The 144,179-nt window shown below is 45.6% G+C and overlaps 2 protein-coding genes across 4 annotated transcripts; both read right to left on the minus strand.

Annotated features, from left to right (window-relative positions):
- Positions 1-3,545: 3,545 nt before the first annotated feature.
- LOC128138997 (5-hydroxytryptamine receptor 7-like) lies at positions 3,546-13,328 on the minus strand. The gene is made up of 3 exons (XM_052780833.1): positions 13,233-13,328; positions 11,706-12,268; positions 3,546-4,652 (listed from the first exon to the last, which is right to left on the minus strand). Exons 2-3 carry the CDS (start codon positions 12,212-12,214, stop codon positions 3,881-3,883), a joined length of 1,281 nt encoding a protein of 426 aa, XP_052636793.1. The 5' UTR covers positions 12,215-12,268; positions 13,233-13,328; the 3' UTR covers positions 3,546-3,880.
- An 11,742-nt stretch (positions 13,329-25,070) lies between these two features.
- SLC4A11 (solute carrier family 4 member 11) lies at positions 25,071-118,399 on the minus strand. Of its 3 annotated transcripts, XM_052780836.1 has the most exons (21): positions 117,626-118,399; positions 104,577-104,627; positions 92,923-93,075; positions 82,651-82,697; positions 77,813-78,044; positions 77,102-77,164; positions 76,478-76,559; positions 67,179-67,302; positions 63,730-63,936; positions 58,607-58,691; positions 50,866-50,991; positions 49,995-50,108; positions 48,984-49,116; positions 48,602-48,675; positions 43,747-43,996; positions 42,881-42,987; positions 41,558-41,726; positions 38,506-38,679; positions 34,265-34,460; positions 31,927-32,096; positions 25,071-28,766 (listed from the first exon to the last, which is right to left on the minus strand). In XM_052780836.1, exons 1-21 carry the CDS (start codon positions 117,849-117,851, stop codon positions 28,703-28,705), a joined length of 2,847 nt encoding a protein of 948 aa, XP_052636796.1. In that variant the 5' UTR covers positions 117,852-118,399; the 3' UTR covers positions 25,071-28,702. The 3 variants fall into 3 exon arrangements, with proteins under 3 accessions (XP_052636796.1, XP_052636794.1, XP_052636795.1); XM_052780834.1 differs by lacking the exons at positions 92,923-93,075; positions 104,577-104,627; positions 117,626-118,399 and adding an exon at positions 87,044-87,229; XM_052780835.1 differs by lacking the exons at positions 77,102-77,164; positions 92,923-93,075; positions 104,577-104,627; positions 117,626-118,399 and adding an exon at positions 87,044-87,229.
- Positions 118,400-144,179: the final 25,780 nt, after the last annotated feature.

Genomic DNA, 144,179 nt, shown 5'->3' on the forward strand with positions numbered 1-144,179 from the left:
AAGCTGACTTGAGACCTACTTGTTTTATGCCTGAATTACTACGATTTTCTCTGCCCGAGGCTCCTCATTCTTTTCTACTGTGTTGCTGCTAGTCTGCTGAGACTCTCTCATTGCCCACGAAAAGTTTCTCTTGTCCTCCTAAATGGACACTTTTCTCCATGAGCTCAGATTTTTGCTTAAACATGGAGTTTTACAGAGCTAATTTCTCTTAAATCTCACATAGTTTGGTTAGGCAAATGCTTGTGCACTAAATTCAGTTTCAAAATGGCTCAGATTTATTTTAAACATTTTTTTTTTCTTCCAGATGCCAAATGCATTGATTCCTGTCTGATGATTAAATAAAAAACTCACAGAGTATTTTCAGCATGACTTAGTGGCTCGTCTACTGGAGGATCTTGACTGGCTTAACTAAATGGTTGAGGCTCACTCTTGTGTGGAAAAGGCCATGGTGTCTTTAGATGCACATTATTTTATTTAACCTAAACGCAATTTAATCTGGGAGAGTTAAAAAGTAAGAGTTTAAGCTGATATCTCACAGCCTGAGATGATAACTACTGGAAAAATCATGCAAGCTATCTCATTATATTTTGAGCAAAATGTTTTGTTTTAGTGATGCTATTGTGTTTAAATATTATTGGATGCAAACTTCTGGAATTGTTTCTGGGAACAAAGCCTTTCTTTTAAACACAACTACAGCTTAAAATGAAAATATAAGAAAAAAAAAAAGATGATCAGATAAGCCTTTAGTGAAACAAAACATTCAATTCCAAGTCAAAGAAAACATTGATTTTTAAGATAAATGAACCATTTTGCTTGATTCCTTGCTTAGAAGAAGTTTGGGGTTTGGATCATCCAGAATCATAATCTTTCCCCTACTCTTTTTTTATCCTGGAAGAACCATCAAAACAGAAAAAAACAGTGTTCATATGACTTCATTTAAAGGGCTCAAACACTGTTTCATAGCTCTTCCGCAGAATACTTTTAAGCAGTGCTAGAAATACCATCAGAATAGGGATGTTAAGTGGAATTAAACAAGACTATGAATTCTGAAGGCAGTTTAAGAACCCCTAATACAGCAAATAATAAGTAAAACCATGCCACTATGGCCTTAGGCACATAAATATACTGCATCAGAACAGACCACACTCTTTTGTTATGTGTTGAATATGAAATGGGCTGTCTTGGGTGTCTTGGGGCTTTCACGTCCTGACGAGAGTCTGAATTAGCAGCTGGTTAGTTTTAATCCAGACAGCTCTGTCAAAAGGGCACTATTAGCTCCATGGCAGGGAAGGAGCTGGGGGAGCCCAGGGAAAAAATCAGACCCTGCAGGAACTTCATGTTCCCATGGCAGGCCAGAGCCAGCGACCAGCTGCCGCTAAGATGTTGTGACAGAGGGCATGATGGCCCAAAGTGTTTTCTGGGAGGAAAAGGGTTGTTTTTGTTAAGTAGGTCCTGAGATGGGCAGTCAGACTGTGCCCTAGAGGTGCGGTGCGTGAGGACTTATTGTATGGGCTTGGAAGCAGAAGCGTCGTGAGAAGTTGCAACCAAGCTGGGGAAGGGTGATGAGTAGCAAGTGCACCGAGGTGAACATACACCATTAAGGGAATGTAGAGAGGTTGTGGCAAGGTTTAGCACCAGTTCATGTGGCAACAGCGTGAGGGTAAGCTCATCCCTTCTGCCTCATTGTGTTGGTGGGGTCTCTGGGTTGCAGGATGCAAGACCGCGGGGCATCCCAGGGACACCACTCAAGTTTCCCTGGGCAATAGCATGCGTCTTTGACAGAATGGTGGAGGACAGGTCCTCACTGCTGGCATGCATTCTAGACAGTTCAGCAAGGCTGGATTTGTGTTGGTCCTGGACAGGAATAGCAGCTTCTGAGCAGGAGGGGCTGGGGACTGAACGCGGCCGCAAGGCAGGCGATGCTCTGCCTTCAGCAGACAGCCTGGTCCAGGTAACCTTGCACAAACCCAACACCAACATACAACTGGAGGTAGCAAACCATGGGAGAGAGAGAGGAAGCTGTTAACCATCTTAGCAGAATCACTCACTGCTCTTCAAAAAGCTCCTGCATGGGATAGCAGATGAAGCAGGGTTCCAGCTAAACCTTTAGGATCCCTCCTGACTAGGTCCTCCTCCAAATCTCTTGGCTGTCTGATCTTTAAGCATTTCCCCACTGGAGGCCCATACAACAGCTACAACAACTTCCCCCGCTCCTATGTGCAATTCTGGCTCCAGCTGTGAGGATATGAACTTGGAGAACATCTGGACACATTGCTGTTCTTGTGTCCAAGCTCTGATTCCCTTGGGACATTCCCAGTGGGCTTGAGCCAGTTTCCCTGCTGTGAATCACCAGTCTAAATGGGAGACCATGTTGGGCATCTCTAGAAAAAGCAAGTGTAAAAAGAAACACAATATAAATGGCTGTTAAATAGAGGAGAAGTGAGAGCACAAAAGATTTCACAGGAGAAATCTTGATTACTAAGCCAAGCCATGCCAACAGACAGCCAACTTAACTTAGCTGTGCATGGGGGCATCATACTGCATGATGTTGCAAAAGATGGGACTACCACCACTTATATACTCTTGCTTGATAAAGAAAATCTGTAGTGGGGGGAGGGCTAGAAACCCCTTTCCTGAGCCTCTGAACAGCTCAGCTTTGACAAGAAAACCCAGATAGGAGATGTTCAAACAACTGACTCCATGGAGCAGACATCATCTACAAACGGGCAAGAGTTTGTGGGGTTGCAAAGCAAGGTTGACACAATAAGGTTGGTCAGGAGCAAAGAGGACTACAGGAGGACAAGTCCCACCACCACATAGAAGTAAAGAGATCCTTTAAAGTCAGTGACCAAAGAGTCTACACCAAAATAAGGAAACCAGACTTTTTTTTTTTTTTTTTAAAAAAAGGATACATCATTTAGTGTATTTTTTCAAGCTTGCTGGACATCATACTGAAGCACTGTAAAGCTGTCAGAGAAATTATATACTTTTTTCTGTTGTCAACCAAAGCGTGCTTTTATGGAGTCAATTAGCCACAAATTATGAACATACATCAGTTGTCTGAGAATGAATTATAGTACAACCCAATAAACATAACTGTCTTTGCTCACTGGTCATTGCCCTGATGAGGAGGCCGTTGGACTTCCCTATCCAACCATAAAGGAAACTTCACGTTCATTTGTGTTTCATTCTGCAAGTGTGCCTCTCAAGTGCTACAGTGTGAGGGGAAACGGGGTCATTGGTATTACTGCTCTGACGTGCAAACCTGGACACATGAGCTCAGTGTGTAAAATGCAATTACATCAGTGGAAAGAGTTCGTATAAGCTGGGACGGCATGAGTGCTTGAATCTACAACGGAGCCTATAGCTGCTGTCATATTCGATAGAGAAGCGCAGCCAACATCATCTTTACATAGTATATTGTGTGCCCTCCACAGACCTTAGAGCCCTTTTCGAAGGTGGAGAGCCACAGTCTTATCGAGTTTTTAGGGGTTTTTTGTTTGGTTGGTTGGTTGGGAGGGTTTATTTTCCTTTTTTCCTTTTTTTTTTTTTTAACAGATGGGGAAACTGAGGCACAGAAAGGTGGTGTGACTTGCCCACAGTCAGTGGTAGACCTTGGACCCCCGGGTCTTGCTCACAGCTTTTCAGCTCCCACCTGGGACATGGTGAGAAGGAAGGGTTGCCCACTTGTTCCCAAGGCAAGGAGAACCGCAGCTCCTCCCGGGACGAGGGGAAGGGGTTTCACTCTCAGCAGCGGAGTCCGGCAGGGGAGACAACGGCACGCATGGTTTCTGCCAGCCCCGAGAGGCAAGGGAAGCAAGGAACCTGAAATGGAGAGGCAGGAATTTGTTGGTCAGGCACTGAGCGAGAGGACGCGGCTCTACAGGATGCATTCGTGCCTCTCCGTGGCTTTCAGGGCCTCGTGCATGCTGGCGGCGGAGAGCCTCCTGTTGATGTTCCTGTACCTGCACCTCAGGAGGTTCCAGAAAGTAGTCCTCAAGTCTCGGTTAAAGAAAGCGTAAATCAAGGGGTTGATGAGGGAGTTGGTGTATCCCAGCCAGAGCAGAGTCCTCTCCAGCCGCAGGGGCATGCAGCTGCAGCGGATGCCGCAGATGAAAGGCCGAGCCGTTGACATGAGGAAGAACGGCAGCCAGCAAAACGTGAACGCCCCCACGATAATGCCGAGGGTCCTGGCTGCTTTCTGCTCCCGTTTGAAGATGGAAATGTTTTTTCGGTCTTGCCGGAGCAGTTTGGAGAGTGTGGCGCATTCCTCCACCGCTTTGGTACGCTTAGAGCTGTGGTGGCTCCGGCTGGAGGTCTCCAGGCAGTAGACGCCCTCCTCTTCGTAGTGCTTGGGGAAGTTCATGAAGCGGTGCTTCTCGGCGCTGACCTTGGCGGCTTTGTAGATCCGGCTGTACATGACGAGCATGACCGCCATGGGGATGTAGAAGGCGACGCCCGTGGAGTAGACGGTGTACCCAAAATCCTGGCTGATGAGACAGACTCTTTCCACGGTGACATTCTTGGCCCAGCCAAAAAGAGGAGGAAGGGTGATGGAGGCAGATAGGAGCCAAACGATGAAGACCATCTTGGCCATCAGCTTCCCATTTTGTCTCACGGGGTACGTCAGCGGCCGAGTGATACCCAGATACCTGGAAAAAAACAGAAGAGTTGCAAAGGGTTAGGAGGATTGCAAGGTGTGAGTGTTGTTGGGTGGTTTTCATTCCTAATCAGCTGTTAACGCCCCATCACAGGAGAATTTTGGCCCTGGAGGGGGGCAAGAAATGAATTCGCCAAATGAAAACATTCCCAGGGACGTGCAGCTGCAGTATTGTCTGTGAAACGCATTTCAGCTCTCTTGCCTAAATACCCTGTTTTGACTATTCCCCGCTGCTTTCTTGCAACCACCTCGTGCCTGACAAGAGACGTCATTTAACTGCGGAGTGCAGTCCGAGCTCCACATGGTTTCCTGGGGAATAAATATGCTTAAAAGAAAAGCTTAGTTTTTCACCGCAACTAGTTTGTACAGAGAACACGCAACTACTTCCAGCCACGGCACGTAACTTACTCCAGGCTGTTGCCCTCCCAGGGAAACACCCGGGAGTGGGGTGGGTGATCCACAGAGTACACAGGGTACATCAGGACTGACTCCAGCTGAAATGAACAGACTCACACCGGTGTTTAATGGGAAGTGGGAAGGGCAACACCCCTCTCTTATTTGTCCAGGCAACTTGGGAACTCGGGGCAGAAATACAACCTGCAGCTGAGATGCTCCTGAGGCAGTGTGCGAGCAAGGAGCACTCTTGCCTTTGGGAAGACTTAAGGATGTGTCTGGATGGGCACAGAAAGCGATGCTAGTGATCGGGTGATGGACCGTGGTGCAAGTCAGCTGTTGACTCACATCTTCTTTCAGCTCCTGGACTGTGGGTTTGCATCTTGCAGCAGTGGCACCCATGGGAGACCACAGGACACCCCATCACTCCCCTCCCCATCCAGCCTGCAGTATTAGGACAAACCTACAGGTTCCTGCAACATCTACTGGAGAGGACCTCTGGAAACCAAGACAGAAGAGAGACAAACAGCTGGACCAGTCTGCTGCCTTGCACAAACCACAGCTCCTGAAGTGATGGTGTCCAGCCCTTCCTTGAGAGTAAAATGAAAAAAGCTCTGAGTAGGAGTTCCCAAAAGCACGTGGTGACCCACCAGTTCATAAATCCTGATGCCTGGAGTTAGGAGTTACCTTGTTAGCTTGGCTGAAAGGAGCTGGAGACTGCATCAACCATCAGCTCCTGGTTAGACTACGGGATGTAATTTTGAACAGTCCCCAGTCTTGACTGAGAGGGTTCGTGTGACTGTGTCAGCTGTCAGTTGGTAAATTACAGTTGTAAACTAATAAATCAGGAGGGAGTTGGCCACCGTCAGCCAATGTTCCCACTGAAAAACCTCTGCCTGCTATTCAGTCTCAATCAATCCAGCAAAAACCTCTAGTTGGTCTTATGGATTTTTTTTATGCTATAGCCTTTTTGATTAAAACCTGCCTGCTGTCAGGAATTTGTAGCCATTTTTAGACAGGATCACATCACCTCTTAATTGTTCTTGGATAAACTGTGTCAGTCCAGAGGGGCAGTGAGAACAGCAGCTGTATAGATACTTTTTGCTGAAAGCTGTTCAAGGGCAGAACAGGCTTTTCTGCCAAAAGGGAAAATTTCTGTAGAGAATTTTACCTCTGTTGTATCGTTATTTTTTTCTGACAATCAGTCTCATCGTAGGTGTTAGGAGATTTTTTTCTTCCCTGATTATTTCCCTTTTCCAGATCCTCCCCCAACATTGGAAGAAGATGGAAATAAAATAAAAAAAAATAATCCAGTTCCTCCTCCCCTCCCGAATACTAAATGAATTCAAAGCCCAAAGCATTCTCCCCTGACTCCCTGATAAAATGAATTTGAATTCATTCACTGAGTTATTCTCTTCCCGTTTTCCTCTGTATTTTCTTCAGCTGGCCTTCGTCACAAAAACGAAGCAAGACTTTCCACGACCACCTATGTTGCTTGAACACCCAGCAGTGCCTATGAAGGAGGAGACCTGGTGAGATGGAGGTTGGACAGCAGGACAGGCTTTTGGTGCTGTTCTTCCAAAACATACCGTCTCCTCCTTCCTACCTGGGCTGAGCACAGCGAGAAGTGATGAGCCTGTGTGGGAGATTGGGATTCAGAGAGATGGGTGGGAGCAGGCTGGAGGGATGCTGCCAAATATCCCTCCTGCTGTAGGAAGGGGCTATGGAGGGAGAGCAGACTTGATGTCCTTTAGGCTGGGAGAAAACCATGCCCTGCTGTTGAATCTCCAAATTCAGCACCCAAAAATCACTCCTCTCTATATCCAAGCCGAGAACTTCGCAAACTAATATATGCTGTGTTGTGTGATATGCTTTATTATGCTATTACCGGGTTTTCTTTAGAAGCCAATCCTCTCGGGATTTGCTGAAACTTCAAGGAATTTACACACTAGCAAAGCAAAATGCACAGTGACAAGATTTAAAAAGCAGGCAAAGCTGACACATTTCATCTGTGGGTGCCTTGTGCAGTCGCTGCTGGAGGAAATGGGGCCGGTTTGAGGTCTTTGCTTATAATTTTGATGAGAGCAGGAAGACCTCAAAATAGGCCAGCATTTACAGCAGTGCGGGAGGCGAGATTGCACAGACATGGAATGAAATTCGAATCAAATTCTCTTGCTTTGATTTTTTTTTTTTTTTTTTTTTGGTGTGTGTCTTGTGTTAATCAAATTTAGTGGTAATCGGGTAACAAAAGCCAGTTCCCAGAGCAGCTTGTGTGCAATTTCTGTGGCTTTGCAAGACCCCCGCTGTGCGAAGCTGATTGTGTGGCCACTCGTTCCTTGTGCAATAAACTCTTTCCACATTCTCGCTCCTGCGGATGCCTGGGCAGCCCGAACCCTGACCATGGGGTGGGAGACCTGCCCCAGGCTGGGCTCCACCATCAACCCCACGGACGAGCCACTTCAGAGCATTTATTCTACGCTCCACAGTAATTGTTGAATCCTTATCTCAGGGATTAAATAATAAAGAAAAACAAAGCCTCTCCAAGGTGCCCCTATATCTCCATTCTGCAGCTGGTAAAACGGGAAAGGACGAAATCTCTGCTCACACAGGTTGGCTAAGCCCAAATGAGTCCAGAATTGGGGTTTCCCGGACCCTATTGTTTTACCACAATCCCATGCCTCCTCTGGGCCAAATTTAAGCTCCGTACCTGAATTCCAAGCCGATGCTACTCCTGCCCCATCCTGCTGAAGGAGAGGGAGCCTGCAGGTGGAGGATGCAAAGGGCGGCTGGAGACTGCAGCTACCCGGGGCTTCATCTGCCCAAGCCCTAAGCCAGGACTGGTGGGAGCATCCCAGGGATGCATCCCAGCTCGCTGGAGATACAATGCAGGGATTTACCTGGCCTGGGACACATTCAGATGAAGGACACGGGAAAGGCAATCCAGCAAAATGCTGTGCAGATTTCATCCCACTGACTCTTTCGCGAGGCATCCTTTTTCCTGAGGATGATGCCAATTTGGAGCATATAATCTGATTTTGGGTAGAAAATACTTGCCAGGGAGATGGGAGAACCCCGGCGGCACTGCCTGGGAAATGGATGGAGACTTTTTTCTCCACGAGGAAAACCTGAAGTGATACCTGACGTTCAGGGAGCTTCTTTAGTTAGCTGCTTGGCATTTTTATGGAGAGCTTCATCAAAAGCTGGACAGCTAAAAGGGGTTTTTTTTGCTGTTGTTTTGGTGTTGGTTTGTGACATTAAAGAATCTATAACACTGGCAGGCTTTTATGTATGAAAAATGTAAGAGAAAAACGGATGTTTCTAGCATTTTTCTTTTTTGATTTAAAGGAAAATCAATCAAATCTCCCTTCAGACAAGATCAGTTCTACCAGCTTCAATCAAGAGGCTTTTAGAAAGAGCTCTGCATTAATAATCAATAATAGCAGCCTACATTTTAATAGTACTCATCATCTTGGGCAAACCAAGCATCTTTCATATGTAGGCTAACCAGAATATGAGGACACTTCAGCCATCAATAAAAATGCAACCTCCTCTTTGGCAGAAACAGGCAACTGCCTAACAGTGCTGACCAAGTTGGCATTCAGGACAGAACTAGAAGAGATATTTATACTTCCGAGAAGCACCAGTGCTGTTCCTCTTCTTTCTTGCAGGGCAGGAGGAACAGCTTGCCAGCGTCACTGGGAGAAATTTCAGCGAACGCCTCATTGAGAAGAACAACCATTTCATCTCTTTTGGAGCAGGTGTTTCAGGCTCTCTGCAAACTCAGCTACCCTTTTGCTTTAGCTTTGTGATTGGCTTTGCTTTATATCAGTATAGAAACTGAAAAGTGTGCTTTTGGAGATGTTTCCATCAGGAGCTAAAGCAAAAATCCTGCCCATCCCAAGTTTGGGGAGAGGTGGAGATGCAGGTGTGGTCCTGGATCCGTGCTCTCCCTCAATCGACCTCCATCAACTGCCTTGTAGGAGCAGTGAGGATGACGGGTTGATGTGGAGGAATGATGACTTATAGGATGCTCAGGATACTGCCCCGGGATAATTCACACAACTCACAGCCCGTTCCCAGGGACCCTGGCGGCAGAAAGCAGCAGGACGGTGCCCCAATCACCCACCCCTCCTTTGCGCATCAGAGGACATCCCAATTATTCCCATTCCCTCTTCAAAACCCAGCATGGACTGAGCCCACCAGCCCCCCTGCACTCGCAGCATGCCCTTCCTCCCGCCCAGAGCCGAGGTGGACACAACTGGAAGGACTACCCATCCCCTTCCCTCTGCTCTGCCAGTCCTCCTTCTGCTCAAATTACAACCTTTGCTCTTTTTCTCTTTTCCCGGCTACAAATTCATCTCGAGCAATTGCCCTCTAACTGCTCAACTTCCCCGTCAGGGATTTGGGGGCAGGGTGCGAAGGTCTGGGAGCAAACAGGGATGCTGCAGCCCAGCCGAGCTCCCAGCACGGTGCAGTTCCTGTGCAAACACACCTGAAGAACAAGCCCGTGCCAGAAGACTCAAGTTCTGTGGCAGCCTCTTGTATCGCAGGTTTTTCTTCCGTCACCCTGCTGGGAGCTCTGAAGCAACCTGCTCCCTCCATCGTTTCCTTTGCTGCAGCTCCTTTTTCGCCTCCGACGTCCAAAAAGGACGGTGGGGTTTGCATGGCCGGCAGCCGGAGAAGGTGCAGCGGAGGTGAGTAGGTGTTTGAGACCCATGTGAGATGTGTCCCTGTGGGGTGGGATGGTTTTCCCTCCCTGCAGCTCAGCACTGGCAGCATGAGTTTTGCAGCAAGGACCTGAAGCTGCCCCACTCCTGGGCTCCTCTGAGCCTTGCCAAGCTCTTTAGGGTAAGCTGGGCAGAGACGGTCCCCCCGAGAGGTGGGGGGGTTGCTGGAGACACAAAAAGTGTATCCACAAGTGCCTGCAGCATCACCCGGTTAAAAGAGATCCTCCTTGGCTCTATGACCAGTGGGTGCAACTTAGAGCAGCCATAGGGCTGCTCCCATTTAAGGCACGGATTTCAGTTATGTCAATGCAACTCCTGTCCATTCCACATGGAGCAGTTTCCTCCCCGCTGCCTTGCCTATGGCCCTCAGCACCATCCAGGATTCAGCCTCAGCATGTGTGGACCCCTCCATGCCGGTGTCCACACCTCCCCAGAAACATCCTGCCCGGTCCCATTTCAACGGCGAAAGACAAATCAACCTCAACCCCAGGCACCTGCCCGCATGGCGTCCTCGGATTTTGGTCTGCTCACGGGAGCAGTGACATTGGGCGAGAGAGAAGTGATGAACAAGTGGAATTAATTGCAATGAGTTTTGTGAAAGGCCTGTCCTATTTGTTTGCATGTTTGGAAGAGTCTTTCTCCAAGGGATGGGATGGGATGGGATCGGTGGGGAAGGGAAGGGAAATTTTTAAAGCAAAGCCAATCTGATTAGTGTGTAGCTGCTCCCCTGCTCCTCACTCATCAAGAAGAAGCATTGGTATATTCCATTACTGCATTTAATCGCTTCCCTCTAACAGAGACAGGCTTCTGTCAGCTCTGAATACACCTGCTTTTTTACAAACAGGCTTTTTATTAAAACAAAGCCAGTACAGCAGAAGAGTTGGACCTCTTCGTGGGGCCTGGGAGTGATTTTGCTTTCTAACCAGCAGCGCTGAGCTGATCAGGGCCGTGGAGCAAAAGGCAGCTCGTAGGGGAGCAGGGCTTCAGAGCAAGACTTGCTGTTTGCTTGCCGGGGGATAAGATCAACCATCATCAGCAAGATTTTCTCTGTCTTTTCTGCTTTGTCACCCAGTTTCACACCTGGGGAGGGTGACCAGGGAGGTGGCGTAGCCGACTCATCTCATCGGCTGTCTCCCTTCCCCGAGCTGCTTATCACAAACCAGCCCAGCTCAGCGGTGCCAGCGTAAACCCAAACCACCCCCCCCGAGAAAGCCAGCGTGCACGTCAGATCTGGATCTGGCCCACCGGCTCATCAGCGCAATGTCCCTAATGACGCAGGCTGCTATAATTAGACCCACGGAGGTGCTGACTTGCCCGAGTCTTGCCTGTTTGCCAGACAGGCTTAGCCTTTCCCTCCCGACCCCGGGTGTGGGAGTTGAAGCCAGCAAATCCTCACAAATGCATGCCCTGTGCTAAACCAGGGTTTCTGGGGACTTGGGATGGGGTCGGGGAGTTGCCAACATCCTTAGCCAAGGCACGAGTCCAGGGAGCAGCAGAGCATCCCATAGGAATGGGCTCCAGAAGCCCCATAACCTGGATTTTCAAAGTGCATGTGGGGGGGGATTTTTTTTGTTTGTTTTCTTGAATAATTTTATGGTCCAGCCTCCTTCCATGGAGAAGGTCAGGTCACAGGTCTATCCTCTGGGCTCTGTTCCTCAAGCCAAGGAAGAACAATGTGAAGCGGCTGCCTAGAGGGGGAGGACTAAGCAAGTAACTTAGAGAAGTTACTTGAGAACGCACCTTAAGCCCAGCTCTTCCAAAAAGACTGAGGCACCTAATTCCTACAGAAAGCCCTCCGCACCCGAAAGACACATGCAGAAGCATTGATCCAACCAAGAACATGATTCTAGTGGCCCTCAACCTCCAGAAACACCCTTATATTCAAGCCCACCCGAATACACGGCAGGTGCCTCGTCCTCCCTTACCTGTCCACGCTGATGATGCACAAGGTCATGATGGAGGCGGTGCAACACATAACGTCCATGGCGATAAACACGTTGCAAAAAACCTTCCCAAAGAGCCACTCTCCCCCCACCAGGTCTGTGATGGTCACGAAGGGCATGACAGCGAAGGCCACCGACAGATCGGCAGCTGCGAGGGACACCACCAGGTAGTTGGAGGGCTGCCGGAGCTTCTTGACGATGCACACAGAGATGATGACCAGCCCGTTGCCGGCGATGGTCATGAGGATGATGATGGAGAGCACCGCTCCGATGACGATCTTCTCAGTGTCCCCATAGAGCAAGATCTCCTCGCCGCAGTCCGTCGCGTTGGTGAGGTTGGAGGACGGCAGGTCTGGCTCGGCTGGGACGGAGGGTTCCTCAGTCATGAATGGATTCGGGAGCAATTTCTGAGCCGGGTGCTGCTGCTCTGCGTTCTCCACGAAGAGAAGATGGTGCTCCAGAAATCGCCTGGGGCTGACCCTCAGCAACATGCTCCGAGCTCACCGCAGCGGGCAACGGCACGAGTTTTCTCCCGGCGATGACACCTCCAGTGACAAACCGGAACATTTTGTTACAAACAGGCTAAGAAAATAAAACATCTCCCCCCCCTGCCCCCAGCTCTTGCCTCCCAAAGCTGTGGCTGGATCTCACGTGCTCGGCAAGAAGCCGCTTCCCAAGTCTGCTTAAAGACATGCAGTTTGCTGGAGGATGCTCAGAGAAAGCTCCTCTCCACTTTTATAGGGGCACAATCTGCTCAGTCCGCCTGCAACGGCTCCTCATCGTCTGCGTGCTTTTCCACGAGCACAGATAACAGCAGCGGATCCTAACTGCCCATGTTATTTTGTGTCGCTGCCAAGCTGTGCTGCTGCTCTCGCACTTCTCCTGTGCCTCCGTACCTTTAAATCCCATGCAACCACAGGCATGTTCTCATATGTGGATATCGCAGAGAAGTATGTGACAACACAAGCCGCAAACACCAGCGCGCACATCACCCGCTGCATCTCCCGCATGCGTTAACACGTAAACTTCAAAGCTGTGGCTGTAAATCCACGCACATGGCGTGTAATGGCAACACGCGACCGTACGTACCCACAGGAGCACGGTGCGGAGCTGCAGATCGCAGTGGGAGCATATCCATCACATGCAGCACCCCCAGGGCACCACGCACGGTCAGGGCATCCCAACCCATGCCCGGAGCTGGGAGTATCACCACCGCACACACAGCAGAGATACACGGAGAGCAGCTACCGTGCTCCCACCCCACTGGTATTCACTCCTGTAAGAATTTCCCAGCCGTCAACAGGGAAACTTTAGGGCAGGGCTCACCCCTATGCAGGGCTCCAAGCATCACGCACAACCTGCATCCTCTTCTTTCTCTTTCAAAGCCCTTTTTCCCCTCGAAGGGAGTTTTCTTTAAATCAAAGCAGGATTGCAATCCCTCCACTCCCCTCCCTTTTGCAGCTCCCCCCCATCCACCCCAGGCTGGGGTGATGGGGCTCCCAAATTTACCTGTGCTTAGGGGGTGAGACATCCTCCAGGCGAGCCCCTGCGAGCTCCGGGCAGGCAAGAAAGCAAAGAGCCACCCCCGGAGCATCCTTGTCCCCTCCCCTGTCCCTCCTCTCACCCTCCCCTCGCCTCCCCCCGGGCAGGGACCCAGCTGGTCCCTGGCTCCCTCAGAGCCCCAGGGAAAAGCAAAAAGCAGGGAGGAGGGATTGGGGGGGGGGGGTGTCCAGGTCGGGTCCTGCAGCCACCCCAGCCCTGCAGTGATGGGTTGGAGGGGGTGGGATGCGTGCGAGGATGTCAAGGGAAAGGCTGGAAGTTGAGAAGATGCTTTTGAAGGCAGTCCTGCGGTGCAGCGAGGCAGGCGCAGGAGGAGCAGGCTGAAACCCAGCAAGCAGGGTAAAGAAGAGGGGTACGGAGAAAGGCTATTTCCAGAGCACTCTTCCCCCCCCCTCCCTTTTTTTTTTTTTTAATAGGAAAGGGTTTCTTTCCCTGCTCCATGCATTTTTCCACCCCCCCCCCCCGCTTGGAGGAGGTCCCATATTCATTCAGCTCCGCATTAAAGAGCGGCAAACAGCCAGGGAGAGGCAGATCCCTAAAGATGAGCCTTTCCCTTACCCTAGTAAAATCAAAACAGAGAGACTAAACAAACCAGGCAAGAGCATGCAGAGATCCATCTCCATTTCCCTCTCTGCCAAATGTTTCACGGGCACTTTGGTGCTGGGATTGCCCCGGCACTTCAACCCAGGGCATCAGACAGCCGCTCTTCGCTCCTCCTGGGGTGAAAGAAGCGGAGCAGAGCCATCTCCTGCATTGGTTGCTCCCAAAGGCAGTTCCCCCAGGAGCTCAGCCCGTCTGTTGCCTCTCCAGGAGGGTGGCACAGGCCCCATCCTGCATCCCTTGGGGTGATGGGTGTTCAGCCAGGAAGGGTGCAGGCAAGCGGCTTCGGAACTGTTTGCAGGCTCGGAAAGTGTATCCCACCACCCTGCCCCATGCTAAGCACTTTGGGAGCGAGATAGGGACCTCCATCCCTGGTGCCACCAGCTCCATCACCCATCCCAGGGCTGCGCAAACACCCTGGCACCCTCCAACCCTCCTAGGAACAGCACGGAGGGCTGATTATGGGGAAAAAAAACCACCCCACCTTTAAATCTCTGAGATGCAGAGCCCCGCATTACCTCGGGTCAGGGTCAGCACCAACCCCAAGAGATTTTTTTTTTTGGAGGCAGATGTTCCCTGCAAAAGTACACCTGCAAGGAAGGTGCCAGTGAGCTAAACCAGGGCTGTTAAGGCTGTACTTAACACCAGGGTTTCTTCTTCGCTGCTCAAGCATCACAGCGTGCGTGGGAGGCTGGCTAAAATAGCTTCCTCGCCAGGGCAGGGCGTGCTGAAGCTCTGGCTTTTTTGCTCTTTGCATTATGAGTGGGTTTTTTTCAGCCCCTCGAGAGCGATGACATGCCAAGATGGGATGGAGCTGGTGATACACAAACACAACCTGCAAAGCCCAGTCCCTGTGCTACCTGGGGAGCAGGGGCTGCTTCAATGGCCAGTCTGAACTCCCCAATATTTGGCAGAAAAATACACCCGGTATTTCCAAGTAGAAAGGAGGATCTGCAGAACTCCTTGCTGCAGGACCAAAGGATTCTGCAGCCTCAAACCCCAGACAAATTCACCCAAGAAGAAAACCATTCCCTAAGGACTAGCTGTTACATGCCAAGGCAGTCTGTCGCCAGATGCCCGGAGAGTTTCAGGAAAACCATCTGTGCACGAGCTGCAAAATCCTGCCCTGCTTTTCACCTCTGGGACCGGGGTTTGCCTGGAAGGATACAGGGTGGAGGATGAGCAGGAGATTTTTTTCCAGCTTCCCTGCAGGTTGCCTTTGGGAAAGTAACACAGCGAGCAGCTCCTGTGTATTAGCAAGGAGAGACAGGGAAAGATTTGTTTTCCTCTCGATGCGCTGCTGGGAATCAGCCGGCTTATGCGCAGCAGTCAAATTCACGGCCTGGCAGAGGAAGAAAGAAAGAAGGTGCTTATAAAGGTGATGAACTTCATGGGCCCTTTGCTCTGGCCATCCACTTACACTACTTATGGCAGACCCTCAAAACCCTGCAATAGCTTCGGGGAGCAGATTTACCCTCCCTGTCTCCCATCCCAGCCCCATTTCTGTAGGATACAAATTATACCTTCTCCCTTCCAAAATCCCTGTAGGGCTGGGAACTCCAGAGGAGGATTTTTTCTCCCCTTTCTAGGGGGAATGAGCTGCTCTGATAATTTGGGATGCGGCAAAATCCCTGGAAAAACAAGGGCAGCGAGCTGCTGGCCAGCTCGTGGGACATGCACTGAGCAGCTAGAGGGCACATTCTCTGCACGAGCTGATTTTCTGGGAGGACAGAAGGGAAAATGCCAATTTTTGTGTGAAGGAAGGATTAAAAATAATAATTCTTCTGCTCCCTAAAACTCTTAGTGAAGCACTTCTCCAGCTGCAGGCCATGATGACCTTGTTAAGGCACATGCTCCTGGAGCATGCTAGGAAGTGTTAATTGCATTTAATAGCAATTAAGGGAGGAAATGGCCAGCACGCTTTAGCTTAGCCACTAACCATAGCTTTCTCTCTTTGCCCGAGAAGAGAGCACAGGTTTGGAGGAGCAGGGATGTTGCTGGTGTGAGATGGATGAGCCCCAAAGAAAATTGTCCTTGCAAAATAAATCTGAGAAGTTGAAGATGCAAAATAGCCAAAGTTTCCCCCCCCCATCTGAAGCAGGGAAGAGATGAACAAAGTCCTCCCACTGTTTCATGAAGGCAGTGCCCAGATACATTCTTCCATCTTCATGTACAAATGACCGTTAAAGTGGCTATTTTATTAACTATTAATTGTTAATATTAAGCCCTATTAACTCTAATGGCAAGGTAATAGGCACAGTTATTAATATGCAAATTCTGAGAAATCTCATTAACTCCAAGGTCCTCAGCCTCTCAATATTTTCAGGACTAATGTCCCACAGCAATCTTCCCCGTATCGCACGTGTTGACATTTCTCCCTCCGAGCAGGCAGAGCCTGTCCCAATGGATAAAATTAATCACTCAACGCTATCAGCTTTCAAGGAGCATCACTAAGGACTGCTCTTGCCTCCAGAGAAGTTCACGATGAACTGGTCTGGGGTAGCTAAACCCTCTCTGATTTGGAAACAGAGGGGCTTGACCCACTTAAGGTGGCCAATAACCTGACCACGTGCAGATACCATGGACCAGGTTGCCCGGAGAGGTTGTGGCTGCCCCATCCCTGGCAGTGTTCAAGGCCAGGTTGGATGGGGCTTTGAGCAACCTGGTCTGGTGGAAGGTGTCCCTGCCCATGGCGGGGGGGGGGGGGGGTTGGAACTAGGTGACGTTTAAGGTCCCTTCCAACCCAACCCATGCTATGATTCTATGACCATGGTGTTTCTCCAGTGGTTGCGCTCAGGAATAATGATGACCGTGGTGTTTCAGGGACCCAGACTGCTCAAAGCATCACCTCCTCTCTGCGGGCCTGTGTCCTGTTTTCCCTCTGAGGCTCCTCCCTCCCGAAGACAGCCCCATCTCCTCCTGATGAGCACTGAAGCCTCGCTCCCCGGAGGCGGTCACCCAGCAAACACCGTCTCGGTGTGGTGGGAATGTGGTACCCAAGAGATGGTTGGGTCTCCCAGGCATGGACCCCTTGGCTTGGGTGGCCAGTTTCAGCCCCTCGGTGCTGTGGGCTGGGGAATGGGGCTGGCAGAGGTCTGCAGCAAATGAACCGGAGCTTAGGGGGAAACTGAGGCACTTGAAAGGCCCAAGAAGGCAGCAAAGCTCTGCATTTAAACTTTCAAACCACAAGCATCCTTTAAAAATCAACCCACAATTTTAAACAGGACAAAAGGTGTTCGAAGAAGAGTCCCTAAATAAGACACGATAGCGTTGAAGTAGAACAGTTTTGGTTGGACTGGGACAAGATCTCCTCCCTGTCCCTCTTCCATAGCATGAAGCCCTCAGCCCAGCTGAGCATCCCTGCATCGTCCCGTCTCTTTAGCTTCCCTCTGCACCACAGCAGCAATACAGAGATTCGCATCCTTGCAGAAACCCATCCTCCAGGACAGAGGCAAATAGCAGGAGCACAGCCCGGCGATGCTGCTCAGAGTGCCCCGTGGGGACCAGGGGACCGGTCCCGTAGCGGTGACAGCAGTAGCCGAAAGATTTCAGCAAGGGGATCCGACCAGCAAAGGGCTTTCTGCCTAAAGTCCTTTTCCCCTGAAGGGAAAAGCCAACGCTGCATTGATAAGCTAACAACCTACCTGTGACTTAAAACTCTGAGAGTTGGGTCTTTAGTTTGTTTTTTTCTTACTGTATCTCCCTAAAATAGGGGGAAAAAAGAGAAAATTTTCATCTATTTATAAAGGCACCCCATGCATTTTGCTGGTTGAGCAGATGGGGAGCAATTGGGAACCTCGTGGGAAAACGCCATCCAAAGGAGACATCCCAATATCTCATCTCCAAAAGGTGCATTTGCTGAAGAGAAGCAGGTATTAACGTCGTTAGAGGCAGCCACGCTCCCTCTGCTGGAGTCTGCCCAGACAGCAAGCAGCTTTTGGTGTTTAAAATCAACCAAAATTTGCAAATCATGGGAATCTGGGAGGGCTCTCCAAAAATTCTCTCTGTGCTCCATCGCAGCTAAAGCCAGGGCAAGCCTGGTGCTGGCAGCCCCAACGCCTCATCCCGATGTCCTGCAAAAGCGGGACTCCCCCAGGGGAGGATGGGGACAAGCTGGAGGGACATTTGCTGCAGGATGGGGATGAGGTGGAAGGAGAGGAGCCCCTGACAGCAAACTTTTGGCTTGCAGACCCTGCTGTCTGCTCTGACGCTGCCTACGGTGGGTGCTAGAAGGATTTCCAGGGGGACTGATGGAGCTAGCAGAGAAAAATCAAAAAGCCTGAAATAGGAAAGGGTGAAAAATGAACGATTTAGCTGAAGTTTCCAACACAAACTCTTCAGCCCTGCAGCTCTGGCTCACAACTGTAGTCACCCATTTACCAGCCTTTTATTAGCGAGCTGATATCATTAGTGCTCATTATTTATTCAAAGTATGGATGTGCAACATTTCCACCTACCGCTCTCCCATCCACCACCTCCAAGGATTTGGCTAGAGCCTGATTTTAATTATATGCAATGAGGTAGGTGCTGATTTAGTTTTTTGGGCTCAGATAAAGAGTCATGCAGCACCAAACCAACTCCTGTCGATGCATGGTTCTGGTGTTACACCTCCGGACCATCCAAATTGGAGAGGGAGAGAAGTGGTTGATGCAGAAAAAGCACTCCTGGCCAAAATTTTCTAAAAGCCAGCAGGATATGGCCCTCTGGAGAGCAGCAGAAAGAGGGAAGGTTGCTTCAGGACATCATGGCAAACCTAGAGCTGGAAACACGAGCTGTGCCTACAGAGAGTTGAGCTCGCAGTGCTCTGGCTCGCTTACGGTTTCTCCATAGGCTTAGAGCAAACCACCGAAAAAAGACCTCGGTGAAGGCTTCTCTGGTCCATGGTTTTAGGGATGAGTGCTGCACAAAGGCAGATGCTTTCTGCTCGGGATCGGGAGCTGGCTAAGCTTGCATCATGCCATGGACCCACCAGCTCCCCGTTTTGAGCCCGGGATGCTCCACGCTCAGTGCCGAAGTCACTGGAAGTGGAGGTGGGCTGAGGTTCTCTGGAGGCTGCAGGTGGGTTGGGGTGGTGGAGCAAATATTACAGGTTTGGAAATGAAACCCCTCCTTGTCTTCTTTTGTCTGTCCCCTAGATGGCACCTGCTCTCAGCAGATTAAATCCCTGATGAGCAACAGCAGGTTTTGGTGCTTGGGAAGGCTCAGGGCTGCAAACTGCTTGCCAGAAAACAAACAAACAAAAAAACCCCACCCCAAACATAAAAAAAAAAAAAAAAAGCAAGCTACAATTAATGGCTCTTTTGGCTCTTACACCAAAAACTCAAGATACCTGACTCCTTGCTGGCTGCAACATTTGCTGCTTTCTCTTTTAGTACATCTCTGGGTCCTCAATCCCCCCCAAATGCAGTGGACAGGGGCTAACGGGTCCTTTCTCACCAGCTTTGCTGCAGTGAGTTGGGGGCAGCGACAGACCCCATCAGACCTGCATCTTTCTGGCAAAGTATTTCAGTCCTGTATAGGGAGGAACATGCCAACTCCCTTTTTGGTTTAAATCAAAGCAGGACATTGAGAAGGAAAATGTGCTGACAAACTCCTGCCCAGATGCAGCCACTCTAAATAATCCCTTTTTCCATGCCCTCCATACCAAGACATGGTACAGGGCAAAACCGCAGATCATATCCCTGGGGCCTGGCTCCTCTTTGAACAGTTTATCCATGTAATTTTTGGCCGATGGATATTTAAACTCCTCCTGCAAATCTCCTGGCATCGCATCGCGTGTGTGTCCTTGGTGGGGAAGGACATGGTGGGGGGGGGAATGGACCTGTCCCCATCTGACCCTTTCCTTCCCCAGCTCAGATCTGCACCAAATGCCACCGACATTTAAACCGACTATTATTAGACATCTGTTTTGAATGGGGACACTTTGCACCTCGCAGGGTTACGGCCTTGCCAGGCTGCCTGCGGTTGCAGGCAGATGCCCATCGGCTAAAACTCCATGCAGTGACAGCCAGAAGGTGACAAACACGTCCTGCCCACCTCCCTCCCTGCTCCCCAGCACCCATCCCGAGGGGCTCACTGCATCCCCATGCATTTACGGTCTTGGTGTAGCACTGAGCCTGTACAGCCCTCCCAGCTTTCCAAGGCTACTCCTGGGCACCAAGCAGGGATCTGGGGAAACACCCTCATGGACTGGAGAATGACAGCTATGAGAGAGAGACCATGGGTCCAGGTGACCCCATGGCTCCCAGGAAGATTTCCCTGATGGGTGCAGACCCACTTCTTACCCATTCTGCGTCCATTCTTGGGACCTTCTGCCTGTCCAGGAGGGCTCCGTCTTGGGTAGGAACACCCCCTCACTCTCCAGCCATCTTGCAAGAAGATCCCCAGGTGTTTGGGACAATCAACCCACATATGCAAGCATTCAGCACAGACCGAGACCCCAAAAGGGAAAGACATTTGTCACACACCCCACTCCCCTCCCACCCCAAGGTTCTTCTTGCTGCCAAGGTCTTAGTCCTTGCACACCAATTTGAGGAGCTCTGTATTTGGCTCGTTTTGGAGGTCCCTTTTAGGACCTTGCTGTGAAGGGGGGCTGCAATCTACCTGCCTGAAGGCAACGCAGAGCTGCAGAAGTGCTCGTGAGCCTCCCCCAGCCCTGTTCCCCCTTCACTCTTCTGCAGAAGAGGATGGTATCGCACTGGTGCGGCAAACACAGTCTCAGCGCTCCTTCGCTTCCCCAAAGACTGGCACAGCTCAAAGGTCCCTATGCCAGAGCACGGAGCAGCTCAGGTCCCAAAAATCTGAGGTTGCCCACACCCAACAGCCCTGCAGAGTTAACACCGCAAGGACCGTTTCCCCCTTTTCCCCGATAGCCTGTCCACATATAGTTTTTTATATATTAAGATGGTGACCAACATTGCTTCCAGGGAAGCTCATGCTGATGGAGGCTAGAACTGGTCACCTGCGTGGAAGAGAAATCCCACAGGACCTGGAGAGATGCAGCGGCTGGAGGCAAGGCGCAAATTTGCAGACTCCGGCTCCTCTCCGATGATGCCATTGTCAGTCTTACCCTTACCTCAACCTCAGCTTGTGTTCGCATGCAAAAAGTCCCTCTTTCTGCAAAGTGAGCTCCTCGAGGATCCTGATGGGCTAGAGGGAGCTGGAGGGCAACTATCCAAGCCTGGGTCCCGTGATAGGTAACTACTGAATTTACTCCTTAGAGAAGCAGATCAGGCTCAAGGCTCCCATATGACAAAATTCACTAGGTTTTGGGCTCCTCTCTAGTTTGGCTGATGCCAAGGAAGTGAGAGGCACAAGGAAAACCCTAGCCAGATCTAGGTACTCTCAGTGCACCGTATCAGGTAAATAGTGCAGTTATTTCTTACACATCCCCATTAAGGCATGAAGGAGTCCCGTTTTTGACTCCCCAGACTCATTCAGTTACTTGAACGTAAGACAAAGCATGTCCTTACATTCACGGGAGATGCTCAAATGCTCCAAGCGTTGGGGATTACAGAAGTATCTCAGCTACGGGGATCCCCACCAGTCACCAGAGAAGTACGTACATCAGCACTAAGGTTAAATAAAGGACACTGATTAGGCACAAAGTAGAAATATATAAACAGTATATTTCTTTTTATTTTGTTTTTAAATACAGAGTTTCCTTACACAATAAAGGAATTCCCTCTCCCTCCCCACCCCCCGCCCCAAGCAACTCTTATCAAAAGAAATCATTCACTGTAAAATCAACACTAGATAGAGGCATGCACTTTAAGAGCATATTTAGCAAGTGCAGTATCTATAGGCCATATCTCCCTAAATAGGAACATGTGCTTTCCCTCACTTAAAATAGTTCCCCAGCAATCTGTGACAGAAACCTCCTGGTCACCAAACCCAGAAATATTTAACCAGTTACATGCCACGTGACACGTTGAAAAATAAACCCACCGGTGGTCTTCTCTTGGTACACTGAAGGCCACCCCAGGCAAGCGGCTCCGTTAGCATTGGCTTGCGCGGAAACGGGATGCAGGATTTGCGATGAGCCGGCTCTGCCTCAGGAAGCTTTCCCCTCTTAAATCACCTCCTCGGAGCTTATCCTGCATTCACACTCCCTCCAAGGAAAGCAAGAGGGGAAATGAGGGAGTATTTAAGATACAGCCCCTTTCCCAGGTCAGACCAAGTGGAAGGGGGTTTGGTTTGCAGTAAAGTTCAGGAGCGCATACTTTGGAGAAGGGTTTTTTGGTTTTTTTTTGGCTTTAGTAAGACAATTCCTGTTTTCTGGAGTAACATCTATGTGGGAACAAGGTACAACTTCACATCAATAAAGAGGACAGGGAGAACAGAGGGGCTAAACACTTCCGAAAATAACGGAGCACTAAGCCACCTTACTTATTCAGTCAGAGTGGCTCCACCAAACACGAGAGACTAAAATCCTCGGAGGGTCAACAGCGCAATAAGCTTCTCGCTTTCCAGCAGCTGCTGTGCTTTGAAGCTGAATCATGCTTTTTCTCCCACGGAACAGATCCACCTAGAGCTGCTGGGCACTTCAGAGCACAGCCCAGCACCTGCCGGGGATGGACACATCCAACACGCATCCCAACGGCCACAGCTTCCAGACACGGGCACTTAAAACCAGGGTCCTACTTACGCTTTGGCACCAGCAGTCTTGGAGATGGGAGGTAGCTGCTAACACCTGGGCAGGCAAAGGAAGCTCCTCAATAAAGATGCGAATCACTTAAAAACCTGTTTATGCAGGCTGGGACTCTGCTGGGGATGCAGTTTGAAATAAATTGACACTGGTCCCAAGTTTGAGAAGTTCAGAAATAGGCGATGCTTTAAATAATAGAAAGGTGGCTAACCCAGCTCCCAAGGTAAGCAGTTGATGGAGAGGAGGGTACGCTGCATGAGCTCACTCATGTCACTCAGATGTCGATCAACCACCTCCCGAAAAGGGATCACCTGCGAAACTGGAGATGCCACCACTCACGCCACCAAGGGCTGCACCTTCTGCTCCAGCCATCGCTCGTACGGACGCTGGCAGAAACCATCTAAGTCATCCAATCACATGAAACTTACCTAAACTCAATGCCTGGAAAAAGCGTGCCGAGACACCGATTGTTGCTGATAGGCAGAGCGAGAACTGATCTCATCCCTTCAGCAAGCCTCCCAAGCACTGAAACTGATACTCCAGCTGCTGAATTTGATATGCTGATTTTCTGCAAAACCCTGATCACATAACAAATACTTTACTGCTAGAGAGCTCTTTTTTTTTTTTTTTCTTCATGCTAAGAGCCAGCATAGCTCAAGTCAAGAGGGAGAGAATTTAATTGCAAACTGTTTTTTCCTACTCTTTGCCATTTTGTTCACCTTTTGGACTCCCACCTGTGGCTAAATAAGGGATACTGATAGCTTTTGCAGCAGCAAGAATTTGTCACACAGATGACCAACTGAGATGCTGCATGCACCCCCTCTTCTGCTCCAAGAGCAGACTTCAGCTCTCCAAGCAAGCAGCTCTTTGCAGCAGAGATGCAGATGGGGAGCAGAAGGCAGCATCTCCCCCAGGACAGGTTCTTAATATTTAATGCGACATCAGAACAGTGCCAAATGATCCAAGCTCGCGGAGGGTTTTCTACAAGGGAAAGACAGACACAGCCAAGGATTGTCTTAGTTTGAAAGGAAAACACACAAAAGCTGAAGAGGAAAGTGCTAATTTGTATTTCTAAAGCATGTACTCCGGCAACTCCCTCATCTGTCTGCTCTTTACACAATATTGATGGTTTGCTCTCTGCAACCGTATCTGCAGCCAGTAGTGTAATGGACAGGGTTTGGTACTTAAATGCCTTAATTAGATATGAAAACAATTAGAGAAGACTATTCTCTTCTAACATCCACAGACCTCAGCACAGAGAAAATGGGGCAAACCCATCCCATTATGTCTATCTAAGTTGTTTTGGAAGCTTGACAGATAAAAGGAGGACAGCCCAACTGGAACACTGCACCATAAAGTAATCATCTAAAGAGATGCAAAAGGCAGTACAACCATAGGACAATTATGAATCCATCATAATTGCTTATTATGGCAAAGCGAGCCCCAAGGGAGCAGCCGCTGCTACACTGCTGCTCAGACACAGGCTCAAGTTCTCCAGAGAAAAATTCCCACTCGGCACCCTGGCAGCATTTCCACAGAGGGGATACCAGAGCCAACTTCCAGAGAAGGGCTGGGGAAGATGAGAGCTGGGTCAGGAGATGACAGAAAATGGCTTGCACTGAAGTTTTGGGGGACAGACACAAGAGATGAGCTTAAGCCAACCCTGCTTCTGCCTGTCAATCTTCCAGGCAGGTAGAAACACTACAAGGGGCAGATACAGAACATGACGAACAAGAAAAAAGTTTGATTGAGGAGTAACTTGAACATATATCAACAGATAGTGTAGATACATGCTTAGTGGGACACAGACTGGAAAATGGTAGGTGCTTTTGGTGACATGGCATGTCTCAGGTCCCTTTTTTGTTGCTGAGAACTCCACAAAAAAACCAAACCAACCCCAACAGCCCTTCCCTCCCACCCCCAAGCATTCTTCAGCTATATCCAGCTTTGGCCAACTTCATGTTTCTTCAAAGAGTGTCCGCAGAACACAGTTCAGCAGCAGCTTCTAGAGCAGCCAAATACGATATGCAAAAGTTTACGAAGTTCCAGTCTTTTGGTACAGCTGGGGATGCGGACCTTTTGGTGAGAATTTTTTGACCTACAGTATACGGAAACTGTATCATCTGTATTTCTTTTCAGAGCATCCCAGTTCACACAGGTCATCAGGAAGCATATATCACATCCCACAGTCATTGGGCTCATCTTGAAGCATTTCACCAGATGGCAGCTCTGAAGCAAACCAGCTGAAATCATTTACTCCATCCCCATCCTTTCACAGCAACACACCGATGCATATCCAAGTAGAGCTTGACATTTATTAATAGCTTCAAATGTTGACGCCAGAGAATTTGGGGATTGTTGCTAGTGAAGTTGTCAGATTCGCCTCCTAAGCAATCTAGAAAGTGCTATGCTGCCTGTTCAGCAGTCCATGTTTACACCAACTTTCCTTAATTTACACGGAGAAACACATCTATTTCCATACATAGCACGTCAACAGTATTTTTGAAGGCAACAAAATAAGTTTCAGACCAACAAAACTATTCAGGTATAAATCCAATTTTAATTGTCAAGCTAACTTCTAGCTCCTACATTCAATGCAAGGATCAAAAACTACAAGTTTGAGAGTAGAAGTTTATTCTATCCCCCATTTCTGATCTTTTTGGCAGCTGTCAAAAGGTAATTTCCAATATCCACTTGTTTCAGAAGCTTTTTACTACCTTGCGGTTCCAGGTGAACATCACGGACTCTCTTAATAGCTATGAACATCTTTCAAACCCCAGTTCTTTGGCAACAGTTATACATAGCGTTGTGCGTATATAAAGAGCTTATAATAAAACTTCTTTTACATTCTAATTGTCTTAACCTTCACAGAAGTATTAAAGTGCTCAATCAACTCTGAACAAACTCTCCTTCCCTAGGTAGCCTACTTCCTGGAAACGCCTGCACTTAAGTCAGCAAAACCAGAAGCAAACGAGAAAAGGTACTTGTATGAAAATAAGTCCTCCGCAGGATCATTACAACCCTTTATGAGACAAGAGGCCTTGAGTCTCACATCTCCCTTCTACCCACGTATTGAAACATGGGTTCAAATGTTTGACCAGTCTAAGCCAGCACAACTTCTTTTCCCGAGTTGTGCTGATTTCCCATCAGTTGATTCTTTGGCCCCTGACTTCTGTAGAAAGAAAAACCTGCAAAACAGAATCCTACTGATGCTACAAGGAAAATATAAACACTGAAGTCATACTGGTAAAGCAACAGCAATAAAAGATATAAACAAGAGCTGTGATGGATATTTAACCCCCTCTAGCTACCTGGATGTTAAGCAGTCTCAGTTAGCAACATTTGACACTATCTGAAATCAGTGTTTTCAGAGAGGCTTTGAATCGGGACATTTTTGGTCCTTTTAAGTGGGTGGATGGAGGATACATCTCAAAACTATTTCTGCTGGCAAGACCTGCACGCCAGTTCACCCCACTATGCTCTGTGCTGGAGGAAATTTCACCCAGGGCCACTGCTCTTCCTCAGAGAGTCACATTCCCTTGGGCACATCCTCTCCTTCCTCCAGCCACAGCATCCACAATATGATTTAATCCATCCCACAACGTGACTTCTTCCTGCCAAGAGCCGAGACACCAGAAACACAACCCCAGGACATGTGTGTTTAATATCTTACTCAACCAGAGGATGACACTTTTGATTCTAGTTTTGGTTAAATCTTTTGACATCCGTGGGAAAAACATGTTATTTAAGCATCATCAGGCCTTTGCAATCCCTGCCTTACAACAGGTACTGAACTGTTTGCTGTCACCTACTCTTTTTTCCGTTGACTGAAGATGAGACATATTTTTACCATCTCCGCCTTTACGTCGCCCCAAAACCCTGTTTGGTGACTGTTTGCCCCGTTTCTACATGCAGACCTTAGTAACAGCTATTAGCGATCTCACCACAGAAATGACTCAAAAGCCAGGAAATATCGATGAAAGCGGTCAGAAACCACGCACGGATTTACACCTGCTGCCACGCCACTTGCCAGACATGGCATGAGTTACCCCTGCTGCCTCCAAGACTGACTGAAAGCCAAATACATGGCATTACCTGCTTTGATGTACGGGGGTGGTCATCCTGACCCTGAGACTTCTCAGCAGTCCCACAAGAGTTGGTTGGTGCAACACGAAGGTCATGCTTTCAAGGTCACGCAACACTTTTTTGCTTGCTAAGCTGAGGGCTTTCCCCTGCGATTGCTCAGGGATATATAAACCATGGCCACATTCTTGGGAACACTCTTACTGCTCCCCTCCATCAAGTATCAATACAAAGATGAAGGGTTTAATAAGAAAGCAAAAATTTAGGTTTTCATACCTGTTTTAAAGCCGTAGGCAGCTACATTAGCATGAAATACCATCTGATATTTAGTGCAAATACACCGAATCTTCAGTGGCTTGAGTCTGGCTTAGTTTCAGCATAGGTGCTTTTTACCCGATGCCTTCCTCCCTCATTACAGAGTTGGTCTTCCTCATTGTGCAGAGGAACACCCAATCAGTAGGGCATGTGCTGATATAAACTCTGCACCATTTACTGGGCAAGCAATTGGTAAGAAACACTTCTCTGTGCTAATAATATATATGTGTTTCATTTTATATTACTCCTCTTCCCTCATTTCTACTGTTTTGAAAGTTCATTATCTTCAGGGGTCCACACTTTTCTTCACGCTTTACCTGTGATCTGTAGTGTGCAGCAAAGGGTAAGCACTGAACTAAAGGGCAGCTTGTTTCACAGTACTCCAAATAAGAAAACTGTCCATAGCACAAGCAAAATTAAATAAACTGAAATACAAAAAGACAGCAGAAGTTAGATTCATCCAGAAATATAATATAACGTCTGGGAGTGGGGAAAACCAGAGATTAGCTACAAAACAGAAACAATGAAATGACCAACAAATATTGATGAGGCGAAAGAGGACAACTTTCATTGCATGCTGTACATAAAAATTAAATGCAAAATTCACATGTTGGAGCATCAAGACAGAATGATGAAGGTCTCAAGCCATGGGAAGAAAGCAGCAAAGGAACACCTTGAATAAAAGCAACACATGAACACAACACAGCAACCGAGCAGCTTCAAAAGGAAAAAAGTGACCATATCTCAAATGAGAAAAAGGAGCACTGAAGCAGAACACAAGTATATGGTCAAGACATCACAGGTAACACTGACTGCACAAAACACTTCTGATATTTTGAAAGAATCAGGCCTATTTGTATATCTATGCAAAATATATACACAAATCCATATGTATATATGTACACATAGGCACTACTGTACATATGTATATGCAATCATTAACAGAACTGCCCTTTAACAAGTTTCAGCATCTGACTCTGGGTGCAAGCAAGAATGTTGCAGTTGTGCAAAACTACACTTCTGTGTTTGATTACCGAGAAGTAATGGTAGAAAGATTCAAAATTCCCAAATAGCTTAGACCCAGATGCGGTTTCATCAACATCGCCATGCGAGCCCAACCTCTGAACTTTTCCAACCCTTTTGTAGGAATTCAATATTCATCCAAAGCTGTGGATTGTATCAGTACAAATTATATCTGTTTCCAACCCTGCTAATCTGAAGAGATGGCCAGACATCTCTCCTGACATCAGCGGTTTAGCACGAGGCCATCCCACCCTGAATACCAATTTGGAAATACTAGATGCATGGGAAATTAAATTCAAAGGCCAGAACAGCACTGTCATTCTGTAAAAGAAGGGTTGGTTGCTGTCCTTATAGTGTTTTGGAAGAAAGGGGCATGGTGCATAAAAAACCCCCAGATTCCTTCCACCCTCAAACAAGGGAACACGTGACAACTCTGAGAACGTATACTCCAACTGTACAGACAGGCTGATCTTTGGGGTTTCCAATTTTGGGATGTGGAAAGTAGCATTTTCCATAAAGCTTGCTTGCCTCACAGCTCCGAAGAGCATCAGCCTCCCAAGTCCAAGGCTGTTTTGGTCTGACACTTCAACGTTCAATTGGTCTTTGATATGTGTGCATTACCAACGCCATATTAGAGCAGAAAGAAAGTGGTGAAAGAAAGAACTGCAGATAGATTGTTCTACGCCTCGACAAAGCCGCCTTCCAACTCCGAAAGAGCTGTCCTTGCTGCTCCATGTGTGGAGGACCCCGTTTAATGCTCTGCATCCATAGCATCCAAGTACTTGGCTTCGATGATCCTAGGGAGCAGGTTATACCTAAGATTGAACCAGAGAGATAGCATTAGTGCTTGTTTATAATCATGTAACATTTTGTCCATCCCAAGACTCTCAAGTTGAGTTTGTCCGTGGCCATGCATACAAACCAGCTGAAGCAGACATGAAGCAGGGGAAAGTAAAAACAACCAATCCTGCAAGCAAATACAGCATTTATAGGAATAACAGGGCGGAGCTCCTCCTGGAAGAAGCCTCCTTATTCCAGCTGAATAGGAAAGAGAGCATCCTCATCCTCACAGGAGAAAAGCCGCTTTCTTAGAGCCCACTGTCACCACAAAGTCTTCAAGGTGCCAAAAATGTACCATCTCACCCAACCCACAGCTACACTCCCGGTTTGTGCTGGGGAGGCAAGTAGTAGCTTCCTGCTGCCTCCAGTTTGCTAGTGGACGGGTTACTTCGCCAAGAATCACCATTTATTTCTAATTTCTACTTTCCTCACCACTTTCCCTATAATGGGAACTGGCTCAAAGACCTGCATACAACGGTTATTTGTCTTGCACTTAATCAGCTCCCCAGGTACCCCAGGTCACTCCTTTCAGCTCTCGCCACAAAGAAGCTTTAAGAGACAGCCCAGAAGCTTTGGTCCTTAGAGAAGCACCAAATATATCAGCAAGACTTGAGACCATGGCAAGAGGCTAAGAAGGGCTGTGACATTCATTCCTCCAGCTGCTGGTAAGCCTCCATCCCATCTGGTGTCTGGATTCTCCATTGGACCATGGAGACAGGGATTCCCTTTCTTTTGGGGTCTGGTTTTTTTATTTTTTTTGCGAGAACATCCTCATAAATTAACGTATTTGGGTGAGAAAGGCACAGCACTGTAAAAATATGCTATGAAGGTGCTCTCATTAAGTCCTACTGCATATTTATTTTGACACTTTTCCTTGCTTAACAAGGAAGCTATTCTTCAGCTGTTAAAATAAGGCACAAAGCACTAGAAAGCCAGTTTAAGACTTGGAAGGGCTTTTCAATAGCTATGCAACAGATCCCAAACAGCACTCACTACTGAGAAGTACCAGGATCTGCTTAAATAGACCTGACATGAAATAAAATGCTTGAGAGCCATGGGAGCACAGATAAGCATCACAGAGAACTCGGAAGGAAGATTCTTCCTCTCTGAGCGACCAAAAACTAGTCATACCAAAGTTTTGAATCAAAGCCAGGAACTGGGGATACCCAAAGAGATCACATTATCTCCCAACAGGCTGTTCTCCACTGCAATAATGAGAAGCCATTGTAATCCATTATCTTTCATATCAACACTACACCAGTGGAAAAAGATGGTCCCTCACCACTGACAATGCAAATCATGCATCTAATGCTATCGGACAGCTGGAAATGTGGCTTTGAGACAGACAAGTAACATGGTTGGTTTTCTGGATGGGACACTGAGCCATGACTCACTCATCTGGGTTTGATTCTTGACTTTGACCCCTGGGTACTGTCCCATCTCCTCCTCTTCCCTGCACTTCTTAAAAAAAAGAGAAAATATATTCCGATCTTTCATTTCTTCTACTCTGTCTCATCTATTTAGAGTGCCAAATCTTTGTGAAAAAGTCATTGTTAACTACAGAGCTCATGCATCGTGGTGCTGCCTTCTCAGCTGGACTCCACAGAAACTACATGAAGGCAAAAGAAGTCACAGAAAGGAAAGCCAAGGGCAAATTTCTGTGTTGTGCCAGGTAGCACCATCTCCCCCTTAGCAGCAGGGCTGATTATCCAGCTACTAGAAAAAGCTGCTCTGGAAAGAGAAACAAGTTAGCAACAGAGCTAGTATAAGATGACAGTATCTTATTTACCCAAAAGAAGATAAATTTGTACCACTAAATTATCTAGCTCTTATTACAAAAATCAGGTTCTTTGACAGCGCTCTCTCCACACTAATTTAGCTTATTACACTGTGTCTGATACTTGAATGTTTGGCAAAGAGTGTCCCATGCTTTCTTTTCTGTATTTAGCTGCTCTGTGGCAAGACTTGCAATTCCCACAAGAGTCAATCATCCAGCACTGCACACAGTTGAAGTATTTACCAGCCACTTAACCAGTTATCCAAAGTGACACCTATGTGAAGGGTGGGTGAGAGACACTCACCATAGGAACAATAAGTTCAGCGTTTTCCAAAATTTTGTTTATCTTTAAAAATCCAGCCCAAATAGCTCTAACCTGCTCCTGTTGAAAGCCATGGTACTGACATTTGCTTTTGTTCTAGAAAGAACTGGACCCATCTTTATCACCCACGGAAAACACCACAATAGCTGCCTTGGCAGATGATCACACATTGGTAGCCCTGAACTTTGAGATCAGACAGAAAATCTCTGAGACTGCAAGCTCAAAGACAACCAGATATCTCTGGATGCCATGCTGGCCTAAAAATAATCAAGCGGACTGGAAACAGATCTGTTCCTTCCAAGATCTTATTATGGCTTCTCATTATAACCAAAGGATGGAGAGCATGAATGATTTAACTGGAGAATGATGGGCAGTCACCGTTAATGAACACTAAGGAAGAAATTAGTTAAATTTCTCAGCGATTCTCTCTCAAGACTGCAAGATATTGTGCGGTCCTCCCAGTTTTAAAGATACATTTTAAGACTAAATGTGGCCAGTTTGACCTAACTGATCATTGGCAATGGCATTCAGCAGTGCGGGAGGTCTGTAAGGTCACCACAGCACTGGATAAGAGGTAAGGATTCCTCTTAGGAAAAGTTTCTAGCTCTGCCCTGAGCACAGGCCTTAGGAAATCAAATTGCAAAGCAAAAAGGAACATTATCAAATACCACCTAGAGGGAAGACTCAGACTACGACTTCTCAGGAAGATCAGGCATCTCACAGGCACTGCAAAAGATGACTTATTTGCCCCTCCACTAGCTGAAAAAAGAGTACCTGCCAGCCCAGAACCCTTTCCACAACACCCAGCATCAGTGAAATCACAGGTTCTCTGCACTACTCCTCCTCAACCCTGAGCAGCTGGTGAAAAAGAGGTCACCATCACCCACTTCCAGGATCTGGCTACTCAGGAAAGTACCAGCTGCTCTTCTGGACCACCCAGCTGTCCTGCAGTTTAAGCCTAAAGACAAAAGGCATGGGAGACAGGGAAAACAAACAAACAACAAACAAACAAACAAAAAGCAGCCAAGCATTGTACCTGATTGGGATCATCCCTATCATGATGAGCGGGAAGATCATCTTCATGTAGGGCAACGGTGACATGCCAAAACCACAGAGGATAAGGAGCTGCAGGACCTGCAAGCCGGTGAAATAGTGGATCTTCCTCTGGGGCACTCTGCGGATGTAATGTGTCGGAGGATAAGCAGTCTGGGAAGAGAAAAATTACACATTAGACATGCAGCGACCTGGCCTTGTGACTACAGAATGCGGTACAGGCTTTTGAACACCAGGGATTTAAGGAAGTCATCAATTTACACACACACACACAAAGTGCATCAGCATCAGAGTCCTTAACTCCTTAATAGGTTCAACAGCTGAACGCAGGATTTATAAGGTTAAAGCAAGTGCCTTAAACCACAGCATTGGCAGCAACACAAAGAAGATAACTGGGCACTAGAAACCTGGAGAAGAAGAGACACACCACACAGCTAAAATTGCCTTTGGGAGCATCTGGAGCGCAATGAAATATCTTGATAAGTACAGTAATGAGATTCCCCTGAATAGGATTATCAGGGCTTTGCAACAATATGTGAAGTGCCTGTTGGGGTGTGCGGGGGGCGGTGACGGTAAGCAGATGCATTTGGGTATTGTTACCGCTGGATGGTTTCTCCACCTGAAACCCAGCTCCTCCTTATTTTATAGCCTTCTGTCCTCTACTGATCAGACTCCACGCTTGGCCCTGGTGGTCCCATTTCTTGGCTGAACCCCCGCAGGGAAAAAAACAGGAGATGAGATTGGGGAGGTGCGGGAATAGGCTGTACTCAGATTGCAGTTATTTTCTCAACTCATATAAGCTATTCATTTTTGAGAAAAAAAGGGAGAAAAGTGACATTAATAGGCTAAATATCGCTCATGGTTTCTTTTGACAGTTACTTGCTCATGTCTGAGCACAGGCTTTGACTCACTGTCTATACATCAATGAAGAGTATGAGCGACTGTCTGCTGGCACCAATACAGGCTCAATGGATTTCAGATTGTGCCATGACTCATTAAAAGGTTTCCAGAAAAGGGAGATCTCCATATTTCAGAATACTTTTTAATTTTCCAAACCAAAGCTTGGAAAATTCCACACATAATTTGTACTAAAACCACAAATAATATTACACATACATCAGTAACTATTCAATCCTCATTTGAAAATTGACATGACAAATGTAATCTTTACCCGGATTTTACAGTTTTAACCTCTGGGATTGTTATATTAGAGATCAGGATGGATTAGCAGAGACACAGAGCCAAATGTTTGGCTTATTAAGCCCTTGACCCTTCTTACATAAGAAAAGGTGAGCTGGAGACTCGCTATTGCTCCCAGGTACCGCCTACACTGCAAACAAACACCTTCTCAACACTTGTAACGGAGATGGCTTGAAAACACATCTTTCAGATTTGTTTTCAGCCCACATCAGAAGAGTTTCAATAATGCAAGTAATTTCATTTGGAGTTTAAAATCCCATCTCGTGGTATTTCACGAGTCAAAATGAAAGCGTAAAATATAGCAAAAAATTACCTGTTCTGAAGCTTTGTTGGGGAGATCAAAGATCACCATTTACTAACATTATGCACGTGCTTTAAAGTACTTTTTTATTATTATTTTAAAAATGCACGTACTCTGCAGCTGACACATCAACACAGTGGGTTGTTAAAATTCACAAACACCCTACATTCAGCGAGCAATAGTTTGTGCAATTGTTTGAATGCATTATTGGTTTGCACTCTACACAGTTTAGAGGGCGTCTTCACTTGTAGCAGCTATCCTGGCTCCATTCATGCACTCATTTTTGCCTCCTGGAGACAGGGGCTCCCAAGCGATTCTTAGCAGACTGAAGAGAGAAGGATTATATCCGAGACATCACTCTGAACAAGAAAGCTCAAACTCTTTTGTGGCAAGGAAATGCAGAAAGCAATTTATGCAGAAATTTGAAAGACAGACAAGATGCAGTGCCATTCTATGAACGATTCAGCTACCACCTTTTTTTAACCCAACAATAACCATGCCACTTGTTGTTTGACACTGCATTATTCTCCCACCCATCTGTCCGCTTTCATGGAAAAGACTTGTCTTGCTCACGTCTCAGTGGCAGCCAGGCTGAACTACAGACATCAAGTTTCACCTCCACTTTGCAGAGAAAGGTGAAAGGGATACACGAAGCACAGGTTGGAGCTGGAAATCAGCCTCTTGAGAACACGAGTTTTGGGGGTAACCCCCTTCCCAACACCAGCAGCTTGACACATCAGCTCCTGGCACAGTTTAGTGCTAAGGTTGTAAATACAATTTCCTTCTCTGTTCCACCAGGCTGGTTGCCCAGTCTGCATACCTGTTCTTTGAGCAGGAGAGCCACCCTTTCAAAGAGCTGGTTCCCATCAATGGAGGTCAACGCAATGTAGAGGAAGAGGCCGTAGAGGACCGGCTTTGGGATCCACTGGAGAGGGAAAGGGAGGAGCAGGAGCGAGAGGCCAACCAAGAAGTTTGCTACTAGACTCGTCAGGCGGGTCTCCTTCACGCTTACAATCCTGGAAGCAAGAAACCAGGGATTAGGGGAGTAGGATAGTGCCCCAGTATCCACGTAAGCTTATCGCTGGGGCTCACTACTCTGGGTAGGCGCAGGACACGTGCCACTCGGGAAAGGGAAACTCATCTCCACTGCACTGAGATCAGCACTTCTGGCCCCGTGCTGACACTGAGAAGGCAGAGCTCTGCTGGATCCAGGCCAGGCGCTTAATCCACAGCTCAAACAGAGCAGCTGGAAAAATGCCAAGTTCCCCTTCTGCAAAGCTCCACAGATCCTATCCTGAACTAAACTGCCCTCTGAACTAATTCTGTTTAGCACATTGCAAAAAAATAAATAAATAAAAAAAAAACAAAACAAAAAACCAAAAAAACAACCCAGGCAAGAATCCTGTTTCTGGGCAGTAATCCTTTCCTCGATTTACCCTGTGCATATGCAATTGGCTTTTATCCAAAAGAAAACTCATTGACTTCTACGGGAACTAATGAACCTCTTGGAAGAAAAAAAACCAAAAAGTCTGCACACTCTTGACTGCGAGTCAGCATTTTTGATGTATATGAGGATCTCCTTGTTTATATGGAAGGGAATGCCGAGAGCACTACAGAGAGAGCTAGAAATTTAATTCTGCTGTGGATAATAGCAGTTGCACTGCAAATTGCCTATTACCATGCAAAACATGTAATTAATTAATGCAAATTTTCTAGAGCTGACAGACCACAGATTGATTTTTTTTTTTTTTAATGGGGAAGGGAAGATTGACAGGAAAGCATGCAGCAACTTTCAGAGCCTACTTGGGGGGTGAGGGGAGGTTGCTTTGCTTTCTTTTCACTTCAGCTAAACCTCTGAGCATCTCCTAGTTTGGAAAAAAAAAATACCAGAAACAATAAGAGGAAAGAAAACCCTCATGTTTCAAGACTACTTATAAATAGAGAAAAGAAACCACAGATTTTGTTCAGATCCTCTTGCAAGTCTCCTATGTCAAGAGGTCCCTGCCAATGCCTTGAGAAGCTGAGGGAGAGTAGAGCACTTCACTCTTATCTGCAGACTGCTCTTGTCAGCTCTGAGAGAACTGGGACATCACCTAGGTGAATATAATTTGGCAGCCTTTCCCATTGCCTCCAGGTCTGGACCGCCACAGAAGTCTTGGAGATGAACAGAGCCAAGCAGCTTGAAGTGCAACTGCAAGTGCTAATTCAGAGTAATTTGATAGTCCGATAAGGAGTGGTCAGACTAACTCAGAGCTACCAGAACCACTACGAGCCTCTCAAGTGGCCCAGTAAAGCAGGAGTGAAAGGATGCTAACTGATTTACCCTCATTCAGGTACAGCAAGGGTTCCCCTGGCTTCATCATTGGGCAAGCTACAGAAGCGTTTCTGCTATTTCAGGCAAAGATCTAGCCCGCTGCTGGGTATGCTTGTGACCTGCAAGCGTCAGTCTGAGCATGCACAAGTCTGCTAGGTTCCTTGCAAGTGAAGTCATGCAAACCAAAGAGCTCAGGATCAAAATGAGTTATGAAGCCACCACATTTCAACTGGATGCAAGTCTGCACGTACAGAACAGCTCAGAGTAGCAGCCCTTTGGTAATGGATTTTTGAAGTTCATGAAATTTTCTGCTGTCATCTCTTGGGGATGCAGCAATCACAGCACTGAAGTGTTTGATCACATGCAAGATGTACTGCAACTACTACTGCCAGCTCCTTCTAATGCCAGGTAAAGTAGTTTGGAAGTTCTTATCAGAACATAGTTAAAATAGCTCATAATTGACCAAATAGGAGATCTTTAAAGCTGAAGTTCCCAGCCTCAAATTAGTCTTCTACCAATTCTAGCACCTTTCTTATTTCCAGGGTAAGGACATCACATTAAGTCAACAGAAGAAACCCTGTAATTTGCATATGTTCAGAATCTGGTTTGGCTCTTGAGGAAACAGCTCCAGAAAGTCTGTGCTGCAATGGAAATGAAGTAATTAATGGAGATTAAAGAGCGTAATCCAGGCTCATTTCCCCAGAATCCTTTAAATATGGCTAGCACAGGATTAGCCATTCCTGACCTCCTCTGTATGAGTAATGAGAGCCTATTTGCAGATTGCCACATGAAACTCAAGTGGTTACTCTACAGGGGAGAAGAAGATTTTGCTTTCATTGCGATAGATCTTTAGTCTTGTTTATATCATCATCCTCACTGAGAGCTTTGATTTGAGTGCAGGAAAGGAGCCTGCAAAGGGAGCCAGCGCTGAAAGAACTCCTGATTTTCCAACAGGGCTTCAGTATGTTTCTTTTTCAGCAGAGCTTGCTATGAGGAAAAATAAAAAATAAAAAATAATAATAAAAAAAAAAGACAGCATTGCTCAGAGCCTCCTGTTTGTAGCTCAATACTTTGCAGAGAAAAAAGCTTCAGTCTCAAAGGGAGTTCAAACAACTAGGAAATCCTCGTTCCCTTTCTCACTCCCAATATCCAGTTCACAGCACTCATTTACCTACCGAATTGCCTCCAGAGGAAGAGCTGTGCCGCGAGGGAACATGCTTAGTGAGTTTAGGACATCCCTCAGCCCTTTCAGGATAATCACTGGAGATGTACCTAGGTTATAGCATGGCCAAAGAGGACTCTCCAATGCTCTTTTGGGGCAGCTGGGTGAAGGAGCAGAGGACAAGGGCAGAAGGTAGTCCTTAATTCAGGCAGGGGACTTGACTTTGTCAAGGAGACGCCAGAACGTGGAATCAAGACAGTAGGTGGTAAAACAGGAAAAAAACCACCAGGTATTAAAATTGACAACAGAATACACAGGAGAAAGGCTTGGCACACGGGTTTCAGAGTATAAATTCTGCATCTCACCAAGAAATGGAGAGCAGAGGTATCCCAGAACAGATCACGGACACCAGGAGCAGGGGCATGGATTAAAAACCTACAGAACTCAAATTACAAAGTTGCTCTTTTTGAAATAGGGTTTAGCATTTATTCAAGACGGATACAGTTGTGAGAACAGCCAATACCAACACACACTAATGGGAATACGAGCTCAAGGGACTGATCTCCCAGGAAAGGTCTGTAAAAGCATTGCAGGGTGCAGCAGGACTCAGCAATTTCCAGACGTGGAAGGTGAAATCTGTCCATCACTGACCCAAAAAGCAGCTGTGCCAGGTTGGGCTGGGCCAGCTGGCACCAAGAACAGCATGAAGGCAAGACTGAAATTAAAGCAGAACTACTCCACCCCCCCCAGTAAATGACCACTTAGCCTCACTTTTGATAAGTGGCAACTCTGAAAATGGAAACCAAGACAGGATAATTAAAACTAACAGCATGTGAGTGGAAATTACCACTTCTGAGGTAAAAGCACTCAACTGTAACATACCGAGATCAAACAGACCAGATTATCTCTATTCTGGAGCAGGTTTCATGAGAAATTAGGTGCTTTTTTTTTTTTTTTTTAAACAGGTCTCTGATAAGAGCATGTTGGACAACTCAGAACAGCAAAAAAGCTGGTCTTAAATAGAAAGCCGTGACCCAGGCATGGCTTCACAGTCACTTTTGGTTAAAAACAAGAAAATTTAATAAGCATCTTGCCTTCCTGAAACGTGGCGGAAGATGCTATGGGAGCTCTGAAATACTGCATTTTTCCTACCCTTTGTAATAACCACCAGACAGGTTTCAGGCAATGAATCAGACTGGATTCTTTCTGGTAAAGACATCTGGAAAGATCTGCCCAAAGCATCTCCTCAGTTTCCACAAGGATAAACCTGAAAAAGGCCTTGGCCGACTCTTCCAAAGAGCAATTTGCAACGGAGTGGGTGGAATCCCTGCAGGCTGCTGCCAGCTACTGACAAGAGCATAAATTTGTGGCTGTCCTAAAGCAAGCGCTTTGGTGAAGGGGGATGAAGCCAGGTCACAGGCCATGCTGGCTGAGGTGGCTTCTTTTGGTGCATCTCCCCTCGCACCTTCATATCTTGCAGGTCTTCAAGATGACAGCTAACTCCCCAACCACGTAACCCACAAAGGATTTGGAAACCACAAATGAAACTGAAGAGATCCAGAACAGCTCTGCAGTTCCTACTTACGTCTCATAGATGTGTCCATTTTCAACCCTCTCCTCCACGTAGGCCAGGGCACGGACGTGCATTGGGGAGTGAGGGAAAGCAGCATGGATCCACGGGAGGCCGAAGATGGACAGCCCCGTGTTAATCAGCGCAACGAGCAGGAGGTCCCAGTGATAAGCTGTTCCCTTCACCAACCTGAAACGAGGTTTTTGTTGACAGCAGTTACACCCAGTGCAAACCATAACAGGCTACTCTTGCTGAACCTGAGCTCGAATGCTAAATACCAAAGTGCACTTCCACGCACAGAGTGATTTCACACTCCTCCTGCTTTACAGCCTGCGTGACAAGAACACGAAAGGTAACGAAACTTGATAGTTTGCTCCCAAAGCAGCCATCTCCCGGAAAGAACAACGCTGAGCAGAAAGGCAACCCACTAAAATAACAGCCCATCAAAGTTTCATCAGTGTTTTGTCACTACATTTATTGCAGAATCCAATCAAAATATACACGTACATCTGCTAGCAGAGTCCCATGGGGAGAGGTTAGAAACCTGGGCACGGGTTGCCAAGATACTGACACTGAAGTTTCCCACCCGCCTTGTTTTTAACCCTGAACTCCCTCCTTCCCCACGAGCAGAACGTGTGCTCGGTATGCTGCAGTAATCCCCTAATTATGTAATTGCTACTGCAAGATAAAAAAATGGGACATGAATTCATTAAGCTTCAGCTCCTCCTCAGTAGTCAACCAAGGAGATACGCTCCTAACTTTGATGAATGCAGGGTAGCGTCACCGTTTTGTTTGTTAGGGGAGGGGGAAACTGGCAGCCTTCACCAAGGAAGCTGACCACATTCACTTTGCAAGGACTACACCGAGAGCAACTGCTAACACTGAATTCGCATCTAGTTTAACCTTGTCATTTTTTGCAAGGTGTGTCCCTTTCCTGAATATACCCATCTGGTGCCAACTGCTCAGATACTATGAGTAAAGTTTAGAAAAAGGCTGGGGAAGGATTCAGCTCTCAGACTTTGATACCTAACTTAAAGGTCTATAGCTACGTTTCTGCCTGGACATCAGAGCGGACAGCAGTTGTCACCCTGACACAAGGGATCAGCTGAATTGCTCTCCAGGCACCATCAACTGGAAAGGGTGCACCATTTAGGTGTCTTAATGCCACCCGAGCAAGCTCTGTTCAATACCTAAGCAGAGGCTTGGAGCCATCTGAGATGCTCTAGGACATGAGGAGCCTGGAGATAGTAGACATGACCCAGCACATGAAGATCTATGCCTAACATCTGTTGCAAAGGGCAGCAGATGCCATTGTTTGGGCAGCAGAAATCTTGGGTGGGGTTCGGTTTTGGAACAAAAAGACTCGTCTCACTGGAAGTGCTCACCTCCATTGACTGAGGCGGCCCTGGGGTGACTAGGTCAGGTAGATGTCTACATTGCAATGCCTCTGAAGCTGGAAGGTGCTGGCAGGAAGGGTGGGATTGTAAACACGCTTCCTCTGTTGGCTCGCACTTTAAAAGCACGGGCCCCTGCTCATGTGCTGCTTTCTCAGAGCAAAGACATCTCCAGCATCCCTAGGGTTATCATTTGATTGTCCTGCTTGCCCTTTTCAGAAGGCTTTCTATGTACAAAGGCCATACATCCAACGGCAGCATCATTTTAATGTCCTTGGGACACTGTTTGGTATCAGCAGTCTTGCAGCACTGTGTGTGGTCTACACCTGCTTTGACCAATGGATAGGCTCCACTGAGCTTGACTAACTCAACACACATACAAAGATCTAGATGCCTTATCCTAGGTTATCTTCATGCTGCCCAATCAGCTCAGTATTCCTTGGCCCTTCCTATACGCTTGCTTTGATTATTCTTTAGCAAAGCACAACAGTGGACTTGCAAGGCAAGCATCATCTTTTCCCTGTTTTTCCTACAGGAGGAAATCACTACCTCTGGTAAGACACCAAGACAACACATTCTCCATTCAGCTGGTATAGACGACAGTATTTTTTTGTGATGGTACCACAACAGAAGGTGTCAAGTCCTATTTCTTCCATCTCTAAAAACCCATGCCCTCATACCTAAGCTCAGCCCTGTAACAAGGCATTATGAAGAACTCCAAAGAATATTTTACATTCCTTAAAGACACTGTAGTGGAAAACACCAAAAGTTTAGAAGAAACTCATGTTAGGAAAGAGATGACCCACTTACATTACAGATTCATGCAACACTTAAAGGGATATAATAAAGATAAGAGGAAAAAAATTGTGTGGTCGAAGAAAACCAAATTAGCGTAACTGAATTTGAGCTTGTCTTCTCTCCCCTAATTCAGTGTCACTCCAGCTACAACATGGAGAATGCTAATGTACCTTATGCAAGGAGAGAACCCTCCCACACATTACATTAGCAAAAAATCCTCTGAGACATGGTAGTTTCCCTGGAAAAAAGTCATACGCGTTCATTCTTGATATCACATCTGATTGCAGTCGGCACAAAAAACATCAGAGGGAATATTTTAATAGTGCAACATCTCAACTCAAGTTTGCACATAAATCAGACCTATCAGACATTAGAAGTACTGTTTTACTTCACTTCCACCTTTTCAGTTGGAGACTAACAGCTCCAAACACTTCTTTTCTGATGCTCAGCTGCAGCATATCACACTATGACATTTTTGCAGGTCATTGACTTTTCATTTTCAAAAAATTCTCTGTACTGCAAGAGCAGTGCAAGCATCCACACGTGTCAGACACTCCCTAAATATCTGGAGGTACATCCACAGACCTCAAACCATAAAAAATATCTATGTTAACATTCACACGTGGGCAAAGAAGAAACAGGCTGATGTGATGAGCTCATGGACACTTTACACTTTTGACTTGCTGCCACAATATGGGGTTTGGGGGATGGTGAGGACTTAGGCAGTAGAGTTACTTTCATCTGTGACAAGAGAAGTTCTGAAGAACATGTCCTGAATATCTTTTCTGATACTCGGGCAAGCTTTGGACAAGCAGTGCTGGGAAGAGACTTGAGGATGTGCCTCCACAGAGTAAGAGGAGTACCAAAAGTATTACCTGTTCTCTGGGGCATTTGTGAGTGACGCCACGATGTTCTGCTCTATGAAGAAGAGCATTGACAGGAGGAACCCCAGACCCATGGCGCTCATCACTGACCCGATGGAGAGGGACTGGACGGGGGCCAGCACGAACAAGCTCTCAGATGGATTGTAGTTAAATTTGGACACTGGAAAGAGACAAGGAACAATGTTAGGAGGCACCTTCTTGTCCAATCATCCACATGGACTCGAGTAATGTTTTACCCACACTGTGAATTATTGGGAACCGAGGCAGCAAACCAGGCGCGATGCTCTGGCATGTGGGAGCCAGAAGGCCATGTAAGACAGGCTCGTCTGGCTGTTTTAGTTTATTTTTTTCCTCCATCCTCTTAGAACTTGGCTGCCATCCTGATTTGACAGTCTACTGCTAGTTCTAGTGAGGCATTACATGTATTTGAGCAAAACAAAAGAGGGAAACTTGTTTTCCACAGATGCAAGGCGCTTTTAGATTAGAAAACCTTATTTCTACCTAGCAGCATATTCCTCCTGCTCAGTTAATCAACTGACAGAGGCAGTTTAAAACTTCCGCATACCCAACAAGCTGTGCAAGGCATTTTAGTATAAATGCCCCTACTTTTCTGCCATTGGAAGAAATCCATGACTAGGGATAAATCACACATGGCCACACATCATTTTACAATCCAACTGGATGGAATGGCCATCACAGAAAAAAAACCCCATTTCTTATTTGTTTCCATACATTTCCTCACTTCACCCATTCACGTCACCACAGGACAATGCAATTCCTGTCCCCATTATCGCTTCCTGATATGGAAAAGCTGATCTATTTGGCCAATGAATGGTGTCTCATTTTTAGATTTCCTTGTATAACTTCGAACTGCCCAGATGCTCTGCACCATTTCACCTAAATTAGGAAAACGTAAACTGGAGACAAAGAGGATAGACTGGGATCATCAAATCTACGTCTGTATGACTGGCAACAACCCTTCCTGCCTGCTAATTACTCTGCTCTTTGTTCTTTGCCAGAAATTGTTGATCCTCTTTGTTGCAAGAGATACGTACTTTAAATTACATGGAAATCAAAAGATACACTGGAATAATTTGTCTAGAGAAAAAATGTCACTCAGACTCGTTTGATTACGGTTTTGAATGAATTAAATCTAATATTGAGGAAATCTGAGCTCTTGAGGTCACGGGAGGTACACACAGTATTTGTGAAATTATGTTGAAGAACTTTGCTGTTTTTTAGCATAATCTTCCCAGGATTTCATTTCTCTTTTTCATACGCCCCAGTATTCCAGAGAATAAAAATATAACTTACTTTCAATTTCCTTGAAGATGTAGGAACCCACAGCAGAGAAAGTCAGAACTGAAATTGGTAAGGCACAGTCGGACAGAATTTCACGTACTCTCGCATGCAAATATGGGCTGCAATTTAAAGAGAAAAAATTTCCATCAACCACACACGGTAGGGACAGTCGCTCAATCCAGAGAGCATTAATGCTTTAACAAGCGAAAATTCAGTCCAATCTTGCAATTCTAAAGAGATACTCGGAGTGAAGAATTAGTCTTTAATTCAGCCTTAAATCCTCTGGAATCTATAGCCTTTGAAGGTTGATGAATGCATAAGCAAAACCCACAAAGAAACAAGAAACTAAGATGCAAGCTAGAAAAACGTCCTCCAAGCACCAATTTGTGTCTCATTTCCACTTTAGTTTAATTGCTTACTCAAGCATTTCAAATGAAGAATTTTAAGGACAACGGGAGTAAAACCCAAGTTAGAGCTGGGCATTTGAATCCCAAGAGCACACTGAAGGTACATTCCCAGTAGACCTTCCAGCACCATCAGGGATTTTTGCCCACCAAGACAGTTCAATGCCTATTTGGGGGGAGTTACAGGAGTTCCAACATGAAATACAGGGTTCACCCAAAGCTTTCTAAAAAGTCACTTGCAACGCCAAACCAAATACGGAAGGGCATTGTCCAGTGACCGAACATTTTGTTCTGCTGCTAACATTTTCCAGGTGGCCAGCCAAGTTCATCTCTGGCTTTGGCTTCCACCACCACTAATGGAAGAGTTCCACCTGAGTTTTCTGGGTTACAAAATTAAGATCTAAACCATTAGCGATTCCTCAGAGGTAATATGAAATAATCAGTAGTCTGAGCTCTAAAACTGAAGTAACTCACCTTTTCTTAAACTGATAGAGCGTATGACCAAGCCAAAGGGTACCCAACATCAACATGAGACTAAGGACGGCAGTTTCACGTCCATAATGCACATCATGCGTGCCTGTTTGATTCTCTAGGGACATGGATCTGCTCACTGATGAATTCATCAAGAAGGTGGTATTGATGCCGAGGCTTGGAATAGCATCAGTTCGTGCTTTTTCCAAGTAACTGTCTCCTGTGCGCCCATGGTAGTAATATTTCTTAAAAACTGTACAAACAACCAACAGGCAAGCATTAGGATAGGTTTGTGACAATCAAAGCAAGTAAAATAAAGTGGTTCGTTCTTGCTTGATCATGCAGGATTAACATTATGCTTCACCAGGTTTATAGCTCTACCCCTCAAACCAGTGAAAAGAAATCAGGAGAGCTGCTTCTCTTACAAAGCCAGCACTTTACAAATTTATTTTTCACTTATTTTAACGGGTAAAAATTAAATTGATCTAAAGCAACATGTTTGAACCGTAAAGACTTCCAGTGCTAATTATTTATATGATTTTGTTTCTAGCACTGGAATCACTGCTCTTAAAAATATATAAATACATACACACACATCTACTTTCAGCAGCCTGGTAATCAAATTCTGTCAGGATCTCTGAAAAACTTAAGAGCAGCCAGGCTGCACAGATCCTTAAGTGGACTACAAATTGTACAGTAATTACTTTTCCCCCAAGGCTGGTCCAGATTTTAAAGATAAGTGTTGATCATATGCAAAACCTGGCAGAACATTTAAGTTTACACTGCAAATTAAAATAGAGTTACAGAGCACCTCAAGTAAACCCGTACAAGTGAAACACCCAGTAACGCCTCTGGAACTGTCCATAAATGTATTAGGTTAGCTCAGAAGCATTTATATAAGTAACTAACAGTTGTAAATAGACTCTTGCTCTTGAGCATTTAGACAGCTGTGTTCCCATTTTTATGGCACCCGCTGGCTCTGAGCGTATAAATGTGGTTTGGGGACAATTTCACCTCTTTGGGGAACAAGAGCCTGAGGTGCCACAAGGAGCAAGTAAAACCAGAAGATGGGAGTTGGGCTTTACAGCCCTGGTACTCCCATTTTATGGGATCAGACAGCAGCAGGCAGCACCCACTCTCCCTCATACCAACTGGGAGATACAGGAGGATGGAAACCACCATATCAGAGCTTTGCAGTCCCTTTCTTCGCTTTAGTCAAAATACCCCTTTAAACTTTGCATAGGGAAACTCAAAAGTTACAGCAGAACCATCCTCTTTAGACAAAAATACAACAATCTGAAGCTTAGGCTATAATGCTCCTCATAACATTTGCCCCCACCCCCAGATAAGTTTCTGAAAACCCCAAGCACCTCAGCTTTTCCACCTGCAGCAGCTACAGGGAAAGCAGGCAAAACAAACTGTAATTCTAAATATTTGAAAACAAGCAAGCCAAACTTTAAACATTCTTACAAAGCACAATTAGTATTTGCAACCACCGTGAATTTGGCCGAAGCACAGTTTCTGTTACTGCCGGTTTGGAGCTCACCCTGGTGTAAAATGCCCCACATTTAGCCATGCTGCCATTTTACCAGCAGTATTAATCTGTCTTGTACCACCCTTATGTTTTAAAAGGAGTCCGGGCATTCGACAAGTGGATGGGGTCAGTAGGACACGCAGGTCACAAGAGAAAAGACCAGTTACTTCACATTTAGTACTTCTGTATATAAAATTAAAGATCATAGAAGGTTTACAGTTCGAGATTTAACCTTTCAATTTGCTTTCAGCAGTAGCCAGAAATGAGAAGATCATTGCACTTCTAAAGCACAAGAAAGGTTCCCTCCCAATAAGGAGCAATCTCATTACGATCTCCGTTAGCACTGCATATTTTTGCATCGCGTGCTACAGAAGAGCCTCTGCTATCATTTCCTCCCTCCGTCCTCGCAGCTGTGTCCAGCCCAGGCAGGACACCCACGCCTGCTCTGCAAACAGGTAAACTGAGGCACAGAGCACTGCCACGACCCGCATACGAGCACAGAACAGGTTGTTGGAGGACTTGCAGTTTCCAGCTCTGAACACTGAAGGACACTTTTGTCATAACAAAAATGATTATGGCAGTATTTCCTGGGGATTAGCAGCTGGCCAGGGCTAAAAGCCTGTTCACCATCTCAGCTGACCCTAAGTCCTAGAGACACACACAATTACTGAGCATGTGATAAACCCACAGCACACACAACTCGGCAACTACGCAGAATGTATTTGCATGCCTCTGTATTTAGATCTGGACTTGAACGAGTAAGAAATAAGTTACTTTTTGGGGGGTCTTGGGGATTTTCTCCATTTCCCACACTTGCCTATATTGCAATAATACATTTAGGGCTGAGCACATCTTTGGTGACCTGCATTCAGTCTGATCACATCTACGTACACTACTTCTCAGGCTGCAATTCAGTTTGCACCCACCTCAAAACTAGGTAGGATTGCTCCACTCGATCCTGGATACAGGAGAAGAAATCTTGACTTTACTCTTGTATTTTACTTAAAGCAAAAAGAACGTGCCACGATGGCTAGCGGAGGCCTTCGTCCTGCACCACGTACTTGCTATAAAGTATTTGATTCCCGCAGATTTATAGTTTGTTTTTATAACAGAGCTAAGTGAATCTTGTTGCCCACATTCAGAGAGCAGCAAAGCAGGTGGTGCCCTCGCTGAAACAGAGCCATTCTCGAGCTTAGTGCACACTCAAGTTCCCTCCAACAACATTAACTCGCTTTGTTTGCTCCAGCCAGTTCACCGCTGTTTCCTGCAGAGTGCAGATGTCAAGATCAAACAAACACAGCTTTGGTGGCTGGGCCACATGGCAAAAACAAAGCGTCACCAGGATAGCGTGAACGCACACGGCTTGATTCCGCTGTATAGTATCGCATCCCTCCCCCCTTTTTTCCTGCACGTGTACGAGTACCTTGCAAAAAATCAAGGCTATGAACAGACTGAGGAAAACATATCAGAGCAAGAGCAGCATATCCCCTGGCACTAAGGAAGCCCAAAGTCACCATCACCTGGCTAGCCGTCACCAGGACACATTTAACAGCCTGGAGAAGATACCAGCTTTCTCTTTCTACTTAACTGCTCAACTGAAGTTTTGAGTGGGAGGAGGAGGTGGCAGCAGGAACCATCACCTCCTGCTACAAAACAGGAGTGGAAGAAGAAAGATGAGCATGCAGCCATGAGCTGCGCTGGTGTCGTGTTTAAATATGAGCACTGAGAGGGTTAAGGATAAAGTCTGTGCCTGTCAGCATCAGTGCCCTTCTGCATCTAGGAACATGGCTGGACCTGAGATCCCATCTGTTGATGCATTCAACACTCCCAGGTTCAGCTGAAGCCAACATGAGCTGGCAAACGAGTGGAGCATTGGTTTGAATTTATTATCATTGTTCCTATAAATTCAGCCCTTCAAGTACAAGGGAGAGCTACCCTAATTCACTAATTACACTAATAAACTTCCAGGATCCTCTCCTGTCCCCACTGCAATACTCTGAGGTATTGCTTGCATATTCCTGAAAGTCTGGCAGCCAAGATCAACGGATGCTTTCTGTATCTTTAACCTGCACTCCATTCCCCTCAGTTCTCTACTACAGCAGCACTGTGAACATTTGCATTTGCTAATTTCTCCAGAGCAACTGAATGTTCTGTTGAGGAACACCTTAAGTGCCACAGGGAGACTATCTCACGCCTCCGGAACAGGGTACTAGCAGTACCCATTAAGCAAAGCTCACAGCCACATAGTGAGCAAGGAGAAAGCAAAGTATCCCAGAACAGCTTCTCCTTCACCAAGCTTTGTCTAAGCAGGATATTTGAAAGATGCAGGTGTTCTGCAGAGAAAAAAACCACTCTGATTGCACAATCAAAGCATGTGCCCAAGGAGCCAAATTAGGGATTCCAATGAAGCGAGGAAGTATCTCACTTCAAATTGCTTTGCAGTGTCAAACCTGCTCTTTGAAGGTGTTCTCCTTGCATGTCAAGATACCATAATAAGCCAAGCCTCAGGATCTTGAAAAAAAAGGGATGTACTCAGTGTGCTTAGGTATGTCCTGAAGGATTTCAAAGAACAGACCAAAGTTGGGGCCGTTGGACAACAGATCATAAAAAATAAGGAATGCAGACTTGGCCAGCTCCTCACCAGGACGAAGAGAAAGGTTGCCATTCACATGGCATTTCTGCTAACACCTTTCACCTTCACAAAGACCTCTTGCCAATCCTGATCAGGAGGGCGAGGTACCAGAGAAACTGATTAAACCCCTAGGCTGCTCATGGGTACTCACCTAAAACTTAACCCAGAAATGGGGACCAAGTGGCTGGAAAGGGCAGAATAGCTTTAGGAGCACGCTGGAAGGCACTGCAGCCCTTATGTCGCCATTTAAGAAGAAGGGTCTCAGAGCTGACGTAAGAATGGGCAATCTCAACTCATCTTTCAACTCCCCTCCATGTAGTTTTAATAATGCAGCAAGGAAAGAGATCTAGATGCACTGCATTTAAATTGGACTTTTTTTTTTTTTGGCCAGGACCAAAGAGACTGGTAGCAGGGGAAGACTTTCACAGCAACATTAATATGGTTTCTCCATTTGTTGAGTGAAGACACTAATTTTTTCTCAGCGAACTGAAATTTGAGCTGATGGGAATTCTGCATGTCCAGGTAAACTGCTGACACAGGGCTGCTTCAATCTCACACACTTTTTTTTTTCCCTGAAGACCCTGAACGAACATGGAACAAGCAAACATCATGCATATTTGCAGCCTCGTATTTCCCCTTGACAAGGAAGCAAAGCAGAGATCTGCACTGAAAAACACTGTTGCAAGACTTACCTTTAATAATGCCTTTGAAGGCATCAAGCACAAATGTGATGGATATAAAAAGTGCAATTATTTCTTCTGTTGACCTGTGGGAAAAAACCAGGAATTAACAACCATTAGCAGAGTCTGCATTCAACTCCATTCAAAGGAAAATCAGCATATTCATGCATTTACTTGAAAATATACCAATTTTAGTTAGACTCCAACTCAGGAAACAAAACCCAGTGAATCTTTAAAAGCTTCTTTCAAGCTGAAACAATAAGCTGATATGATACTAGCCTCATCTCGCGAAACACATTTTGCAGCAAATTTGTAATTAAGGAGCTTGGGGAATGTATAATTTTTCCATTTGCTGAATAATCTGATCAAAATATGACTTCTTGAAAATAGCTACCTTTTAAAGAGCTTCATCAGAAGACTGAAATTAAAGAGGGAGTACATCACAAGGAAAAAACTGTTCCACAGTCCTGTCCACGCATAGAAAGCACTGAAATCCAAGTTGTAGTCATCACAGATTCCTCGGATGACTGCAAAAATGAAGCATTCATGCGTCAGGTTAAACTCTTATCATTACCACCCTGTGGTTCCCACCTGCTTGATGGCAAAAAGAACCAAATTTCAAGACTATGCCCCAACACGCTTACAGCAGATACCATTAAACCCCTGTTCTTACACTCCTGGACGAACACTGGATCAGCTTAAACTGTTCTCCCCTTTCCCATCCCCTTCCTTCACTAGAAATGGGGAGAAGCACTTGGAAGAATATTCTCCCACGCTGCTCAAAGCATCTTTCCTAGGGATCAAGGCCACAAAAATCAGCCCCTGGAATTTGCTCTTGCTGACATTTCAGGATGCTGTTGAGGAAGGGATCTCATACATGCTTTTGCACCATGTTTACTCAGTCACTGCATTGTGAACAGAACTTCATGTCTTAAACCTTTCAAGCTACTCATAGCCCATCTGGTTGTTCCTATAGATATTGACTTTGCTCTTTTACACCCCTGGCTCAGTAATATCAGCTTGCAGCTGTAACTGGAAAGCTATTTATCACACCTTAACAGACCAATAATAAAAAATAAAAAAACCAACAAAAAGCTTTCTCAGGCTCTTATCCTCAAGTTGGTTTAATGTAGCCACACGAGAAAACCATCAGATTAAAAAGATTTTGTCCTTGAAACAAAAGAAATGCTTCTTCTCACAAAACGTTTTTTCTATGCAAGATGATTCCTTTAGAAACCTGAATCGAATTCCTCCCCTCTCCCTCAGCACCAGAAGCAGCCCTTTAATATTGATTTATTAAACAAATGCAACTAAAGCTCTACTAGAATTGCAAGGTTCTTGTACAAAGTCCCATTACACCAATCACAATCACATCGGTCCCAACGTACAAGTTTAATAGACTTACCATTAATGTAGAGTGCTAAAGGAGCCGTAGTTAGGAGTACAACTAGAGGTTGCCCCGAAAAGAGCGCGTAAAGCAGCCCTCCAATACACTGGCCGACGATTGTCTTCTGCACATCTATGAGTAATTCGGAAGGATGGAAACAAACAAGGCTTTTAACCAACACCTCCCTGACCAAGGAGCCTTCACGGGGCATAGAAGCCAACTGCTAACGAGCAAGAGCAATGCTTAGAGGGTACAGAGGTGAGACATTGTGAAAGCAAGAAGCAGCGACCCTTAGCCAGCATACTTGTACCAATAATTTAGGATGCCATCAGGTTTCCAGATGTTGAACTATGAAAGCTGGGTGGGGGTTTTTTTGTTCAGTTTGCGGGTTTTGTTGTTGTTTTGTTTTTCAAAATTTTATTTTAAACAGCTATAAAAACATAGCCAGTATTTGTGGAGGTCTTCAGGACAAGATTTCAACTAAGACTTCTATGAACTGTAACATCAGTATGAACTGCTTCAGGGCCACAACTGGGATAGAACAAAGCATCATCCGCTATACCAGTGGTTTGGATACTGGCAATCAAATTCAGATCGAAAGCACAGGGACTTGTACTAGGAAAAATGTGCAGACAACTACACAGTTATAAAGTGAGCATCATTTAAAAGTACAGTAGCATGTATCTGTGTCAGTCCAAGTCAGATGATACTATCTGAAGTAGTGTTCAATTTTTCCAGTCTTCTCAGGAAAGTCAAAAAAAACCAATTAGAAAAGCCTTCAACAGTGTTCTACTAGTCAAATTAAAACTACCAAAATTTCCTGTGACCAGAGCTACTCAGCTTGAATACGTGGGATCCTACAACAGACGCACAAAACTGATAAACTTACCAATAGCTCCTCGGGTATTTTCATCATTGAGTGACCCAAATGCAATAGATGGAAGGAGGCAGGCAAAATACAGAAAGATCATAGTTGTGATGTATTTTCCTATAGCTTTGTTGTTTCCAATAACACCTAGTGTAAACCATAACAAAAGTCATGTTAGTACTGCCCACTTGTAAAGCATTGAAACCCTACTTGCATCAGCTGTATGCACTATTAGTTCGTTTAATGCTGAAAGGCAGAAGTAGAAATTCAGTCCACACTTTAAATGTATAGATAGGTCTTTAACATTTGCTTTTGTACAACCATGCTCTTTTGTTCATCTGGCACTAGAAGCAGAAGCACCAACATGCCACCAGACTGCTCCAACAGACATTTCTGGCATCGTCAAAACAGGAAATACTGGAAGCCTTTTGTTCAGTTTTGCCAGCCCTCAAAACTTGGAAGAGGATCAAAGCAGAAACTGTAAGTTTAGGGTTTATAAGCCCCCCCGCCCCCTGCCTTTTTAATACCAACTTTATAGGTATTCTGGACTATGCCCCTAACGAGCTTCATGATGATCACTCGTCTTCACAACTCATGATGCCTTGGGCAGGAAAACATGAAGCGCTTCATTTTTCCCTAGGCAGAAATCTGAGGTTATAGGCTTGAATCAATAATATGCTATGCCGAGCCAATTAGTGCTAGCAGACTTACAAAAACAAATAGCACAAGGGGTCAGGAATGCGTACATTAAGAGTTTTGCTTTAAAAAAAAAAAGCCCTTCTGAAAGAATGGCTTCTTTCTTTTCTATCCACTCACCCCCTCTCATCTCCATCGGAAAAAACACACCAGGCCAAAACAAAAGCAGCCAGAAAGAGAATTAAAGTGTCATAATATGAATTTAAGGGCCTCTGAAGTAGTTTCCCTTCCCTTTCCTGTTTTCAGGCTGATGTCCATCCCCAGTGAGCTCATATCACATAGGAGAAAGGATGAGAGATGACAACAGCTGATATTGCTCGAGGAGAACAGAAGTTTTTCCACGAACAGCCTCTTCAGAGAAGATACACCAGAGAAGGCCTTCTCAAAGAAAACCTTGAAGTTTCTGCCTTCAAGAAAACCTTGAAGCCTTCAACCTGCCTGTGCCACCATCCTTGATGACGGTCCTGCTGTGAGACACTTGGACAAGCTTGGGAGTTGCCCAATTCCCCTTTCTGGAAGCCTCCTGAGCAGTGAACTCCCACACAGGCATCTGCCCCTAAGCTCCCAGATGCCCATCTACACATTTGCTAGCACCAGTCCCTTGCCGAGGGAGCTACAAGCCAACGAGTTGAATTGGAGAATGGAGGGCTTCACGTTAGAGGCTGTTGGTGCAACACTGAGAAAATCTGGACATTGCCACAACAGACTAACTGTATCGCTGGAATGAAAAAAAGAGAATCGCTCAATGGCTTTGGGAATCTTATCTAACATCTGTTTTCTGCACCATTTGCAGTGCAGAGATAAGGACAGGAGGAGGATGCAAAAACCAAAAATCAAAGATGATGCATAATGAACAGGCAGCCACATGAATAAAGGACACCTTGTGATGGTTCCTGTTTGCAGACACGAGAGGAACAGACATAAATAGGACTTCTGATGCTCAGCATCCTCAAAAAAAGGGCAGGGCATGAAACTTGACAAGAGACATCTCAAGCATGCAAATATGAACCTGACCTTCCAGGAGTCATCGGACTAGCTGTTTCAAGGCAGATTCCTTTCAATTTATTGCGAAGATTCAGAAACCACAGACCACATTCCTGACCACTCTTGGCAACCAAAGGGCCTGAAATTTACTTTTTGCAGATGAAGCTTGCTCATGTGATCTCCAGCTGCAGGCTCCTACCTCACACTCTCAAGTGACCAAGACCTCTAGAGAAAAGGAAAGACTTGGCAGGGCAAACAGTGGACCGAGCGGTAGTTTTCTAAGTAGAGATGGTCACATCCTTGTTCAGAGGACTCTGCACCACTCCAGAATACTGCTTTTTGGACAAAAAAGTCTTTCCAACATGAACAGAGTCAACAATGCCCAAAAGCTTTGAAATCATTCATGAGAAGACAGGCAGCCAGGACCAGAGAAGCAACCTACATTAAAAAAAAGGCTCATTTGCTGAGCAGAGAAAGCTACAGAAGTGATGAGAGATGCTTTCTAAAAAAACCTTTCAGGTAGATAAACCAGAGCATGAGAGGACAGAAAGAAGGAAAAAGCCTCGAAGAGCATCACAAAATGCTCATGCATGGCTTTTAGTTTCAGCATCAATCCTTGCAAAGCAAGCAGCAGCAGGAGTCCTTGCTGACCGTGGCAGTCCTTATGCCACATCATGGCTGGGTCCAAGACTTCCAGTACAAAGCAGTACTTCAGTCCCTAATCAGCCAGATGAGATCCAAGAAGCAAAGAATCCCTTCTGGTAGGCAGCAAAATTCACTTCATAATGGACACAATAACTACATCAGATTAAAGATACCCTTTCACAAACATGATTAATCACTCATTAATTACAGTTAAAATCATGAGCAAATACTGCCTCCTCGTACAGATATTCACCCGAGACAAGCACTAAAATCCAGTATTAACCACAATTTACCTTTTGCCTTTTTAAAGTCAACATCTGGCTAAACATTTTCAGGGTCTATTTGCAACCCAGGGACTGACATTACTTCATTTAAAAGAAGGTGGGCTGCATTATGATGGCATTTCATCTGCAGCAGGCTCATAAAGCCATTGAAAAATGTGTCACTCCAACTGCACAATGTAAATTTGTAGCAGAAAAATAAGCTCTCAGTTCAGCTGTGAAATTTGAGTAGCTGACTATTACAGAAGCAATCCATTGAAATTAAGGTACATCTACACATTGAAATGGGAAGCAATTATGTTCATCAACATGACAGTTCCATTTTACTTGTTCGAATTTCTGAAGTGTCATAGTTTTTAAAGACAAGGTTAGAGTTTCAGAGCAAACTGCAGCATTGCTGGCCTCACTTTGCTTGGTATTCTGCATCAATAACTTAATGACCAAAAGACCCAGAGACTGGGACTAGAGCTCCTTAAGTCTACTAATTGTACATTTACTGAATCTAAAATCGAGGCAGATGGACATTCTATGAAATGTCTGACTATTAATGTTCTTTCCCAATTCTCTGAAATATCCAATGCAAAACAAGTTTAATTATACTGATCTGCAGCACAGCAGCAAGGATGTGTCTATTAAAGTCCTGATTTAAAAAAAAAAAAAAATCACTTTTCAATGGTAAAAACACACAGTAAGGATATCTGTTGAAAGGTTTTGAGCCATAAAAACTCAAAGCATTACAAACTTCTGCTAATGCCCTCAAGCTGGTCTTTCACTTATGTTAGTAGCTGCTGGACTCCACCCAATTTTCTCAAGATGAACAGAAGATGAATCTTCCCTAAAGTCCTGTGAAGAGTAAATCACACTACAAGTGAGACTAAGAACTTAACTGGAAAATAAAATCCACTCTTACTGATTTTGGAACAGAGAAGCCAAGCATATGCTCAGACTAGAGAAATACGAAGAAACAAATCTAGAGCTTAGAGCTTTCCCCTTTTCTCTTGTTTCTTTCAGCCCATTTCCCATGAAGTGCTAGTCTCTTGGAAGGAAACACTCAGACAAAACAAGATGCTTTTATGCATCTTTAATGCATTCCCATCCACCACTGGCTCAAAGTGAGGCTCCAAAAGCAACCCAGGTCACGATGCCCCAAAGCATCCCATAAGCCAGTCTTCAAGTGGCCACTGAACTTTCACACCCAGGCGATATTTAGGAATGAAGGGCTGCAGAGTGATGCAGGAGCTACCCCATCATCTAATCTAGGGCAGCAGAGGCACTGAAGGGAAGGGAAAAAGCCTATCTGCAATCCCTTTACTTTTCCTTCTCCCTCAAGAACACAGTCCTGCCAAACAAGGTGGCCAGTGCCACCACGTGGGAGAGCTGATGGCTACAGCACATGCCAAATCTTCAATCCACAGTCAACATTTTAGCAGGTTTAAGCTCTGTGCTGTCTTAGACAACCAGGAAGACAAAGCTTCCCTTTCAAATCCCGTTTTTCCAGCGCTTTCAAGCCTTCCTTCTAAGCGTGCCTGCATTACAGGGAGCTTTGGAGATCTCCCTCCTGCAAACCACCGCCACCGAATCCCAAGGATGCTGCCAGCAGATGCGCTTGCCTTACTCTCAGGAGCTGGTGAGGGACCTTCTGCAGGACCAAGGACAGGGAGGAATCCACATCTCCAGCTGAACTATCCACCCGCCACGGCCGTGTGCTGAGGACACGGGTCCAGGAAAACAGGGGGAAACAGAATAAGTCTCAGCTTTCCTCTCTTCCCTTCACCCTCCCTCCTCAAGAGGTGAAGGGATACAGCAGAACACAGCATGAAAGCTCACCATAAAAATCTCAGGCACCTCAAATTTCCCCCCAGGCACTCCAGATGCTACATTCGTGTTTATTCCTCCATGTTGTACCAGAAAAATACACACTGCAGAATAAGAGTAGCAACTTTAAGGGGTTTCAGGAAACCCCTTAGCTAAGTCCAGGCAGAATTCCCTCCTTCATTCAAACCAGCTTCAATATAAAAAAATATTCAGGAAGCTCCTACAGTTCGACTGAGTCTTAAAGAGTAATAGTATTGATACACACACCTTTTGAGCCTATTTGACAAGATCAGGATGAAGTTCTGTACAAACTTTTTTTTAAGAAAGCAGAATCCCATGAACAAATATTGTAGTCATTAAGAGGAGACTACATGCCAAATTCTGTTAATCCTAACTTAAAAGAAAAATTACAGGTGTTCTTAGGTTCAGCATAATCTAACTGTTCATCTTCAGATGCTCCTGCTGGAAGACACCTATTACAAGCCATCCATATCACTAAAGTCCTGGACCAAAAGTTTAGAAAACTCTTCCTTGATCCTTGCACGTTCAGTAAAATGCACAAGACCTCGCAATCCAAAGCAGACAAGTTCCTAATCTGGACCAAAAAAAAAAAAGAAAAAGATGATTCCTTTCTTTCCTCTCCCAAATCATGATGGTTAAGGATAATTTAATGGCCAGCTTGGTGCAGCGTGTGAAGACGACCAATCCCACAAAAGTCCAACTGACAAAACATTTGCTGGCCCTAGAAAAGCCTTATTATTTATCACCCTGCCCTTAATCGGTTTATCTGTCTAAACCAAAACCCCAGGATGCTTCTCAGATTGAGGATTTAGAGACTCCAACCATTCAAAAAAAGGCATCTTTGTAATTCAGAGCTCTTTGATGATGCACGTGTGGCTGTCTGGAGTGCAGATACTTGGATAGCTCAAATCCCCAATGTTCTGGTACACTGCTGCTTTGAGATGGTCCAGGAATTTCACATTCCTGATCACCTTCGGTCTTGGTGGTTTATGGCAGATGCTTTTTGCTCCATCTGGTTTTCATTCCACGCAGATCCTTAAAGAATTCATCCTAATTTCTGGTTTCTGGGAAGAAATGGCACATACTAATATATATAGGTTTTTAAAAAAAACCCTCTTCTCCCCATATCCTACTTGAAAGAGCACAACTGCTTCTAAGGCAAGTACTTCACATTTGAGCTGCAGTAGTTCTTGAGTTTCAGTTGGCTCATTTCTGCATCTTCCACTCTCCAGAAATTGTATAGCAATGCACTGATGCTTTTTAACATATACTTACTTTTTATTCCAGAAAAAAAATGGTTTTGGTGTATTTGTAATGCTGGATTCTCATTAGGACAGTGTCCACGACAGACAGTATTTCATCACTCAGGGCAGATGCACCCAAGGGAACCATTCTTTCAAGCTAGTCAATCCCAGCACCTTGTTTAGGCCAAGCCTGACCTGTTGTGTACATCAGTTCATGGAAAGCTTGAGGACCTGGCTATAGCTGACAGCCCCAGGGCTGAGAGGCAGCATGCACAGGTCAATTTGGACACAGGCAGAACCAGAACATAGACCCTGAAACGGATTTCCAAATCTGCTGACAGCCAAAATTGGCTGCAGGACCATCGTATGATGCTTTTGCACCTGTGAACCTACCACGCTCAGGACACCGACAGCCACAGCAGACACTGCTCTGTCTTGAGATGCACATGGGTCCCCGCAAGGTGCTTCTGCAGCACGTCCCTTCTGAAGTGCTTCAATATCCCTTTATAATGAAAAGTTAGACTTTGATAGCCCTAGAAAGCAGCAACCAGAGAGATGAAGTGTCCTGAACCCACTCCAGAGGTGTCCAGATTAGGAGCTTAAGTCCCCTGCCAGATCTGGTGCCAATGATGCACATGCCAAGAAATACTTTTTCTGTTTTATCAGACTCGTTGCTGTTATCCTGAAAATAATTTCTTGCCTGCCTTCCTCCTCAACATACCCTCAACCCTGCAGCAAATATAGCATTAGCTTGACTTCATACAGAGCCTGCCCTCCTATCACCCCAAGCCTCCTGAAAATAGTTCCATCCCAGCAGTTACAAAGCACCCAGCACTCAACCACTGTGCTAAGCCAGCACTTCATCCCATTTTATTCTTCCCAGCAAAGGGGATACCAACAACTGCAAAACGCATCGCGGTAGGTGAAGCACTCCTAGTCAAGAAAGCCAGATCTTCATGGGAAGCAACTACCTGGCAACTCCCCCAGACACACGGCATCTCCTTCAGCCAAGCAGCCAACAGCTGATGTCTGTGTTCCTCTGCCAGTGGTGACCATCCTTGCTGAAATGTAGTGGAGGACACACATCCATACCCTGCCCATGCTTGCGCTCAAGCTTCAGCTGCTGCGGAAGGTGGCTTTGCACTAGAATACTTGACTGCAAAACAGGGCTCGGGTATGTATCTTCTTTTCTTATGCCAACTCCAGGGGAGATAGTCCTCAGCAGAGGTGCAGTGGGGAAGGCTGGAACACTGTGGCTTGAGCTAAGGAGGATTTAACGGCAGGAAGGTGGCTGATAGACCCCCGAGATTCTCCCTGCCTACTATTTTATGCAACCTTTCTGAGTTTGCTACTTGAATATATTAACCAACTCCCTAACAAGCTGTAAGAAACTGAACATGTTTTGATGTCAGGCTGAGGCTCTCTAAGCATGGTTTGCCCTGAAGACTTTTCACAGCCTTTAAGAATCTCCGAAAGTGAAAGTTTGAAAGTGAAAAGGGAGAAAGTGCCTCTTAGCTCCCACAACAGCCTTGTTGGTTTTATGTAAAGCCCGAAACCTGAGGCTCAATATAAACACCGTATCACTGCTCCTATGAATTGGCTACAGCAGACAAGCTATATCCTGTTTTTAAAAGCACTGAGCTGAAGTTACTGCAGCTCAGTTTTTGTTTAAGCATTCTCAACTCCCACAGCATCACCATAATTGCTATTGATGCTGGCTTGCAAAGACAGCAGAAAGGGCTTATTAGGCCAGTGCTGACTAATTAGGTTGCAACGAGTTGATCTGTGTCTACACACGACAATAATCAATCCATTTAATCGCCTCATTGCTTAATAAAAATTAAAATCCTCATCCACATACAGCTAGCATCTTCATTAAGGGAACACTGCAAGATTCTCATCTATAATGTGCCACGCTGCCTATTCACAGGCTTTGGCCAAAATATTCTTTTAAATAAGAAATAAAAGCGCTATTACACATATCAAAGAACACATTCAATGCACACTGTAAACAGGACATCACATCACAAAAATTAAAAATCAGGCCAATGCTTTCATAAACATTGGCCAACATACCGTCAGTGAAGTCCAAAGCGTACACTGGAAGTCTTCGTGCAATGTCATCAGAAATCCCCTTGCCAACATTGAGAAACTCATGCAACTAAAGAAAGGAAGGAAGTGCTGTGTCAGTTTAAAGGCTCATGTATTGTTAAAGAGATTAACCTCCTTATTCAATACTGATAGGAGCAAAACTGGTCATTTTGAATAGGGCATTCAAATCAGATTTTGTAACGATAATAAAAATAAACTCTTCGCACTTCAATTTATATCCTCAAAAGCATTGTAAAAGAGAAAATCCCCCAGACCACCCTGTTTTCCTCCCCTTCCTTCCCTTTTCCCCCTCCCATTCATATCTGCATCCCTGCTTTGCAGGTGAGGGAGCTGATGCAGTGTGACCCACTGAAAACACCCTGGCCAACAGCAGGATTAGACCTTGGGTACCCTGGGGTTAAACATCAGGTCAGAGATGCCTTTCCCATCCCTCTAGCCAACTTTTTCTTTAGATGCCACCACAAAAAAAAAAACCAAAAAAACCCCCCAAAAAACTCTTTCCCCAAAGCCACATGAAGCCTCTGAAAGGGGATCCCCAGCAAGTGCTCCCTTCCTTGGCACTGCCATGTGAAAGGGAGGCCTCAGATAGATGTAGTAAGGGAACTAAGACTGTCTACACCTCAAACTCCACCAAAAGTGAACAAGCTTGACTAACTTCACATAACCAAGCCATAACTTCCACCCATTGAAAGACAGTAAGATCATCGTGAAAGGGTTCCAAAAACCCAACACATTCCCTTTTATTTCTGGTTTGGGGGCCTGCAAGGTGCAGTATGATTGTTTATATGATCTGATGCTCATCACAGGCAATAAGGAGCTTTTCAGAAATATGTTGACAGCTGCTATTGACTTACAGCCTCCCAATTCTCACAACTACATCCTTACAGAAAGCACATGGAAAGCATCAGAGTAGGCAACACTTGCAAATGAGGCACCTGTCAGATTTTTTTTTTCCTGTTATCCTCAACTCAGAGTACACATACTACTCTGAAAATCAAATGCACCTTTATACAGTGCTAATTACCCCAGCTGTCTCATCTAGAACATTTCATGTTTGTTGTAGAATTAGACACAGAAGACTTATAACCTCTGCTAGGGAGTATTGGGGGGGAATCACAGGTCCAAAGTTTACACCAACAGATCATCTCAAAACAGCATGGACATCTTCCTTTGGCTGGAAACTGATAAAAATTACTGCTTTAGAAAGGACTTGACACAGTAGTGCTCATTTAACAGACTACACACAGCTTTGCAGCACCTGGAAGATCAGAACCATAAGTAAAACACAAGGAAACCTCTCCTTTAGAAGGAATACACTGGGCACAGCAAACACTAGGGTTTGGGGTGCAAAAGATACCTCAGAGGACCAGCTCCTTTATCAGTCACTATGACATCTCACATTTCAGCTACTTAAGTCAATTCTGTTGCATTTTGCCAATACACCTCTATTACTTACTTTAGGACAGTTTCAACTCTCTAACCTGAACAAATCAGGATGAAAAGACAGCAGACACCAGCATAACATCTGCATTTTAAGCATCTCTGAAAAAGCTATGAGCTTAAAACATATTTGGAGGCATATTTGGACATGAAAGCCATATGCACTTGAAAAGCAATTTAATTTTTTCCCCCCAGAAAGACATTCCTGAAGGCACAAGTCATCCAGAGAATCACAAAAGCTTTAATGACTAATATGTTTACTCGTCTCACTGCAGTGAGTACGGGGAAAATGATGCTCCGGGTATCTCATCTTCCAGGGAAGAAGCCACACACTTGCTGCTGGCCTGGGGCTGAGGACGAGGTGGGGAGGGAGGGGGCACTCATGCACGATGCCTGTTCGTAGGCAGCGGTGAGTGTGCAGAAAAGCAAAGCACTGCCTAACTTTTTGTTCTGCAATGCACATTGAGGCAAATTTGAGAGAAGGGGGAGCCAATGGCTTATGTTTGAGACACCCAATTCCCTTCACGCATTTATTTCTTGCACATGTGCAAGTTTAGCCTAGGGTGGGGCATGGGGATGTCAAGCTAAACCTCATCAGGGGCCAAGTATGGGGAAAGCTGTTTCTTCTCTATGGCTAATCCTCCTGCTTTCCTCTCTGCTCTACTAACCTCATACTCAACTTGGGTTGCAGTGAGGAGATGAACGACCAAGTTTACTGACCTCTGAAGTTACTCCCCTTTTTGGTTTTACTTTTATCCCCCAACCTATCCACCGTGCATTTTTATGGTCTAACTACTCCAGACATGTTTCAGTCTGGCTTATGCCTCCTGCCATCTTCTGAGCTTGCACCTTGTGAGGTTTCCAAAAACCTTGGGAGGAACAGTGCTGACACGTCATTCTTGCCCTTTTTTGATCTGCTTCCTCATACACGCCAGTGTTGGGAATTTCTTGGACTGCCATTCCCTGCTTCTTTCTCCTTCAGTGGGTCGAGTCTGGCTGGACCACTGGCTTTCCACTCCCATTTGTGGTGGCACCTCTCTCATGGCCCCGTTGTCTTTTTGATTTAACATCCTGATACTAGGTGGTCTTATCCAGGAGGCCAGAGCTGCATTCTCTCCCCCCCAAGCTCAAGGCTTATTAGCCTTTAGGAACTGCAGCTCAGGTACCCAGCACCAAATTCTCCTTCAGTCTCCTTATTCTCCTCTTCTGCAAGTACTTCCAGGCTTTGCCCATGCTGCTCCTAATACACAAGGAAGGAAAGAGCAGCAAAAGGAACACACACAGAAAAAAATCCTAGATGAAGCTCTTGAATTTTCCACTATCCATTTTACAAATCCTTCCAAGTCTCTTGCCATAAGCAACCATTGTTTGGGTTAGAGGAAGAGGCTAAGCCAGCACTTACACAGCCAAACAGAAAATACCTGCTCCGACAATGCCACCCCTTTCTCAGTCCTCCCCTAAAATACTGGGGGGGCTGCACGACTATTTTACACAGACCAGGGACACACACTATCCTCCCTCCTGCAGATGCTGAGCAAGCATAGCCCAGCCCTCTCAGCAAATCCACACAGGTATCAGACACAAAATCACAGCTAGAAAGCATCACAACTGTTAGAGGCTCCTGCATGAACAAAATTACAATTAGATGCTTCAGTAAACAAGAGGATTTCAGGCTGACTTAATTATGACTGTGTATTTAGCCTTGCCTAAATAATTCTCTGAGATGAGCCAAAGCGAACTGACTGTGCTGTAGGCACAGCATGATGTGCAACTGTCATGTCCCCTTTAGTATTTTAGCAGAGGTAAAAATGAGCACTTGCAGAAACCCCAGTCACACACAGAGCATTTGAGGACCATTTTTCTCCCATCGCTGCAGGACCAAGGGAAGAAAGGAGGCAGGAGGCAGATTTTTATGCTACCAAGAGACTTTACCCTCCTGAGGGCTCACTTTAATAATACAGTGGCTCTGGATTAGCATATTTATTTCACTGGGGGTGGTTCATAGGTTGAAATTACAGCCCTGGTCTCATATGAGTTTGTGCTCATATTAAACGCTTCCTTTCTAGAAGGCTATCGCACAGGGCAGGCAGAGGGGGAGAAGATGCTGCTGGAGATAGCTCTCATAGGAAGCGAGGAATGCAGGCTATGATCTCAAATCAACCTCACTTATCCAGACAAATCTTTGCTTGCCAGGAAAAGAATCTCCATCCCAGCTCTTAAGGTCTATGCTGGCAAGACAGCATGAGGGACAGCTGCTTCCAAGTGACATGAGAGAGCAGAGTTACTACTATACAGGCTGCATCTCCTGAGAGCTGAAGGATAAAACATTTTAAAAACAACCATTTACCAAATCCAGACCAAGAATAGTCAATGCCAAGAGCAAGCGCTAAAGAAACAAGCATCACTATCTACAGCACTGGCTCAGAGCTGTCGAAAATCTGCCTGGCAAAGGCTGCTTACCCAGCGAGGCAGATAGGAACCACCATTTCTCAGGGCCAACACCTACAAGCTCAGTGTTGCATCCAGCCCTCCTGCTTACCAAGCCACAGAGCAGAAAATCCTCTGCAGACATTTAAAAAGGGCTAGTTTTAGCAGAAGACAGAGCCAGAAGCTTCAACTGCTTTAACAAAAACTCCTTTGAAAGAACAAGTGCAAAGGGTTAAACCTACTTTACCTAAATTACATTACTGCAACTACTCCAAATACCACCGCTCTGAATGACCTAGGTTTAAAGAGGGTTTCAGGACTTGTTCTGCAAACTTAAGAGCAGGTATGGGGTCTAGGAAAGTTCAGAGTGCTACCTATAAGCAAGGGGATTCTGCAGGAAAAACATGAGCTTTGCTCATTTCCAGATGTGCAGATCAAAACCCCTTAAGTCTATTCCAGGGGGGGAAAAAAAAAAGTGATAAGTTAACAGGCTTCTGCACTGTAGGCAACCCAAAGCTTTAAGGTTATTTGTAATTCAGAGACAGGAGCAGCAAGCTAGAGATGGCACAGTTTGTTTTTCAGGTATGCTGTCTGGTTAAAGAATGAATTTCTGAACGGAAAAGCAAAGCAGTGACCAATACACAGGAAATTCCAGAAAAGAAAGCTGAGTTACAGCATTTCCCTCAAACTTGAAAGTACAAAGCAAGTAACATTTTACAGAGCTACAGATCAAACAGTAAGAAGTCAGGCCAAATACTGACAGGCAACTTTTAAGTGAAATTACCATGCAGAGATGGCCAAGAAGTCTTTTGGCTGCAGGAAAGACAAGCAGCAGCTTCCTTCAGAGACTTCTGATTCTAAGGATTAAGTACCTTGGACTGACAACGCACAGTGATCCATTAATCCCACCCTTGACTAAGCATCTGGAATCAAAGTCTTGCAACCATTTCAACCCCCTACTGCTCTGCATCCCTTCAGCACCTGCCTCTTTGAAGCGTTTTGGGGTTTGATTTTTTTTTTTTTCAGATTTACAGCAGGAGCTGAGGAAAAGGGACATACACACAGCAGCCGTTTGTGGAAACCTCAGTGCCGAGAGCTTGCTAGGAGAGTCCAATGGATGTAAGCAGGACAACTGCTCCATCTCCTTACCCCAAACCCCTTGCATTTATGCATTTGGACACCAATGAAGCAGGGGGACAGCAGATGGTGGCCAGCCTTACCTTGAGTGGCTTAGGGCCATGTGACTTGTGCCCATCGCTCATCGCTGAGGGTCTCTGATTCACCACCGTCAACAAGTGGCGTTGGTGGACTAAGGCCTCCTTGAACTCCTCTTCTGTTTTGGTTTCTAGGAGTTTCTGCCGAAAGGTTATGTCCGAAAACATTGTGGCAAAGGTCCTGCCCACTTCTGTGGCTGTTTTGGTACTTTTCTGAGCAGAAAACAGACAGAAAAAAAACCCTTGTAAAACTATTTTCTTTCACTTCTGAAAGGTAAAATCACTGATGTACCCCCCTGGGCACCATCTGAAGAGCAAGCTGCCTGGCTTCCAGGACCCCAGAAACACCCGATAAAGAAGGGCACATGTGGAAGCTGTTGCAGACGGACAAACCAACCACAGCAGGATCCTGTCAAGGCATCAATATACAGGCCCTGACCAGAAGCACTGATCAGTCTTACTTGATCAACTTCCCAGGACTTGATCCAAAGCTGAATTATGCTGAGCATGCATTTTTTTATCCCCAGTCTCCCTTCAAGGCTGCTAAGACTAAACAAATAAAGAGTCTTTGCTATCCTACAGCATCTCAGCATTACTGCTACCGGGTTGGAAAGATGCTGTATTCAAGGTTCCTGCAGGTAGGAGTGCCCTGATGTCTTTTCCAGAAGACTGAGATTATTGTGCACATCTGCTTCATCAGATTCCTATTTTCTGGGCATTAAAACTCAATTCAGCTGGCCTCTCTAGGGCAATTCTGGCAGCACAAGTGGAGATTTAGAGCTCTCAGCTAAAGTAACTACCAGCATGGAGGAAAGCATAGGAAAGAAGCAGCTGAGCACACACACAAGCAGCACTGTCTATCTTCACTAAATGCTTGGAAGGGATGGGAGACCTGCAATCATGAAAAAGGAACAAGTGCCTATTTGCAGGCTTTAACGTTTCTGAGAGACACAGGCCTAATCTTTTGAGGGTCCAGCTTCAGAAGTACCCAAGCCCGCTTTTGTATTGCTCCAAGCACCTTGGAAATTAGATACAAAGGGAACAGTAAAGGAGACTGAGCTCCCCAGCCCTGCACAAACCCAACTTCTGCAAACCCTGACTGGCTCAACTGCTTGTGCCACTTTGGTCAGGACAGAGAAGATACTTGCCAATGCAAAGTTATGTAAAACCATAGCTCATTAATGGCTCCTTTTGATGCAAAGTTTTAACCCACCCACCTTAGCTACACTCAACACTCATCATGCAGCAACGGCTAGAGACACCCAAACAACCACCCTCCTTTGGACAGCCTCCAACCTCCTCACAGTGTTGTGAAAAGCAGTAGTGAGCATATGCGATTGATCTGAATTAGTTTTCATGATTCATAACAAAGCAGATGAACAATTTCTTCATGAACACAACCAAATAATTCAGTGTTGCTTGACACAGGCATGGACACATGGGCGGCACTGCACTAGTCCCAAAGTCATCACTAATGCTATACTTGCTCCATCACTCACACTGCCCTGCCTCCACCTCTCCTCCATCACAGGTAACGTCCCTTCAGACACATCTGCTAGGACATGTTCAATTTAAGTTTCTAGGGAAGCGTTTGGATTTAAGTGAAGATAATCTGCTCTGTGAGTTGCTTTTAGAGTTTGTAAACTTGGTCGTTGCAGACTGAACCAGCCTGGACTTCCCATCACAGGGGAGGCTTCTCCTTTCCCCTCTAAGAAGCAGTGGTCTTTGGGCTAGATGCAGCAAGGGGTTACTTTAAGCTGCCCAATGCTGCTCCCTTTCTTTGCTTTCCCAGAGAGAGATGAACAATTTAGAGGAAGAGCGTGCAGAGATTTGCAATAGAACAAGTTTTTTCCATCCTCCGTATTAGCGAAGGCCAAGGATCTGGATTCTTCAGCACAACAGATGCCCATTTTCTGGGCTTTTTTTTTTCTCCCCAAGCAAGGCTCATTTAATCTGTTACTGTCAGCAGGTTAATTATTTTAACTGCTGTACCAGAAATGCGTACTTAGAGCTGGCTAGATAAACTCATTTAAAATAAAAAGCCTATTGGCAACTGCAGCTCTGCTTGGCCTCCACTCCCTTTCCTTAATTTGATGCTGTCCATTGGAATTGCAAACTTTCAGGATATAAGCGGATGCAGAGCTGTTCGCTGGGTGCTTTGCACGTAGCTGGCCGGAGATAAGCAAACTGCCATACAATGAAAGGGAGATCAATGCAATTGCACACGGGTTTAGTTGTTTGCCTGCTGCTTTTCGTAAGGAACATCAATATGTTTTCAGCCTGTTGTATTTGAGATCTATGCCAAAAGCATTGAACTGCTCAGTTGGGAAAGATCTGCCAGAAATCCTGGGAAATAAGGAAACACCAGTATTTCCATTTAAACAAGGGTGGTGGTGGAGGGGGGGAAGGAGACAGACCAGACTAGAGGGTCCCAAGGTCACACAGATAGCATTGAAGAGCAGGAAATTAAATCAGGATATGTCCTGTTCCAGACAAGGTCCCCAGTCTCTCCAGCACCTCCCAGAAGCACAGACCTAGTAGCCCCAAGGTGTAAACAGCCAGCTTAGGTGTGAAAAGGTCTTGAGCTTTGAACCGTTCAACCATTAGCTGGAAGAACACACCATCTTGATCAAGCCGGTGCTTTCGAGGAAGACAGGACAGTGATCCCCAATTAACCTTGATGCCCCCCATGATATTGCAGTAAATATGTACTACTATGCCATTTGTTGGCCTTGTCTACACCAAAGAACCATTAAGTACACTTGAGCAAGTGTAACCTTGCTGCTTCAAGTGCCAAAAGCTATGAAAACACATCCCAAAGGACCTCGGGACAGTCTGACCTTACAAGCACCCCAGCTCCCAAATAGTCTCACCCATAAAGCAACAGAGCTCACAAAACTACATCTTCCTCTTGGTTACCTCAGTCCATCTACAACTGCTGCAACCACATCTGCAGCATAACTGTCAGTCCCATCAAAAGAGTTTGCTGGGAAGCAACCCAGACCTTTACAGTGGGGCATCAGCTGCAGACTAACAAGAGCCCTTCACAAGCATGGCTTTAACCAGGAACAGCGTTCCTTACCTCTAAAAATAGTAGCTAAACTGGTAAAGCTGGACAGGGGGAAATCTGTGGAGTAATACAGATGCATCACAGCTGCAGCTCTAGAAAAAAATCGTATGGGGACTACAGACACACTTGATCTGCAGTGTTCTCCTCCTAGTCAGGCTAGAGGCCATTCTCCAGTATGAGATGAGGACACAGCTGACTAATCTACCCCTCACAGGCACTGTTAGTATAAACCATCTTGACAACTGCTGAGAAGATCTCAGGCCTTTTCACATCCCCTTGTGTTTTAAAAATAATATGTTGTTATTAACCCTAGAAGACGACCAAGGAAAAGCAATCTTGGGAGAACCCTCTGAAGCACCAGGGCAAACGAGAACACAATACTCACCATTTTAGGAGGAGCCAGGACTAGTATCACAAATCTCACTTCGCAGGAGTTTTCGCCCCAATTCTGAGGCCTCTCCAGGCGGCTGATGCAAACATGACGTCGCTGAAGAGACTTTATAGTGCAACTGTCAAGGAAGATGGCATTGTTATACTTGGCACTGTGACACATGGCATGCTCTCTCCTGGTGCACAAGGTTTATAAACACACATTTCAACTTAAAGAAACACAAAATGTTGTTGGTTATGAAAGGGTCACTTCTGAAGTCTTAAACAGTGACTTTAAGTTACCATTAGCCCAGTTCTGCTAACTCTTTTGTAGAATTTGACATCCATGTTTTTATGGGAAATAACTTTCAAGATTTCAAGGTGTATTCTCCCTATTACCCCATCTGCTTTTTAATAGCACCCTCTTTTGATTTCCTGGCAACATACCTAGCACTTGCAGTACTACAGAAGCTTCTACAAAAAAGCCCTCTTAGGAAAAAAAAAAAAAAAAGCACCATTATTGGAGAGCAGTTTACACTTCATTTCATTTCACCTGATCTCCCAAAGTGCTTTTGGAAACATTAAGGCAAGGTGCCAAACCAACATATTTCCACTTTTGCCTTGGGCAGATCTCTCTGTTCGAATGGCTTTCCCTATTTGCTCTCAGCTGTTAATTTTTCCCATTCTGGTACAGGTGTGTTATAGAAACCAGGCTGACCTCCTTGCTCAAGATCTACAGAGGCTGTAGCAGGCAGAATTACTGCTCAGAGGGAAATCCTTGGCTGCAATCCAGCCAGCCCTGCTGGGCACGTGATGGCTGTTGGACTCCCATAACAAGTTGTTTGAAATAAACACAGATATCATCTTTGGAGGCCATGAAAGACCAGGTCTGTCTCTATCCTGGGATATTTAAACAGAGCTGTGATCTGGGTAGCCATCATTTTTCCTGCTGGGAAACTCTGCAAAAGCAGCAAAGTGGCTTGGTACAGTGGCAGGAGGAGACTAACATCAGCCTGGATGGCAGCTCTCCTGTTCCCATTAAAGCCACTTACTACTTGAGTCTTCTGACAAGCGCTGGCGAAATATGTACACAGGGTTTGCCTATCGACACTGAAAGAGGTAGGGAAGCGTGTTTTCCTGCCTCAGTGATTTTTTTTTTTTCTCTCCCTTTTTTTCCTGGTTCAAAGTCACTTTGATTGCTTGCTCTCTTTTATTCATCTAGCAAGCACCTACCACAGTCCTCTGTAATAGGAGGATTCATCGCTCCTTTAACTCCTCTTCCATAATCCTAGCCCATTTCTTTCTTTTTAAGATGTATTCTCACACCCCGAAGGTTGTTCCAGTAATGGTTCCTGAAGATCTTTGGCTACAGATGTACTAGTCAGGGGCACAAAATGTTTTCTATTAAGTTCTTAATAACTTGCATACAAAAATCACACCACCAAGTATTTTCTTATTGAGTTTGACTTCCTGATCACAGATTGGAAGCAGCCTACTTACACAAATTAATCTGACAAAGGCACATGTCTGAAAGCAACCAAACAGCTTAATTAGAAAAATATAGGTCATGAGTAAGATGACAGTATTTCATTTATTTCCTAGCTCCCCTCCACCACAGCCTCTTGTCCTTTTTCTACTTGAATCAGCTTTGACAGAGAGAAAGATCACGGCAGGTCCTAAGGTTAGGAATAAATCTCTTCTAAAGTAATTGAAAATAGAGTGCAAGCTATCTTCTCAATTAAACCCATGGTTTGGATCTGCAACAACCCTTGTCCTTCCCTCCAAAGGGATCAAACGACCACAGACAACACTGGTTTTCACAAGCAAATCAAAGCCCTCAGTAGCAATCCTGCTGTGGCTGGACAGCATACAAGTCTCCTTGTGTTATAGTTCAACATATCAATGGGAAAGATACACGACCTCTAGGCTTTAGACTAACAGTGGAACCTTCAAGTGGTCCAACACCTTCAGTTCTCTCACCTTCATCCACCTGGTCAGCAACAGTGAATGGTTAATGCACCATTAAAGCAACGATGACCCTTATTTTGAGCTCTGTTCTCAGTATTTTCATACCTCAGCTGTTGAGCTCATCAATTAATTTGTTTTGAAAAGGAAGGCTTTCTGGGCATTTTGAACATCATTTCTATTCCAGAGATGGCCAGAAGCAGATATCAGATACCTATAGCTCACCGAGCTGTACTAACGCTTTCCAGACATCATCCCTTTCCAACCATGTCTATCAAGCAGTACCTGACCTAGCAAGAAACTACTGAAGTACAAAGTATGGCCAGAGAAGACTAATTATGAGGCAAGGGCTGATCACACCAGCACACACCTTGATGTCTGAAGTGGGGCAGGACACTAAAGCATGCACGTGAACATAAATTTGTACGTGTTGTGGAGGTACAAGTCACAAGCCATCTCTCTCTCAGCAGTGCTGCTCAGCAGTACCTGCTTGCCTGCTCCCACCCCATTTGAATAAATCCAAGAATTGAAACCTCACAAAGACCAGAATTTCAACTTGCTCCTACCCAAGGCAGGAAAGCCAATGTGCAAGAACCCTGCTCCCCTAGCTGCAATACATGAAGTCATGTTGCAATATAGCAAGTCATTTGGAAAAATCTATTATATACTGCAATAATTAACCAAGCCAGTTGTTCTTCTGTAACTAGCCTTCTCCCTGAAGTGACAGGGTTATGTTTCAGCTCCAGTAACTTGCCTTTAAGGCTGTGCTTTCCAGAGATGACTGTCCTGCCAACAGTGCCAATCCATAGGGCTACATCACTTCAGCTCAAGAGCTTCTTGAGCGGGGTATGGAGGGGAAAATTTGACTCTAAAAGGCTGCTCTTTGTTATTGGGTAGCTGTCACATACAAGCTGGTTTTCCTGGCAGCCACACCAAAACCTTGTGTTTCTTTAAGTCAGGAGTCCACTGTTTCCTCACCTTGAGGGACTGGGAAAACGTGCAACATGAGAATCTCGCAGCGCTTAAGCGGTACTGGAAGATTTAACAAAACTGAGCACATTCACAAGACACCAAGAAACCCACTGTCGTCATTACCCATTTTTATCCGAATTAGTTTTATCCACAGTGCTAGAGTTTGAGCCTTCTCACACCTACGAGACAGTTTCTTCCAACTCTTCTGTAAAGAGCTCTGTTGACACTGACATGTGCATCTGAATCCCAGTATCACTTAGACCAGTAAAACCAAGAGTGGACCACTGAAGAGTTTCCAACATCGTTTAGGTCAATGTATGGACACAATTTAAGTCAATAATACCCTTACAAATCAGGCTGAGTTGGTTTAGTGAGGGTAAACCAGAGTAAAACCAGATTTAAACAGGTGCCACAGAGAAGGTCTGATGCACCCGAGCATTGCTGCATGAAGGGGAGAAACAGCGAGGGTGCATTCTGCACAAAGGCACCTGCACTGACCCTGGTCTCGCTCTGTTATATCATTTGGGGGGGGGGGGCAGGAGGGGAAATGGTGTCTCAGTACTTTTAGTGCAAGGCCAAGTCACTTCTGCCCATGCATCATTCAGCATCTCAAGCTTCTCTTCAAATTCAAGCCACTGTTTAGCTGACTCAAATCCTATTCCCTGGTGTAGAACTTACAGCCCCCATTTTTGTTTTAATTCCAGAAGCCAGATACAAATATAATATAAACAAAAACTGCAGTCCCTATTAGGCTTGCGCAAATATTTGTAAAGGACAAAAAAGTTATTTGGTTCATGTGGAGAAATCCCAAGTTATACAAGACTGCAGGTAAAACTCAGCATAGTTCAGGCCAAGAGAGTCACTTTCAAAATGAAGTAACTTTTTACAATTAGCACTTAAGTAAATTCCCACCAAGAAAAAAATTCTGAAGGGTAAATAGCCAAAGCCCCAAAAAACCTGAGAACTAGCAAGGCATTTTCAGCTGACTCTAAATCAAGTCTGGTTTGGCCAAAGCCTCCAAGTTCCCTCTTGCTTTGGGTTGAGCTAAATTTGATTCTCCTTTGGTTTGGCCAGAAAGCTGAAAAATCTATTTTCACCCAGTATTAGTCACACAAGGAAATGTAGGGTTGTGATTTAATGAGATGCCAGGTTGCGTTCTCAGCAATTTTATCTTGATCCTCCAATAATTGAGCTCATAAAAAGGGCATTTAAATTATAGCACACATTCCTGCTTCGCTGTCCTCCTCTTTCCAGGCTGCGTATCTAGCAGCGTTGAGTGTGGCACCGATGGCGAGAACTGGCAACGCTCCACCAGAATCACTGATATACCGAGTCACACACGCCGCAGGTCTGCCCCACACCCAAGATGTTATCAGAGTAATAACACATTTCTCAACCAAATCATAAAAAGGGTCAAACTATGGAGACCCAAGAGAAACTGAAACCCTCTTTAAACAGGGCAAGAAAGGAAGTTAATTCAGAAACAAATTATCCCCTGCAGTAAGAAAAAGTGCCCAGCAGAGGTAATCAGCTAGCCAGCCTTTTCCTGTCCCGATTCCGAACAACAATGACACTTCTTGTTCTCATCCACTGCAAATAAATCTTCCTCTGCGGAGTAGCTCCAGGCACAGGCTTTCAGAAACCAGAATTTGCAAGTGAGGAACGAAGCTGTGACCAGCAAGGCAGCTCACCCACAGCTTGGCACAGGCTTGTTTCGGCAACAAAGTTGCTCCAAGCTGGATATCGTTTTGGACCAGTAAGCACATTTTGCTGGGCTCCAGAAAGACCCATCCTCTCTAGCTACTTATCTCTCTAGGGGAAAGTATTTCTTACAGGTCAATGCATCAGGAGACATCTCCTCCTCCCTGTACACATGCTGCAGGCACTGAAATGAGTCATCCTTCTCTCCAACAGATACCCTTCGGGACCCAAATTCCTAATAAAAGGTTTGAATTTGAGAACTCCTTTTCATAACACAGCACCTGCAAGAGTTTCAGCTCTCCAGCATAACCTGGGACAGCCCAACAAGGGTGGCTAGGCACTTAAAACTAATCAGTTCTTCAAACACAAAGAACACTTGAGAGATGATGGTTGTAAGTTTTGGAGAAGAGGCTCTTGTTTACAAGACTCCAAATCTTGTAATCATTCCTCTAGAGGATAATATTTGTTTTAAACAGTTGAACTGTTTAATTTCCCATAGCATCCCATTTTGCTCTTTGAAAGAAGGGGCAATATTCTGAGGAATACACAGTAACTGAAGCATCTCTATTTGAAATCTATTCAACAGCTAAATCAGAAGCAACACGGCTCTTCTATAGACCCGCAAACCCCTGGGTCTGGACAAATCCTTGAACACTTGAAATAGGCTTTGCATTACTTTTGAGAGATCCATTAGTCACATGTTTCACAAAACCATCAGTTACAGATTAAATACGAGAAGTTATTACTCGTAAACTTTCCTCTATTTGAATGGCAGTCTTGCTTGATACCCAAAAATAACCTCACAATACCTGTTTTTGAAAGGCTAACTGGATTTTTCTGAGTTAAACTCCTCCACAGGAATCATTGCAATGACACGCTATATCAAGAGTAAGTAATTTTATAGCAACACAGAGCACACAGACCACTAAACCACTCTTTGCTTGCAGAGAGGCTTTTTTCCTCTGCTTTGCCTGTTAAAACAGCTTTAGCAAATCTGTTGAATGCACTGAAAATAAGTCCTTCACCAATCCATGTGCCTTATCAATGCAGCCAAAGGAAATGGCTCTTCAACAACGCAATCCAGACGATGAAGCAGCTTGCTTTCATGTTTTTCTAAGGATTCAGCTCTGGAAGAAAGCAATTATATCTATCTCCTGGCAAGAACAACACAGCCTGGAAGTTGTGATGCCTGGGGAATTCCATTCAGCTCAGGGAGCATTTGTTCAAATAACCCCCACAGCTGGTGTTCCTCCTAGGAGGACATCAAGAAAAGAGATCCACACCACAGTTACTTTAACATCCTTAGCATTAGGTATCCTTCACTCCAAAGGAAAAAAAAATAATTAAAAAATAGGCATTTGCATCTCCATTTGTCAGAGAATAAAGGAAGCAACTGGGTATGATAGGACTTGGCTTGTGACGAGAGCCACTTCTCCATATGCTCTCCATTGGATAAGGGGGGGGCCCACCTTGGGCTTTTGAGCCCCAAAACCGTGCAACACCAAACCCAATAGCTCTCACAGGGGCTTCTTCCCCACCTCTTCCTGATCCAGACATGCAAAGCATCCAGTTTACCCCCTCCAGGCTGTGGGTCATGGTAGGTCTGGGTGGGTCACGGGGCCCTGAGCACCCTCCTGGCAGTACATCTACCTGCTGCAGTCATTGCGTGCTGGAGGAGTACCAAAGTACCTCCCCAAGCTCCTACTAACAGCAGAACTTCCTCCTGCTAAATAACTGAGTAAGTCTGAGGATAGCAGTTCAGCAGTCCCCATTCTGGGACAGGTCTGGCTATCCTTCATCCCAAAGTTCTTTAACGAACAATCAACCAGCAGCTTCACAGTGAAGTAGCAAGAGATCTCCATGCCAGTTTGTGTCTTCTTGTTCTGGCAAGTGCTATGAATAGGAGAAAGAAAGAGTTGTGTCCATCGTTTCTAAGGTATGAGATCGTGTCCTTGACTAATGAAGCTTATCTGTAACTCTGAAGATTTGCTTTCTAGTTAGAAAACCATCACGTACAGAAATACCTAGGAACCTTCATTCTTCTAGAGCTGAAGACTCCTGGTTAGTGGGGCATGCAGTACTGTGCTACTCTCAGCTACGCAGAATTTTAACGAGGGAGTCTCAAGGTTTCCATAAGCTTAGGTACCCTGGCATGGCTTCAGCAAGATCAGGTTTTGGTCATTCTTGTCAAAAAAAGCCCTAAAGCCTGTTGTGAATCAGAAAAAACAGTTGTTTTCCTGGACTTCAGTGGAACATTCAAACCTTGATATCTTCAGTTCCTCGATAGTTTGTTCTGTCATGTGGCTATAGCCCAGATCCATATGGTACATCTGACCTTGCTGGCAGTTCAATAGACCTGAAACTGTCAGGAAAGCACCAATTCCCACAGAAACAAACTAGCTATTTCACCCTAGGTTTTCCCCACTGCTCTTCCCACTGAGGATAAGTCAGATAAAGACCAGCCCTCTCTCCAGCACAGAATAGAGAGAACACCAAATTTTTGTGTCCATTAGGAATGCTATTCTGCAGCCAGGCTCTCCACAACGCAGTGAAAAGCCTACACAAGATTCTTCTTTCTGACTCTAAGCTAATTTCAGCTTTAATACTTCCCCTCAAAATCAATGCAGAAGCAACACTACCAAAACCATATCTCTGAGCTGCTCTTCCTCATTAATATAATCCTACCATGATACTTAAGCCTATTTCATCCACTAGGAATAAAAAGTTAGTTAATGTGCACAAAACCCAGCAGTGTTAATTTAAAATTTACAAAGAGTATAGATTAAATGCAAGGATTAAGAACAGCAGATATCTTAAAGGTTCTTCCCACTCACATGGAAAACTTTCATCAACAAATTCCTTTTACTTCAGAGTTTTGGAAGTTTTTTTGCAATCTGACTTCAAGAAAAATGTAAGATCTAAAAATATGGTTCACAATCTGTTGCACAATAGCTACAGAAGAAATACAGTGCAATAATTAGATAATTATAGTTAATAACTCATCACTACTTTCCCACCACTTTCTTCTCCCTCTTCAGAGTAATGAAAGGAAGAAACAAGGAAAGTTTTACACAAGACACCTTCAGGCTGTAAGCTTATTTTTCAAATCATGTCTTGTCGTGGAAGCTAGTATTACTCACATGGATGCATTTAAAGCCTTGGCACACTTTCTACAGAAAGGCTGAACATACCCTTTTCAGTTTCATGTATATAATCACAGCATTTATATCATGAACTCTAGAAATGCTTTGATAAGTCAACAGTCTCCAAAGCCCTCCACAGAGCCACATCACATGCCACGGTAGAAACTTCCCCCCTCTACCTTTCCTAGAGTAGGATGTACATATCCTTACTGCCCCTATGCTACCTGTGGCATCCAAAGTGGAGAAAACTGCTCAAAAGCCCCCTTGGTTGATCAGCGCAGAAAGACCATTTTACTGTATAAACTCATTTTCTTCTTTGTGCAAGCTGCTCTGTACATGCCAGGTGTAAGACTAGAGCTGACATTAGCACATGCAGCACAGACATTATCCAGTTCACTTCACGGGACAGAGCCCTGATATGCAATAGTTACGTTTTTACATAGAGATCACATCTTTCTCTTTCACAAGAGATTAAAAAGAAGGTGGGAATTTTTGTTGGTGTTTTTTTGTTTGTGGGGTTTGTTGTTTTGGTTTTGTTTTTTTTTTTTTTAAATCATCTGTTTCCAAGGCAGAATACTCTACATTTTTTCCAGCCATAAGCAGAGGGTAGGAGAAAAGAACTGCTAGTAGAAGGAAAGCTATTGTGACAGTTGTCCTAGCAAACTACCTGTGAAGGCTAAAATATGTGCATGCAATCCCCAAGCCTTTAGGCATCTATCCCACATATCCTAGTAATTTCTCTGGGAATTAACATATTTCTTGACAACTTGACTTAGAGACTGCATACGCATAAGGGAACAGACAACAGTCAAATCACATTGCTTTGGTTGTCTCAGTGACTCAGGCTCCGGCCTTCCTCTCTGAAGGCACAGCTTGGATCACCTAACATGCTTGACTTTGAGACAATAATTTCAAAACCCAGTTTTGGTCAAGTAGAAGCTGGGGTGAAGCCACCATGTCTCATAAATCCCAGGTGACAGAGTCCTTACTGTCTTAAGTGTCTCCTCCAATGTTTAACAGTGTTGACAATTAATCAGCGTCTGAATGAATTGTCAGCCAAAGTAATCAGTGTCTAAATAGTGTCAGAATTTGACTTCAGTTTTCAGCTACAAAGTTCAGATGTTTTCATCAAAGGACCTAAGAAGTCTTTTGGTACAAGTTCCCAGACTTTGGCAGGCACCGTAGTCCACGAACCAGTTTGCTTGTCCCTTTCAGAAGTTCCTCTCATTAACATTTCTCAGTAATTTGCATTTGCTGAAAAAAATCTGAGCCAGAATTCTTAGCTTGTTAACACCAGATTTCAATAGCATCCAAGAGTTTAATGACCTGTAGAGACTGCAGTCACTGCTTGTTCATTTGCAAAAAAGAACAGCCCAATGCTGAGGCTAAGATCCCATAGGCCAGGATGGATGGAGAGGCCATCACCATCTTGACTTACGAGGGCACATTCTGAACTGCTATTCTTCCCAGCAGCAGGAAAAGTTACGAGTTTTGCGCAGCCAGTGGATTCTGCTAATCTAACCCAGGTACTTACATGATACAGAGCCAGGACTGCTGATACTGCACCCCTGTGACTGTCGCTGTGACCCCTTGAATTGTGTCTGATAAGAGATGAACTAGGAAAAGAAGAGAGAGAAACATTACAGGCTGTCCATGTTTGGTTTGCAACTGCAAATAATATTTGCTTTCAAATGGAAGCCGAGTACTAATACCAAGCATACTTATTTATCTGCACAGTGGATTGATGCAAGGGTGGGGGGCGACAACAGAGAAAGATGGAAACATTTGTTCTGATGCTTTTGAATTCTGTCCTTAAACTATTCACAGCTCGGAAAGGCAGCTGTTTTCTCCTCCCAACATCAACCTACTGCAATATTAGGTTATTAGATTAGCATTACTCACACACACAGAGATAGGACTGGAAGAGGCATCGCCTTCTGAATCCCCTGCCCTCTCTCCCCCTCTTCCTAATTACTGTTCTCATTATTTTACGGCACTGCTTAATTTTTCTTTATTGGCAGAAAGCCTAAATTAAAGAGATTATAAATGCAAAGCTCTAAGATAGGTAGCAAGAAGTAACCAAAGCATGAACATGCTTACTACATGCTCAGGACTTGACATATCTGTTAAACAAATTCACTCAGGCTGTGACAGTTACATTTGAGGTGCGATGTACATGTTTGTATATTCATTCCTGTTGACTCTGAAACATCATGGGTGCCTACAGAGAAACAACGCTTAGTTAAGCTTCTTTACATCTTGGGCTACAAGGTAGTGTTTTAGACTACACTACGACATTTGTTGACAGCTTAAGGTGACACGTGAGCCAACAACGTTGGCTAGGGCTGCCCTAGTTGAGTTTCTGGAGAAAAACAAAGCGCCTCTCAGCCCTTCCAGTGGGCTGGGAGCAATGCGAAGGCTCAGCCCTCCCCAACCAATTACTCAGACAAAGCTAGCAAAATTCCCCAGCCTGTGTGAATTCACATGCAGAATCACAAGGCTAAGGAGCCATTTCTGAAGAAACACCAGCAAGTGTGTCTCTGCTGAAGAGCATCGGACACTTGTCTGAGGACAAGCACACCTAAGGGGTCCAAACAGACAAGACATTCCAGTGCTGTAGAATTCTTACCCCAGAGAACACCACTATGTGTCATCTTAATGAAATAGGGGCAAGACTCCACAAAAACATAAAAATCCTGGAGACATGAGACCCCTTCAGTCTGAGTGACATGGAAAAATAAACCCCTAGTGTCACATGCAACATGCAAGTCTGGAGACCATGCAGTAGTGAGTGTTCAACACACCACCAATGGAAAGGCTAACAACTTAACAGTAACCCGCAGGCAAAAGCAAATCAAGAGTTGCTTACCGTTCCCTTCTCGTGGGGTCCCTGAATCCGTGAATAAAGTGCTCATGATTTTTTCAAAGTTGCAGCTTGGCTCCATGTTCTCAGGATCTTCAGCAAAGTGTTTCAACATCTCTCGAAGAACATCGTCCAAGGAGGTGGCTGTTTCATCAAGGATGATGCTGGCTCTGGCCAAGAACCCATCCAGGTCTCGGTGGGCTCTGACTTCCTCCTCAAAATTCTTTAATTTCAGGTACTGTGTTAAGAAAAGGTCAGAGCATTAGACAGCTACATGCAATACCTAACGGCAAAGGTCTTGGATCTGCGTAGTTCACAAGCAGTTTTGCAGAGGTTACTTACTGCCACCCAACCAGTGATTCTGGAATCACTTTGACCATTCAGATCACATTATAGAAGAAAAGGAGTTTTATGCATTACACATTAATGCGTTGAAGGTTTGCATTTTCAAGGCTTATCCTAACAGACTGCTTATAGGTGAATGCCTATGCACCAGATATATATACCCTGACATAGAAAGCAGAATTTTAAAAAATTAGGTCTTTTACCTAGGTTAAAGTACATAAGCTAGCCTACAAGCAAAAATGCTTAAAGTAGCCTTTAAAATCCTCTTCAGGTTTAAATAGTTCAAGAAGTTTGCAGAAACACAGGAAAAGTTACTTGGAAGAAATGGACTCTGTTCTCAACAGCATGAAAAGTTACCGCTATGCATCTCGGTGCAACCTAACGCAGTTGTTCTCAAACTGGGAACCATCTCTCCCCAGTGCTCCCAGTCAGGGAGCCTGAAGTGGGAGATGGGGAATGCCATCCAGCCATCACCTTTTTCAACACTTCCTAAATTTCTATTGTTCCCACTCCCAAGGAAGTTTTATTCGTTTGTGCATAACATTTAGCTTTGAATCAATTAAAAAAAAAAACCAACAACAACAAAACAAACCAGCAGCAGCTGAAACTGTCTCAACTATCTGCTGGTTTCTTCCGCTGTCCCAGACTTGTTGGCCTTGAGATGGAAGAAACAGCCATGCTGTATTACAGAACCTCAAGTCCTTTTTGTATTTGTCAGCTGTGACGTTTGTTAATTGAGGGATCAAACTACAAATGCATCGTTGCCATTTCACAGTCCTTGGAAATCCACACACAGAGTTAGCACTCACAGTACCGGTCAAGGACTGCCAGTCCCGTCCTCTCCTTCAACAGCTTAACTTTGAGTGAGGAAATGGGAACTGCACTTTCTTATATGGATCTTCCTTCTGATGGGAAACCAGCCAGGCTTGAATGCATGTTGAGGACCAGATTGTCAAGATACATTTAAACCCTTAGTTCCCCTTAAGCTCAGTAAGAATCAAGCTCTGAATTGCTTTACAAGTCTGACACCAAGTTACCTCCACAGCCAGGACCTTGGCACATTCTCCCCCAAGTTATGGGACCACCCCAGAGCCTGAGTAATGGATACCCTCCTCTCACACGTACCCTCTCTACGTTTTCCATTTATAGCCTAGACACAGGGAAAAAATGCTAGTATCTCACTAATTACTGTAATTATCACAGCAACTATCAAGTTGTCAGTACACATCCATTGCAATTAGCACTGTTTTACTTCGCATCAATCACTTCTTACATAGCATCCTTGAGAGGGAGGATTCTCTGAAGGATTTCAGCTCCCACCCCAAAGGCTTTGTTGCCATCTGCTCTTAGGAGGGGAGACAGTGACACAACTACATTACAACTCCACCTAAAAGAGACCTTATAACTGCAAGTGGCCGAGTCAGTCTCAAATTATCACTGCATGAGAGCAGGTTAAAACACCTAACACCATCTGTAACACTGGTGTTCACAGGGTCACCAGATGACCAGCAACCGCCTCCCAAAAGTAACTCATTCCAGCTTGTCTGGCATGCGGAGTCCAACCTACGATGTAGGTTTAAACAGCAAAGAGGCCAAAAGACCTCGACATGATTTAACAAGGTGGATGGCAGAGGAGGTACCCAGGGAGGCATGAGGAAGGTTAGGAGCATCAGTGCTGAGGAGCTTTCAAAACAGCAAGAGTGGCTTCGTATCACCAACTTCTCCCATGCATGACAGAAGTCACCAGAAGCAGAACGTTGAGGGATAGCTGAGGGACAGCAGAAATGAATCAAAGGCATTCAGAAGAGGGCTATTATCTGCCCACATCTCCATCAACACTGATCCTCCAGCAAGCTGTTCATGACAGCATCATTTTTTTGTTGTGGCAGGACAGCACTGTCAGCAGCTTACTGCAATTCAAAAGGATTGAGCTCCAGCTCTGCCAGAGGCTTCAGGCAATGCCTTGGGTAAATAATTTTCCATGCCAGTCCTGTTTTACTCCCCTCTTCCTGGTCCTTCATAGGAAATAGGGGCAATACCCATCCTTATTATTACTCCCATAACATCGGGGAAGATATGTACATCAAACATCACAAGCCAACTAGCCACCGTGAAAGGATATAAATACATCACTCCCTGAGACAAACCAAAATCAAATTAGTGCAAGCACTGGTACAGCAGTGCCTCAGAGATAGCTCAAACAGAACTGTTCCAGTCAGGACACCTGGTGGTTTCCAGAGAGATTAATGATTGCTCCTTCACAAATATTTTTAGCTAGATAGTCAAGCCACACCAGGATACTTGATGCTGGAAACTTGATGCCGAAACTGCTTAGCAAGAAACCCAAGACAGCTACCCAATAGCTGTTTTAATAGCATTGAGTATCCTTGATTGCAAAGCTGCACATTGCATCGTGGCAAGAAAGGAGGCTGTTGTGCCAAAGGGGAAACACATTGAAACAACCTCCCCTAACTTCAAGAAGGTCTCTTGGCCAAAGTCACACGCTATCCATACAAAAAAGAGCTCTTAACATTCATCAAGAAGGCCCAAAACACAATTTCTCTGCTGGGTGGCTGCTCTGGAGGCCACCTCCACTTACAGACACTGCAAGAACCTTACAAGAAGGAGTGTCCAAGAAGCATGTTGTCCTGGCCAGAGCTCTACCTATGCTCTTGCCATGGTCACTTGGGCCAATTCCCTCAAACACACTGTGATGGTGATTAAATAGTTCAAACCATGTCAAGGAGCTTCTCCTTATTTATGCCTACCAAGTGCCATGCCAGATAGCAACTTGCCCAAGACACAGATTGCTCTTCTAGCATTCCTGAGGGGACACAAGAACTACAGGCTACCACCAGAGACAGGGACAACCTAGCAGGGAAACATCTCCAGACCAAGCTTCTGACCTGACCACTTTTCTGCTAGCAATTCCCCCTTCCCAGACACTCAAAGCCATCTCCTCCATGACTCAGGTCCCAATTTCGTTTGCATCTGAAGTGCAAAATTTCCACTGGTCCTCCCCGGAGGCAAAAAACTAGCAATAGTATCTTTTTCTCAAGCCCTACTAAAGCATGCTAGCTCTCTGGTATTTGTTGCTCAACAGCATACTAAAATGCTCAAGCATGAACTATAGGCCAGAAAAGCAGGAATCTTACAGCTCTAAAAAGGAAAAATTAAATAGAAGAGACACTTATGTGTTAGCAGCTTCCAACTATTTCTTATCAGAGGCAGATCCTGCATTTGGGCTTAAAATTTGCACTTTAAGTGATTAAGTTCTTAGGTTACTTTCAGTCAAGTGCATACAACTTGGAGAACCTTGGCACTAGTATTAGACAAGACAAACTATTGACAGACATTTCCATTCCTGAGCACAGAATAGCTTATTTTAACTTCTATGACTTAATATCAAGATACATTTAATTTTTTTGTTGGTGCTGGGTTTGTTTTAGGGTTTGGGGGTTGGTTTTTTTTGTTTGATTGGGGTTTTTGAGTTTGTTTGGTTTGGGGGTTTGGGGGTTTTTTTTGGCAAGGTTTCTTCTACTAATTCAGCTATTCTTCACACTATTTTTCATCCCCCTACTGATTCAGCCTGCTGAAATACCTTTTCAGGACTTGAGCTGTCTCAGAGGCATAAAGAAAAGCAGAGTTAGAAAGCTCTCTGGTATTCCCTAAAAAGCCCCCAAGGCTTTGTCACACAGATTTAAGAACCCAAGTTACAACCTTCAATGAAGCCTGAAATACATGATTTACCAGGATCAGCAATGCTACAAGTTTTCGTGCAGCCAGCCAGCCCCTCCAACCAGCAGACGAGGCAAGAGTCAAGACAACTTAAAGTACTAGGAGCCATGCCTCACCGCCCCAAAGACCAAGACTTCATGTGGTATTAAATATCAACCCATTTCCTCTCTGCATACTTTCTGTGTACTTTCACAGTCAGAGGTTTGTAGTAATACAGCCTATACGAGGTTTTTTTGTATTTTCACCTTATCATTATTGAGTTAGGGTCTCAAGAGCAAGTGTAAACTAAGTGTTGTTTCCTAATCATCCTCCTAGACTACATGTTTCCAGGGAATTCACTCCTGCTGAACCTTGTGAAGGCAGACCTGATTAGCTGGAATAAACAGGAAACCAAATCACAGCAATGTCTATTGGGTGTTTCTGCTTTCGGCTCAAGAGGAGCTCAGCAGCCTGAATCTCTGTGGTGTATGCTTGGATCCCTTTGCAGGCAGCTGCAGAAAAGAAAGTGATGAATTAACATGTCAAGGAATTGTCTGGGACAAAAAGCAGTGGAACAATCAGTATTACAGAGAAATTGTTTGGAGAACGAGCAGCACGTGGCCTTTTAGGTTTAAAGAAAGACAGAGGAATTCAAGGAGAGAGGCATTAATATGCCTTCTGTTTAGGCCAGTAGAAACCAACTCCCCACAGCATTTCAAGATTCTTTTCTCTGCTTCTAGATGATCAAAAAAATAAATAGATCACACAGCATCCCTACTTACCTTCCTTGATGTGTGCAGTAACACGCAGCCAGCACTTTCACTTTCAGCTGGAAAGGGGAAAAAAATAAAATAAAATCAGAAGAGTGTACTATCGCAGGTACCTGACAGGCAGCAGGAACCAAGCAGAAGGCTCAGAACAAGGTGAAGTATCACTTTCTTGGCAGAGGATGATCTCTAGAGAAAAGCAGAGATTCAATTTTTGCAACATTTCGCATTCTGGAAGTGTAAACCAAGTGTAGAAGCAGCCTTTGGCATTATCTGATCAGTTGAGGTTTGTGTCTTGCAGCTTTTTTTTCTTTTGAGGTTTGGTTTTTTTCAGATTCCCTACGTATTTCTACTCTTCGCTTCTCCCCCTACCCCCTGCCTCCTCCAAAAAAATCTAACTCCTAATCCTTTAGGTAATCATTTAATCCAATGCATCGTTGTTTGATAGATTGAGGCTAAGATTGCATGAGTCACGCTCATTTGGAAACCATTCTTGTCCTCATTAAAGAGTCAACAATAACACCCAGGCACTTCCAAGGGAGCAGGCTGCGAGAGATCACACACAGTGACTTGAAGATGAGCACATTAATGTCCTGTCAACTCACCACGCTGCCTCCATAAATCTAAGCGTAAAGCAACAGAGTTCTTGGGAAAGAAAACTGCTGTTTAGAGACTATAAATGTCACTTAATATGCAGCCGAGATACAGGGACAGGGGTACCCGGGAAGTTCCCAGTTCAAACTTCCAAGCGCCAACACGAACATTTTCTTTGGGTACCTATGAAGCAATTTTGGGGGTATAAGCTAAAAAAACAAATAAAACCCAGGGTTTTTTTGCCACAAGACCACTCCATACTGCTTACATCCAAGGCAGCTTCTCTGTAGCATCACTAGTACCACAGGTACTGTCCATGCATCCTTCTCCTTAAGTCCTCATCTTCATACTCCCCCAAAACCCCACAAGACTGAGCTGCTACCAAAATTATACACAAAACACGTGAACAGTTTTCATTCAAATGAGAGTAGTGACAGCATGGAAAAAACCCACTGAAAATCAAAAACTTTTCCAGAGAGACCAAGCTGTGGAAAAGTACAGAGATGTAACACAGAGTTACAGCTATTCAGATGAGGGTTTTGCTTCCTTTCCAGATCTGGACTTCTAAATCCTAACCTATAAGAACTCCTGCAATCCCATTTCACAGGCTGACCACACACACAGACACCTTTAAGCCCAGCCCTACTACCCTCCAAAAAATAAGCTGAGGATGGAATTCCCATGAAAACACCAGAACTCCAAAAAAGCACATCATTTTTTTGCACACAGAAAGCTGCTTTAACCAAAACCATCCCTGATCAAACAGGAATTCAAGTCATGTCCACAGTGGGGTTAAAAGGCTGCAACTCAAACTGGGAACAGAATTGACTGCAGTAGAGAAGAGGGAAAGGATTACCTTCATCTCCCACTAAACAGAATAAGCTGGTTCAGAGGCTTTGGTTACATCACCCAACTTCTCCCAAAGTTCACTTGGATGCTGTATGTGTGATTAAAAGCAGCACTTAACTAGACAAGTCTGCTGGTGCAACAGTCCCAATTATTACTGTTTTTGACACATGCTTTGGAAGAGACAAACTGTTTCATCTAAAAAATGTTATTTATTATTAAAAAGCAAGCACCCAAATAAACCAGAAACATCAAGCGTTTTCCCCAGGCTCTTACATTTGTAGTTCTCCAATGCTCACTTATTCAGCTTACAGCCTAATTACACATGCAAAAGCATGCTGGAAGATTTGGGAGCCATAAATATTCACTGAGGAGAAAACATATTTTGGTTTCTCTGCTCTTGCAAGAAATAGTTCTAGAAAGACAAAAAATGCCCACAACCCTGAACAACAGCAAGCACGTGCTAAAAAGATATCTGCGTATCTGCAGTCTGTCCTTACGGATGCATGCAAACGCAACAGAAATTTATGCTGTCGTTTTATCACGCAGCAACTCTTGGTTCCTCTTATCAGTTTCAAGCACATATCAATCTTCTGCGCTGACAGCTCTCTCAGGTACTCATCTCAGATGAGCGAAGTGTTGCTTTATCAACACAAGCAAACCCATCTAATTACATCTGTCGGACTGGGATCTTTCAAACTTCTCAAAAAAGCTGTTCTGGGTATGGAGAAGATGCTTTGTAAGGCCCAGAACCTCATTCATCATTTCATCCAAGCAATACACCACTCAGACTTGATCTAGGGAAAGGAGACAGCTGGATACAGCCATCCCAGTTCCAGGCTGTTATCTAAAAGGCTCACTGGAGTGCTATAACATTACTCAGGGATAGCAGCAAATCCAGTGGAACGTGAAAAATGGGGGGGGGGGGGGGAATGCAGACACTTCCCAAGTGCTCTTCTTCCTGGCTTAGGAACCACCCATTTCCTTACCGCAGGGGAACCCACTAGGCGATGTGGGATAAAACATGAGGTTGCCTGTGACACATCCAGCGGGAAATAGCTTGGCTAAAGCCCAAGACCAACCACCACCAGCCTGCCACTCATCTCCTCCTCCTTCACGGCATTATCGCTGCTTCCCTCCAGTCATGCAGGGCTGAAAAGATGCAACACGCTTGACCCTTGCACCTCCACAGAGGAGCCCTTCACAGGGACAAAATGGATACAGAAAGCCACGGATTCACCCTCTACTGAGAAGGAAGAAACTACCCATGGATCATCAACTACATCTCGCTACCAGGAGTGATAACTAGATCTCATACTTGAATGTCAGGATTAAGCATACTTAAACAGAAAGGTCAGGAACAGATAAAATTTTCATTTCTATTTTTGTGGTCCTCCTTGCTGGACAAATGAGGCTGCAAAAGCCTATTTCCAGCAAGCTAGCTAGCTACAGGCATTATTGTCTCTGTCCTCGTACACAGTTAAAGGAGAGCTGCCAGGGGTGGCCGACCTTATCTGTTAGGCTGTGCTCCAGGTCCTGCCCAGGGGAAAACCAAAAAGTCAGCAATGCATCTCCGACATCCCCTGGCAGCCACATCAAGGCGACACGCATATCCCGAATTTCTAGGATGCATGCACACAAACACGCAGCATTACTGAATACGCTACAAGTGACTCGCTGGGAGTTCACTTCAGTTTTAGCAACACTGATGAATTGCCAACATCAGACTTACACTTGCGGCCTCGTGTCGGCACATTCAGAGCCCTGCCAGGGCACTGTGGCATGCCTCCATTTTTTATCTCCCACCATTTGCAGAAGAACAGGACCCATCCAGCTTCTCGACATGAACAAGGAGATTTAATACTTGGAAGCGAGAACTGTAGCAGGAAATTTATTTCCTATACTCCAAAGCTGTTTCATTCCAGCTGCCCTTTACATAACATCCCTGATAGCAACCCAGAGAAATGAAATCCCCTACTTGCTTCCCCTCCACCCCTGTTTAATGACATCTATGCAAAGACAACCCTGAAAACAAACCCATGAAAGTCACATGCCAAAGTTTAAGGCTTTTCACCTTTTGCCTTAAGAGATCTCCTTTCACTTAAGATCTCCTTTCCATCCCTTTTCTTGTACCGGTCCCCAGTGCTGCCCTTAACACCTGAGAAGACCCAAAAGTCTTTGAAGTGAAGCCACCACTGGATGTCTATAGCATCTTAAGACCCTATTTTTCTTGGGGATAAAGGAGCAGAAATTGGAGAGCAGGAACTTTTTGGCTGTGCAGGTATCAGTGCATGTTACTTTAGATCTACCAGCATAGTAAATCGGCTACTAAATCAGAGCAGAATACTGCAGTAGCACTAGCATGGTTTTCTCAGCCAGTTTTCTCAGAAAATACCAAGGATCTTGTGCAAGTGGAACTATTTAAGGTTTGAGGGTTTTTATTATAAAATCTCCTTTTCTATCTGGGCTTTCTTCTGGGGTCTGAGCAAATCTAAGCCTCAGTCACTTCTGTTGAACCACATTGCAAGCAGCAAAAACTGTTCTGCTTTTAGAATCTGTTGCCTTAAAAAAAATATAAATAAAAACACATCAGCACATGGCATGTCAGGAGCTTGTTAGGAGCAGTGGAGAAAACTAACTCATCGCTGGCAGCGAGGGCTTGCACAAGCAGGATCTCAAGGGGATCCTCTGTTTTGCTGTCCTGCCATGGCTATGCCGAGTCCGGACTCATCCCCATCAGACTTGAGTAATTTTCGTTAAATATCATTAGATAAATAATTGTGCCCCAACTATCCCACATTCCCACAATAGGGTGGTGGGCTGAGCTGCAGCAGAAAGCCTAAAAATCAGCTGGGTTCATCCTTCTTAAACCAACACCGAGGTTAAAGGCAGGTGGGAATAAGCAACTAGCTGCAAGTTTCTGGAGCAGGCTGGAAAGGAGCAGGCAGGGTGGGGAGGAAAACCTCACCTGAGTAATGCTCAGCACAGACATCACAACGGCTGGGCAGGTGAAGGATTATCACCTCGCACTCCTCTCTGGCCATTGCAGGGGAATTGCAAAGAGAGGTGGACAGCACAGACTGACCAGGGCTCTTGCACAGAGCCAGGGACAAGATAAGAGCACCAAGAGCTGTGTCATTTGTCACATCCTCCAACTCCTCATACATGCACACACTACAAAAGTAAAAATTTTTTTTTTTTTTTTAAAGCTGCAATAGATTTTGTCATTAAGGTTGAGGCAGGGGGAAAAAAGGTGCATTTTTCCATGCCAACTGGAGGGACAGAGTGCTCAAAATGCCAGGGGAAGCTGCCCCAAAGCAAACCCAAGGTGAAGCACCCAAGAGGGAGAACACTGCCTTCATGCAGAACCACTCGCATTACCCACCCCACCCCCCCACCTCCCTTGGCTTTGTAAGCACCGCTTTGAAAACACCCTCATCAGGAAATTCGGAGGGAGGCCATCTCCCCCCCCCGCGACACAAACGGTGTATCCACTTTCCATTATAGAGTATAGGAAGCTTCGGGAGCCCAACATCCCACGCTGACATCAAACTGCTAAAACAGGAGTTATCAGATGGAACGCGTGGGTCAGCATTGTGCCTCGAGACATAAAAAGGACCTTGGTATTAATGTGAGGAAATGTGACTATTGTGTGCAGAATGATACCCATTCAGGCCCAGACCACTTGTCTCTGGACGCTACTCTCTCTGGAATATCCTTGGCGCCAGCATCTAGCATTTCTCCTCGTCCCCTTAAAGAAAAAAAACAAGTCATCTCGGCAGGGGCTGGGCCATGAGTTAGAGGGCTGTGTTTTGCTCGGAGCGGCAGCGGCAGGCATGCACGTGTGTGCCTCTGGAGCGGATTACAGGAAACTGTTGATTCTCCGTATCTAGGAATGATCAATTGTCCAGAGGGTGGAACAGGCTTTAATTTCTCATGTAGCGTAAATCATGTTCCGTTATTTCCCCCACACACCCCGACAAAGCCACATCCTGCTTTCCAATTGGCTTTTCGCTGCCATCAGGATTTTGCCATCTTCTCCGCCAAAACTGCTTCAGGCACCTACCTGCAGCTAAAGCCACCAGTATGAGCATCAGTTGTAAATGGCAATGCATACTGCAAAAGTTGAACAGCTACCGCTCCACAAATCCCTGAAAAACTGTGCCCAAGTTTAAGAAAAAAAATTCTGCACAAACCCCTCTACTGCAATCTGGGGAAAGGAGGAGAAGGTGAATTGTTTTAAAACCCCAAGCTACAAGAACGAGGTCCAAGGAATTACTTTAAAACCCCAAACTGCAAGAACAAGGTCCAAATGATGAAAATATTTGCCTGGCTGATTTAAGGGAGCTGCCAAGCAGATAAGAACACTGTGACTGACAGCAAGGCTGTGGCCCCACACGCTTTGCGGGCCCACTGCAACAAGTAAGGCTTGCATTGCCCGTCTGCCGTCTTTAGGGCTCAACCTAAACCAAATTGCCGTATTCGTTTGCAGGGATTTATTTCCAAGCATGCTGCAGATAAAGCAGCAAGTGGTTGAATCCCCTAGCTTGATGTTTCTTCAAACAGGCTGAAGGGACACAGGTATGAATGCTTGCAACGCAGGCTCCAGAAGGATTTATGGAAAAGCCCACATGTAAAATACAAAGAGACAGTCAAATTCACACCCACGTAGCACTAAGACCGAAGGGTTAATACAATTCTAACTAGGGGAGAGAATAGGAAATCAGTTGTAAAGCCACATATGAGCCTGCAAGCCACTAGACAGCTAACCTGGTAGCTATGAAATAAGCAGGGCTTGTAGCACACTAGTCTGGAAAGAGGTCCCCCCCACTGCACACCAAACTCACTGATGCTCCTCATCCTCTCTGGTACAAATTCCCAGGGAACAGAGCATCAAGCTGGCTTTTTCACTTGCAGCACAGGAACGGTAACATCCCTGCTCCTGTGGTAGGGGTCCCTCTCTGACCTCAGGCAAGGGTGTCAGGGAAAAGGGACTTCATTTGGGACAGGAATGCAGTACTGACTCCTGGCAAAAATACATGCAGCAGGGCACAGACCTAACATTTTACTTGTACGCTTTTATTGTGACTTCAGAACAAGTCTCAGTCTCTAAAAGTCATCCTGATCTTCCCCCTAAAATGCAGATACCAGGTCCAAAAGCATTCAGCTTCAGATAAAGACCCACCCTTCATGTTGGAGCTACTAACATTTGCTGAAAGCAGAAGTCTTGCCACCAAAACCTAAGCTGGAAGCATCGGAGGCAGAAGAGACTGAAAAAGTTTTTCATCAGCTATTACAAGGAAGTAATAAAACACCCAGGAGAAAGGACCAAAGTGTCAAGACTGAGAAGCATATTAGCACCTAGGCATCTGCTCTAATTTGGGCTCAATATTCCACAGAACAGCAGCCTGTATTAATTAAAAATGAGATAAGCCATACCTTAAACCCTACATTTCTTCAAGCTATCCTGTTCTATACACATCTGTGCGCACAGCCCAGCATTTTATGACAATGGTTAATTGTCAGAATTTTATGGGCCATGCTATGTTTTGTTGGCTCAACATTCAATCCCACACAGCGATCTTTTTAAAACAGAATTATAGTAAAGTGCATCCAATTATCCTCATAGCAAGCTGTACATCCATCAAATAGAGATTAACAGCTTGACAGGATGATGGCAGAGCTGTTACCGCATCTGTAATTCCACTTACATTGCCCGCCAGCACCCAGACCCTGAGTTACAAGCTCATCCCCTCCCCAGATGGGATTTTTGGATCTTTTAGCCCTACACTAAGGTGGGCAGCAACCTCACAGCAGCTCACCAGAAAAGGTCTCCAGCAGGAGAGAATTTGGACACCATGTTCAGCCAAGAGACCGAACTGTGACGACCAGAAAACGCACACAGAGACTCACAGATATTACAGAGCTGCTATTTATCTTTTGTCAAGTCACCTTAGAGGTTTTTTTTTTCCCTGCTGGAGATTAAGCAAATGTATTTTATGCAGCAAGTGCATCTGACACTAGGGAGCAAGTCACAGGCAGGACTAGAGAGCCCTCTTTGCAGAAGGTGGCCCATGGTCAGTCCCTTTCTGGCCAGGCAGCAACTCTCTAAGCCCCAGCAAGTGTTGCAATGGGTTGCATGACACAAGAGGGCAATATCGAGCCCTCTCACACAAGGAAGCCTTTCAGCTCAACAAAGGTTTCAGCCAGCTTGGAGAAAGCAAGAAAAATGGGATGGGGATGGAAAGATGTCATTCCCACACTTGCTTCTCCTCTGTGTTTAAAGAGCACCAGAGTATCTTGTATATGGCACACTAGCTCCCTTGGGGGTTGGAAATTAGGTGTTTGGGGGATCTTGCATTGCCTGGACAAAACTTTTTTTTTTTTTTTTACCTCCTTTCTTTTCAGCTTGTCTTGTTGGAGGCAAGCACTGCAAGTGCTCAGCTCCACAGTTTTGTTCCAGGAACACAAAACCTGAATATAAAACAAAAATCCCAGAGAACTGCAGCAATGCAAGGGGACGCTTTTCAGAAATGCCCCTGCAGAGCTGGACAAGAAACAGTACACTTCTGGACATACCTCAGCCATGGCATAGTTAAACCTCATTTCTGGAAAGAGCTTAGGAAGCTTGCAAAGAGGGGGTTTTCTTCAGCAGTTCAGGCTACTTTTGTTAGAAGAGCTTAAGGGGCTCATCTCATCCACTTTCAAGCACCTGAGAAGTCAGCTTTCCAGGAGGATCAGCTATGCCCTCTGCAGCCAGAGACTAATTTAGTATGTACAAAATCCACTCTGGAAGATGCTTCAGTAAAACCACCTCTGAGAAAGAGCTGACAGCCTAGATGACTCGAACACCTGGAGTCTGAGGAATGCTATGCCTGATAAAGAACCACCTGGATTTTGGCTACATGGACCACTTCGATGTTGTCATGGTAAAAAAGAAAAAATAAATCTCACTTCACACCCGCCCTTACTGAAAGTCTGGAGTTTTGCTCTGCCTGAAGCCCATTTGTAAAACCTCCATCCTTGCATCTGAAAGGGGACTCCAGCACATCAGAAGTCCATTTTTCCTTAAAAATTCTAAACATCTCAGCTGAAGAAAAAGGGTACAACTAATACCACCATCACAAACATCAGTGCTTGAGGGAAATAAGGAAGCCTTTTTTGTCCTGTTTTGAATGGAAGGGAAAACACTCATAAAAAGCCCAGGAGGACACACAAGGAAAGTCAGCTTCTTCAGACACAGAAGAATCCACAGCACTCGCATTCCTCATCCCCGAACAATGCACCCCACGGCATTAAGCCCAGACTTGTCATAGCAGAGTACAGTTCCACTTAAATCTTTCAATTAAGATGGCATTTGTAAAATTGCAGGCTTGAAAATTGCTAGATATTATTCTTAAGTTCAAGTCACCGCTCTGATTCAAAAAGTAGACTTTAAGATAGTCAAGCAGAGGTCTGGGCCATGCCTATTCTGCATCACTCTTTCCAATAATTGCTCACTATAGATCAAATGGGATTTGCTTGTAATCTAAAAATAACTTTGAGCAAATTTAAAGGACTCTCCAGTACTGTGACACCAAGGATAATTCAGAGCCCTTGCATTTAATCTCCAAAATTGTCAGTGCCCACACAGGCAGGCTCCAAACTGCCTCCAGCTGCTGGGACAAAACCCAAGCAACTACTGTGTCCTAGAGCTGTATTTTCCTAGGCGCACAGCATAAAAGCCAAGTTTTGCTAGCCCTCCTCCTTCACCATTCAGCATGTGCATTACAGAGGATGTTAAAATGGGGTGCTACAGGCAAAAGCAACCTCTAGAGCAGTCTAGGAATTTTATTCCTTGATAGCAAGCATTTTAGATATCTTCACAATTTGTGTTAACTAGGCTGTTTGGAAGTCCCTCCACCTTGCTCCCCATGTTGGGCAAAGTTCCTAAAGGATGCTGGCTTGGCAGGGAGTACACAAAGAGCACAGCTTGGGGCACATGTGTCCATCTGCAACGTGACTGCACAACCACCTCCTTTGTGGCCACTTGTCCTCTATGAGCCAAGCCACCACTCAAAGCTGACATGGTGGTTGCCTGAGGGTGGAAGCCCCAAGGGTGTTTTTCGCTGGTGGGTTCACCCCCAGCACCAAACGCTGTCCTCCTCCCCTGCACGAAGCTGCTTCGAAGCAGGCAAGGATCCTTCTAAAGCGTATTTTGGGGACATTGGCACTCGGGCCCTCACCTGGAGCAGGTAGTTTGTATTTATAAACAGAGTGTGACACACGACAGCACTTCCCAGTATATAGCTGTAGGGGCCTGGCCTCCACCAGAGGTGTCCAACGGGCTGGTTTTCTCCTCATTTTTGCTACCTGCCTCAACAGAGCAGGTGTAGGGATTGCTTGCCTCCAGCCAGGATGATTAAACCCAAAAGGCACGTGTCCTACCCCAAAAGCCCCTCCACACTCTTTCTACCCTTACCGGCTGCTGTGGAGAACGGCGGCTGACCCGGGCGATCCACAGCTCCGACTCACCTCCAGCATTTCAATTAAAACGTGATCCAAAAAAAAAAAAGCCTCCAAAACCCCAGAGCCACGTCTGAATTATCTACAGGACCACACGCACCAAAACCCCCCGATTTCTCACTAGAAATGGCTCTCCTCCAGCGACCAGGCCACAGCAGCGAGAGCAACGGCGAGGTCCCAGGCCCCAAACTCAAGGCCTTTTTAGGAAAAAATAAAAAAGGGGGGGGGTAAGGAGTCAGGACACTTCATACAGATGGCTGAAGACCCGTTCAGCAGCCAGAATTTATTAGGTTTTACCAAAAAAATCGCTCCCAACACGACCCGGCGGGGGGTGTCACTCACCGGTGGCATTCGGCGGCACCTCCAGGTTGACATTGACGAAGAATCGGATGCTGTCCCCCGAGACGATGGAGGAGTTCACGGCGTCGAAGAGCTCCTCGCCCCCCGTCTCCTCCTTGGCCTCGCAGCCATCGTCCGTGTCGCACTTGAGGTAACCTGCCGACGAGACGGGGAGGGCGGTTAGCGGCGTCGGACCAGATCCAGAACGGCCCGGGGTGCGGGCATCCCCACCGGTCACGGCCGCCGAGGGCCGCGGCGAGGCCTCGGCAGTAGCCACGGCCTCCTGAGAGGCTTCTCTCATGCCCTCGACCGGCGAGGGCTGAAAAATATCGACAATCTGCTCCGGCACGTTTTGGGTTGGATTGGGACGCTCCGGAGCCTGGCCGGGTGACAGCACGGGCTTCGCGCGCCGGCCTGCTTACCGAGTCAAAATGGCGTGAGTGGCAAAGCCAAGAGTCAACGCCTCGCTCCTCTCAGTTAAAAAAAAAAAAAACCCACACACAAACAAAACCCCAAACAGGACGAAAACTTGGACTGTAAGCGATAAAAGCACCAAGTCGCGACGCAGAAGCAAGAGCTGCGCCACAGCCCCAGCCCACCCTAGACCCAATGCACTCATCAGCAGCACAGCCGTTCCACTTGCGATTCAGCAATTTGAAACTGAGGAGGGGAAAAAAAAAAGAAAAAAGAAAAAGAAAGGTTTCCAAGGAGACACCCGATACGGATGGACAGACCCGCAGCTCCCCGTGGGGCAGAGGAGTAGGTCACAGGAGGCAGCAGCATCGAGAAAGTAGACAAGTTTCTTAATTACAGTGGACAACTCCTTAGCCTTTCACAACGCTTCTAATTAGAGTTTAACCTAGCCTCATTCAACAGCAAGCTAGTTCACTGCAGCGTTTTATTACGAAGCAGCTGGAGGACTCTTGTGGCATGCTCGTGCATCATGTTTAATTAGGAGAATTAGGGGCGTTATAGAATGTCAATTTTTACATTACCAGGATTATTCAGCAGCTTCTACCCATCTTCTGACAAGTCTTTTATGCCTAATTTGAAGCAGGAGGGATATATTTCATTAGCTTCCTTTAGGCACCACAGCAAAATGAAAAGGGTGAACTTCAAGGCAGAGGCTTGAATGGAAACTAAAATATCGGTGACTCTCTTTAAAGCATCGTATACGCAAACGTAGAGGCAACAGCAGCTGAAGGCAGCGCACGCGGTCTACGGAGGGATCTCGAGCTGACAGCTCGCCACCGCAAAAAACAAGCCCCGAGCAGGGAGGCCACAAACAGGAACCCGGTGACACAGAACAGGGGCTGCAGAGCTTCCTGCCGCAAGCAACGCGCCGGCAGGCACTCGTCCCGAGCGCTCCGCATCTCCCTAGGAGGGCTGCAGGGGCTTCAAGGCTTCGGGTGACTTCTGAGCTGCTTGTCCGAGGCATGGGAAACCCGACAAACAACTCGGGTTAATCCCCCTCCTGATCTCTGCTTCCTCCGTCTACCTGCTTGACGGGAATCGACATGAAGCGGTCTTATCAGAATTGCTCTGAAGGCTTCAAAAAGGTGCTGCCGTCCCCATCCAGATGGCCAGCAAAACGCACCAAGGGTGCCGTCCAGCTAAGGTGGCTGTTTCCATCCCTGCACGATGGAAACTTGTCCGAAGACAGACAGAAAGAAGGGAAGTGAGGAAAGTATAGGAAACAACCTGAACGCAATACCCAGAGTATCACAGCACCACAGGAACCACCAGGTATGAAACACCTGCACAAGGGCTGGCAGATGTGCCAGGATTGAGGGGCAGCCTGTGTCCCGGAGCTACGGACAACAGCCAGACAGGGTGCCTGCTGGCATCCGAAGTACTACGAAGCACCATGCGAGCATCTCAATCCCAAGCAAAGTTCCAAACTTGGGGTTGGGCTCCTCCAAAATACACAACAGACACCATAACCTCTCCTCGGCAAAGCAGAGCACCCACCAGTGCTGACAGCCCCCCTGGTGCCAGGAGAGCTTGGGCAGCCCTGCAAAGCAAAAAATCAGCCTGGGGTAGGCTCAAATCCACGATCCTGGCTTTTCCATCTCTGCCATATCCAGGATTGCAGCCCCAGGGAAGCTGTCACAACAGGTTTGTGCTTCTCCGTCCTCCCCACTCAGTGGGTCGGGTGGGAGGCACGTGGGGGCAAGACAGCTTTGAGCACACAGCTCAGAGAACAAGGTTGAGTTTTCCCCCGCTGTCCTAATGCAATTCAGACAGAGATGAGTAAATGGGTAAAAGCCAAGCAAGGAAGACTATTTATTCACCTCCCAAACCCGCTGAAAGTGGCTCGGTAAGAGCACGGCAGCGGTGGCCCCTGAAAGCAGAGAGGGCTGGAGACAGGAGAGAAGCAGCACAGGATCTGGAAGAAGGGCAAGGGTGGAGTAGGATCAGAGGGTTGGGCAGAGGTCAGCGAGGACTCTGGCAAGGGAAGCATCCTCTGTTCCTCCCTCTTTAGGGGAGGAAAGAGCAGAACAAAAGGCAGCCGAGCCTCGCGTCCCTTGGGCAAGGGACGGACAAAACACTCGGCTTGCAAATAATCCCAAACCTGGGCTGTGCAGGAACTGCACTCCCAGGCAGGTGTCTGCTTTGTCACTAAACTACCTCAAGGCTTCAAACCACTCCTGTTTTGAATCCTTCAGCCTATTAGTCTGCCAGGCATTTTAAAACGTGAGCAACTTATGCCTGTCAAACGCAGGGTCACCTCGAGGTGAGAAGAGGAGCCGTGGGCATGGCAGATGCACCTTCCTTTCCCTCTGAGCACAGCTCAATAGCTGCCTCCAGCCCTGGCAGCTGTTTTCCCCCCATCGCCTAATGATGACCGAGTGCCACCCCCGCTGCTTGAAGGGCAGCAGATGCCACGAGCGACAGCAGAAGCTGTTCGGCTCCCCTGAAAGTTTCTTTGGTGTTTTGCAGAAGTCCAGAGCGGGATCTGACGCGGCTGTTGCACAAATTTGTGTGAATATCAATCAGGTTTCCATATGGAAGCACAGCCTCAGTAACACTTTATAGCCTGTGCTACGAGCAGTTGCTTCAGTGAGGCGGAGGGCAGAGTTAGACACCTTTATGTACTACCTCAGATTGGCTGGGGAAGACTTTAAGAACTCCAAAATGGTGCCCCCCTCACCCACCCATCTCTTCATACGAAGGCACCATTTGCCGAAGTGCCATGAGCTACATGACAGGGTGAGTCAGACCTCTGAGCACAGGAAGTGCCACTTCAGCCTGAAATATGGTCTAAAAGCCCCAAAGAAAGAAAGATTTTGTTGAGTAGGCGGCCAGAGTCAGGAACTCAGTTAAGGTTGGCTGAGAAGATCAGTGCAGCCCTCCCGCACCTTGAAGAACATTTTGTGGTCAGGATGATCCCCCTCAGTCCACCCTGCAGGACTCGCCTCATAGCAAAGAGAAATGGAAAAGCATGAAAAGTGTAGGAGGCCAAGGACAGCAAGTACTATCCTTCAGTGCTGCAGGAACAAAATCCACTTCTCGTTCTGTGCAGCCATAAAAATAGCCAATGCCTTGACCCTAAGTCTTTCTGTACCTGAGCCCATCATATACAACGTGAAAATAAGCCATCCCCCATTTTATGCAGGTGCTGGGAAAAAGAAAAAAAAAAAAGGCAGTTTCTCTAGCCATTCCCCTCTAAAGCATCACCCCTTCCCTTGTAACTCATGCCTGGCCCAGGCCTGCCTTGCTCCAATCCCTCAATATCCATCCCCAGCTTTCTCTCCTTACTCCCATCATCTTCTCAGATCCGCTTCATCTCCCCAGTCCTGCTATCAACCCTCTCGCAGCTCTGACAAGGTGCCTGCCCTGCAGCTATTTTGCTTCTGAGCTGAGTTTTAAGAGCTCTGTGCTCTGTTGGGAAAAGCAGTGAATTGAGCTGCAGCAATCGGAGGTGGCATTACCTCTCCCACCACTGCTTTAGTAGCACCTGACAGCTGCACCTGGGGTAATAAAAATCAGCAGAGTAGTAGTTAGCAGGAATCACAACTTCAGCCACATCATATGTGTTCCCTAGGAAAGCTTAATTGCTCCGTGGGAGCAGCACTCACAGCCCAGGGGCTGCAGACTGCTCCAAGACAGACAAAATCTTAATCATCAGACTCAATTTCCTGGGAGAAAAGCAGCTATATTACTAACAACATCATCTCACATCCCAGGTTATGAGATTTATGCCAGGCACAGCCCCAGCAGAACCCCTCCGTGTGCCTCTGCGGAGACAAAGCCAATCACGGTATTTTAATCAACATCTGCATCTGCAAGCATGCACACTAACCAGGAGGTTAGGAGTGCAAATGCATCTACCCACACTTTACTGCCAACTCAGTTCAGCACAGCAAGCCAGACAAACATCCAAGAAAGAGATTTTGGGGGGAGATGGGGCATTTTTCCTTTTGGCATTACCCAGATGTTGCACACTTCTGGGCATGCGTATGCTACACGTTTTTTGTTTAGGCAGATATATTGCTGCTACTGTTTTAGCAAAAGTTACATAGATGAGATTAAGGTACATATTCTTGTAGCTAGATTAGCAGGGCAGAATAGGAAAGCTAAAATCAAAGCTTGTCAAAAGTTATCTACCTCTGCCAAGTCTCTGCAAAAATTGCTGGCTTTATTTCTGAAGGACCACATACGCTACGTTAACACTCTGAATACTCAAAGCAGTTTTCTGGAAACCACTCATTTTTACCCTCATCTTCCAAGGTAGTCTACGCTACAAGTCTGGAAAAGTGTTCTCATTTATAGCACCTGTTTGCACAGCAACGCTTATTGCCTCAGCCAAATCCAAGCCCCAGCTTCCAGATGGAATGGCATCTCCTCTTCTTCAGGACCCGCCCCAGCTCCCACAAAATCTCTTTGAAAAAGCCAGAAAGCTAGTTACAGTAAAAGAGTTTTGAGCTCCTACGATTGGCAATCCAACACTATCAGCTAGCCATGTTAAAAGCCACTTCAGATTGCTCAAATGAGTTTTTAGGCACAGAAGGCAGCAAATTGCAGGACAGTCCTTTTTACTGGTTTTGCAAAAAGAGCACTTGCAGTCACCTTGCCAAAACACAGGAGCAACAGTATGCACTGTGCTCCTGCTGGATTCAGCAGCCTCAAATATTTTACCCTGGGAAAAAGCAAAGGCTTTCCTTCTAATATCGCTGCTTTAGATATTTTTGTCATTGATCCCAGTCGATTCAGAACTGAAATCCAGCAGCTGGCCCCACTCTTAGCATTTCAAGCCATAGACCTCACACAGGCAAATAGCCAGCTCTGCTGCGGTCAGACATTCAAGTGCAGGAGTCTGCAAGTTCTTGTTTTGGAAGAGCCCAGGAGCTATTTGCATCCACTTTCTCAGAAGAATTATGGGTCAAGTACAGAAGGACAACAGAAGCAATAATAATACACATATTCAATAGCTTTTAAAGGTAAGGGGGCATCAACTGGGACATGGACATTACCCTAAAAATCAGGTCTGGTTCTTTGAGCACCCCAGTGCTCAGCTGTAATATAGTGTGAAGGAACTCAAGAGAGATAATTAAGACCTGTATCTACCTAAACACTAGTCATGATACTGGCATTAAGTTAAAGAAGTCAGCTTCATCTAATTTTTCTACTTGTGGATTTTTAACTTGCTCTTACCAACAAGAGACACTAATTTTCAAGAAAGGCATGAAGTTTTAATTAACCTGAGCTAAAGTGATCAGCCTGAGTTTTAAGCCATCAGAAGGCTTGCTTTGTTCCCTGTGTACTGCAGGCTTGCAGATTCACTGCATCACTCAAAATACGCAAATCCCCAACACTGGGTGCAAAAGGAAACTCAATAACAGAGCCTCCACCTCCATTTTGACCTTTACACTCTGCACGAAAAACACAGACTCATGTTGCCTCCAAAGGTTAGATAGCCTTATGGTTAGTTAATATTAGCAGGGATAAAACAATCAAAAGATTCAGGGGAGACTTGGAAGAACTTTGTACAAGTGTTATCAGTTCTCCAGTCTGCTCAGTGTTCTAGAAAAAAGGGTTTAAACAGATTCCTACTCACGCACACTAACCAGAGGCAAGCTTCTGGTCACATCTCGTATGCCGATTTCAGCATAATCACCTACTTACCAAAATAGCTCTTCTTTTTCAGACAAAAAAAAAAAAAAAAAAAAGAATGCAATTGTGTTTTGCTAGAACAGCATCTTGCAGGTAAGTATTTCCCTAAATTTTACATGTTCCTGCTGAGGTTAAACTTCAAAGTTAGGGGGTTACTTACTGTTTCAAATCACAAGAGTCTGAAAAGCAGTTGTGAAAGATTCCTTCCTTCCTAACAAATTACTCCATGTCACAGACAAGAACAATTGCAGTGCTGTAGCTGCAGAGCAATACCCTCCAAAGGCTGCTATCAAGCAACATTTTGCAAAGCTGTCTCCCTCAAAATTAAAAATTCAAGCCACGCTGATTAAATAAAGCGGTTCTGCGTACAGCTGGATGCTTGCTAGAATTTTAAGCTTTTGCTTTGGTTCACAGTCGAGAGATTCCCTGGCAAAGCTTACTATTTTTGTCCTAAGGAGATTTACCCTTTGTGCAGCAGGCAGCCACGTGGATGTGGTTTATGCCAGCCCAGGAGAAGACAACTGGGAGGGTAGGGGTTGTCCACAGACTGCTTTGTTGGACTACTAAGGGTTTGCTGCTGACAACTAAATAGCAAGAGGGGTCCAGAGCTTACCTCCCATGCTTTTGTTAGACCACCTCCTTTATTAAGCCAAATATCATGGCTTGGCACAGAGAGACTAATGACTTCTCTGGGTCATCTAGATGGGATTTAGAGAAGTGTCCTCCAATGCCAGCTCCTCCAGGGGTAGATTAAGGGGCAGAAGAGCTGGGAACTCTTGGGTGCTGCTTCTTGGGTCTCAAGCAGTCACTGAGAGCCCACCAGACAAGTGTTTGCAGCCTTTTGGAGTAATGGCCACCTGCTGTGGACATGTCAATCCATTACCTAAGCTTTCAGAGTGCTTCAAGACCACAAATTAAACCACAGCCTCCTCTTGTAAAAAAAAAAAAAAAAAAGAGAGAAATAGAAGTAGAAAGCGTCTAGCAGGTGAGTCACCAAGACCAGACCTGCATCCTTTAAGTAACAGATCCCTCCACTACTGGCCGGCCATAACTTCAGTCGCATGTTTCCAACCCTACTTCGAGTCAGTCTTTTGTCATGAAGAGCCAGATGGAAACATAAAGCTTCCGCTGCCACTTCAGTAATAATTCATAACAGAACTGGAAGAACCGATCTGCTACAAAAAAACTCCACACACCCAGGCACTTTTGAATTAATTCCAGTATTGTATTTTGCAGCCAGATTTCTAGGAAATGTTGTGAATAATCCAAGTAATTCAGTGGAGCTTTGTTTTTATTTTTTGTTTTGTTTTTACAAAACACAGCAGCACGTGGAATTTTAGCTCTGTACCAGAACCCACAGAAATCAGGAGTGTTCATTTTATCATAGGCCTCCTGACAGACAGTTCTCCAAAATAAAAACCTGCAAGAGACCTGCAAGCCACCCTCTCCAGCCCTCCATAGGTAGCAGTAGTGCATCTCCTGCTGGTAGACTGGGCATCTCGATGGGGGAAACCCATTGCAAAAGAATTTGTTTCACAAAGACATTTAGATTAATCTCCTAGTTAGGCAAAGAATTCCAAGACAGAGAAAGACAAATTTAAAAAAAGAAAAAAAAAACCCACAGCACACATACCAAACTGAACTGCAAACCGAAAAACAAAAACAAGCAGATAAAATACATCCAAAGATCCCAAGCCAGACTGGGGCCTTGGGGCCCTTCAACACAACTGCAATTTATTGTGCCAGCAAAACCAATTAATAAGTCAGAGGAGACCAAGTAGTGAGGGATTTGTTCTGGAAGACAAAAATTTATGCTGCAATAGCTGTTGAGCCAGCTTTAAAACAATGCAACAATTCAGATATCCCCAGCGCTATACTGGGACTCCCTCCTTTGGATTTTGCAAGAGGAACTAGAAAGCCTCTGGTTTTGTATCTTATCAGGGCAAGTTCTTGTGTCAATTAAAAAGCTCACCATCCACTGGCAAAATTTCATCACTTGCAGCTAATACGAATGCCTTTAGAGCCAATCCACTTGTAGCAGGCACTGGATACTCCCCACCACCACCGAGGAGGGTACAGGAGGCTGACAGCCAAGAGACAACGATGAGTAATTATTCAGAGCATTGATGGCCAGCTGCATTTCGTCAGGACTCCAATTATCTTCAGGTTTGGATTGGGTCTACACAATCATCTCAGTCACTTAAATCTGCCAGGAAGAAAACTCATTTGACTGCACAACCTTGCTGAAGATTCAAGTGACTTAAACACACAGCCTGCTCATGGGGCAGGTAGAGGGACACCAACTATTACTGGGCCATGCCAGATTTTGTTCATTTGCTCATGCAAGCGGCTTGTTCCACAGACTCAAAAGGAGGAGTAAAACACGTGGATTTTCATCAGCAAGATGTGTCAGAGGACAGCTATTAAAACTGACAATATACATGGATTGAAAACAGAACATGGCCAACAGCTGCCATCATACCTGCTGCCACCACACTCTTCATCAAAAACTTCTCACCAGGCAGGCACAAACTCATTTCCTTATTTTTCCTCTTAATGTTGCCTCTACAGAGCAAACTACTAAACAGCTTTTTTCCCCCAGTCATACTATGTGCATTTACCTTCTGCAATGCACTAAAGGCCACAGAAGTGGCTTTCAGTCAAGTTCTTCCAGCAATAGGGGAAAATCAGAGTATGCTGGAAACTAGAACTTGTAGCTAAAGACATGGGCTCCTTTGATTAACTTTCCAGATTTTTAGCCAGTTAAGAAGTTATCAAATAAGCTGGTACATGGTTGGGACCATAACAACCCTCTGAACTTCCAGAATAGTTATATATTGGCATCCATTCACTAGAAAATCCTTCCTGGGCTTTCCTCAGCTCCTCAATAATTAACAGAGCTACAAATTATTAAATACTTCAGTAAGTTTTTATGAACAGTAAATATCCAGGAGATTCTTGCAAAGCACTGCTTTGGTGCTGCAGCCAAGATTACCCTCACTACAACAGTTTAAACTAAAACTGAAATCTCAACTTTTAACACTGCTGCAGCTGCCATTGAGAACACAAGGGTAAGAAAAAAGTTAGCTGGCAAAGACAGACACAGTCTCTGAACAGAGCCTCTGATACGGTCAGAAACAAAAACATCTTAATTACTAAGGATACAGAAAACCATATGTATATGCAAGATCTCAGGAGGAGATAAGGAAAAAGCTCGACTCTGCGAAGAGCAATAGTATCAAAAGATGTTTCTCTACTGAGAAAGGGGAAAAACGTAAGTGCTAAGGGAATCAAAGGAAGAGTTTTGATTTTTTTCTTTGCTCCCTCCCCAACACACAGCTTAGTGGTTTGGCTTTTTTATTTTAAAGGTGAGCAAGAGCATCTCTTGGTCGCCATAATGAACTGGCAGATCCAAACAAGTGGTGCCAAGGAACAGCTTAATGATTACGTGGCTCCATTTCAAAACAAGCAGTTTTGAAACTATGTGAAAAGGTACCTTCTTTCTCTGTGGTTTCCTCTAGCCCTGATTAAGATTTTGGGTAAGCCTTCAAGAATCTGAGCGCATGGAACTTCTGTACAGAGAGAGCCGAAGCACTGCCTCACAGAGGGATGTGAATATTCACACTGGCACCCCCCCAAGATGTGCTATCCGTATATTCTGTGCAAAAACATACAAGCCCTCAGTTAAATCAGGCGGTAGAAGGTGACTCATCACTCAACAGCAACTGAACTTTTAAAAAAGGTCAGTTTGTAATGAGGAACAAGAATGGCAGCAGATTTGAGTATGAAATAACCGAGAAATCCACTGTTATTTTCAATCACAATTAGTACAGCATTCAATACTGCGTGCAGGCTGAAGAGGAACTTGCAAGCAACCTTCCCTCCTTCCCCCAAACCATGCAGAAGCATAACAGGAAAGAAGCATACGCAGTTTCATGAAGTCCTTAATGGTAGCTCTAAGGTGCCATGGCACCAAGTTGCACATCTCACAGGAGAGCTTCGCACCGGGAATGTCACAACTAGAAACACGTGCTCTAAAAACATCTGGAGATCCGTTTTTTTTGTTTGGACAGTTGGAGGAGAACAAGACATTGAGTCCTGGAAGGGGGCACGTACAGCCTTTCCACACAAGCTACTAGGACAGACAGCTGTGCTCGTGTTCCCTGTGGCAGGTGGGCTTGGGATGAAGTAGGTGGCTCCAGAAGACAAACCGCCTTTGTCCTTCCTCCAAGTCATACAGCAACATTTCTCCAAACCCTTACACTACTGTCAGCCAGAAGCTGGAGGCTTAGCCATCTCTCGAGGTCCCAAACTAGATCATCCTCTTCCATTCCCAGTCCTCAGGAAAGCACCAACCACATCCCAAGGGGCCACAAGCAAGCCAGGGAAGGTAGGAGCTGGGCTACCCAGACCTCATGCCCCACGACGTGCCCTCAGAAAACCTCCCTGAGGTCAGGCATTAATTTCTGCCCTTCTGCAACTCAACCCAGCCTTCAGAAAAGACCTCTTACTAGAGATGAGAGTACTTGCTTCCAGTTTCATCCTTTTACTCCTAGAAACTGGCTCCATGTAACACTTTCAGAGAAGACAAGCGAGCCAGTGCCAAGGGAAGAACTGTCAACAGCAGTGCTGGATCTACTGCAGCTGACATCGGGCAGACATTCCACTTCCCCTTCCCAGATGTTAACCTAAGACTTGGCCCCCTGGAACAAGAAGGATGAGCCTTGTAACAGCTACAAGCATCTACAGGCCTCAATAAATGGAGCATTTTAGGCTTCTACTCTCACCATTTGGAAGTCCTGAATACTCCAAGTATTCCACCTTCTCAAGGGCAAGAAACCCCAGGCCCTTAGAGACTACACCCTGAAGAGGCTGGTCTCGAGTTGCACTCTCAGGATGATCTCTCCCTAACAACCCCACACATGGTATTTCTCCAAAGCTAGTGAAGACATTGGGACTTCACTGCACCTCGTGTTTGGTTGTACAATACCTTGGCCCTTTATCAACACAATATCTTGAGAGTTCAGCCACCTTTGTTGAGGCAGATGATATAAGCTTCCAAATGCCACAACTCAATCTTGCTTCAAAGAAAAATCTTAGAGAGCATTTTGCACTAAAAAAATGCATTTACCAGAGCCATCCGACATTTGCCTGATGCTCTTGACAGGATGTCTCCAAAGGGATCTGACACCTACACATGATCTCCACTCCGGAAAGAGACAAGCAAATACACCTGCCAGCCTGTATTACAGGAAAACATCGTGAAAGAACTTGAAAAACAAGGAGCCACCCAGAATAGTCACTGATGACAACGTGAAGATGATTATTTACTGCTTTGGATATCTAGAACATCTACAGTATTTAAAAACGCAGAGCCTGCTTGCAGTACAAGATTACACAACCGCCACGCAAGACTGTCTTCGCATGCTGCTTAGGCTAAATGGACTTTTTATCACGTTTCAAGTTCTCAGCTAACCCTGTAGCGCAGCTGTCCCTCCAATAAGGTGATACTATGCACAAAGAAGTCAAATAATACTTGCCACTCTCTTCAAAGAAGTATCCATTTCTTGACATCGCTGCTGGTGGAGACTCTAAAAGAGAAAAAAGGAAACATGGGAATCATCAAGACGCTGAATGTCTTCACCTTACTGCTAAACTCACTGTAAACCTGGATTACAGCAGAAAGCCAATCCCAAAATCCTGCAGGCATCAGATTCTTCTGAACATGGCAACTTTAACCTTTTGTTTATTGACTTTAGCATTTACCAGAGTATCCTATACCGTCACTGCTTGAAGAAAGTTAAGCCTGGGCTGGGACCACAAAACGGCAAGTCTAAAAATCAGGACAAGAACTATCATCTCAGTGACCTATGAAACCTGAACAAGTGCATCCAAAAATAATACAAGCTGAGCATCTACAGGGCTTTTATAAAAAAAAATACAAGCTGTAATGAAGTCCAGGTTGCAGCTTATACTTGGATAAAAAGAGCCAGTTTAATTTAGAAAAAACAATTTAGATGAGAAGGGGATTTCACATCCTATTCTGCCGCTCCTAATCACTAGGATATCCCAAAACAGTGCTTGGCACTTGAAGATAAGCACCAGAACACTGTAGCCTGCCTTGGCCCGCTTCCTGAGCTGGGGTCCTGCAGCAAACACCATCCGCACCAACAGGGTCTCACGAGGAAGCCACAAATGGGAAATGACGCTGACCGAGAGCGAACCCACAAACGCAGCAGCACCAGGACCGAATCCCCACAATTCATGATGGAACATACTGTATCTGCTAGCGAGTCGCTTCTACAATTGACTGCTGGCAAACTGGATGTTTACCACGCAAAGAGATGTTCAAACAGCATAGGAGCACCTGCTTTCAGGTGTGATCAAAGTCTGGTACCCAAACCCAGCCTGGCTGTTCTTAATACTACCAGTATTTGACAGTTCAGACTGCATGGGCTAGAAGCACCAGCTTTTCTGTACAGGTGCATGGCCCCATTTTACAGTGAGCTAACAGAGCTCTTTATTTCAAGCCTCGAACAAGAGTCACCCAAGCAGTCCCTTAGAAAGCTGTCACTAGGTGCTGCCTCTTTATATGCTTCTTCACAGCCAAAACGCAATCAGAAAGAGGAATAGATTTGCTCTGTCTTTCCCCACTTCATTAGGCTAATCAAACATTACCTACGCAAGCCTGGGATGAATTTGGGCCAACAAGGAAAGAGGTTTTGCCTGCTTTATTGTTCTGCAGATTAGGCTTCCTGCTTTTCGTTTGAGGTGTGAGACTGTTTCCCAAAGACCCTTTCTCTACCCCATAACTTTTGGCTTACAGGTTACATGCTTTTTTTTTTTTTTTCCTTCCCATTACAGTGTGCCATGTTTTCAAGCATCATAATTCATCCTGGTCTACTGGAAGCCTTTGCGCGTCAGACGGATACAAGTCACACCACTGACGGCAGCACCTTCCAGCCCTAACGTTTGTCACAGCCTGGCATGGCTTAGACCTCCTTTCAGCACAGACAGCATTTGGCTGCACAGGTTCCTGGAGGGACACCCTGATGACCATTTAAAAACCCACAAAAACCCACGGGCAATTCAAGTATCTGGTCCAAGAGAGAAACACAATGTTCTGAGTTCATCCCAGAACAATGGGTTGGAGGAACAAACGCACAGTGGCCAAGGGGCACCCGTTACACGAGTCAATTGTTTCCCACCACCTGGAAGGGAAGGAGAAGATCCATCCAGACTGATTAGCACACTAATGATCAAAGGAAAGGTTTTTAAAGAGGCTTTTATTGTGTAATGATTGCATTTACGTATTTCAGAGAAACAAACAAAATACGCCTAGGCAGATGGATTACCCAAGGAACTGACATTCCCACCAGGATGGTGTATCAACTTCTCATTTCTGTTATGGCTTCTGAGGGAGCCTGAAGGAACACGTTCATCCTTCACTAGGCAAAAAATGAGACACTGTTTGCTTTTTGTTTAACTGAACACACCTATTTCTACGGGTTGATAATGCCTAATGAACAGGAATTCAGTGTCAGTTGGTTTCTTCATTAGAAATACCTTCTAACTCCAGCATTACCTGGGTTGACATCACACCTTTACGGGAGACTCTGGTTTGGTCACTGCTTGGACTAGGCATGAAAAGGGCAAGGCTGGGGTATTACAGCAGGCAGTGTCATTTCATTAGGTGGCACTCGTTCCTCTGAGTCACTAATGAGCAATAGTCCCCTAGGCAACACGCTCAGGCAATTATGTTGGAGGTGCTGTTTTTTCAGATGAGTCATAAAACAGAGGTCTTAACCTTGTAATTAAAAATGCAATGGCACGTTTGGGAAAAAAAGAAAAAAAAAAGTCAGGCGTTCACCCTATTATGTCCTGGCTAAAGTCCAGCCCTGGTAATTTGTCTTCTCCCTACGTAAAGCTGTCCCATAGCACCAACGGGATTCAGACTTCAAAACAGTCTCATTGGAACCTTTTGAAAAGTTGTTGCAACCCCCACGGAAGGGGCTACGCACGTTAACATCAGGAACGGTGTGTAACATGCCCAGGAGGTAAAAGGTGATGGGGTGTTTACACAAGTCCAGACACATGCACAGAGCTATGGGACTAGCTTAAAGGTCAACGCATTAGCAAAAGTGGAGGTAGGAAGGGTAAATTGGGGGCTACATCATCTGCATCTCTGAGAATCTAGAGAAAGCAGCATCCACCTGATTTTTTAACTGAGCACAACAAAGGAGACAGATTTGGGAGAGAAAGTGATTAATATCTTTCCTCCTTATGCATCAGCCCCCTTCTTCCCCATATTTCCCCAATCAGTTTAGCACAAGCAAGCATAACTTGTGTTTATGGGATGCTAGCTAAGGACAAGGCCAGCTAGACTTTGCTTAAGTGCATGCTCAGCAGCAGTCAGCAAGGCAAACGTATCAGCAGGTTCCACACGACTCTCCTTCCACAAGGCTGATGAGATTTCAATATCCAGGGTCTCGGCTCCTTAGTCACGTTTTGCTGAAGACAGGACCAATGGGTTCGAGTTGTGCAGAACTGACAGCAAGGCAGAGTCCTCTTTTCTCTAGCAATAAGGTACATACCCACAGCCTGACGCACACACGCCAACCTGCATCTCCTCTCCCCGTCTCACCTCCACTCTTCTAATTTCAAGAGCTCAACCAAGGGGCAGTTATAAAACACTGCAGTAATCAATGCAAGCGTTTAGCTTAGGGAAGCCTGGGCAGGAATGTGAGTCTCCAAATATGTTAGAGATCAACATTACAATGCTCCAGAGTTTGCCTGAAGTTGCAGAAGTGTTTCCATGAAGTATAAAGCAGCCCCTGCACAGCCTTTGCAGGCTGGAGGAAAAAACCTACAGTTTGGGGAGCACTTTATTACCCACCACAGGGTGGGAGCTCCCCCTCTCCACACCAGCAGGCTACTTGCCTCAGATCCACCAAACCAATGCTGCTAGTTCCTTTCCCCCAGGTTTTCTTTCAGAGACTTCAGCAATTAAAAGATCCAAGCAAAGCAATTTCAGCAAGACATAAGGTCAGGCTTCTAGAGACAGAGCTAGAAAGCATTACCCCAAGGAGCTAAGATACACAACCCTGCAATTGACTCTCATGCCTCTAGTATCTCTCACCAAGAGGTCCATGTCCTCACTCTCCAGACTCTGCTTTCTCATCCAACACCTACAAGGACAAGCAAACTCATCAATTGCTCTCCCTTTCCAAAGGCAGAACAAGATGCCATCTTCCATTATCTGCCAAAAAGCATGCTGTATAGCTCTTTGGACAATTTAAGCAGTGTTCTTCATTTTTAAGAGTTAATTTACTCCAGCAAATAAGTTTCTACTGCCACCCCACCTTATTCCCTACAGGGATGTCTATTAGATGAGACCAAATTGGACAGCCATTAGAAGTGTCACCACTTAGCTGCTTTTTCAAAGGAAAGCTTCTGACTAGTTTCTCATCCCTTTATGATCATTGAATCCAAAAGGTAACAGTGAAGAGCTGAAGCACTGAAGTGCTGCAAAATGGAAAACAAAGCCTATTTCTCTAGACTCTGGAACACAGCTTAAGATTTCAGAAGTAAGCCACTGCCCTTTGACTTGAAGCAACTGCAGTGACACCAAAAGCCACCAAGGGGGAGGTATGTGAAGTTTACTACTTAACTGGCAGGACAGTCAAAAGTTTGCTGTAGTTTGAGGTGCTTGGTCTTAGGGCTAGGACAAATCAGATAATCCACAGTGCAAAGCAGCAGACAAGAAGTGGGTACACTTCCCGATTTCTGACATTCTTACCATTTTTACATTTACCTTTAACAACAAAAACAGACAAAACCCTACCATGCCACCCTCCATTATTAAATTCCTGTGGGAAACGTGTCTTAGATCTAATAACCCATTTTAACTCTCTTATTTTAAGGTTAGTAATAAGTTCTCTTGAGCCTTGCAATATTAGTGGATTATGAATAAAAACACATTCTCTGGATACTTCGGTAACTCAATTACCATGTTCTGCTGCTGGCATCTTCCAAGTAAACAGCCCTCTGCAGCACATGCCTTATATTGAAGCAAAACATAGCTCTAACAAGCTTTCTACAAGTGGTACTGCAGACTTTGGCTTTTATGACTTCCCTCCAGTAAATCTCTCCAAGTTCTAGTGTTGATATTTAATTGGAGTTTACTTTGAGACAACACCATTTTGAAAGAGTTACTGGAGAGGTACTTTTTCATTTACAGGCCCCTTTATTATTGGCTGCTCTTGCGTTGTCTCTGAACACAGGCAGCCTGTACATCTGGAGCATTTAGTTACCCCGTTAAGTATCTATCAGAAAAAATTAGGTACCTTCATCACCTTTTACTCAGGGTGTCCTCCAATATCCCAGTTTCTATTGCCTTCAACACTGTTTCACTGGAGCTTTAAGGACATTTCTGAAACTCCTCAGCACATACAGTGTTTTGCCTTGAAGTTGATAAAGCGAAACACTTCAGGCTCTGAGCAAGAAGTTACAACAAAAATCACTTGTTCAGCTGAAAAAGACTTCAGACTTTCCCAATTTCCTCCCAGGAGGAATTACCAATTCTCAGTGTGACAGACTGGACTGCCCAGTTATCTGGAAAGAAATCTACTTTCCAGAAAGCACACAGGGCTTTAGCTTTGAAGCAAGGTTTTGGCCACTTCAAGCTACTTCCAAGAGTTCTTCAGTCAATGCTAAAAGTGTCCATCAGTACCATTAAAGTTGATTAAATAGTTGGATACCAGCTTCCCTACATAATGGGGAACATGGCAGTCAGTTGCACCGCCTCAAACAGATCTGTGGCCAAATGCAGATTGAACAAATGTATTGTCTCATCTAAGGCTTAGATTTGGGGGAAGATGACAAAGCTAGCCCTATCCAAGACTCCAACGGACCTGGTGTTCAATATTAAACTCTGAGCTTACTTCTTATTCTTTGTTCTCTCCGCTCCTACCATGAATTAACATCACAGGACAAGGGAGTCCACAGCTGCACAAGTGACCAGGGAGCTGCACGCAGGTTCATGCAATTTGGGGCAGGGAGAGAGCCAATTTATGTGCTTCAAATACCTAATAACCAAACAATGCTGCTCCTCCCCTCCACCCTAAGGCAGCAGAAAACCAGACTGACTTAAGAGAAAAACCACACACACAAGGGATAATATCCCAAGGGAAACCCCTGTAGGAGAGGACCTTTTTTTTTTTTTCTAATTACATGGAGCATTGACTGACAGGACACTGCAACTGAGAGTTTAAAAGTCTCCACATGCAGCAAGAGCTCAACAGCAGGAGGATGAGGAAGCCTCAAACTCCTTTTGTAACACAACCGCGTCACTGCAGAAGAATAGGGAAAGAGCTCAACAGGCAGCAAATCTAATCGCACTGACTAGCTAGCTGATCAGTTCCAAATATATCAATATTGCAGGATTCTCCCACAGAGCATCGCTTGTGCTCTTAAAACATGCGATTTTGGCAGTGTTCAGGGAAGAACCAAGCAGCAAGGTGTCCTGGTGGAGACATTTACTGCAAATTATTTAAAACCATCCAAGTCAGCAAGAATGAATGGACAGCAGCACGCAAAAAGCTATTTTGCCTTAAGTTACCACTTTTCATTTCTTAGCTACACCTTAAGCAGCTGATCCCTTCCCCCAGCCCTGCATACTTCAACTGGAAAACACTGGGGAAAGCACAGCTCATACTGGCAGAGTCAGAGATGAAAAGCATGCCCCTTATGCTGCTGTTCTGGGCAGTAACAACTGACATACAGGACAAAAGCTTGAGATTTTACTTGCTTTTCTCTACACCTAGAGAGGTGTGACAAAAAAAAGAACCACACGAGTCAGGGTTTCAAAACTAATCACCATAATTCAAGGAAGTGTAAGACAAGTAAGGCATGCTTGTTAATACTTGGGCAGGAAAACGCCCGGTAGATAGGGTCTATGAGCACTGCTGCCTGTGGCAAGCCCAAACGTAGACCTTTCCTCAGAAAGCATGAGGTTGCATCAATAGAGGCAAAGGAAAACATAATAGAAAAAACTCAAGAGGGGTAAAAAAAAAACTTTTGTAAGTCATTAAATGGGAAATACCAGCACTTCTATGTTCCAGGGAGTTTTATCTTGAAGGCATAAGAGTCAAGATCAACTAAAAGACTCTTCTTCACTGCAGCTTTACAGCCTCGCTCCCCCTGCAAGTACCACACATGCTTTCTCAGTGCGGACACGCATCCATCCACATTTCATCCCCAGCAGAGCCTGAGGGGGATAAACCTTTGTTTCACAAGGCACACCAGAGCCCTATCCCTCCTCAGCTTACCCTTTATTCATCCCAGTGGCATAGCTGCAGGGAAGGGCTAAGCACAGTCCTTACAAGCAGCTACCCAGCTCCACAACGGACCAGCTGTGTTCCTCCTCCCCCCAGTTATATCCACATGCCCATCACACATGTCTAAATATCTTCCTAATACTGCTTTCTCCAGCACTTTTTAAAGAGTAAAGAGTTAGCAACGTACCAGTCATCACAGTGAAAGCCTAAGGGGACACTCCAGCCAGTACTCACGGAAAGGGCAGACTCCCCTCTATCTACGTTCCCCTTCTGCACTCCTGCCCCGCACTTTTCTTCTCAGCTTATCCTCCTCCTCATGAAGCTGTCAAGCCTTTGAAAAACACAGCCAGACACCAAAGAACAGATGAGGGACTCACCCCCACGTGGCATGCCTAGAGGTTTAATGCAGACAGCAGTACGGTGTACCAGCAGGCATTGGCACCACTTTGTAATAAAGCAGGGATTTTTGTTGGAGACCTTTACCTAAATGGGTTGATTAAAACATCATCTGCATGCAAACACCTACAAGAAATCAACTTTCGAGGTCTTGAAAACAGTCTAGAAGACATCCATGACCCAGGAAGATTTAAATCTACTCCAAACCCCTTCACCTTGGTAAGGTTTTAGAAGATGAGAAAGCATTGGCCAGAGCAGACACCAAGAAGGAAGGTGCTTTTAAGTAGCCCAATCCAATGGTAAATTGCTGCTTTAGCCAAGAGACTCAGACCTGCAGGGACACAAGTTTGCCTTCCTTATGTGTAGAGATGGCCAAGTCCGCTAGCAGTCCTTACAGGAGAGGATGTTTCTGTTAGCAAAGAGCACTTTTAAAAAGTTACATACGTTTAACATACTCTTCTTGCCACAGAATTGCATAGATGCATCACTTGTCTCCTCTGCCCCCCTACTAGAAGTAACCCTAAAAGATTTTCACCACCTCATTGCTTCCCACAAGGGTTTCATTTCCCCCCAAATTCCCGTTTTTTTAGGACGAAGAGGTCTGGATTACCAAAACTAAACATCTCTAACACTCCTGGGAAGTGTTCCATTTCTCTGATTTTTGGAGGACGCAACAAGCCCTCTGACATTTCCCAGGCTATCGATGGTGCATTAGTCACTTGGACAAAAAGCTTTGCTCCATGGATCTATCTAAACAGCGTCCTCCATCACAGTGCGACCATCGTGCCAGTCCCAATCCAGGCAGAAAACACAACTTTAGTGCCTGCTGAGCCACAAAGCTATAAAGTATTGAATCAGGGATTATATGCAAGGAGCTGGATATTCTTCTGATGAAGGGAAATGGTGTGAAGAGGTCTTAAAGCATGCCACGGTCACTCTGGTAAACAAAACCCCAGAACTAATTTTCACAGTCGCTGGCTATGAAAGTAGAAAGCATCATATTGAAAGGATAAAGCAGGAAGCATCCTCCTGTCTGCTCAGTCCCAGGCAAACACACACCCACACACAAGCTCAGGGATCAGACATGTCTGCTTTAAAAGCATTTTCCTCACTGCATTGAACAATTCCGCTCTTCATCCCCTCCCCACCTTCCTCCAGAACACCCATCGCAATAAAACCATCTCATAGAAGATCACTGGCTGCAGCAGTGACAGCTACCAGAGACCCCCCCCCACCCCCCCCAAAAAAAGCACACTAAAGGTTGGTGTCAGCAGTGCTTGGATTTACCAGCAGCACCAGGCTGTCCAGGTTGGTTGACTCATCATAATTTAGCCCACCGGAGCAATTAATATCCAAGGGTGCCTCCCAGAGGTGAGCCGCAAGAGGAAGCGACCCTGTAAATTGAGAGCCATGCAGCTGCTTCGCTAACAGGATCTCTTTTCCTCCTCCACCGGGTTTCTTGGCCAGCATTTTGTAGGTGAGCAGGACAAGCTGAGAAGGAGGGGAACGACGACACTTTGGGATTTGGCTGGTGGACAGAGAATTTGGGCTGTTTGCCTTTTTTTTTTTTTTCCCAGGTTGAAGGGGGACATTTCATTTTGTTCACCCCTCTAAAAAAAAAAGTGATTTAAGACTTGCAAGGATTTCTTGCATAAGTGCTACATGGAGAGGAGCGAAAGCAAATACCTCCAGAGATCCCACAAGCTGGCAAAGGCCCAAGAACAGACCAGTTGAGGCTTTACAGTAGACTTTTCCTGAAACATTTAAATAATTTAGAAAGCATTAACTCTTACTGACAGCTTTTCAGACAGCTCTTTCACTTGCAGGGCTCTATCAAAAACCTCATAACTCTTAATTAAAAAAAAAAAAAAAGATACTGGCCCCAAATCTTGGTCAGGGTTGAATGTGGATTCAAAAAGGGACCCGAGATATTTTTCTTTGCTGAAATGCTTTCCTTGTACAGGCAGGTCTTCCAGAGGCCACCACCTGCCACTTATCTGCAGTGGTACTGTGTAAAACATGCAAAAATACTTAAGAGACAGCCTATCAACATTTCACTTGCTTGTGGCTATTCAGAGGAAGGGAGCGGTTCCCTGCAGTGGTTCAACTGTGTTAAATTAAGCAGCAGCAAGGTGTAAACTAATAACTATAAGACCTCTTCTTTGGGGTTAGGTGGAAGAGATGCTCCAACACCACCAGTTTCACACTCTAGCATCCCCCCAGGGTACCAGGATCATGTTTTAGAACAAAGTGTGTTGCTATAAAGTTCTCATCCTCTATCTTACTGCCACCAGAGATGAAAACAGCTGCTAAAGAAGCAGCAGCGGCTGGGCCAAGCTTTTGCACCCCTTCCCACACATGCCCCCCCAAAAGGCATCTGGATGGAACAGGAGACCAGCTCTAATTCGCATAAAACCAGAAGTTAGGTCAAAAGTGAGATCTGTACTGGAAACATGGAAAGACACAGAAGTAGAGCGGCGAACCCAGCCACCTGATCACCAAACACATTTTCAGTTGTGGTTCCAGGCAAGACACAGAAAGAAAAACCTCCCCCCTGCCATTAAAAGTGAAAAGAGTCCAAAGGATACCCAAATGGCAGCCCAGCCGCCCTCCGCAGCCTCAACCATCCCCCCAGAAACAGGGATTTCGGATCATGACAGGCTTGGCAGGCTAACACAAATCACCTCATACAGTTTCTATGTCGAGGAACCACGAAACAGCAGCAGTGACACCACCACAGGTGGGGGGAGAGCCAGCAGCACCAGGTCTGATTTTGCTGTCCATCATCAACCCAAAATAAAAATGCCCCGGTCCGGCGGTGAAATAATTGCAGACTGACAATCCGTGATAGAGTGTTATTCATTAGGACATTGTTTATGGTTCGTCTACATGGCTTCCATGGCTACAGCAACAGGGATGATGTTTGCTAGCATTTTAGACAGATTACATGTATGCATTTTGTTTTCACTCAGCAATCCACTTTCCCCATGTGAAACATCAGTATGTAAAGCCTCGCAGACAGGCTGTTAGGATGTTTTAGCATTAATTAGAGAAAAACCAGAACAGGTAAGATCTCTTGTGCTCATCTCCCCATGCATATCTTGAAACTAAATTCAAACCCTGAAAGGTAGCACTCTGGTTAATGTAAATTGAATTCAAAAGGTATTCTCCATCCTTAAACACAACAGCACAGAGACATCCGGCACAGGCAATAGATATCATCACTAAGCAGCAAAGCCCATTGAAAAATACATCAAGTACTGCCTTACTTTAGTGAATTAAATAATTAAAGAGCTGGCAGAGCTGGTTTTCTAGATTTCCTGTCCAAATGCATCGCCCAGCAAAAGTAGTGCTTCAGTTTGGGGGTTTTTGGGGGTTTGTTTTTTTTTTTTGAAGACCACAACTTACCTGCACTACTTCTTTAATAGAGATGCTGTTCAAACAGCCTCCGCTCCCCTCCCGGCTGCTCCCCCTGAGCCACCACCACACTCGTGTTCCCAAATGCCGCTTCGCTCAGGTGGCCGAGGCAGCAATGGCTCGTGCTTTTTCAATGGCTCCAATATTAATCCATCCAGAGCATCTTTCTCCCTCACTTCCAATTGGCGAGTGGCGAATGGGTGGAGTGAGAGCAGGACCCATTAGCTCCCAGATGGGTACTTCCAACCCAGTTCTCCCAACCGGAGCAGCGATGCCGGCGTGCCGCTAACTTCGCGCCTACGAAGCATCGCTCCGCATGCCCCTCCGAGGCTGGGCTTTGGGTTGTCTCCTCCAGCCACCCAGATCTCCCTGCCTCTCGGAGCTATTTGCCTTTGGTAGCAAGGAGGAAAAATAGAACAATTAAAGTGACCCTGCTCTTCGGAGCTGGAGGGTTTTGCTGGATGCTGTACGGAGAAAGCCCGTGTGCCTCCTTAAAAAAAAAAAAAAAGGCTTTGTGGCAGCCAGGCTTAACTGAAGTGAGAAGACACTGTACCTTACAGACAGAAGTACAGGGAAAACAAGAGGATGTGAAGATGCAGGAAGAAGAGAGGGAGGGGAAAAAAAAAAACACCCTGCCGCTGAGAAGTAGATAACAAAATTTCTTAAAGATATAGCTGCTGTGCTCTGAGAGCACGGTGACTGCCCGATTGCAGGGCTGGGCTCTGATGGGTTTTCCTCGCCACCCAGCATGACAGTTCAGCAGCAGTGCAAGGGTTAACGCATGCATGCAACGAGGAGCCTGCATAAGGGAATGAGAAACAGGGCAGTAAGTCTGTGTTCTAACAGCAAGTTGCAGAAAATAGAGCTGAAGAGACCTCACCTCATCCGAGGAGACTTATATCCAAGCCTGCCTGCCCAGCGCTCCACCACGCAGTGCCTAAAAAGCTTTGGAGGGGAGATGCCACATCCTCTCCCCCCCCCTCCAGCCTATTCTACTCCTTCACTTTCCTTACAATTTCAGATTTTCATAACAATAAGGCAAGTCTCCCCCAGCTGGATATTTAAAGCCCAGAGGAATGATCTATGCTAGCCAAAAAGAAAAAAAAAATAAAAGGAAAAAACCCTAGCTCCCCAAAGCAACATTAATTCAGCCTTAGAAAAGGCAGAACCCTTTAAAAAAAAAAAAAGACAGAAACGAACAGCGAGTTATCCAAATGCTGGCAAGACTGGGTCACTCCCCTACAGTAACTCTGACAATTACTGTGACTTAAGTAAAAATTTCTCAGCGATCATATTTACCAGGAGGCAGCAAATGTTTCCCAGCGCAAAGCAAGGCAAGGCAGGGCACGGCTCGGGAAGAGGCATCACTTTTAGCAGAGGGCTTCAGTCAGAGCCACATACCCCCGTTTTCAGTCCCTGCTACAGACTTGTTTCCGCTGCATGAAACCACAGGCAATGCATGTTTTTAAACACCTCCTACGCATTTTCTCTGCCGAGACTGCTCATCCAGTCTCCTCCATTTTTTTTTTTTTCTTTGCATGCCACCTGACGAGCTTTCCCAGGTACGGCGCATCATATTCAGACTGTTAATAAGATGTAAAGGAAGTATACCATGGTTCATAAAGTATTTGAGGATGGAAGAGAAGCTTGGAGGTCTCTAGCCCCGCTCCTTGCTCCAGGCAGGACCACCTTCAAAGCTCAATCAGCCTGCTCAGGACCTCATCTCATCAAGCCCAATACCTTCCCCCAAAAAGTTTTACAGAAAGTCAAGACTGCTGTCCTCAGGATCAGCACTTACAGCAGAGCTCAGCTCCTAAACCAGCAGGATTTACTCAGATTCCCCATACAGATTCTTTGCGGTAAAGCAACATGTAAAATTTTGAACCAAGCTGACACGTTTAAGGTACTTCCTTATAGCGAGATAAATCTGCAATATAGAGAATCTTAATACCTTCCCCTATACCCACACTTGATACGTTTAATAACAGTTTAAAGGACAGAGTTGACAGCATCACAACCCTAAAGGTGAAACGAGCCCGCCTAGCCTCCAGCAGGTATTTCAGGTTTCAAACACTGCCGGATTCATTTCAGCAAGCGAACGAGCTTATGAAACAAAAGACTGGCTAAGATCAGTTTCTATTTTTATTTTTTTTCCATGCTGAGGTTGTTTATCAGCTCTCCCCGGCCAGCCTGCCTGGGTGCGAGGGTGTAGCAAGGACCAGAGCAGCTCCTTGGTGGAGATGACCGCGGCCAAGCAAACACCACCAGGAGAAGTCCGAGAAGAAGGTGCATCAACACAACCACGCCAACGCATCCACCTGCGTTGCCTCCCTCTTCACCCACCATCTCCAAAGCCCCCCCCCAAATCTCGGTGGGCTTCTCTGCTACCCCGTACCACCCCTCTCCGGTCCCCAACCCTTTCGTCCCCGGTCACGCACCGTCCACTGGCCCGGTCCACCTCTGCGTCACCAAACGTTGCGGCCACGGGGCCAAATCCTGCGAAGAGCCAGCGCTTGCCCCGAACTGGCCATAGGGCGAGCGGAGAAAGGTGAGCCGGGGGTAACAAAAAGAAGCTGGCTCCATTAGGACAGAGAAGAGAGGAGAGCCAGGTACGAAGCAAACCGTGTCTCCCTTCACCTCCTTCAGCGGGTACTGTTGGGACATGCAGTCTCAGGAGCCTTCTCCCCAAGAAGTTTCTTTTTGGAGAGGAATTAGTGCAAAAAAAACAAAAAAAGAAAAAAAAAAAGCTGCTCAAGCAGCCCCGCTGCTGCTGTCACAGCCCAGCAGAGCACACTGGAAAGGCTGCGTCTCCAGCCTGTATTTAAACGCCCCTCTCAGAAAGCAGAGATGCAGCACAGGAAGAGACAAATTCCAGCTCTGCGTCGGGCTGATAAGCCAGGTTTATAATATTCAAGAAGTATTGGCATTACTACAGTTCCTCCCCCCCCAACGAATATCTTGTGCAGTAGCTCGTTGTGCACAATAAGCAAAAAAAAAAAGCCCGATCCCTAAAAAAAATTTTAAAAAAAAATCAGCCTGTTCCGGTGGGAACAGCCAACACGTTGAATAAAACAAACACACGCGTGTTAAACCCTGGGGACGCAATTAGGCTCAGAGCAGGGGGAAGAGGCATTTAACTCCTGGAGAAGGAGATGGCAGCGGGTGAGAGGAAAAGGAGAATAAACCTGATGCCTGACCATGTGCTCTGTGGGGTGCTTTTTCCCCCGGAGGGGTGAGCCCAAGTAACAACTCCCACCGCTGCAGGGTGCCAGCACCTGCCCCAACACCAGAAGGGGAGGAAGGCCACTTCATCCTCAGCCCCCAGATTGCCCCATTCTCCTAGTTTTCCACTCTTTATTTGCCCCCATGAGTGGGCAGCACCCAGCAATAACTCACTCCATCGCCTTCGCTGTTCAAAACCCACCCGCAGCATCTCGAAACAAAGGTTGCCCAGCTCCAAGCGCTGACCAGCTGCCATCATCTCTCCACCGGCTTCAAATCGGAGTTTTTGCCCCTGCCACAGCCCGCATTATCACTAGTCTCCATCCATCCATCCCACCATGGTATGGCTGCAGGGATGGCCCCAGGGCAGCCACAGCCCCCTGAGCCCTTCTACTGCAGTTTGCATCAGGTCCTTCAAACTTCGGGAGCTGAAGAGCACCCGTGGGGAAGAAAGTTCCTGCTCAACACAAGTATAAAGTCAGTGTTACCCACTCCGGTGGCTTGTATCAGGTTTTCATGTTTTTCTTCCCATCTTCTTGCAGTTTCTCAGCAGGGCATTTATGAGGAATGAAATCAGACTCTATTCTCTCCATGCACTACCCAAATCACAGCTCCCATGGGTCCATCAGAGCTTGCAGACCCTTCTTCAATAACAGAGTTAGACTGAAGCCCTTCGTACTGCTTTTTTTTTTTAAATTGCAAGTCAGAGCCAGGGATGAATTTAGAAAGGGGAAATAGAAAAACCCATGAAGTTATAAGTGACAGCTAAGTGCTTTGATATCAAAGCCAGCACTGACAGATGCAGAAGCCTGCAGTGCTCTGCTCCAGGCCAGCATGTCACCATGCTCTGCAGAAAGGCTTTATGGGGAGCTTATACTAGATCATATTTAAAAAGTTATATTACATTAAAAAAAAAAAAAGAGAAGAGTTTTTCAGCTTCACCAGGTCCCAGCACAAACTCCTGAAGGAGCTGCTTTGCAGACTTCACTATCACAAAACACTGCTCAGACTCAGATTAGCACAAACTTCAAGGAATTGCCTCAGCATTCCCAGTTTTTAACCTTACTGCGCCGCATCCTTCACAGTGGACTCCTTAACCCCCTTCGGCAGCGGTGGCACCACGCCATGCCTCAGCTGCTGCTAGCAGCAAAGGTAGCGTGGATTTAACATATGCTGGATATCTGCTGGTGTGCCTGGCAGTAATTTGCATATTTCGAGGGTAGATGACAGTTTCATGATGATGAGTCATTACAGTGTCCCAGAGTTGTTTACTCCCAGAGAAATCCTACATAAGGAAACGGGACTTCTCTAGAAGTGGTTTTGCATCAGGAAGAGGTAATTCAGTTGCCACCCAAACTACAGCAATAGAAAGCTTTGGGATAGCAATCACTGTGGCTTCCCAGAGACACCTAGATCGCAGCACAGTATTAGAATTACTCACTAAAAAGAACAGCAGCTTTCCCCCAGGTGATGCGATTTAGCACGTGTCTTTAGGCATACAGTACATATGTGGTGCATCGCTGTGGTTCCGCAGGGACAAGGTTTGAGGTTTTAGTCTTCTACAGGCAAATAAAACAGCACCAGGCTAAGTCGGCCAACTGTGGACTAAAAAAACCCCAACTTTGCAGCTAACCTCAAGCTCCCTTCTGCAAGAAATATCTGATTTTTCACTGACACTTTAAGACAATATAGCAAGCTTCCATTTCGAATCCTTGTGCTTTTCAAACCAGGACATCTTTTTTTCCCCACATTGACTCAACATAAAAACAAAGCTTGCTGTCACAACTGTTTACAGCCTTAAATGATTTACTATAGCTTTACTAGAAGTCAAGGCACTACGAGTTCACATACAGATATCTTATACCACTGGGAGAGTCAAGCAAGTGCTCCACTTAAAAGCCCAACTTGTATTTTTAGCTGCCTTCATTTAAACAAGCTGAAGCATTCGAATTGCCAAGGAACAACATGAGAGCCGGAGAGGAACTTCCTCTGCGGTACATAATTCTTACAGAGTGGTAACTGTATAAAAGCCACAGATATTTCAAAACTAGAGGGCTCCGACGGAGATGGATTAGCCAACACATCTCGATTATAGCAGGGAAACGACGACGCGCGGCTCACAGGGGTGGTTGCAACGACTGAGGTCGCAGCGTAGACAGGACTCAAGAGTTGCATCACTGTTTCCTTCCAGCCTCCAAAAAGATAAAAAACAAGCCACAAAACCAACAACAGCAACCTAGGTGAGAAAGCTGAAATACCACTGGATTTATCCAGCCCTGGGTCAAGCAGTTTATCCCATGCTTCAGCGTTTGAGGGGCAATAACTCCTCAAGGGAGGGACAAGGCTATGTTCACACCTAGAAAAAACCCACACGAGAAGTCCTGCAAACATTGCACACTGCAACAACTTGGGGAAAAAAAGTTTTATGTTCCCAGTAGATTGTTGACATGCATATTGCTGACGGACAGCCAGTCTGCACCATCAGGTCTCAAGAAGAATGAGTCTTGACATGAAAACCAGTAGCTTTGAGGAAAAACATCAGATCTGAAGCAAACTTTAATTAAACTGGGAGGAGGGGGGGGGGGGACCCCAAACCAACAAGGGCACAATCCTCCTCAAGAAGAGATCCTCAGAAGTTTGAGGACCAACCTCCCGCTCGCTCTTTTGCAGGCAGCAAAGCTGTTGTGCCACCTACAGTTGCTTTTACTCCAGAACAAAAACTTTCCTACACGAACCCAAGTCCCTGTCATTTAATTTAGTGTCAAAACCAGCACTAACGCAGCCATGCTGATTAAGGAAGTGCTTCCTTTGGTAAGGCGGGGGGGGAAGGAGCTTCAGAAAAAATACTTTTAAAGTTTAGGGTAAATCACAAAATACATTTAAACCCATCCTCTCCCCGCCTTGCAAAACAACCCGCATCGCGGGGGTTTTTGCCAACGCACACCCCTGCCCAAGCCCTTTACGCTAGTCCAGCTTGAGCCATATAGTTTCACCTTTTTTTTTTTTCTCCTCCTTTTTATTGCAGCTTTTACACCATTATCAACACGAAGTCAGGCAACCGCATCCGCAAGCAAAGCACCAGAGCGGAGCTAACCACCACCTCGTGCCCTCCTCCCTTAATTAGGTATAAACAATAATTAGGTATAAACAAGTACCAGAAGGGGGGTGTGGGGGGAAAAAAAAAACCACCCCCAGAACAAGCAGCCACGAAGCTGCCATCGCTCCTTCATCCCTTGGTAATTCTTCCATGCTGCATCTGCACTCCCTGGGCTGAAACATCCCACTGCTGCCCAAGGAGCCCAAGATTTTTTTTGGGGCGGGGGTCACCACCTCCCCGCAGACACCCACAAAACCCCTTGAGCCATGATGCAAACCCAAAGATTTCCCAGATTTCTGCACCCCCACCCCCCCAAAGAAGGGAAAGCAGGATACATCCTCATCCCCCCTCCAGACCACCCTCCTCTCCATCGCATCCCATCGCCAGCCCCGACCCCTCCGCTCCTGCAAAAAGGCAAAGCTGAGACCCCGCAAACTACCGGCAAAACTCATCGCACTTGTGGCCCCCCCACCCCGCCGGGCTCCTGCCAGCTTTGCCTCTCACCGCATGGCTGGAGGTGAAACACCCGTCTCGCTGCCATGGCTGCCTCGGTTTTTCCTCTCATCCCGTCTTCATTTCGACACTTTTCGGGCTTTCTTGTGGTTTCGAGGGGTTTCTATTTATTTATTTCTTTTCCTCGCCCCCCCCACCTCCGCCAAAAAAAAAAAAAAAATCCCCCAAAAACCCCACCAAACCAAAAAACCCACAAAACCTAAACAGGAGAGACAGCTTAGCTAAAAAAAAAAAAAAATTATATATAAATAAATAAACCCAACTCGCCGTGCAGGAGTGCGGGCTGGAAGGGGAAGGGACGGAGCGGTGTCACACCCCCGCCCGGGTCCTAGCGCCCTCCCCGCAGCCCCTGCCCAGCGCACCTACATTGAGGCTCGTTGCTTCAATTAAAAAAAAAAAAAAAGTCTGTTTTCACTTTTCTAGGGATGCCAGGCTACTAGAAGCATTGGCAGGTGAGATGCTGCTAATAACTTCAGAGCTGGGAAAAAGCATCGAGCTGACAAGTCTTGCTTCTCCCATAAAGCGTGCTGATGTACGCCACAGGGTCCCATCATCCGGACTGGTTTTCTCTGCCCCTTCAAAACTTCCTCTGAAATAACCTGGCACAGACACATTTGAGTCAAAAGCAGCCAGCTGGGACTCAAAAGAAATCCCCCAGGCACAGCACAGTGATGTACCTTGAGTTTCTTTACAAAATCAAGCAGCAACAACAACAAATTTTTTAAAAGCAGGTGCAGAGTGATGCTCCCCAACCTGCAGCTTTTCCTTTAAAAAAAAAAACCAGGCACATTTCTTAAGTTCCTACAAACATTGCCCCTTTTTTGTTTGGTGAGTTTTCCCCAGCTGCTGCTACCTTGTTTGCTCACAACCTGAGCAAGCCTTGATGGTTTTTTTGCTTCCCTGCTCAAATCACTCTCCCCAGACAGAGGTAGGTACCGACACCAGGAGCACTGAACACAAAGCAGTTGGGGAAGTGATGAATGAAGCTTAACACTCCTCTGCTGAAATAAAAGCAAGGTAGCAATTAGAGCCTGGCAAGAGAATATTTGCATTTTCTCCAGTGTGTATACAGTGTCATATTAGGATAAACACCTATACTACCATAAAGGCTGGACTTGGACTGCTTTGTTTCTCCATTTCCCAATCTTTCATTCCTCCAGAAGGTTCTGAGCTGATCCAGCTGCAGCAAGCAGTTTGGGAAATTTGGAAGTTAGGGATAAAGGGGGTTTAAAGAAGTCTTAAAGACATCTTAGCTTTTGATTGTTACAGATCTTGGTCTCAAGGCAGCATACCCACATTGTGAACCTTCTCCATCCTCTAAATCGGCAAACCACATCCAGAAAAAAAACACCTAGAAAACCATTTGACACAATTCCAGCTGGAGGTGAGAAACCCCCTGCCAAGACTCAAAGGCTTAAACGGGTGTATAGATCCAGCAAGTGCTAGAGAAAAGAGCATTCATCCTTATTTAGCGCCTAGATTAATTTCAAGGAATCAACTCATTTTCCAGTTCCAAATGCTAAGCACCATCTCCTTCAGCTCACAAGAGAAACCCATTCCCACCCAAAAATCATCACGGGAAGAGTGGGGAGATCTGGTTTTAATCCGATTACGTTGCCTTGGAAGATGCATACATTGCAGAAGTTAATACTTGTTTTAATGGTTTAAACTGTACACATCTAATACAACAGCTAACTCCTTGCACAAGTTGAACGCGTGGCATCCAGTTACATGAGATGATGGGAGCCCAGTCTCTCACGTGCTGACCTTGCCAGCTCCTCCTGAAAGAAGTGGACGATGGGAATACATGCGAGAGCATGCAAGGACAGCTTTGCAGGACTGTATTTCATACAGGTATCCCGCAGGGGTTTGTAGGATTCCTTCAAGACCTACATCCTGTGGGCACACAGCTAATGGTGGAACACCGAGCCCCATATTAAATTCCTTTTATACATCAAACCAAACTCCGATGATGAAGAAATACTATAGCAGGAGGTCTCCCTTGCTAGAAATATTAGCCCCACTACCAATATAGCTTTCAGGAAGGTATCAGCTTATCTGATATGATGCCAGGCACCAGAGAAGATATCACCTTCTGTCTGGCGCTATCTGGTCTATCCCAGTGTCTCCAGAGCTGCTCTTTCCAAGCAGTCTCCACTGGCTCAGCTAAGCACAGCCACCCAGAGGGAGCTGGATCCAAGAAGCAGGACTTACACCCTACCCAAACCCCTTCAGCTTCTGAGGACCCTCACCTGAGTATTCCCCTCCAGCAGGTTACTAACTTTATGCACAAAGACAACCTCCCTTCAAAGCAGATGTTCATTAACCTCTCTTCAAAGCAGATGTTCATTAACCTCTCTTCGCAAGTTATTTTTTATCGACTGTCTGATTGGCATTAAGTAGCTCTTTGTGCCTAGGCTGGTTTGTGGCTAGAAACCAGCGGGAAGTAGATTTTTGCTTGCCTTCACATCCAGATCATACGGGACCCGATTGCCTGGTCCAGCAGGATCAACCATGTACCTGAGCAGAAGGTACTTGGGTTTCCTCCAAGCCAGGAACAGATATCAGGTATATTTGCTTTTTAGTAGGACACTTTTACCAAGACCGTGATTTTTCTGGTGGGCTAGCATTGGAGGCTGCAAGAGTTTGGAGCCCAGAAAGAAACACTAGGTGGACCCAAGCGTTGCAGTGAAACTCTTCTCCAATATTCATGCATGAAGTACTGCTGGGATTCCCATGCCTGTGACACAGCCAAGACTTTAAACAAAAGCAAAGTTGTTCATGGGATAAAAAAAAAAAAATTTAAGTACTACCATACCTGCAGTCAGTTTTATTCTGTTTTAATCACGCCCTGAACTCCTTAAATCCCCCCTGCCTCCTGCTGCTTTGACTGCAACTCAAGTGAAACATCAGTTTGCTTCACAAATCCAGCTCCTGTTGCACAGCCTGCTTTGTGCTAGCAGCTGTAGGAAGCCCTGTCTGTTTGCAGGACAGTGCAATAAATGTTGCAGCACAGCAGAGGGAGCAGCGTCCTGCTGGGAACCCCCCCTCCCGGGGGGGGAACCGCCAGATAACAGCTCCTTTTTTGATTTTTTTTTTTTTGTCATTTGGAAGGGGTTTAACTGTTTATCCCCCCACCATTTGCTTCAGTGGTCTTTGGTCTTACCCCTGAAGTGGAATCCCACAGGTCTCAACCACAGCACTAAGGATCCCATTTCAAGACATGCATTAGAAGTTGCTCTTCAGAGACCCAGGTTAGTTTGGGGCACCAGATTTGCTTTTACGAATCAAGTAAATTCGGTATTTGAGACCAAGGTAACTAGTGAGCTTGCGATTTGAGCAGCTGCAGCCTGCAGATTGAGACATTGGGGTGAGTTTAGCAACTGTCCCCTTTTTTTTGGTGCCTGTACTCCAGCCCACAGCAAAAGCACAAATAAGTATTAGACAGAACAGCATCAGTCCATCCAGATGCAAGGGAGCACATCTCGAGTTACTCTTCAAGAGTCAAATCTTTAGGGTTGCCCTCCACCCAAGAAACTCATCCAAATAAGAGAGAAGACCGCAGAAACAGTCACAAAACAACTCCAAGAAAAGGCACAACGGTCCCTTTAGCACAAGGCGGGGGTCAGGGGAGTTTAAGAGGCAGCAGCACAAGGAGCTGACCCAGAAGCCCGATGCTTTAAGGCAAAGACAACTTTCTGCTTCTCATTGTTCATGTTCACAACTAAGAAGTGGAAAGCTGGTCGTGTCTGACAAAAGGAGAGATTAGTTATATTTGATTAAGAGGCACATAAATACTCATTCCTTTGTCTCCCTCCTGTAGACTTTTTTTTTTTTTTTAACCTACAGCTTCCCACAGCTCCTCAAGCACTGCTGGCTCTCTCCTACAGCTGCTTGGAGCTATGCAGGGCCAGCAAGGACCAGGACTGGTGCTCAGACCAAGGGCTGCTGGGCAGGTCGGAGTCCTTTAGGTGCAGATTGCACCCAGACAGTGATTTTCTCCTGGCACTAGTAGGAGTTGGGGAAAGCAAGCAGTCTCTCTAGTGTGCTCTGCCAGAGCTAGAGACAGAAACTCCCTGGCTAAAGTCATGCCAGCGTGCAGGTTTTATTAGGCTAGGACCACGCAGCCAGCTTGTGTTACTACCAGCTAGAACAGGGAGATGCAAGCAGGACTGAGCGCTCAAACATCATAACTGTGTTTGCTGCACAGTCCTTACCCTAAACACAGCCCCCTCCCTATGCCCCAAAATACGATTCATTTTGCCTGGGACAAAGATGCTTTCACCTCAAGGAGGTATTTAAGGGTCCCTTGCGAGCACATAATGGGAGCAACTCTCACCCAACCGTTGCCTTCTTGGAAAGGAGCTGAATGCCACAGGAGGGAACTGCAGCTTGGGGAGGATCTGACTGCAAAGTCCCTGCTCCAGCACACATTTGGGACAGGGGATAGCAGCAGGAATAAGCCTTTTCCTCTTTGGAGGAATTTTCCAGATATGTCTCACCTCTACAGGAGCAGCAGGAATAAGGACTCCCTAACAAAAGCTAAAAGACCTTCCAGTCACGATGCCTAAGTGTGAAGATCCCACCTGCCAGCAGAGCAGGAGCCAGCACGGCTGGACACCTGCAATACTAAGCTGTGGTTCATGTGATAGACAGCAATGCTGCCCAGACTTTTGTCTCCTGACCACGTTGGTTAGAAGGGAATGAATGAACCCTTTTCTCCCTGTCTGGGGCCCTAGGGGCCAAAACATTAACCAGAGACTACTTGGCCATCCCTGGAAGCCTCCTAGACCACAGGGTGAGAAAGCCATATCCTTCCCACGTGTCCAGGAACAGGAGATGCTCAGGCTTTCCCCTCAGTAGGGACATTAAAAAGAGTTGCTCCTCATCCAGCCATCTATTTTCACCAGACATTTCACAAGCAACATTTGAGAATAGGCAGTCCGAGACTGGCCAAACTCACACCTTGCTAGAACGGTGCACAACACACTAAGACAAGACTTGGTCAGACTTAGGTCCCTGCTAGCTGGGCTTATCTTGGAAACAAAGGGAGCAAGAGGGACATTTGGTGGTCTGCTAAAAACTTAAGTTGCAGGAGATTTGTCCAGAGGTCTCTCCAGGCTGCAACCAGCGAGCTGTAAGTGTGGCACGGACTTGTGGCCACTGAAAGCTTCCACGAGACAGCGCAGCCCCATGTACTTGCCTCGACTGACCGATTAAAGCATCCTGTGCAATACAGCCCATCCCAGGGTCTCCCAGGATCCCCACAAGGTAGGTGTGGAAAGCAGGAGAGAGAGATTTCCCCAGGGAAGTGCCAACACAAAGCCTAATCTAAATCTGACCCACGCCTTGGAGTCCTACTGCACACCAAACGCCTTCTCAAACCTTTCCAGCTCTTGTAGGAAAGGAGAGGTGCATCACACCTGAATAGGGTAGGGGAGCTGAAGAGAGAGAAGGGAGATGATGTGGAGAGAGCAACTCAAGAGAGGAGCAATAGCACACGGACTTCATCACTCTTACAGCTACGCTCTGTCCTCAGGCTCTTGAGCACATTCCACCCAAGGGCAAGATTTGAACCAGAGTTTGAAGGAATATTGCTCACGGTGATTTCTGTATAAAGGAAAAATTTACTTCTAGGAGTGTGGTATGGAGATCCATCTCCCAAGAAGACGGATTAAGCTCTAGCCTACCACTTTAACACCCGAGTGTCAGTTTACCTTTCTGCAACAATTAAACAGAGGACATCTCCATGGAGCCCGTCAAAGCACGGCTCCATTTCATGGCTCATTAACAATAGGACACAGTGTCTCCGCCTGTATCGTTGCTCCCTGGACCCTGTAGCGGCAGCCAACCAAGGACCAGAGAGCCCAGGCTCCATCTCCCTCCTGCCAGCACATGCCTGAGAACCAACACGTCTCATCATTACAGGACACAGCATACACTGGTACAGCAGGACTGCCGAGACCCAGCCGTGCCCCTGAAGTCACCTAAGAGGTGACATTCAGCAAAACACGGTTTTCCATTGCTTTGGTTTCTGTATGGGTAAGATCATGGGAAAAGCCTATCCTGAAATGATGTTACAGCTATACAAAGAGTCCTGCCAGCCTAATGAGTAGGTCTCGGGTAGAGATAAACACACAATAGATTTGCACAGAGCCACAGCTGTATAGCTGACTTCATCCTTAGTTTAGCCTCAGAGCATTAAGAGATTGTTGATTCCAGTAGAGAACATGCTTCCCAGCCTTTTTTTGTGCAAGAGTACAATTTAAAGGAAAAACCTCGGTAACTAGTCCAGCCACTGGCAACCCAGCCCCTCTCCTGCAGTTAGCAGCGACTCAAACAATGTGAATATTTTCACTGCTGCTGGAGGCAGCGTGCTGGTGATAAGGAGTTTAGCATGGCATTTATTTATTTTCAGAATGCTAATGGATTTAGAAATAAGTGAGGGTCCTTACCCAAGACTCAGCTGAACGTGCTCAAAGAACAGACTGGAGCAGCAGATCCAGATGATGTCATGTAATAGAGCAATAAAGAATTACACAACTGAAGGCAACAGATAAAAACAGGAACGCTCAGCAACATCTAAAGATGTAATAAGGAATAACCTTAAATCTTAGCTATGCATACTTACAAAGCCCCTTGCCTAACACATCCAGTTAGATCACACAACATCCATGGAGATAAATATTTACCTGAAACCTTCATGACCAAGAAGAGGAGGGCACCAGGCAGCAGTGCAGTTTCGTACCAAGCAAAAACACACAGAAAGCAGCAGAGGTGAAAACAAGCCTAATGAAGACCAACATTTTCCAGGCAAAGAGTAGTTTTTAACAGACTCAGCGGCAGGTTCACAAGAACTTGCAGCACAGAGAAGCTGGTAGTCGGGAGCAACTCTTAACAGTTTCCAGACAAGCTAACCCCCCCCACTTCTAACACAAAAAGGGGTCATATTCTGGGATGCGCTTGTAAAGATTCTTCACACTTTGGGATGATGACTTTCATCTCGCTGAGCAGATAAAATTGCTGGCAGCAAATACGCAAGAACAGAAAAAAGCCCCTCAAGTTCCACAACAAGCTTCAAAGCCCATAGTGGTTTATTCACTGCTAAAACGGATTCACAGTTTGCTATGCTTGTTTAACTTAGAGTTGCATGAAAAGCCTCTTGCTTGTCTCTCCTTGAAGTGCCACCCTCCCCCAGCGATGGGACAGTAGGGTACAAGTAGCAGGGATGCACTGGTTTTCCATGTTAAGTGATTACTATGAGACACCTTTAGCTTTGACGCTGCAGAGCGGGATCAGAACTGGATATTTGGTAAGAGGATGCAGTAGAAGAGGCATTTCAAGAAACCTGTCAAATCCCAGTAGCCAGCAAAGAGTTAGAGTTGAGTTTGAGAAATGCAGCATCCCTGTTCAGGTCCTCTTAGAGAAGAGGCATTGCTGTCCTCTGTGGATTCACTGAGAGCAGATGGTCTCCATGTACCCATGGGTTATCACATCTGCTCAGGTTCGAGAGCCCATCACTTTAAACCAACATCAGTTTTAAGGAGATACCTGCCCTCTGAAATGAGTAGAGTGACAGTAAAAGCTAATGCAACAGCACAACCCAAAAGTGGAACAACACTTCGGGACTCTGCTCCTCTGATAGGAAGGGAATGCTGATGCCAATACCTGGTCCCTGCAGGGACTGGAGAGCCTCTTGGCCAGCTGGATACAGAAGTTTATGGTGAGCTGAAGGCCCCACCAGCAATAAAGTTACATTAGAAGTAAGCTTAGAAATAGATGCTCAGATTAAGCCAAGCAACAATTCATGGCTTCACCTCCCCACCAGTAGCACAAACACCACTTCCAGTCTGTAGTAAGGAAGCAACAAGGGGATCCGTTTTCTCACTTTTAAGTAAAAGCCCATAGTAGATACCAGTGTGCCTCAATGGCACAGAAAGGACGAAACCTTTTTAAGAGCTGTTTCAGTTTGGTTGGGGGCATCAAGGCATATGTGTAGAGCTGTCTAGCTTGCAGTCCCCTAACCCTACTAGGGAATGGAGGGACACACTTTGGTCATTTACAGGACACATCTAAGGAGGTGTTAGCCACCTTCACCACTTTCCTTGGTAAGAAATGCTCTAGCACAGAGCAGCCAGGCAGCATTTACCTCAGAAAACCCTCCAAATCACTCAAGTTTCATAATTCAAAAGGATTTCCATCCTGTTCCAGCCCTACAGATATGGGATAGAAGTTTTCCCATTTACGAGTGAGCCTTTCAGGGCTAATTAGAGCATGAAAAACAGTAGCTGGGTATGCACACACTGAAGCACAGACCATTTAAATAGTGCTCTCGTTAGTCAAAAAATTAATCAGCTGCTTGATGATAAGTGGCATAATAGACTGCAGGAGCCACTGCCTGAAGATACAGCCACAGTTTTGCCTCATTTCCACACGCAGGTAGGTGATGTGGTTGCAGAGGGACCATCACCTAGCATGGTTTAGGACACTGGTACGCGGACCTCGCCATCACTCCAACCTAAACACTAGTAGCACCTCTCAAGAGCAAATTCAAGATTTTGTAATCCACCTCCTAGACAGTGAGAGTTCCTCTCCCTACTGCCATTAAATTAACCAAAACCAAGCTCTTTTGATGTTAAAAACCCAGCTGACTCAAATACACACACTATTAGATAACACTTGCTCTTAAAACTAGTTTGGACCAGTAGCATTCCCACCACCTAGAGAAGAGGATAAAGCAAGCCCTTGATGCTCTTATGAAGCAGCTCAGTACGCATATAATTATATTTTTGCATTAAATGCCATAGACTATTGATGCCATCAGGGGCTTATCTACTCCCTCTGTGAATAGTGACAAAGCGTAAGGCCAAGCAGGAAAGAGTCTGAAAGCATTACAAATAGCCATCTCATTACAAATAGCCATCTTTCTTGTTTAAGCACACACTTGCATTTCTCTTCTTTTGGTTAATGCAAGCAGTCATGCTGTGAAGCTGTATTTTAAGCGTAGGTGGCATTAACTCAAAGCTCAGGGCCTTCCTTCTTGACCTTGCATTTCAGTCCACCATCCCACTGCAAGCTATGTGTTGAACCAGCCAGTTTTCATTCAACCCAGGACTTTCCTAACTGTTAAGCTGTAGGCTTCTTGCCAGCAAGGCCAAGAGACCTTCCTGCAGGAGCTCAGAGGGTCCGCAAACAGATCTACCTAGCTGAGGCTGGGGCATAACCATCTGCACCTTCTCCACCACCAACCACCACCTCACTGGTGGTGTGGTTTGTTTGTTTTTTTCCCCCCCTCCTCCCTCTTTAACACCACACACCTCCATTTTCCATGGGAGGGAAGAAAGTATAAACAGTTGGACAAGCCATTCTTGAGATAGAACAGAATATTTTCAGTTGGAAGGGACCTACTGTGATCATCTAGTCCAACTGTGAGATGATTAAATCTGCTTTCTACAACCCTTTGTAAAAGGGGTAAACTGTTTCAGAGTGATCTGGAGGCTTGTAGCTTACTTTTCAGTCTTTGCAAGGCAGAAAGGGAAACTCTTAAGCATTTGGTACCCAAGTAACAAGCTTGAAATCACCTGCCAGTCTACAAAGGAGAAACAGTTCCATGAAAACTTCCAGGTAGACTGCAAGATTTTGCCATGTTTTACAGCTCCCATTTTGTGGCTTACATTTGTCCCGTTCATATCCATAATCAAGCAGCTTAGCATTAAGAGTCAGCATTTTAATAATTTGGCTCTGTTGCTCATCATGGAGCACTAGGCAGATAGGTTTAAAGCCTGCAGTTGGAATTACTCACTCCAACGTTGTTGGCAGAGCTAAACAGGATCCTGAGAGTGAACAATAAAATGATTACAGTTTCTTAGAAACCTGACCTGTGAGGAAAGTAATTGTGGACAGGCTTGGAGACAGAGGAACTGGAAAAGGAACAGAACAAAACCAAGCAAGGTAGTTTTGGCTCGCTAGCAGGAAAGTTTTCAACTATTAAGCCAGTTAGGCTGCAGTCTAGTCATCCTCTCCCAGAAGAGTATTATTCCTGCACAAACTGGAAAAACCCAAAGGTTGCTGTATAGCAAACAAGGGGGGTTTTGCTAGTGGTTTGGTTTTTTTTTTTAATAGCAGAAAGTTGGAAGAAAAACAAGTGTTTCTTATCTCTGAATTCAGTGTCTTACCATCAGTTCTGTGCCAGAAGAATATAAAATTACTTCTTTGTCACAGGAAAGATCCCTACATGGAAAGGGACACAAGATATTCAGTGTAGGATTCATTTCTGAAGCCTTGCAGCTGCATACAACTATATAGTTGTGTTCAGATGCAGACACCTCAAGACACCTGCGAGCTCTCTGGTAAGAGATTTTCTTACCTAGGCAAGAGTTCATAACCCATCCAGATAGTTTCAACTCATACAGATGTAAATGAGCACACTCGGCCTCAGTGCACAACACAAACCCACAGTGTCCAGCCAAGCTTGAAAGCTTCAACCTAATGTCTCTGAGACTCCATCACTTAATTTCTGGGTTTTTTAGATAGACCATCCATACTCTCCTTTCCACATTCTCTACTTGAGGCTGCCAAATTATATGAAATGTCTTAAAGTATTGTTGCTAGTAGGGCTCTTACCCCAACAATGAGCAGAAACAAGTTTTATACACCCAACTGACAAAAAAACAAGCCTTATTTACCAGTTTGAGAGCTGCATTCAGAATTGCTCACCATGACAGACTTGTGTGTGCCAAGCTGCAGATCCTGTTCTGCAGACAGCTGCAATTACGACACCTACCCCCTGTCCTTCACTTCTAGATTTGTTTTGGGTTTTTTGGGGGGGGGGTGTCCTAGCTGAAGATAACAAGTAGACTTCAAAGAGCCACCTACAGAAGTGCTGGCACACTATCATCCATTCAGATAGCTTCCTCTTGCAGAAAGACTGGCTCCTGGCTGGGAATCCTGAGAAAGTAGGTAGAAGAGACCAAAATTAAAGCTGAGAGTAACTTAGCAGTAATCTCCTTGTCTGGGAAGGTCCCACACACCCTGCCCTTTTACGAGCCTTCCAGTGAGCAAGAAGGTCCTGAAGTCCTAGGATGTGGCAAGTGATTACACCCAAAGACAGAGTAAAGCATGTCATGAGCACAACTCCATCACAACATTACATCCTTCCTTTTTTTTTTTTTTTTTGGTGGTCAAAGTCCACAAGAGTTCAACCGGTTTGAAGTATCCACAAAGACGGGCTTGTAGAAGGAGCCTCAATGTCATTTCTGATCTCTCAGCACCAGAACAACCAGAACTAAGATTTCACTTAGAAAGGGAATATGCCCTTGCACTGGTTTAACACCCACTACAGAACTACCACTTAGCTTCTAAATGAAGCCAAATCCTCTTGGTAGTCTAAGGGGTTTGCTCCCTTTCCAATAAAAAAAAAAAAAATTGAGAAAAAACATGCATCTTAAATCTTCCAAAAACTCTGGTGTCCAAGAAACTCCAGCAGACTGATATGAAGAGAGGCAGCTAGAGTCAGCTTGTCAGACTGGCCTGCAATTGCTATTCCCACAGGAGAATATTTTTACACCCTGGTAAGCTAGACAGCAGTTAGGTTTTGGGAACACTTTAGTTCAGAGCTAGAAACAAGTCCTCTATACACAGCATTTTCTTTCCCCAAGACAGTGCCAGCCTCGGAGCATTTTGTCTCTGAACATTGACATCTTGAACTTGAGACCTGCCGGGAACCAGATAAGTAGCTAGAATTGGGGTCACAGAGTTGACATTATTAAACCAACTAATGCATGATACTGCCAAGTGGAGGAGGTCCTTAAGTAATCAAATTTACCGTAACTCCACACCGTTCTAAGCTTTAGGGAAGGAGAGGTCCAATGATGCCTTTCCCAGAGCAATCCTCCTGCAGAACAGCAAGAGGTTGACCCTCCATCCTCTTCCAGGTACAAAATATGCTGATCCACGAAAGATACCTAGTCAAAAATTCCTACAAGTATATTTGCCTTCATACGCAAACACGCCAAGCACTCATGTTGGACATGAAGGAGCTAGCAATGCTCTTCCCTAAAACAATGCAAGAACATTTAGGTAAGAAGTTGCATTCATCTACTTCACCTCCTTGGCCATGCAGCTATTTCAAGATGGTTGTCCATCTCTCCCCACCCAGGTCATGGCTGACACTAACTTTATTCCTTCAAATCTTTCTCTCACTGTCAGAATAAGCTACCAACAGGCTGTACGCTGATGTCAGCTGGCAAAAACAGAGGGGAGCTAATCAAGGCAGCATTTGAAAGGAACAACTCCGGCAGGCTGCTGCTCCAGCACAGTTCTGTTTTCAGCCTGGGGATACAAAGCAGATACCCATGGTGCATTTGAATAGAGGGCTCGCATGCCATTACAAGTGTTTTATTGACTGTACACTGAGAACACCACAGCTGTTAACTGCCGGTCATCTTCTGTCAACAAGTGCTCCAGGACTCCCGTCTAGCTTAGTCAGGCTAGTTTGATGGTTGCTACCTGAACTATCACAGTCAAAATACTTTACTGTACTCTGGAGCAATGCTACAGGGATTACCAGGTACTGAGAGCCGGTTGTGGTTGAGCTATAGGATCTCCCTGGGTCTTTCCTCACCTCCTTGGGATATAGGCATTCAGTGCCCAACGGATTGGGATAAGGATATTCCATCTTGGTCCACACTGATAAATTAAGTGCTCTTGTTAGTTTTAGCAAGAAATCCTCACTGAAGATTTGACCCGAGCTTGCTACCCAGCTTTGTGCATCTTCACCACATGCAATTGTCCCCGGGCAGCCTGCCTAGACATCACGTCCCTGGTGTCTGTCCCTCAGCAGCAGACTGGAAAAGGAATTTGTGTCCTCACCAGAGACAGGCTGGTTCTGTCTCAGTACCAAAGCCAGTTCAGGTTTCAAGCTGTACCCAAAGCAAGGTAAATGAGATCTGACAGCTCTAGAGATGTTCAAAGCCTTATCAAAGTCTTATTCCTTATTGCCCAAGGTACATGCTCCAGCTCAGAACAGTTTAGCACAACTTGCAGTTGATTTCAGTCTATATCAAACTTATCACTGCCTAGATCTGGTGTGGGTTGAGTCACCAGACTGCTTTCAACCTCACTCATTAAAAAGGTTGAAATCACTAACTAGCAGTGTCCCAATCCCACAACGCATACTGAAGTGCTGAGAACGCCATCCTAGCTGGATTCAAGGTTGTTATCTGACTTTCTGAAAGACTAAGAGGTTCACCTGGTACATTTCCTCTGTAAGAAGCATTATGATCATCAACAAGCAATAGAAACTATGAGGAAAGAGTTTAGCAAGTCCTATGAAAAACATAAGGAACAGCTTCGTAAGAACTGGGGAAGAGAGCAGGATGTAGACAGCTAAAGACTCAGCCCATCTCCTTACAACATCCACACAGAGCGAGTGTTTCTGGCCACACTTCCCACGCAAACATCCCATTAAGGTTTTGGTTCTGCAGAGAAAGCCAAGGCCTGGAGCACTCTTGCTATCAGTACCTTACCTTTTAACATAATGGGAATTGCTGATGATGGGTATGGTGGAAAGCAAGAGCATCTCAAGAGCTTACAAACAGCTCCTTCCACTGATCAACAAAATCTGCATCCAGCCTAGTATCCTGGATTGGATAACCGCTACCGGCAAATACCTAGAAGAGAGCTTTAACACCAGCCCAGCCTATAGGGAGGCCTCCTGGGGCATCTTCCAACAAGTCTGGAGACCAAGGACTTTGAGAGTTAGAGATGGGTCTCTGCACTTCATAGCCTGCAGCACATGTCCCTTCCACAGAAGGGCTCACTCATTCTTTGAGGTCATCTGCATTTCAAGCATCTCCAAAACCCTCCAGCAGGGAGCTCAAGCTCCACAGCTTAGCATGCTGTCACAAGGACAGTTTCCTTTTGCTAGGTATTTAAGCAAAAAATCTGCATAACGTGCCTTCATTTCCCACTTTTAGCTGCACTTTTCGGTTTCTTTCCTTGTGACCTCTTCCAGGTTGGAGATAATTTAACTTTTCGTTATGCTTTGTACAGAAGCTATTTTTGACCTTGGCCCTCACCGTTGCCTTTCGGACCCTCCAGTGATGCCTAGGGCTGCTGGAGGGACAGAACAGGCACCTCTACATTTGGGAGCACTGCATTTTACAGGAATAAAGCCAGGTTTAAAGAAGCAAGGGGAGCAAAGACACATGAGGACACCTCTCCTTGCCTACCAGAGGTCACAGTGCTTTTACTCCATTATTGTCTGGTTAAGCCAGAAACTTCTCACTTCAAAAGACGATCAGATCATACAGTCGTTCAGATCTTCAGCAGCACAAACAGAATTAACGGTGGCCTGGAGGAATACAACTTTGACAGAGTATTTCAGATAGGTTAAGCAAATCTGGCTCAATAACACAAGTTTATGTTCCACCTCCCTCTGTAAATCATGCCCCAGCAATGACACTGGAGCACAGTTTAATGAAGATAGAGTTGATTAACAGGGCAAAGGAGAGCACCACAGAACCAAAGCTAGGAGTTAAACAATCGTACAGTTATTATCCTACAGAATACTTGCTGCTAACACAAAAGATTTCCAAGAGTTTGATGCTTGATGAAGCAACAGCACCTCTGCTCTTAGGTGAGCTGATTGGCACAGTGATTTCAGCCATCCAGAAGAGAGTTGGTTTTTTTGGTTTTTTTTTTTTTTTTTTTTTCTCCCAAAGGCACAAAGCACAGCAGCCCAGAAGAACAGAACAGGGAGCTCTAGGGGAAGCAGCTGAGATGCTTTAAAGCAGGCTTCCTGCAGGTAAAGGCTTCCCTAATAGAGGGAGAGATACACAGATATACTTCCCATCAACCATCCCTGAGAACAGGCTGATTAATTAGGGGGTGGATCAGGACAGGAGAAGCGACAAGTCTTCCCAGGCCATACAATTCCTACATTTTACAGCAGGGACTTTCGTATGCTCTGAGCAGACAGTGCCCTCAGGGTGGTATTCCCCTTGCCAGACTACTGTGCTGATGCGAGATGGGTACTGGAGTCCTGGGGACATCACATCTAAGATGACCAGGTAGCCTCTGATATCCAAGAGACCCCAAGGCTGCCAAAACCTCCTCTTAACACCATTACGATCTTAGAACATGGCTCATTGGCACAGCAAAATGTGAAAGGAACCCTTTTCTACCTGCATCCTTTGGAGGCAGCTCCTCAGAGCTGGAAGCTCTCCATAGTTTTAAGACCAGCAATTTTTGGGTGGGTTCCAGGTACTTTTCACAAACAGCTCCTGGCCAACCCAAACTCCTGAGAGCTGGCGAGGGCTGGGAATCCCAGGTCACGGCCAACTTGGGCCGCTGCCTGTGTACCTGCAGTAGGAGCATGAATGAAGTTGCAAGACCAGCAAGCACTGGAGCTATCCGGGGCAAACCCAAAGCCCTCCCTGTCCTCCTTCATCCACCCTGCAGCTCTGCAGGGCAGGGACACCTCACCCCCATCTGCATATCCCACCACATAGCACCCTGTCTGACCCACGGGTCATTCACTGCTCAGATAAAGTAGAAAACAAGATGCATCTTCATCACACTGTAGTGAGTTTCAAAGCAACGAGAGCCAACTCACACTAGGACAAGCTCTTGCCGTCGGCTTCATAGCCTGCTCATCCCAAGGGGGAGGCAGAAAGACACAAGCCGAGCAGATTTCCTACAGCTAGCCTTGCCTCCACCCTCACCATCCAAAAATCAGTGCTAGTTATCAGCCCTGCCATCATCACCTCTACTAGGGGGAGGCAGACCATGGCCACAGGCTACTCGACCACCTTGCCTCCTGCTTCAGCCTAACCCAGAAGTGGTCAGTTTTGGATTTTTTTTCCTCCCCCCCTCTCCACCACAACAGCCCAAGAGTTGTGGACCGATGCAGCAAGAGTTACACAAGGCTGTGCCACACAGATCCTCCAAATATAACCGGGAACAGGCTGGCGTCCCCGTGCAGGAAGACCCCCTGCCTCCGGAAGGAGCTCCGAAGGGAAGCGCTCGCTCGGCAGCTTCCTGGCTCGGCTGGCCAGGAAAACTGTTTTTGCTGGCAAAACCCGGCCGGGGGACACCGCCGCATTTTGTCTCGGCTCGTAGCAATTACCCACGTCCAGGGACAGCCCCAGGGGCTGCGCTCAGGCATCGGGAACAAAGCCACGGGAGCAGATAATAGAGTCCAAAAGCGGTTCATCCTTTCAGCATCTCCTGAGGAAGTACCCCAGCTCCTGCATGGGCTTCCCCTACCCCCAAGCTTCAAAGAAAAAAAAAAAAAAAAAGGTTTGGAGGAGATTGAGGCAGAGTTAAAGCTGCATGCCCAAGTTCAAGAGGGGAATAGAGCAACAGGAGCAAAATTTAGGTCTCTCCAGTCCCAGCCATGCATCTGGGTGATCCTTCCTCCTCCTCTCAATGCCCCATGGCTCATTCCTTGCTCTGTTAAGCCTGACACCCCCATCGCTGTTCTTTTATTGCCTGCAGAGGGGCTGCTGCTTGGGCAGAAGCTATCCCTACCAGGAGCAGCAGGGAAGAAAGCTACAGCTGAGAACTGCACATTCGCTTTAAGCTTCCTGGATCAGGGAGATGGCAGAGGGAAATAATAATAAAAAAATAAAGAAGTTAGGAATTGTGTGCAATAAATGCTGTGGTTTATTGCTGAACAAGTTTGTCTGTTAGGCAGATCCCAATTAAGGGTGTCACTTCTGAGTGTCACAATATTCCTAGTGTTCAATTCTTAGAAATATTAAAGTAGCAAGCATGGGAGCAGGCAGCAGGCCTTCAAAGCCTTCTCTCTAGGTTTTCGGCTATCCAGAGGATGCCAGAGGCACACAAAGTAAACGTAGCTGCTGCTGCTTTTAAGCATGTATATCTGCAACAGACTTTAAGGAGCCCAATAAAAGCAGTCCAGGCAATCTCCAAGTGTTTCCTAGATCCAAAGAGGTCTAACCAGGTGTAGACAGAAGCAAGTACTCTTTAGAAAAGCATCTGCAGCTAGTTCATCTTCATTTAAAATCCCTCTCCACATTTCCCCCACTTTCTGCAGCCTTTAGCCCAACATCACAGCACTAGCTGACCTTGGAGAAATCATTTGGGCTTCTCCTCATCTCCTCGAGAGCAAGGGACACCAGGGCTACCAAAACCTTTCTTGACTCCTGGTAATAGCCTTGCCTCTGGATGGTTCCTCATCCACCTCCACTGGTGTTTCACTTCTCTAGCTGGAGCCAAATAAGCTGTCCGGTTATCTTCCTCTTGATAAGGTCTCCCAGGGAAACCAGGCTCTTGAACAACCCGAGAGTGTTTTTTCTAGAGGTAGGAACCAACGCTCCCTCACTTTGTTAGTGACAAGTGTTTCCCATCCAGCTCCCCCTGCCCGCTCCATCCTGGCGTGCAGGTCCTTGCTCCTGGGGGTGGCCAAAGCCAAGCTGGTGACCGAGGCCATTTCAGTAGGTACCTGCACTTTAATGCAGTCTGTAGCAAGGTCACACACTATAAACATCTTAAATTTGTCAAAATGGACTTAGCTACATCTAAAAGACCCCCACAGTAGCATAAGAGTTTTTCTTTAGAGAAAGGCACTCTGCAAAACCACGGAGAAAGCCACCATTTAGCAAATGGATTTCTGCGTTGCACTCAGCGCTCAGAGCAGTCTTTCTGCTGTGCCAGATTGGTTTTGTGCTGCAAAGTTAACTCTTCCAGACAAAAGAGGGAACACTGAGTGGGTTATGACTTCCTTCTGTTAAGTCATTTAACAAGAAAGGAAACCCCAGCAGAATACACAGCACAGCATGTCCTGCTTTGTCCTGCACCATAGGATCCCTGTTCTGCACATCTTTAATTTGACTGAACGTAATTGCAGAGTTCTGCTTTTCTTCCAAAAAGAACATTTTAGAGAGCTGACATGTCCCAGCATGAGTGCCTTTGAGTGTCAGAGGCTTTTCTGGGGACATGTTTGTACAGCCAGAAGAGCCAGGGACGACATGAGGAGGAACCCCAACCACCACGCAACAGCCACGCTTTTGGAAGCCAGCAAAATGAAGTCCAGAATAGGTACGTATGGTCTGCTCTGCTCAGTTCTGGCTAGCATTGCTCTTGGCCTTGCTATGACATCTGTTGTTTCATAGCAAAGCCTCCTGTGAGATTACACACATGATTTAGCCCTTGCAACCTTGCCAACCTCACACATCATTATCACAGCCACTTCTCATGCCGCCTCTACACCACCACCTTAGCCTACAGGCTTGCAGTACGATTTGGCCATCAAACCCATAAGCAGGATCGCTGGACAAAAAGCCCTCTGAAGTGGGCCTGAACTCCTGCCCTTTTGGATTGCAGATGGCTAAGTTCTGAATTTGTTTTCACACACTCCGAGTTAAAAGTTTGTCAGATGTGAAACTGGACATTTAGCCAAAAAGCGTTGCTGGAGCTCAAGTTCAAAAGACTCTCAAGATCTGCTATAAATTACCAAGAAGTCTCTCAAGGGAGAGAGTCTGTAGGGATTAAACACTCAGTGCCTCAGAAAAAGATAAATTTGTTCTCCTGTTGTAACATGGGGTGTTATCCCAGGGGTTAATTTTAGATTTTTTAATAGGCAGAAATTACATGGGAGAATTCTCGTGGGGGTCGGGGGGCAGGGGATTTTGCAGACACAGACCTATCTTGCAATCCAGCATGACTTTTGCAGTGCTTTAAGCTTAAGAAGCTTTAATTTCAAAGAGTTGTTTTAATTTCATCTCAAAGTTGATTCGGATTGAAACACCACCACCAGAGAAGATGGAAGGAATTCTTTAGGCTAACATGTCCGGGTGCATTAGTTAACTGAAGGCTCACGCAAGATGCACAACCGCAGACAACTCATCCCTCTTATACTCTGCAAAGGAGATGCCCTGTTACAGAAAAAAAATTTCCTTAATGCAGTCGTCCTCCCTCATTTTGCAGGCGAGGAGCACGCACAGGCAGAACGGAGCATCCCAAAGCCACGCCAGCACTGCTAAAGGAGAGGAAAACAGGGAACACCTCTGGTCTGCAATATTACAGCATCTACGGCGCACAAGCCACAGTGCTGATCCCTTCTCCCCCAGCTTCCCCAGGAGATGAGGGACCAGAAGACCATGCGTATTACTCAAGAGAAGGAGAGCCCCAAATGGCTGGTGACATTGAGGGAAGAACTGATTTAAGTGGATCAGGTTGGTTTGGGTTAGCAGATTCTTGCTGCAGCCAAAGGCTCATCTACCCACAGGGAATTTCAGATACCTAAGAGAAGTTATTTTGAGTGCTATGTAATAGATATATAGCCTTACCGGGAGGGGGGGGGTGTCTTAAGTAAAATTTAATTTCAAGGGCTCAGATAATACCAGTATTTCTATATTAAGATAATGCCTGGCAACATAAGCAGGTATTAGAATGTTGTTTTAAACACCGACTGCCTCATACTTTTCCACTGGCAGTTTCAAACACTCTTAAGATCATCAGTAGTGGTTGTTTAACACGAACCTTACTAACATCATAGTACCCTAATAAGTAAGCTTCATGAGCAGACTTCCTAATTTTGGAAGCAATGTTACTCCAGATACAAGTGACCAGCACAACCAGAATGGTTTTACCTTCAGACTTCTAAACGCACCCTTACAGAAGGACCTACAAGCAGCCACAGAGCTTGTTTTGGGCAGACAGACTAGCTGGTGGACATTATTGACCTTTTCATGTTAAGGGCATCCATGGACCTGCAGCTGAGTGCTCTGGATTGTCCACAGTTTGTGCAGAAGTCAAAAAGATATTAACGGTATTAAAGATGTTTTTTCTTCCCATCCACTCTTATCTGCAGTGAAAGTAGACTTGTAAATAGTTCAGTCTGTCATGCAGAACTATTTATTTTGTAAGAGGTTTTCAGGCAAAATAGGGTGGGTGTTAACCTTCTTTATCTCCTGCTCTGCTTTTGCTAGCACTTAGAGAAGACTGATTGTATTTATTCCTAGTAAGAGAGCATACAAAAAAATCCTACCATAAATTCATTTTTAAGCTGTCAGAGCCAGATTGGCTCTTAGTTGGACACTAGATGCAGCTAAAACTGCATGTATACAGTATGTTTTACCTGAAGTTGTATTACAGACGTATTTCATGCTGCCCTTCCATGCGGTCATCCAGCCCCACGTCAGGCAGAGCAGACCCTGTCACCTCGTCTGGGAAGTAAATCTGCGTGAAGAGTTGCTGGGTGGCTTGTCACCCTAGGGACAAGGTTGCTCCTTCTCACACCAGGGAGGTAAAAAGCAATACTCTTTTCTTTTATACACTCAAGCAACAACTAAGGCTTCAAAAACCTCCAAAAACTGATCAGAAGCAAAAAGCAAGGCCAAGCTTGCAGTGCTGCTCTCCGGGACTTCCCAGGACACTGTTTTCAAGGTTCCCCTCAATTCTTTCACACAAAGCTGCTCAGTATAACCAAAAGTTGCAATTAAGTAAGAATCCAACAGTCAAAGGCCTTGTAAGGGTTACAGAGAATGTGCATGCATAGTTGTGTTTCTATATCCAACCTTTAAACCAGAGCTCATTAAATAGGCATCGGAGACAGCACGCCCCACCCCACATCTGCCTGCAGTCACTGGAGCCATTCTATTAGTTGCTCTCCAAATTCATATTTCACGCTACAAGTGGTGGTCAAGCAATCATCCAAGCAAGCAAATAAACTTGCATTCTTCTCCAAGACACACAACTACCCGCCTCCCCAGATGCATATTTAAATATCAAAGCAGTCTATCCTTTATGACTCCTCCAAAAACATGTCATTCTCACATTCTCTCATCTGCAAAGCTGGAGAGACCAAGTGACCATGGCACATTCGTGACATCTGAATATTCTCCAGTTAATTTTTATCTGCATGTGAACTTTGAGTCAGGGTCAGAGTTACACACACAGACCTCTTCTCCTCCAAGAGGCTTTGCGCTGCTGCACACAGTACCTACATCATGTCTTCCACCATTTTTGATAGAAGGCAACAGTCCAGCATCAACACATCAGCATCCACCTAACTGTTCATATGGCATAGGATGACAACCATATTCTGCCAGAGCCCCCACAGCTTGCCAGCAGGTAGAACTCGGCTGGAATTTGACCAGCGATGAAGTCACCCATCTCCCAGACCAAGCCTAAGGATCTCTAATAGAAGTTTTGCAAACACATTTTGCTAAGGGACACCGCTTCCTCTGCCTCACAGGGAAACACTTACATTGCAGACACCCCAAGCCTCTAAAGAGCTTCTGTTGGACTTCAAATACACAGTATCAATGGCATGCATGGTACCAAGTGCAGAGTTAAGAGCAGCTAGTCAAGGCATTGCAGGATCAAGGCATTTGGTTTCTTGATGTTCTATGCAGAGACTCTGATTGATTTGCACCAGAGCTGTCACCTATTGCCTTTTGAAGGTGAAAGCAAACCTCCTGCTATTTCTAAGCAATTAGGCTTTCCTAAGAGGCTCAGCTTCCAGCTGCTTTGTTTTCAGAGTCAAGTATCATTCCTGACAAACACTATCCCAGCTCTTAAAGGAACTGGCTTACATCAGGGACATCATAATTAACCAGGCTCCCAGGTGAGGTACATGTATAGCAAGAGAGAAACACCATAAATCGATGCCTGCATATAATAAAACCCACATCCAGATCAGTAAGCAATCCACCTTCTAGGAGGTAGAAGCGGAGCGGACAGAAGAGACAGTGAGCAAGATACGGGAGACCCATGGCACACAGGGAACTCTGAAAGTGTTGAAAAGGACAGTTGGGGCATTTGGTAATGAAGAGAGTGCCACAGATGAAGATTAAGCTGTGCCGAGCTCAGGTTGATAGTTAGCTTCACACATCAGAGGCAGATTCTTAGTTCTGCAGGGAAGTGACAACTTACTGATGTATCTGTCAGCATGAAGAGAGCCGAATTCCTACTTTCAACTAAGAGCAGCTAGAGAAAAAGCAGGACTTACGGTGCTATAGTACCTCCACAGAAATCAGCAACAAGAACAAGATACACTTGAGATGTCTAAGTATCAACACAAAAATACAGGAATTAATGATGAGTCTGGTTTTCAGCTTGCTAGAGGAGCTGAAAAATGCAGTGGTTTTGGAAAGGGATAAACCAAGCTAAAAAGACAGCAGTATCAG

Source organism: Harpia harpyja, chromosome 2 (genome assembly GCF_026419915.1).
Source record: "Harpia harpyja isolate bHarHar1 chromosome 2, bHarHar1 primary haplotype, whole genome shotgun sequence".
In the NCBI taxonomy this organism is placed as follows: domain Eukaryota; kingdom Metazoa; phylum Chordata; class Aves; order Accipitriformes; family Accipitridae; genus Harpia; species Harpia harpyja.

Excerpts from the sequence above, each read along its gene's own strand:
- LOC128138997 (XM_052780833.1), bottom strand. The coding sequence starts at position 12,214 with ATGTTGCTGAGGGTCAGCCCCAGGCGATTTCTGGAGCACCATCTTCTC. Across the intron at positions 4,653-11,705 it reads TGCATCATCAGCGTGGACAG|GTATCTGGGTATCACTCGGC; the intron begins GTAAGGGAGGAC and ends GTTTTTTTCCAG.
- SLC4A11 (XM_052780836.1), bottom strand. The coding sequence starts at position 117,851 with ATGTCCCAACAGTACCCGCTGAAGGAGGTGAAGGGAGACACGGTTTGC. Across the intron at positions 38,680-41,557 it reads ACAAATGCCCCAGAGAACAG|GTTGGTGAAGGGAACAGCTT; the intron begins GTAATACTTTTG and ends ACCTCGTTTCAG. Across the intron at positions 34,461-38,505 it reads AATGGACACATCTATGAGAC|GATTGTAAGCGTGAAGGAGA; the intron begins GTAAGTAGGAAC and ends TCTTGCTTCCAG.